Consider the following 137,816-nt stretch of genomic DNA (forward strand, 5'->3'; position numbering starts at 1 on the left):
AGCCTGAGGCAGACACCTCGCATAGAAAATTTCAACCCAAACAGTTAAAGTCTGGCAAGTTATAATCAGCTGAAAACAGGGACCTATAATGATAAATGTCAGGTAAACTTAACTATACACATCACTATCAGCTCCACCTATAATATATGGTGTAGATTTTTAAAGGCAAAATGATATTTAGGCACTTAGTTCCTACAGAACATCAATGAGTCTCGAGCCATCGGTCTATCTGGCCTCTGTTGTCACTGCAAATATCTGAGCACCTATCAGGATGCTCTGAGTAATCTCTTGTCTACGTGGGCCATGCCATGTTCAAGCCAATCTGTATTAATGTTTCAAGTGAGATTTCAGGCTGTATCAAACATTTTGGGAGAATGGGGTGTGTCTTTCAAGCCCCCTGCTGCGTTTCCCTCTAATGCTTTTACACTGTAACTGATAAAGTACAGTGGGGCAGAAGACAGAGAGAGGGTCCCCGTCCTGGACTCAGGGTGGAGCCTCTGATGCAGCTGGACTCAGGGGTTCCTCTGTGGGGAAGGGGGTTAATTGAGTCAGGGAGTGTTGATTGATGGCTCTATCCCTCTCTCTCCATATGGGGTCTCTGTCTCAGGGGATAGCAAATGGCAGGTGCCCAGAGTGCTGGGGCGGGGACTTACCTACTTCTCTTTTGTGTTGAAGGTAAATGTTGAAGACACTGTCGAAATGTTACCCAAGTCCCGGCGAGCGCTCACAATCCAGGAGATCGCTGCCCTCGCCCGGTCCTCCCTGCACGGTAATGCCGGGGGGCCTCGTGTGCGTCTCTCAGAGGGGTGTGTCATGAGGGTGGAGTGGGACTGGGGTGTATCCTTCTAGGAGAGGGGCGTTTTATGGGATTTGGAGTGGGGGTGGGGATGTCTCATTGGGGTTTGTGTCACCCGTGGGACGAGCTTATGGGGACAGAGGGTGTCTCATGGGGGGGTGCCCCAGGGATATCTCATTAGGGGGTGGGGGGTGTCCCATTGGGGGTGACATGGGGTGTCCCATTGGGTGGGTGCTGGGTTTCCATAGGTCCCCCTCCTGGTCCCCTGCCCGCTGCAGTCCCTGATGCTGCCCGGTGTGTTCAGGTATCTCGCAGGTGGTGAAGGACCATGTCACCAAGCCCACAGCCATGGCGCAGGGCAGGGTGGCGCACCTCATCGAGTGGAAAGGCTGGTGCAAACCCACGGACTCCCCGGTGGCTCTGGAGAGCGCCTTCAACTCCTACTCGGACCTGAGCGAAGGGGAGCAGGAGGCCAGATTTGCAGCAGGTGGGAGTGGTGTGACGGGCCCGGGCACATGGACCCCAAGAGGCTCACTTGAGAGGGCGATGGAGGCGGGGTGTTCCCCCCCGCTTAGAGGAATGGCGGGAGGGTTATTGCCAGGCACGTCACAGAAATGGGGCCCTGCCCCACAGAGCTCCCCAGGGGGACCCAACAGAGAAATGTGGGGAAGGAGAACAAGGACTAAGCCCCCACTCTCGGTTTGGGCAAAGAGGGGGGTTAACCCCCACCCGATGTTGGGGGAGTTATGGGAGTTACCACCTAGTTGTGAAGCACCCCTGTGCGGTCCTCTGCAGAACCTGGAGGTGGTGTGGCTGAGCTCTGAACAGCGTCCCCTAGCCCCTGGCTGAGCACGGCTCCCTCCCCTGCTGTGGTAGAGATGGGCACGCCCTTCCCACCAGATCCACCCTCATGGCCGTTCGGTGCCACTCCCTTGCTGGTGGCGATCCCCATTGTCCCATCCCTGCTGCTCAGACCTGGGCCGGGGAACAGGGGACAGCAGGGCGGCGCTGTCGTGCAGGGCACCCCCTCTGCCCGCTGCGGGGGTTCGCCCTGACGCCTCAGTGAGGCCTCCACATGCGCTGTAGGGATGGACACAGCAGCCAGGCCACAGCCAGGCAACATGGAGAGCGTGTCCCCCCCGGCCACGGTCTGCAGACGGCACAGACAATAGCCAAGGCTCTGCGCTGACCCCAAGCGCCCGTGTGGGCTTTGCTCACGAGCTCTTTGCCCGGCACTGTTTGCAAGTGGCTCTGTTTTGCTGCAGCCCACAGGGGATCCGGCCTGCCAGGGAGGGAGGTGAGGAAGGGCCTGTGTCCAGGTTATCGCTCTCTGTTCCCCTGGGCTGGCTCTTCTGAGCTGGCAGGGCCCGGCAGGCTCTGTCCTTGGAGATCCAGGCTGGGAGCTGAGTCACTGAGCGAGTGGGAAGGAGGGAATGGAGCCAGAGAGAGAATCATTAACCTGCCCCACCCCAGGTAGGCAGGGGCTGAGTTTAGTGCCACCCATCTCAGCTGACCGCCAAGCGTCCCAGCCCCGCAGCACCACCCTGGCCACTGCCCCGGGACAGGCAAGTGCCCGCTCAGTGGAGCCCTGTCATGTGACTGTCACCCAGGCAGCCAGCCAGCCCCGCGGGCTGCAGAATTCACTGGCAGAAAGAGGGAGCGGGGGCACAAGGACATGCATGTTGCCAGATTTGATCAGCTCATTGTCTAGCACACAATCTAGCCGCCTGCCCCTGGCAGCGGGAGAAGCCAGTACCCTATCGCTTCGCCGGGAGGGGAACCCCCTCACCTGGCTGGCAGTACATGGGAGTGCAGTGCAGTGCATGGGGGTGTGCATCCCTTGCGTTTATTAAGGGCCCCATCCAGGAGCTCTGCCTTTGCTTAATCTGCTAATCCCTGGGCTCTCAACCTGGGGGTCACAAACCAGTGTAAGGGAGACACAGTTACCCTGCCCTTCCCATATTGCTGCTACGTGGGAGGCTGGCTGCCCAGATGGAGAAGGTTGGGAGCCAGTGCATGAATTATACCGACCTCAGATAACCTGAGCTCCTAGCCAAATCCAGCCTCAGTAACAAGCCAGGACCCCCATTCCACTGCAGACCCTGATGACGGGGGTGGGGGAATGGGGGAGGGAAGCATTCCTTCCCAACCCCCACCATCGCCTTCCCTGCCCTGGCAGTCTGGCATCTGCTCACCCGTCCAATGCTCCTATCTAGAGAAATGTTCCTGGTGGCTATCAAATGATCTAGTCTCTTTAAAAGTCCAGGCACAGAGTCCGTCTGCACGGCCAGAGCATGTTGTTGCCTTGTGCTGAGACACAGACCAGACAGGGCTGGAGCCGCTGTCCAGCCCTTGCCTTTGCTGCTGTAAATCACCACCGGCTTCGTCCCCACCCATAGCACCAGCCGTCTGGAATGAGGCACAGCCGGCCTGGTACCATCACCACCCTTCCCCCTCCCAATGTGGTCTTTCCCTCGTCTCTCCCATCCTCCTGTGGGGGTCTCTCTGTAAGGAGGTCTCTGGTCTTCAGTGCAGTCCCTGGGGCTGTGGGGAAGGCAGATAGGCAGGTGAGACACGCAGGGCAGGGGGAGCAGGGGCTGAGGCAGCTGCTGGCCACTGGGAGGAGGCTGCAGGAGCGGCACCCCCTTGGGTTGGAGGCCAGGGTCAGGGTGAATACCCCACATGGGACAGGTGAAGGGTAGATTTTAACGAGCCCCTCGCTGCCATGCAGGCTGCATTGCAAAGAACAGCAGGCAGGGCTAGGTGGGAGGCAGGTGGGGCTGGACTTGGGGAGCAGGGGGACCCTAAGTTGTGGAGAAAGACAAGATCTGAAGGAAGTGCCATAAGTAGCCAATGTGGGCCCCAAATCTTCCCCAGAGCCCTGGTTGCAGGGCCAAGGCGGGAGGCCTGGGTCGAAGGCACATTCCTATAGTGGGCCCCACTGGCTCCGGAGGTCACACAAGACCGGGGAGGGGCACAAGGCTGCTGGAGGGAGCAGGGAGTCACCTTGGGGTCTGTGTGGGGGCTGCATAGGTATGTTCATAGCTGCTGGGCATTTGCCTTTCTCTGAAGTATCAGGAACTGGCTGCTGTTTGTGGGAGGAGAGGTAGACACGCTGGAGGGTAGGGATAGGATACAGAGGGCCCTAGACAAATTAGAGGATTGGGCCAAAAGAAATCTGATGAGGTTCAACAAGGACAAGTGCAGAGTCCTGCACTTAGGACGGAAGAACCCCATGCACCGCTACAGTCTAGGGACCGAATGGCTCGGCAGCAGTTCTGCAGAAAAGGACCTAGGGGTTACAGTGGACGAGAAGCTGGATATGAGTCAGCAGTGTGCCCTTGTTGCCAAGAAGGCCAATGGCATTTTGGGATGTATACGTAGGGGCATTGCCAGCAGATCGAGGGACGTGATTGTTCCCCTCTATTCGGCATTGGTGAGGCCTCATCTGGAGTACTGTGTCCAGTTTTGGGCCCCACACTACAAGAAGGATGTGGAAAAATTGGAAAGAGTCCAGCGGAGGGCAACAAAAATGATTAGGGGACTGGAACACATGACTTATGAGGAGAGGCTGAGGGAACTGGGGATGTTTAGTCTGTGGAAGAGAAGAATGAGGGAGGATTTCATAGCTGCTTTCAACTACCTGAAAGGGGGTTCCAAAGAGGATGGATCTAGACTGTTCTCAGTGGTAGCTGTTGACAGAACGAGGAGCAATGGTCTCAAGTTGCAATGGGGGAGGTTTAGGTTGGATATTAGGAAAACCTTTTTCACTAGGAGGGTGGTGAAGCACTGGAAGGCATTACCTAGGGAGGTGGTGGAATCTCCTTCCTTAGATATTTTTAAGGTCAGGCTTGACAAAGCCCTGGCTGGGCTGATTTAGTTGGGGATTGGTCCTGCTTTGAGCAGGGGGTTGGACTAGATGATCTCCTGAGATCCCTTCCAACCCTGATATTCTGTGATTCACCCAGAGCCCTGCGTCTATGGGTCTGACCTGGCACCCCAGCCCCTGAGCCTGGGTTTGACCTGCCTCTCATGCCCCTTCCACTGAGCCTGGGTCTGTCTCAGCACCCAAGACCCTGCTCCCACAGCCTTCCCCACCCCCGCCAGCCCCACCACTGAGCCTAGGTATTTCTCCTGGCAGTGGACAGGGCTTTGCAGACCAGAGACAGCTCAGCCGACCAGCCCTTCAGCTGCATTACCTGGGTGGATGCAGAGCCTAGAGCCTGGCAGAAGCTGCAGAGTTAAGCCTGGTTCCCGGGAGAGCTGGAGCATCCAGCAGGGAGCTGCCCCCTCCCTGGCATCTGGGGGAAGGTGACGCACAGAGGCAGCTGCAGCCCTGAATTAACCAAACAAGCGGCTCTTAACAACAGGGTTTGTTGTTCGCTGACAAGCAAAATTAGAAAGAGTGGGGCCGATCCTTCATGGTGCTGAGCACCCATTGAAACTGATGGGCCCGATCCTGCGCTGAGCCCCACCGCAGCCCCCATTGACTCCAGTGGGCCCGATCCTTCACGGTGGTGAGCCCCCACTGACTCCAATAGGTCCAGTCCTGCCTGGTGCTGAGCCCCTGAGTCCCCACGACTGATGGCCACAATCATGCATGGTGCTGAGCCCTCTCTGCCCCACTGATTCCACCAGGCCGGTCACCCTGTGAAGTGCTATTGGTTCTCCTGGGCCCAGCTGCCCCCACGTGGGCTGCAGTGTCAGGCCCCCAGTGAGAACAGAGGGGTGCCCTGCCTTGCTCCCGGACCACCTGTGGTCTTCCTTCAGCTCTCCCATCGGGGGACACACAGTGGTGGGTTCCCTAGCCTGCCTTGGTAGGAGGCTTCTCCCAGCAGTGGGGAGCACCGGTGCTCTGCCCCGGGCAAGCCGGAAGCCATCTCTTAGCACAGGGCTGGGCCCAGGGGGCCGAGTGACACACGAAGATCCGGAGTTGCAGCCTGTGGGACCAGTGCCTGCACAGGTTTCGGTGGACAGCGCAGGTCGTGCCGGTGGTGTGGGGTCCCCCCGCTCTGGGCCGTGTTGGTGACGGGGCTTCCTACACACCTGCTCTGAGATTGAGGAGCCAGTGATCAGGAGTCCAGCCTGGGCTGTGGCTAGGTGGCCAGGGCATGTGGTGCTCAGCCTTGCTTCTCCCGGTGCAGCAGTACCCACCCTGAGGGCTCCCTGCCCCGCATCCTGGGACGGGACACCCAGTGTTACTCTGCAGCTGCGGGGGGCCAGCGTCTCCCCATGGGGCCCCTCCTGAGAGCTCATTGGTCTCCCTCCCTGCTTCCCCAGGTGTGGCCGAGCAGTTTGCCATTGCCGAAGCCAAGCTGAAGGCCTGGTCTTCCATGGACGGGGAAGACTCCAACGACGAATCCTACGACGAGGACTTTGGGACAAACACCAACAGCACCCAGCCAGCTGGTGAGTGAGCAGGAGGCATTACCCACATCCATGGGGACCCAAGGGCCCCACCTACAGACTCTGGGGAGCAGGAGGTCCCACTCATGTCAGGCAGTGGGGCAGGGGCTCCCCACCTGTGTCATGTGCCAGAGCAGGGCCTACCTCCACGCGCCCCCAGGGGAGACGTGGGTGGGGGCTCTGGGGCCCCTGGGTGCCAAGCTGGACCGAGTAGATCTGTGTGGGTTAGTGCCAGACACCGTGGGGCCGACCCCTGGCCAGTAGGTAACTAAATATAGATACCCCCTGTCACGGAGTGTGGGGGAGTCCAGGCCCTGCACCCCTCTTCCTTGGATTCACTGAGACTCTCAGCCAGCCAGTAAAACAGAAGGTTTATTGGACAACAGGAACACAGTCCAAAATAGAGGTTGTGGGTACAACCTGGACCCCTCAGTCAAGTCCTTCTGGGGGAGCAGGGAGCTTAGACCCCAGCCCTGGGGTTCCCTGAGTTCCTCCACCCAGCCCCAAACTGAAACTAAACCCCCCCCAGCAGGCTCCCTCCTGCAGCCTCTGTTCACATTCCTGGGCAGACCCTCCTGGCTCAGGTTACAGGCTCTCAGGTCTCCCATCCCCAGGGCACATTCCCAGGTCAACACTCCCCCCTCCCTGCTGCGTCACACCCCCTTTACAGAGATGGGGAAACTGAGGCAGGGAGCCCAAGGCCTTGAGTCAGTGGCAAAATCAGGGATAGATCTCTACAACTCAGCTCCTGGGCCTTCACCTAGCCCCCAGCACCCGTTTCATACCCACAGACTGACGCTGCTATTTCCTAGGCCAGGGGCGCCTCAGGGTCTGCTGGGTCTGCAGCGACCAGAGCTTAACGCCTCATTCCAGGGAGGGCGCACTGTACCACTGGGGGCTCTTCCGATCGGCGCGCTTGGTGCTTTGCAGGCGAGCAGAGGGGATGGCGCTGAGATGTGGTGGACCGAGCATGTCGTGCGTCATTCCCACTCGAATCGCCCTTGTGGCCTTGCAGAGTGTTTGTGAGCGGGAGCTGAGTAAAGCAGGGAGAGCTGGGTTGGGTGCGCATTCGGCACATGGGGAGCAAGGAGAAAAGCATGCAGGCAATGGGCCATGGAGGCCAGTCCCAGGGCTGGGTGCCAAAGGAGCCCCTTCCAGCCACACACCGGGCTTGTCTTACGGCCGGCTGCTGTGCACAGGGCAGGGGCTCATCGAACCGGCCAGGCGACGCCCAGGTCCCTCCCCTGAGAGCGCCAGGCGGTGCTGAGTGGTTCCCCTTCCAAAGCACCAGCGCTAGGCGTGCCCTGCCAGGGCGCTGCCCGCTCTCCTGGCTCCGCCAGGGCCCGAAGACATTCTCCACAGCCTTCTGCAGCTGGCTAGATACGTGTGTCTCCCCGGCCCATGTAGCTGTCTCACTGCTGCCCCCTTTTCCAGGTCATTCATTCGAGCCTGGTCCCCCTGCAAACCTTGGGCCATGCTGCAAGTTGGCCATTGACTCCTCTTTGCCTTCTGCCCCACTGCTTGTGTCTCTCAGGCACCGCACCTCAGCTCTCCCCCCTTTTGTGAGCAGTGGGGACCAGCGCCTGCACAGGTCTCAGTGGGCAGCGCAGGGCCTGCCAGTGCTCCCCCCTTTCCGAGGCTCTGCGGGGGGCCAGCCTGAGAGGGACCCCAGGGCACGTCCCCTACATCAGCCCCTGCTGCCGTGGCAAACAAGAAGGAAGGAGAGGCCAATGCACGTGTCCTCTCCAGGCGTGTAATCCCTGTCCTGTGCAAACAAAGGTGCTTTCTCACAGTCATTAGATGCCCACTAATCTCGGGCAATTTGCATATCAAAGGCAGTCAGCAATAATCTGCCCACACTCCATCCAGAGAAGGGTCTAATTGCTCTTCTGTAATTAGAGGCAAAGTGGAAGAGCTGGCGGATGGGCGCCCGCCCCTGATTGGGTTTGTGGGCATGGAACGGCACCGCGGGCATTGGTCCCGTGGCACCCTCCCCCACTGCTGCTCTGACATGCCCCCAGCCCCTGGGCGTACTGAATTGCTGCATTCCCTGGGAGGGACCCTGGCTGGGGCGCATCCTTCCCGGGGGGTTGGGGCTCTGAGCCTCAACAGATGGCGGCTTGTGGGAGAGGGAGCAACCCACTGATTACTGCTGCAGCCCCAATGTCCAAACTCGTTGCAAATTCCTGTGTTAGAATCAAACGTTTAGAAGGATTTTTTTACAAAGTCCCTGGTTGGATTTTCAGGAGCAGGGAGGGTGAGAGGGTGGCATGGCTGGGGAGCGGGCTCTGAGAACGCTGGCGAACGTTAGGCACAGCATGGAAAGAGGCCTCCCCGCACACGTCTCTGCCCGTGCCACTCAATCCCGACTCCCTGAGCTCCGCACACACACAGCTCTGCTGGTGCCCCTCGGTCCCGACCCCCAGAGCCCCTGAGCTCTGAGAGTGCTGCTGTGGGGTGACCTGGCACAAAGCCCCCCAGGACATGTGTGTCAGAGCAAGTGCTGTGACCTGCCCCCTCGCTCCTGGGCATGGCCTCCCCCGAAGGGGCCTTCCAAGCTGCCTCTCCCTGGAGCCAGCCAGGCGTCATTGAGCTGCCCAAAAGGGTGCAGGGCCAATCCAGAGGGGTGGAGAGAGCCAGGCAGAGGCTACAGGGGCAAGAGAAGGGGAGTCTCTGCGCTGGGCAAGCTGCAGGGCCTCTTGCCAAGTGAGCCGAAATACCCCTCTGCTCAGAGGCTCTGATTTGCAGATCCCCTGAGGCACCCAGCTAAGGGCCAGGGTTTCCGACATGCCCCACAGCTCCCATGGGGACGCTCATGGGCAGATTTCCCGAGGGTCTGTGCACCCAGCATGCTGGGCACTGCACAGAACCTGGACCGTAGTCCTTGCAGGTGAGCAGGGCTTTGGCTCGGGTCAGAGGCTGCCCAGGAGCGCAGCACTCACTGGGGCTTAAAGGCATGGTCCCTGTGGGGCTAGGGTCCAGCCCTGCCTCTAGCCCATGCTCAGGTCCTTGGGATATGTTTGTTTCTGTTTAACCAATTTATTTGAGCATAAGCTTTCGTGAGCTATAAACACCCATTTTTTCATGGTCTGTGTGTATAAAAACATCTTCTGTATTTTCCACAGTATGCATCCGATGAAGCGAGCTGTAGCTCACGAAAATTTATGCTCAAATAAATTGGTTAGTCTCTAAGGTGCCACAAGTCCTCCTTTTCTTTTTGCGAATACAGACTAACACGGCTGCTACTCTGAAACCTTTGTTTCTGTTGCGTTTCCTTGAGTCACCCTTTTCCACAAGTTGCTTCCCAGGGGCTGGGCCTGTGGCATTATTCTAGCCATTGCGGGATCTCCAAAGGCCTCCCCCGAAGAGATCAGCCCAGCTCAGCCCTGGCTTGGGTCAGCCATAATGCTGTCACTTCCTGGCTCCTCACCCTTCATGTTCCCAGTGACACAGCTACTTGGCTGGATGCACGCAGCTGCCAGCAGCCCCATCTGTCCGGGGCGACTGCTGGCCTGGTCAATGTCCTGGGTGCATGATGAGCTGCTCGTGTCCTGGCCACAGCTCCCTCCCTCACCCATCCCTTGGCTGCAGCTGGTATTGCATCTCAGCTGTTTGCAATGGGGCTGCAGGCAGCTGTTGTTGAGAGACAGAGGCAGCCAGGCTGGAGCAGGGGAGGGCGTCTCTAAAGCTAATGGGAGAGGAGGTGCAGTGCATGGGACAGAAAGCTCCCTCCCTGGGGGCCATGTGGGGAGGGGGAGTGAAAGGGCTGGGGGAAGCAGCCAAGGTGGGGGGAAAGACCCGCTTTAATCCACTTCTGCCCAGCAGCAAGGATTCTCCCCTTGGGCACATGCAGGAGGCCTGGCACTGCCTAGCCGGCTGCCAGGATACTCCCCCGCCCGGCGCTGTGGGGAGAGAGGGAGGCCAGGCCGGGAGGGGGGAACCGTGCTGCTGAAGCCAGGTCCCCCCTTGTGTGTTGCAGATGCTGCAGGCCACCTGCCGCCCGGCTCCTTCCTGAGGGATCTCCTCCGCAGCCACCCGTGCCAGCTCAGCGTCCGGCAGGGCTCCTGCGAGCCCGAGAGCGACTCCTCCCAGACCATCTCCCCGGAGACCTTGTGCTCCAGTCTCTGCAGCCTGGAGGACAGCCTGCTGCTCAAGGAGCTGGGCTCGCCGGGCGAACTGGCCGCCAAACTGCTGGGCTCCATGGCCGGAGGGGAGGAGATGCTCCTCTCCAAGCTGCCCCCTCAGACTGGAGAAAGTGCCTTCCAGAGCCTAGGACAGCTGGAGTGCCAGGACTCCCTGTACTCCATGTCCTGCACGGAGTCCTGCCTCTCGCCCACGGGGGACGACAGCCTGTCCTGCAAGGACGACCACACGGCGTGCCCACTGCACGGGGACAGCTGCGGGGTTCGGAGGAAAGTCTCCGACGTGGCCTCTTCGGGGGTGATGTCACTGGATGAGGAGGAGGAGGCTGAAGAGCAGTGAACTGGTCTTGGTCTGTGGCATGCTTCACCTGCCATTTCTGTCCCACTCCGTGACACCCCCGCCCCCCTCCGGGCCCCGTTCCCTGTTCTTCTTGTGGGCGAGTCCTGTCTGGGGTTGGCGTGAGCCTTAGCCGGGCAGAGGAGGATGGTGGAAGGAAAATCCAGCCCCCCCACTGGCGGAGACTGGTGAAGCCTGAGGCCTCGCGGCCGGCCACCGGATGGATTTGCTTGCTGCGTCTCTCTCTCTCTCCCCCCTCGTCTGTTTTTTTGCATGAGAGTGTTTTGGGGATAACCAAAAGCCCTGAATTGGAGCCAACTGGACGTGACGCCATCTGAGACGGTTCTGAGCATGTTCTGCACCCCACCTCCGAACCCCTAGGGAGGCGCCTTTCGCTGTCGGGGGGCCTGGCTAGTGCTGTTAAAGCAACACGTGTACGTTCCTAACGAAGATTAAACTCCCTGCTCCGGCCCCCCAAGCCCCAGCTCAGAGCTGGTGCCGAGGTGCACTGTGTTGGGCTGCTCTGCACTTGACTTGGGAGGCCGTTTTTCAACCCTTTGGCACAAACCAGCTCTTTGCTTTTATTGTACTGGGTTTTATATCGTGAACCGACTCAAGGAGATGGCCGAGGGCAGAGCAGGTTTGTCGGGACGGAGCTGGACAGGAATCGCCATCTCTGCCGGGACAAGGGGGCACGGTCTGAGTTGGTGGGAGCGCGAGAGCAGATCTTTTTCTATATTTTTGTATGTTGTCTCTGTGTGGCCCTGGCCGGGAATGTTGGGGGACGCTCCAGGGTGACATGGTGCAGGGATTGGTACCACTCCAGGCTTGGCAATTAAGTATTAACTTCCCCATTGGACATCTTGGCCTCCGGAGAGCTGCCGTCTTGGGCTGGGCAGTGGGTAGAGCTCACGTTCCCCTTGCTGGAGTAATTTCGAATGATCCCAGGGATACTTTCTGCATGCACAGACACGGGCATGCACCTGTGGTCCCACATGTGTGCACACAAATGCACACAGACCCCCCCCACGTGCGCATGCATATGCCCCCCACCCCCACTGTTCATGAGGGTGCTCAGCATTTTACAACCCCCATTCCTGCCTTGGAGAGCTGACCCTCTGCTCCGAGCCCCAGTGAAGCTTGGGCTGGGGTGAGATCCGGCCCTGCCCCCAGGTCTGAGTTGGGGGCTGGATCCAAATGGGCTGTTTTCTGGTTCGGCCATGGCCGTGGGATTTCATGCAAAGCCTCGCCCCCAGCTTGGGATCAAACCTAGCCCCTAATGCCCGCCCCAAATCCAGCCCTGGAGCTGACTGCCAGCCCTTGGGTCTGCCGGGGCGCACACGCAGATCTGAGCGTACACAACAGTGCCAAGCGCCTGCCACAGGCCAGCGGGAAACAAAACCCAAGTCCCAGCTGTGGTGAGTGCCGCAGGTTCCTCTCCCTCTAGCTGAGGTGGGAGCCCCCTCCCCTCTGGCAGGGGGGCTGTGGCTGGCTCCTGGCAGCTGCCGCTTTCGGCCTTACGGTTCAGGAATGCTGAGCCTGGCACCCAGTGGAAATGCAGGGGCCCGGCGGGATCTCAGCCTCGCCCTGCAGGTTCTCCCTTGCTGTCGTGGCTGTGACGGCCCCATAGCATTTGCCGCCCCACGTCAGGCTGTAGCTCCAACAAGTCGGCAGGCACCAGCCCCTGATGTTTGAGAGGCGCGGGGGGCTGGGCTGGGTGCATGGACTATGACTCACGTCTGTGCTCCTTCACTCAGGCGCTAAATGGTGCCACGTGTGACCCTGGGAGACCTTGGGCATCGGAGCCCCTGCACTGTGCATGTGCCCACAGCCTGGGGAGACAGCCGGGCGAGGTGTGGGGGGGGGGGAGAACGTGGCAGCCACCCCCAAACTGGGCTTGTTCATGGTTAAGGGATCCTGCAGCTTTAAGGGTCCTGCTTGGCTGCTAGCTGGTGCTCACAGGTAGGGCCCTGATGGGGAGCTGGCTAGGAAGGGACGGCAGCGCCCCTGGGCCTGTGTGGGTGCCCAGGGGGAAGGGGGGGGCTGGACCATGCCTTGCAGGGGCAGCACCCAGGCACTGCCAGCTGGAGCAAGACTGGCTGGGTGCTGATGGGGCTGCTTGCCCTGCATTGCTCCCAGCAGTGATTCCCAGGGACAGGGCAGGGCCCCAAGCAAGGGGACTACCTTGGGCAGCGAGAGCTGCAGCTTCTGCCCCTTCTGCTCTAGCCAACCCCCGGGCCATAGGGAGCCCTAGCACCCATGGCCAGCCTGGGCGGGCCCAGGCCCTGGTGTGCTTGGCCTGGCCACTCTTCCCACCCCCCATGCTATGGCCTCCCCCATGCACCCAATGGCTTGTGTCCATCCCCCCTCACTATAAGCTATGACTTGTCCCATCCCTCCACCCCCCCACTGGCTCGTTCCACCCTCCTACAGGTACACAATGGTCTGTCATTCCCTCCCACCATGGCCTTCCCCATGCATCCAATGGCTTGTGTCCCCCCCCAAGCTATGACTTGTCCCATCCCCCCTGCCTGTTCCACCCACTCACCCACACAGACACAGTGGCCTGTCATTTCCCCCTCCTGCCCCCCCACTCTATGGCCTTCCCCAATGGCTTGTGTCCCCCCTGACCCCACACACAATGGCCTGTCCCCTGTCCCCGCTTCACAGTGGCTTGTTTCCACCTCTCACACACAAAATTGCCTGCCCCCCCACTGTAGCCTGTTCCCTCCCTAGCCCCGCCACTGACCTGTCCAGTTCCCCCCGACACACACTCTATGGGCGGTTTCCCTCTCCCCCCCCCCCCCCGGCACACACAATGGCTTGTCTCCCCCTCAGTGCCGGATTGCACCCTGGCCAGTTCCAGTGTCTGCTACGTTATGTTTACCAATGCAATTCATTAAAGCAAGGGGTGGGCCGTGAGCGTTGCTGCCTGGCTGCCGTGGGACCCTCTCCTCCCCAGTCCCCGATCTCCCCCGACACTTCACACTGCCCTGCAGTCCCCAAATGTGCCAAACACTCCTCCTGCAGGAGCCAGTGCGGGACCTGGGTGCAGGGAGCCCCTAGGGTATGAGGCAGCCTGGGGCCCCTGTGCTGCCCCCCAGGTCCCCAGAGCTCCCAGCAGGGCTTGCCCCCTCCTGCTTTATTGAAATTCAACCAGCTGATCAAGTGCCTAAACTAGGGTTCAGGCCCGGCCTGTGGAGCTCCTGAGGAACTGACTCTGGGCAAGGGGAGGTTGCATCTGACCCCGGGGCTCGGCCCGCTCCCCAACCTGGCTCTCGAGCAGCCAGTCCGTGCCTGCACCTTGGCAGAGCGTCTGCCTGCCTCAGAGATGCCTGCTGGATGCTGAGTAGCACCGGGCATTGCCTGGGACTGCCCCAGTCTCTGGCCAGTGCGTCTGCTCAGGGCCCGGGATGGGGAGTGAATGGGGGTCAAGCTGTCACCGTCTCCCTGCAGAGAACCGGGGATGTGGGAGGGTGTTAGCAAGCTCTTGGGCCAGAGAGTCAGTGTCCGGGGTCCAGGGATGGATCCCAGGGCACTGGGACACATTGTGCTGGGAAGCTGCCTGACCCAGGGAGGCGGGGGGTGCCATTGTCCCGTCTAGGCCATGGGCCTGAGGAGGAAACGTGCCCCTGATTGGAGGGCTGATGCTGCTCCCCTAAGGCAGCAGTGACTTTCCAGCCGGGTGACATAAGGCCAAACCTGCTTCCGCCAGCGGGCACGTGGCTTGCTCACAGCCCAGGGGCAGGCAGCGGGGCCTGAGGGCTTGGGGACGGTGTCCCAGAATGGCTGGCACAGGCTTAGCGCTTGCAGTGACCTTGTAGCAGACAGCAAGGGGACATGGAATCAGGTTTTCTCCACTGTGCCTGGTGGTTTGTTATCGTAGGGTCGCGCGAGTGCTGTGGGCTGTGCATGCTGCTGTATTATTACAGGGTTGCTTGGGAGCACTGGACCACGCATGCTGTTTTGTTGTTGTAGGGTTGCTGACAAGTGCTGGGCTGAGCATGCTGGCTTGTTATTGTAGGGTTGCTTGCACAAGGTCTGAGTCAAAGCCCTTTGAAGACACTGAAAAGCCTCCCCTGGCTCCCCCAGGCTGTGGATTGGGCCCAGAGGCGAGCACGAGCGAGCTCTGTGCCTTCTCTGGATTGCTCGCCTGCGAGCCCCAGACCCTGCACCCCTGACGGGCTGGGCTGGAAGCTTCTCCCCAGGCCCTGGTGCCTGAGCCAGCCTGAGTGGGTGGCACGGTGGGCTACTAGATCTAAATGCTCGGGGGGGAGGTGGTTCTCGCTGGGCAGGGGGAGCAACTGGCTCTTTTAACTCGGCCAGGGAACCCCAGGATTTGGGGGAGGAAGGGGAAGCTGACCTGCTCCTCCCCAACCCTCTGCCACGGACCCCTTCAATCTTCCCTCCCATTGGAGCCAGTGGGACCCCCAGGAGTTCTGGGGCAGGCTAAGGTCTATATGGGCCCTGGGCAGCAGTCTCTCCTGGGGCACTCCCCACCCCACGTTTCCCCACATAGCCCAGGCCCCACTGTGCCCCACCCCGGCAGTGCCCACACGCCGCTCCCCACCGCTGTTGTCGGGCAGCCCCCTAGCAATGAGTCTGAGTCTGGTCCCAGCAGGGAGCAGGTGTTTGCAGCCCCCCCCCCCCGGCCCGTGCCCTCACAACATGGACTCTGGCCCCCTTGCTGATAGGCTGTGGGCTCCCCACCCTCTAAGGGACTGAAGCCTCCCTCGGTCTGGGAGACACTGGCAGGTGGGCTCCCCCGGACACACAGATGGGCACTACCTGCAAGGGTCTGAAACGCCCCTTCCCCCAGGAACATAAGGCAGCTCCGCCAGCCCCTGCTCCCTGCTTGGAGTGGGCGACAGTGGCCCTGTGCCAGCGTGCCGGAGACTCGGCCGTCAGAGGGGCAGCTCCCAGCTGCAGCCGTGGGGCAGAGGTGGTGGGAGACCATGCTGGTTGCTAGCCCCTCCCGTCCGAGAGACTCTGGGCACATTCACAAACACTCCCATGTTAACCCCGCCCATGCCCAGGGCGTGGGCATCACCCCTTTATGACAGCTGGGGAAACAGAGGCCCGGGGAGGGGACGGCCCAGATCCTTAAAGGTATTTAGTCACTGAATGCCCATTGAGTTCAATGGGAGTTAGTCTCCTTCATATCCTTGCTGATCGGTGCTGCAGTGGCTTGCCCAAATGAGGAAAAGAACCCAGGAGTCCTGACCCCCAGACATCTGCCCTACCCATTGTAGCACGCTCTCTCCTAAGGAGCCTGGCTCACAGAGGGGCTGCCCGACACCCCAGAGAACCTAATAACGCAGCATCTGGAAGGGGAAAGGCAACTAGGAGGGGGTGGCTAGCAGCGCTGGGCAATTGCTAGTCCCGGGGCCGTCCCCAGCCTGTGGCAGGAGCGGGTGACTCCGCTTGCACTTCACCTGAAGGGGCTATGCGGGCATGTGGCCGCGTGGCGTGCGTACGTGTGTGCTTGTGTTGCCCACATACAGGTGGGTGTGTGTGTACACGCCTGTGAGAGGTGGGCATGTGCATAGGCACGTGGACGTGAGGGGAGATGTGTATGTGCCGGGAGGTGAGGTGCGGGTGTCCATGTCCATGCACAAATGTGGGGGGGGGGCGCGTGTGTGTGTGTGTGTTGCACAGGTCTGAGGGGAGATGTGTGCATGCACACTGCTGTGAGGGATGTGTGTGTGTGTGTGTGTGTGTGTGTGTGTATGAGGGGGAGGGGTGTGACCACACATGAGGGGAGGGGAGGGATGTGTGTGTTCCCACAGATGTGATGGGAGGGGTGTGACCACACATGATGTGAGGGGAGGGGTGTGTGTGTTCACACAGATGTGATGGGAGGGGTGTGTGTACTCACTGATGTGAGGGGAGGGGTGTGTGTATTCCCACAGATGTGATGGGAGGGGTGTGTGTACTCACTGATGTGAGGGGAGGGGTGTGTGTATTCACACAGATGTGATGGGAGGGGTGTGTGTACTCACCGATGTGAGGGGAGGGATGTGTGTATTCCCACAGATGTGATGGGAGGGGTGTGTGTACTCACTGATGTGAGGGGAGGGGTGTGTGTATTCACACAGATGTGATGGGAGGGGTGTGTGTACTCACCGATGTGAGGGGAGGGGTGTGTGTATTCACACAGATGTGATGGGAGGGGTGTGTGTACTCACCGATGTGAGGGGAGGGATGTGTGTATTCCCACAGATGTGATGGGAGGGGTGTGTGTACTCACTGATGTGAGGGGAGGGGTGTGTGTATTCACACAGATGTGATGGGAGGGGTGTGTGTACTCACCGATGTGAGGGGAGGGATGTGTGTATTCCCACAGATGTGATGGGAGGAGTGTGTGTACTCACTGATGTGAGGGGAGGGGTGTGTGTACTCACTGATGTGATGGGAGGGATGTGTTTGTACACACACGGATGTGCTGGGCAGAGTGTGTAGTGGGGCAGCAGGCTGGGAGTGGGGAGGAGTGTCCCATGGACCCTGTCTTGGTCCCCAGGAGCCAACCCCGGGGCCGCGTGGCCTCGCACTGTGCTTGGGGACCGTGAGCCGCCGGCCTGGCCCTGTGGCCGCTGAGAGCCGCTCTCTGTTGTCCTGTGTCCCAGCTGCCTGTGGCCGTCCTGCCAGGCCTTGAATAAAACAAGTCTTGTTACTGCAGTGCCGTGTGGGCGCGTCCTTGGTGGGTCTCATCCACTTCCCTCCATGGGCGCCTTGCGTTCCCCAGGGGCCCGACCCCGGCGGGGACAATGGCCAGCAGGGGCCAGGGTGACCACCTCTGAGCGGGCCGGATCTCGAGGGAATGGCATCCCAGGGTCCTGCCTCCTGCGCCATAGGGTCCTGCTGAAGTACCCCAACCATGGCCAGTCCTGCCCGAGAGTCCCCCTCCCTGCTCCAAAGGGGATCCAGCCCCTTCTCCATCTCCGGGGGCTGCGGTGGCCATGGTGATGCTGGCCCCCCCCACTCTCCACATGCACGCGGGCCTGCCAGGCGCTATCTGGGAACAGGGCCGCCTTATCTCGCATTCCAGGGGCCGGTGCCATCGGACACCTTGCTAATTATGGGCATCTCCAGGCTCTGGCCGCCTTCCCGCCCCTCCCCTCGCTCCCTCTCCCAGCAGTGACCCGTCTCCTCCGCGGGCCGGCACCAGCGCCATGGCGTCCGTCAGCTCGTCCTCCACCTATCGCTCGGAGCGGATCAGCACCTACAGCCAGAACGCGCCCCCCGCCGAGCCCTGCTTCGAGCCCCGTGGGCGCTTTGGGGAGGAGGGGGACAGGAGCTCCCTGCGCCACGGCCCCTTCGCCGCGCGGGCCCGGGACTCTTATGGATACACAGGTGGGGGCCATGGGTGTGGGGGGACCCAACCCCGCACATGCCTCAGGGTGCTATAGCCACTGCTTGCACAGGGGCAGGACGGTGGGGAGGGGCTCGTGGGCCAAAGAAGGTGAGAGCCTACTACTGCTACCAGCTCCCGGAATCCCTCCTGTTGGGCGAGTGGGCGAGGCCTGTAGCTCTCAGCGCTATGGTGCTGGTTCAAAGCCCCTGACCACCCAGGCAGGTCCTTGCCTTTACACCCAGGGAGGGGAGGGAGATGCAGCCCCCATGGGGTGTGGGGTGGCCAGTCAGCCTCTGCAATCCCCAGAGGCCCAGGGTTGTGCTCACCCTTTGGGGTGAGGGTTCTTCATCCCATGCCCCCCTTCCAGGCCCCCCCGCAGCTTGTTAGCCAACCCCCCCCACTCAATCCTCCCATCCCCCACTAGCCTGACCCCCCCCCAGCAATCATGCCTCCCCCCCCCCCCCGCTAGCCAGATCCCCTTCCAGCCCCTGGCTTGCCAGCTAGATCCCACCCCCATCAATCCTCTGATCTCCCACTACTCAGACCCCCCCCATTCAACGACCCCCTCCGACCCTGGCTTGCTAGTCAAATGCCCCCTTGAGTCAACCCTGACTGCCAGCAGACCCCCTACCAAAAGCCAGAGAGCCCCATGAGCAGGCAGCCCCTCCCCCATGCCTGCTCTACAACTAGCCTGGTTGTCCTGAGCAAAATCAAGGGACCGCCCCCCCTCCCCCCTGCTGCAAAGGCACCTCGGGGTGACAGACCCAGCCAGCACCGGCCACACTCGCTGCACCAGCAGTCCACCATGGGAGGAGGCAGCTTGGCTTTCCCCCTGCCTGCCGGGTGCCAGCCCCCGCCTGCCCCCCACCACTGCCCCCCGACACCCCACTGTGACCCCTCCCATAGCTCCTACTGACACCCCCACGGCTCGCCAGGCCGTCTCAGCACCTGCCACACGGTGCAGCCCCCGGGCCTCTGTGGGCTCCTGGGGCCTCATCCCTCCCCCTCACTGCCCCGCTCCGTGCAGGGTCTCCGGGCTCCGTGCGCCCCTGCAGCCTGGGCAGCAACGTGCGAGCCGGGGGCGACACGTACCAGGTGACGGCCGACGTGAGCCAGTTCGAGCCGCAGGACGTGGTGGTGACCACGTACAACTACCACATCATCATCCAGGCCGAGAAGGTGAGGAGCTGGGGTCGGGGGGAGCGAACAAGGCACGGCGGGAATGGGGTGGCTGGGACAGGAGCAGGGAGTTGCCCCCTGCCCCCACACCTGCCCCAGTCCCTATGGCGCCCCCTCCTGGGAGAGGCGGGGCTGAACGGGGCTGTGCTCAGCAGGAACGTGGCTCGTGCCCGCTCTCACGGGGTGTTTGTGTCCCTGGTAGGTGGCAGAGGACGGCACCGTCTCCAACACGTTCACCCACAGGTGCCAGCTCCCCGAGGACATGGACCCCCTGTCTGTCAGCTGTGCCCTCACCGACGCGGGCCTGCTGGTCATCAAGGCCAAGCGCGGCGTGGCTGCCAAGGCGGGCGAGACGCCCCTGCCGCTGTACCGCACCGAGGTCCAGCTGTGAAGCCCCTGGGCACATCACCCGCCCCCCCCCCCCCCCGCAACCTGACAGATGAGCTGGGCAGGTGACCCACCACCCCGCCCGGCCACATGTGTCAAGGGCGGGGGCAGCTGGCGGGGCCCAGCATGCCCCGGGGTAAGGCAGGCTGGCTCAGTAGGCGGCCGGGCAGGCTGGGACCACGCGCTCCATGGGCCTGCCCGGCTGCATGGCTGGGGCACGCACGCTGCTCCTGGCGTGCGAAGGGCTTGCCCTGGGCCAGGCTGAACCAGTCACTCACCCAAGCCCGTTGCACTGGGGCTCCCTGGGCCTGGGCGCCGTCCTGTGCGGGGGCCCGTGCTACTGGCTCCCAGCACCTGGCTGGTGGCTCACCCCGGCTCCTGTTTGGAATAAAGGTTTCTCCCACCCATGGCTGTGTCTGGGCCATTCCTCGCAGCCTGCGGCTTGCCCCAGCCCCCCCCACTCTGGGCGCTCACCCTCCCCTTGGTACAACACAGCAGCCTCCTCTGCTGGAGACGCATGTCTCAGCCCCTTACCCCGACTCGCCAGGACCCTGCATCCCCCCCCGCGTGCGCTCTGGCTGCTCCCTGAACCCGCTGCTGGCTGCAGAGCTGCCTCCAGGGTGGTGCCGGCCCAGGGAGCGGGGCCAGCCGGCATGGGGAGCTCCCCACCCCAGGGCCAGCGCCAGCGGGGCTCCCCCGGTGGGGAGCACACAGGCTCCTCGTTTGGCAGTGAAGGGACAGGGAGACCCAATCCACAGCAGCGTGGGGAAGGCCAGGCCTGTTGCCAACCTTCCTGGGACTTGGGGAGGGCTGCACGGTCCCACCCGCCAAGCCCACCCGTCCCCCAGCTGTTTCGGTGCAGCAGCTCCCTCCACTGGCTGGTTGGGGTAGGAGCGGCATGCAGGCCCCCCCCCCCCCCCGCCCCCCCGCCGGTCCCCTTTGCAGTTGCAAGGCTGCTGAGCAAAATCAGCTGGTGCCAGGCTGTAGCAATGTGCCCCACCCCGCAGCCCAGGTGCATCAGAGGTGCCTGGCATGCAGCAGCCGCTGGTTGAGTTACTTTATTGCTCTATTTATAAAGTCCTTTTATTAAATTAATATAAAAATCTCTGTATTTACATCCTGGCCCGCGCAGGGCCCAGAGAGACCCGGTCGCTGCCCGCCCCCGGCTCCGAGCCCCTGGGACCCTGCCCAGGGCCAGGCAAGAGCAGCCATGCTGGGGAGGGGGGTTCAGTGAGACTGGCGGGGGGGGGGGGGGGGAAGTGCTTGCACTGTTCACCCTGGGCTCCAAGCCAAACTCACCTCTGGCCTCGGCTAAGCCCAGCTGCCCTCTCCCCACTGCGCCCTTGCCCCGTACCACAAACCACCCCCAGAGGTAGCATGGTTGACGGACTCGACGGGAGATTGACTAGCGAGGGGGGGCCTGCGGCTCAGGACTGAGGAGCACCGGCAGGTCGAGCCAAGGGGGAGGGCTGTGGGTTGGGATTCAGGGGCACTGGCAGAGCTGGGTGGGGGGCAGAGCCCGTGGCAGCTGTAACCAGGGGAGGGGAGCAGCTGTGGGTCGGGATTCAGGGGCACTGGCTGAGCTGGGGCTGGAGGGCCCGGGGGTGAGACAGTTGCAGAGTCGGGGTCGGGAGGATTAGCCCTCAGTGCTGTTTGGGGACCAAGGGGCCCCTGGCAGCGGGGGGTGGTGCTGGATACGGCATTCTGCCCCCAGGAGCCCCGCGCCAGCTGCCCAGAGAACCTCGCATGCGGAGCCCGGGGGCTGGACTTGGTTCACCCTTCCTCTTCACCACACAGGGGCTGCCGGGGCAGCTCCGGGGGCAGGGCTGACGGCAGTGGCTTGCCGGGGCTCCGGCTCCGGCTGGCAGTGCAGGGTGCCAGGCCTGCAGGCTCCAAGGTGCAACGGCACCGGTGCCACCGTCGCCGGGGCTGGTGGTGTCTGGCGTGTCCATCAGCAGCCGGGGCGGGCTCTACCCGCCGGCCCCGCCGCTCACGGGCTCTTCTCGTCCGTCTCGGCGGGGCTGGACTCGCGGGGGATGGAGAGGCGCCGACACCGGTCCCACAGCTGGCGGACGTCCGCGGCCTCCACCTCGCTGCTGCTGGCAGTGCTGTCCCGGAAGCTGGCCAGGGGCGGCCGGACCTTCACGCCCTTGGCAGTGACTGAGCCCTCGATGGCCTTGCGCAGCTGGGGGCAGACAAGGCTCAGCCATGTGGCATGAGGAACCCTCCCCGCCCATGTCCCCAGCTGCATGAGGGCACCTGGGGCCCTTCTCCCCCACCCCCAGCTGCAGGAAGCACAGGGAGCGGTGTGCAGGAGGGTCTCCAGAGACACCCTCCCCGGAGATTGGTGGCACCCTATGCTCCTGGGCTCAGGGTGGGGGGAAGGCACCATTGCTCACCCCCCAGGAGGGCTCAGGGGTTCTGTTCCTGCCTCCATGTGATGAGTCCCATAGGGCTGATTCCCCCCTTTCCCGGGGTGTTTGGGAGGTACCCCAGGACCTGCTCACCTCTTTGAGGGACACCATGCCAACGAGGCGCCCAATGCTGGTCACATACGCGTGGTCCACGCCCAGGAGCGAGAAGATGGTGTGAGTCTGCAACAGAGACGGGGCTCAGGGTCTGCGGGGAGGGGAGCTGGCCAGGCTCCACTGGGGCTTGGGGCCCACAGGGCTGGGAAAGCCAGAGGGGACCCCGCACTGGGGGAGTCTGCTGAGACACAGCCCTACGCACACTGCAGAGGATGTGGGGGGTGGATCTGCAGAGTTCAGAGCTGAATCAGCCATGCCAACATGGGGAAGGGGCAATATTGATGAGCCCGGGGAGCCAGGCCCCAGGGCAGAGGACACCAGATGGGGAGCTGGGCTCGGGCTGTCAATGCACCCCTGTGCTGTGCACATGCAGCCAGCCGCCGGGCGCCCCAAGGAGCACGGGACCCCTGCCCACCCCACCTTGTGCAGGGAGGTGCTCTCCACCAGCTGGAAGGGAGCAGGGTCGATCTTGCTGTTGTTGAAGTTCACGGGCTGGTCCAGCTGTTGCTTCTCCCACTCCATGATCTGAAAGGCAGAGGGGCCGTGAGCGCCAGAGACGGGGGGAGAGGCAGGGTGGGCCTCAACGGATGGGCAGGGCAGTCCAAAGCCCAGTGCTCTCCCAATGCTCCACTTGCAGCCCCATGCCCTGCCCAAGGCGGGGGGCGCGGGGGGGAAGGGAGGGCACTGCCTGGCTCAGGGCCAAGGAACAGGACACACGGAGGTGACAGCTTTGATCCAGGCCCAGGACCGGGGGACTGGCTGGATATGGCAGGCAGGGAATCGGACATGCAGCCTTTCCCCCTAGAGGACGCTGGCTTCGATCTGGCTCCAGGGTGGAGGACTGGCCGGCTCAGGGGATGGGGAATGGGAAGCCCCCCACTAGGGGGAGATGGCTTGGATCCAGCCCACCGGGAGCAGGCCCCATTGGTTACCGGGGGTTGCGTGCCCAGCTCGACAGCCCCCCAGCGGGTGCCCGACTGTCACTCCCTGGCCCCGCTCAGCACAAGGCCAAGGCTGCATGGGCCCATGGGCAGAGCCTCCTCGCCCTCAGCTGCACGGGGCAGCGGGCTCTCCTGGCGGGAGCGGGCATCCCGGCCATGCTGCCTGTGGCCCAGCTGCGGGGGCTGTTCGAGCCCAGCCCTGCCATCAGCTGCTGCTGCAGTGGGACCTGCCTCCTCTGCCTGGCTCATGCACAGAAGCCCCGCAGCCTCGCCCCACACCTGGGGGGCTCCGCCTCCCCTCCCCAGTGCCCAGGGCCTCCCCCCGGGCCCCGCCTGGCCAGGATTTGCCCATGGAGGGGCAGCTCTGACAACATTTAATGCGAGGGAATTGAGGCGATCCTCTCCCAGCTGCCTCCCCCTACAGGACTGAGCCTCTCCAGCCAGTCCCTCTCCCCTCCCCACCTCCTCTCCTTGTCCCCCCACTGCTACCTCCCCACATTCCCTCCCTTTCTCCACAGGACCCATGGGCAGCATGGGGGAGGGGAAGAGCAGGGGGCGGGACTGCCCTGCCTCCAGCCCCCTGGAGAGCAGAGCTGGGCAGGGGCCCTGGGGAGCAGGACCTCTCAGCTCCTGGCAGGCGGAATGGCTGGGGCGGGAGGGGCATATTCGCTGGGCGAGTGACACGGGTGGTGCCATGAGGACTTGGCAAGGCAGAGCAGGCTCCCCAGGGCCCGGCGGCCCCCAAACTGTGTGTGTGTGGGGGGGTGGTCCCCTCGCTGCGCCCAGGAAGTGTGGGCTTCAGCAGAGCCGGGGGAGCAGGGCAGACAGATCCCTTTGCTCTGTGCCAGCTGGCCCAGGGGCAGCTCCTGACCAAGGGGTGAGGGAGACTCAGCCCTGGGCATCCCACCAATGTGGCCCTCACCCTGGGGAGGGACAGGGCCCGGCTGGCCTGGCCCCCAGGAAAGGACTCAGGGCCCTTCCATCTGCAGGGTGCCACAGTGGCAGGGCCTGGCGCATGGTGCCCCTGCTGGCACTCACCTCGGAGGGGCTCATCTCGCCAGGCAGCTCATACTGGTCCTGCAAGGGAGGGAGGGAGGCGGAGTGTTAGCCAGGCTGTGGGGACGTGGAGCCGGTGTGTGCCACGGAGCCAGGGTGGGCATGATCGTGCCCGATCGGGCACTGACTAGGTGAGCTTGGGGCTCCCTCCAGCCTCCCGGCTCAGAGCACAGTGCTGATTGTGGGCAAGGAGCAACCCGGCCCACCAACACTCCCTGCTGAGCCCAGATCCCCACTCTTCCCCCTTCAGCCCAGCTCAGCTCCCTCGCCCTGCCTTGTCTCAGGCCCCTCACACTGCCCCGCTTGAACCTGGATTTCCCCCCTCCCATGCCCTGCATCCCAGCTCCCCTGACTCTGGCTCTGCAGGACACTGCTGGCCACAGAAGCCAGGCTGCACCCCACTGCTCAGCTCCCCCCTCGACGCCCCAGACACCTGCTCTCCACACTCCGTCTCCCCATGCTGCTCCAGAGCTCACTCCTCTGCTGCAGGGAGCAGTCCCCCTGCCTGCCCTGCCCAAGGCCCAGGGCCCAAGGAGGGTGCAGGGGTTCAGGCTCGAGCCTGGGAGCTGCAGGTTCTAGTCCCTGCCCCGCCATATATTCCCCTTTGGTGAGTCCCCCAAGCCCAGAGGCCCAAGGTATTTAGACACTGAACTCCCATGCCATCAATGTCAATGGAGGTTAGGAGCCCAAACACCTCGGCGGGTCTGGGCTTTTGTCCTTCTGTGCCTCAGGTCCCATCCAGTGCTCAGCTGCTCCTGGGTCAAGGGCAGAAGCAGGGGGATCTGCCTCTCTGGTCTGCCTGCCCGGGTGGGAGCTGGCTGCAGTGTTACTCCCCCTCTCAGCCGACTGCCGCCCCTCGCTCCGGGCCTCCTACACCTGGGGGCCTCCCGTGAACACACTCCAAGCTCAGCCGCCTCCCCCGAAAGCTGGCACTGTGCCCCTCTCACAAGGGGTTGCACGTAGCTGGGGGCGCCTGGCTCTGGGGAGGGATCACAGGCCCCTTTGCGCTGGCAGCCCCTCGCTGCTCGCAGCCTGGCGTGCCCTCAGCCATGCTCCTCTGCCCTCAGGGGCTCCCGGAGCCGCCTCTGCAGTCTGGCTCATCCCAGGCCAGAAAGGCACGGGAGGGGAGCACCCACAGGCGTGAATCGGGAGAGCTCACTGGGGGAGGGGAGGTAGATCGGCAGGGGAAGGAGCAATGATCTAGGATGCGCTAATTTCCGAGTGGATCGTCGCTGGATTGGTCAGTTGGAAGGAGCGTTAAAAGGCTTCCATTGGATCAGCTGGGAGAGGGGAATCAGATCAGCTCAGGAGGTATTGATTTCTGATTGGCTGGTAGGAGTGGATCATTGCCAGATTAGTCGGTTGGAAGGAGCGTAATTAGGCTCCCACTGGATCAGCTGGGAGAAGGTGAAATGGGATGGGGGGGTCAGATCAGGGACCATACTGTGCTGAAAGTCCCCAGAGCTCAGGATGGCTCCAGGAGTGGAGCAGGGGGTGTGTCTGTGGGGTGGGGGGATGGACATAGGAACTCCGCTCTCCTTGCCCATCCTCTGCACGTGGCAGACAGGCTGTATAGGGGCGGGGCAGGCAACGGCCGGGGCCAGTCTCTGCAACACGGGGATGCTTCTGCTTCTTGCCCCTTGGGCCACCCTGATCGTCACCCGTGCGCTGGGAGTCAGGACGCCTGGGTTCTATCCTTGGCTCAGCCACTGCCTGGCCATGGGGAGGAGGTCCCTCCCCGCCTTTGCGCCTCGGTTTCCCCACCTGTAAGCCGGTGTGGTGACCCCACAGCAGGGCCCGGGGATTCATTAAGGCGTGCCAGGAAGGGCTCTGCAGCTGGAAATCCCGAGGGAGGCTGCAGATGGTTGGAGGTGTGGGGCGCCCTCAGCACAGTTCGGGGGAGGGTGGCGGCTGGCCTGTGGGTGGCCAAGGCGCGGCACACACTTACCGCGATGGAAATGCGGACGCGCTTCAACTTGCGCTTTTCGGGTGGTGCTGAATTCTCAGACTTTTTAGCCACGAGAAAAACAGGAGAGAAGACAGAGGCATTATGGGAAACCACAGCGGCCTGGCCGGGCGCCATCGCCCCAGGGCCTCGGGTGGGGGCTGGGCACAGAGCAGGGGCCAAGGTGCCATGGTGGTGGGGAACACCGTCGGGGGGGGGGTGGAGGGGCACTCACCTCAGCGGGCTCCATGGCAGCGCTGGTGCAGAAGAGGCTCTTGAGGGCAATGCCCGAGTGATCTGGGCTCCTGGCTGGGGACACACAAGCAGAGAAACCGTTAGTGCAAAGGGCAGTGAGCCGGGAGCCTGGCCGGCACTATGGGGCCCACGGGGATGGGGGGGCTCACCTGTGGGGCTCTCCAAGGTGCTGGGACTTCGCTTGAGTGCCGGCTTCAGGGGCTTGCGGGATGCTCCGTGTGGCGGGGCCGATGAGGATTCCTCTGTGCTGATCTGGGGGCAGCATGTACAGGGGGCTTGAACCAGCACCTGAGCCTGGTAGGGTGGGGTGAGTCCAGGGCATCCCACCCCGAGTTCCCCAGGTGGGATGGGGAACGATGTGACGAAGTGGGACTGTTCTTAATGTTTCCTCTGAATCGTGTGGGGGTGCCTCAGTTTCCCCTAGGCAGTTCTTAAGTATCTAGGTGGTGGGGTAAGGGCGTATGATCATTGCAGAGCCCTAGAGGGCAGGTGTGTGCAGGGGTCTGGACACAGAGAATGGCCCACACCCTGTTTCCTGGCAACTGATGGCCTGGGCCCTTCTCCTCTGCAAGGTGAGAGCTGAAGGGTTGGAGATCAAAGGAATCAGGTGCCCTCCTGGCCCTGGAAAGGGACAAAGCCCAGAGGAGGGGGGGCTGGAGAGAGTTTCAGTTTGGGGCTGGCTGGGGACATGGAGTGAAGTGCAGATGTGGTTGTCTGGCTCACTGCCCCCCCAAATGGACCCGGCTGAGGGGTCCTGTTCTCTGCACCTACAAGCTCTGTGTTAGACCGTGTTCCTGTCGTCTAATAAACCTCTGTTTTACTGGCTGGCTGAGAGTCCCGTCTGACTGCAGAGTTGGGGGGCAGGACCCTCTGGCTTCCCCAGGACCCCGCCTGGGCGGACTCGCTGTGGGAAGCGCACGGAGGGGCAGAGGAGGCTGAATGCTCCGAGGTCAGACCCAGGAAGGTGGAAGCCGGGTGAACTGCTTGCCCTGCAGACAGGCTGCTCCCAGAGAGGAGACTTCCCCAGAGTCCTGCCTGGCGTCGTAGGGAGCAGCTCCAGAGCAGCGCCCGGGGACCCCGTGACAGGCGAGTCCAGGGCATCCCATCCCCAGTTCAGCAGGGGTGGGGGGGCAGAATTTCCCACAACCAGCCAGGTGGGATGGGGAACCATGGGCCTGGGGCATCCATACCCCATCCAGCCCAGCCCAGTTCGGGGAGGCATAGTTCTGCGATGCCCCATTACCAGGCCAATCCACAGCATCCCAGGCCAGAGGGAGGGCGGGTAGGCAGGGGCCCAAGGTGCACCATCCAGGCCAGGAAGATTTAGACCTGCGCTCACAGCCAGCCCAGACTTGACCAGATTGGCGTGAGGAACCGGGGGGACACTCCCAGACAGAAGCCTCTCGAAGGCCTGGGAGCGCTGGGTGCTTTGGGGTTTCCAGCCAGCGGCTCCCTGCATGGCAGTGGGGTGAGGGTGCAGCGGGCCCTGGGCATCCCATCACCAGCCCAGCCCTGGCAGTCAGGCAGGGGATCCCCATGCTGCCCCCTGCCTCTCACCTGGAACTGCACTCCCGGGTGGGAGGCCCCGTGGCCGGCCTTGTCCTGGGGCTTCTCGGCGACGCTGTTCCTCCCGGCCTGCGCCCTCTCCTGCATGTACTGCAGGCGGCGCTGGTAGCCCAGCTGGCTGCTCAGCAGCGCTGCCACCTGGGCCCGCTCGATGGAGCCCAGCAGGATCATGGACTCTGCAGGAGACCAGCCCCAAAGGGCCGCCAGCCCGTCAGCTTGGGGGTCACAGCTGGGAGCGGCGCTAGCTTCCCCGGGGGCTAGATCCACCCCCTCCCCAGCCCCCAGGGTGGAGACCCAAACCTGAGCCCTCAGGAGAGCTGCCATGCCTCCTTGCAGGAGAGCTCAGGCTGCCAGCCCATTGGCAGGGCTCGGGGAGGGGATGCGGGGAGGATGGGACAGGTGTGCCCTGCAGGACTCCTGGCTCCCAGGCCTGTCCGTCCATCTGTCCATGGAGCAGTAGCTGAAAATGAAAAACCCAGTCCCACCCAGGCCGGAGGCACCGGGGTCCACCCTCCCCGGGCAGGGTGGGGTGTCTCTAAGAGCAGCTGCCACATGGGACAGAGCCTGCTTGGTCTTCCTGTTTCAGCACGAGGATGCGGGAGGCCCAGGGCTCTGAGCTTGGGGCTGGGAGACAGCAGGACTCCTGGGTCCTATTCCTGGCTCTGCCCCAGGCTTGCTGGCTGACCTTGCGCCAGTGCCTTCCCCTCTCTGGGCCTCAGTTTCCCCTATTGCAACCCGGGGATAACTGCTCCGGGGGAGGGGGCAAAGGCGCAGTGCCCAGAAATGGGAAGGGACCATCAGGATCTCCTACAGCTGGGCTTGAACTCCCCGCTCTGTGCCCAGGTCTGCTCCCTGCCCACCAGTGTGCCCACGGGATGCTGGGTCCAGGCTGATGAGTCTGGGACCTTTGGGTCTGCTTGCTCTGGAGCAGGGCCTGGGACTCTGGGGCAAGCAGGAAGGCCCCACGGTGCCCACAGGCAAGAACTGAGAGGTTCTGCTTCAGGCACCAGCCCATGTGTGAGGAGTTGTGGGGTCTCAGCTAACAGAAGAGTCCTGAGCCCCACCCTCTGCAGTAAGGAGGCCCATCCTCCTCCCCTTCCCCACCACTCCTGTTTATTTGCCGTCTGGCTCTGAAGTGGGGTGAGGAAGGATCCACTGAAAGAGGCTGCACTGGCCTTCCTGTTTCCGTTAAACTTTACAAGATTGCCATGGTAACGCAGCATCCTTTGTCGCCATGGTAATGGGCATGGCAGACAGGCAGAGGAGATAAACGTCAGAGTGGGCTGTCGTCTGGCACAGGGCCGGGCAGAAGCTCAGGATGATCTCAGTGCCCGGCCCCTCGCCAGGGAGACGGGCCCAGTGCCAGAGCACTGCTGACCCGGGAGTCTGCTGGGGGCGCTGGGTGGGGAGGGGCTCCCGACGGCCACTCTGCGGGCAGCCTGCTCTGCCCAGGAGGGCTGTGCTGGCCCAGGGGCTGGGCACACATGGTTGGCATGGCCCAGAGTGAGCTGGGCAAAGCCCAGGCTGGCCAGGGCACGAGGCGCTCTGGACCCCCCCCCCGCGGCGTCGCCTGCTCCCTGTGCAGCCCCCACATCTCACCAGCCGACTCCACCAGCGCCAGGCTCTTCAGCTTGGTGTTGTACAGCACCTCCTGCAGGTTGCGGTACTTGCAGTTCAGGGTGAGGTAACGCACGTCCCGCACCATGATGTCCTCCACCCGCATGTTGTACTTCCTGCAGAGAGCAAGGCACGGCCCTGAGCAGGGGGCGGGAGGGCTGCTGCCGAGCGCTCAGCCCTGCCGCGCGGGTCCCGTCCAAGCTACGCTCCCCCAGCACCTTGGGGGCAGGTGAGCGGCTCATCTGGGTGTGAACAGGCTGGGTCCCGGTCCCAGCAGTCCCCCAGGCCTGGGAACCACAGCAGCTGCTGCATGGTTCTAGTGCCCATCACCAGTGTGTCTAGGCACCGAGCGGAGCTCCTGGCCTGGATCCCCTGAGCTCCCGAGAGCCTTGGCCTTGAGAGGGGCTTCCTGCAGAGGCTCCGGCTCCCCCCGGGGAAGGGAGCCCGGGCAGGCCCTTACTCCTGGTGCCCCCAGCCCAGCTCAGGCAGGTACGGCAGCTTCTTGATGCGGATGATGCTGTCGTAGAGTGAGGGCTGCAGGCTCTGGGCCACGGCGTTGGCCAGGATGACGGCAATCATCACGGGCAGGATGTGGGAGATCTGGCCCGTCAGCTCGAAGACGATCACGGCGGTGGAGACCGTGTGGGTCACGGCGCCAGAGAGCGCGGCTGCTCCTGTGTGTGGCAGAGAGCGCCACAGTGAGACCCTGGCAGGGCTGGAATGGCCCTGAGCCAGACCCCACGGAGCTGCCCCACAGTGATGCCCCCCAATGAGCCCCATCCCCCCCCAGCAGCCCCAGGGAGGGGGACCAGTATGTGACCCCTATGGCACAGCCCCCCACACACCCCCAGGGAGCCCTCAAGCTGCTCTGCCAACCCGTCTGCACCAGCCACCAGCCTCCCGCTGCCGCCTGCTCCCATCACGGGCCCAGAGGAGAATTGGGCCCTGGCTCCCTGGTCCTGGCGCCCTGGAGACATCCCCCTCCAGGGAGGAGCCTAGACACGTCTCTGTGGTCATACAGATTTGGGTTCCCCTGAACAGCCTGGCTGGTTCCAGGGGCTGGCAGGAGGGAGATGCACCTGCACCACGAGTAGGTTCTTTGGGCGGTCGGACTGGCTGGAGCCCATGGCAGCCTCTCCTCGGCCGCGGAAACGTGGCGCTTACCTACCACGGCGTAGCCCCCCGGCACGATGCGGTAGGTGTTGCTGTCGGTGTGGATGCCATCCGGGAACCAGGCTGCCATGCTCTCTCCTACCAGCCGACCGAAGGCCGCACCTGCCCAAGGAGACAGGGGTCAGAGGGGGTCTGGGGGCAGCCCAGGCATCTTCAGGGAGGGGAGAAAATCGGTTGTATCCTGTTGCCTCTGGCACGGTGCCCATCCCTGTGGCGACGCGGCTGCTCAGGGGGCAGTCGCTGCTCCACCAGCTCTGAGCTCCACAGCAGGGCCCTGCCCAGGGCTGCCAGCTGCTGTGCTCTAGGGAGCCAGCTAAGCAGACGTCCCAGCCCCTTAGTGCTGCTGGGGAAGTGGGAGCCGGAGCAGCACCATGAGAGGTGGCCCAAGGTGGCACTAGGGTCTGTACCCCCTATGGCTATTCCCTGCCCCTTCCTTCCCACCCTGGGTGGTTGGGGCTCTGGAGTGAGGATGGTGCTGGCTGCATGCTCCCGCAGGGGCAGGGGAGGGGTGCTGTGCCACCCAGCACTAGTGAACACTGGGCCACCACCACTCCGACCAGGGCTGAGAGGTACCGAAGCTCCTTCCCAAAGCCCTGAGCAGGCCTGGCACTCCGGGAAAGGGCCTGCCCCGAGGGGCAACCCCCGGCATCAGGACCCCATCGCACTCACGAGGCACCAGCCACACCAGGGAGCTGCCACTGTTGCCGGAGGACAACGGCCAGCGCAAGGGGACTGTGGGCGAACCAGCTCTCTCCTCTCTGCCTGGAGGGGCTGGTTAGTAGCTCGTGGAGGCGCTGCCCCTTTGGGAGCTGGGTGGCATGGGTAGGGCTGCCCTGGGCTCTGCACAGGCAGGCCGGCTCAGGGCGAGGCCAGGAGTGCCTCCGGGGCTGGTACTCACCAATGACAAAGACGGGCATGAAGGTGCCGCAGGGCACTGGGATGGTGGTGGCCAGGGCTGACATCCAGAACTAAGGGCAGAGACATGAGTCAGGGGTCATCCAGCCAGCCAGATCCTCTGCACACCCACCCAGCCAGTGCCATGCCCACGCCCACCCAGACCACACCCACCCATCCAGGGGCCTGACCACACCCCAGCCAGGGCCACACCCATCCAGCCAGGGCCCCTCCCACACCCCAGCCCCGGTGCGGGGGAAGGGGAGGAGGAGAGGGGGTGTGAGCTGGACAGCCCCAGCCCTGGCGCGGGGACCCACCTTCATGAGGATGAAAACCAGCAGGGTGATGAAGACGTTGGCGTGCGAGTGCTTCCAGGCCTCAGAGATGCCAATGTACTCGAACTCCTCAGCCAGGCCCTGCTTGGCCCAGGTGCGGTTGTCAAACAGGGTCACCAGGGTGTCCTTCTGGCTGAGCTGCGGAGAAGGACCGTGGCAGACAGGGTGAACCCGGGGCAGCGCCTCCACCCCATCTCCCCACCCTCCCGAGGATGCTCCCTGTCAGGGACCTCGTGGGGGCTGGGTGCCCTCCCCAGCCCAGCCCAGCCCAGCCCATCACAGCATCTGGCCCTCTGGCTGCTGGAGATCTGGGAGACATCAGGGCTGACACTACTGGAGCTTTGGCTCCAGATGCCAGGGTCCCGGGTTCAAGTCACAGCTGGGGCAAGCACAGAGCAGCAGGTTCTCCAAATGAGTGCCAGTGATACCCACTGGGCAGGGCTGCCAGGCTAGGGTAGGGGAGCGGGTTACCTGGCCGGCCATGAACTGTCCGAAGCCAGGCGGGAAGGTGAGCGTGGAGATGAGCAGAGTGACCAGCGCGGGGAAAAGCAGGCGCCTGCGTGGGAGCAACATACACAGCAAGTGATCCCACCGCACCCACCACAACTGGCCCCAGCCCTCAGGGAAGGACTAGCACCACCCTGTGCCCAGCAGCTCCCATGCCAGCAGCTGCTTCATAGGGAACCAAAGAGCCCAGCCAGCATGCAGCGCCCCACCCAGCTCAATCCCCTGCTCCCCAACCCCAACTCGCCCCAGTCTGGGTTCTCCCTCCACCTGCTCCTCAGCCAGGCCTGGTTCTGGGGGTGCTGTACTCAGGGCCCCCTGCTCTGGGATCAAAGGGCCCCTAGTCTCAGGGAGGGAGCCAGCAGGCACCACTTACTTCTTCATCAGGAAGCGGTTGATGGTCTTCTGCTTGCGCATGAACTGGACGATCTTGCGGTTGAAGTAGACAAAGAGTGCCCCTCCGAAGCCACTGGCAATCCTGGGGAGAGGGGCGTCCGAGTGAGCCACCACCAGGAAGCTACTGCTGGGGTGGTCCTGTCAGGGATGTGGGGGGGGCACTGAGGATGCCCCCTGCCCCAGCACAGGGGGCCCAGAAAGAGGGGAGAGTCCCCTCATATATCCCTCCCCGTCCCACCCAGGAAGTCTGATATCTCTCCCCCCTGCCCCGCAGCAATGCCCCCCCGAGTGGGGTTGGAGTCACAGAAGGCACTGGACTCACCCGATGACAGCAAAGGCGGGCAGCTCCTGCAGGTCGAAGGGGAAGTCCAGCCGGAAGCGGGTTTTGAACAGAGCCGTTATGGTCTCTGGGGGGGACGAGATACCGCGGGGGGGAGCGTGTCACCCAGGGGACCTCCAGGGAGGCCTAGCACCCGGACGCCCTGCTCCAATACTGGGCAGCTGCTTGCCACTCGGAGCACTGCGGCCCCTTGGGCCCATGCCATTAGGCCGGGCCTGGCTGGAGACCCCCATGGCCTTGGTTGGACTCTGCTCCCCCCCAGCTCTGCCAGTGCCCCTTAATCCCACCCCCCAGCTCTGCCAGCACCCCTGAATCCCAACCCCCGACTACCCCAGCCCTGGTCTTCCCCCACCCCCCAGCTCTGCCAGCTCCCCTCAATCCCAACCCCCGACTACCCCATCCCTGGGCTTCCCCCACCCCCCAGCTCTGCCAGCGCCCCTCAATCCCAACCCCCGACTACCCCATCCCTGGGCTTCCCCCACCCCCCAGCTCTGCCAGCGCCCCTCAATCCCAACCCCCGACTACCCCAGCCCTGGGCTTCCCCCACCCCCCAGCTCTGCCAGCGCCCCTCAATCCCAACCCCCGACTACCCAGCCCTGGGCTTCCCCCACCCCCCAGCTCTGCCAGCGCCCCTCAATCCCAACCCCCGACTACCCCAGCCCTGGGCTCCTGCCAGCAGGGCAGTAGCCGGCGCAGGCTGGAGGGGCCGGTTCCCTGGGGGGCTGGGCGGGCTGTACCTTCGTCCTTGTTCCACACGGCGAGCACGCGGAAGATGAAGGCACTGAAGGTGGCGGCGAAGAACCCCCGCCAATAATTGCGGACGGCGAAGAAGGTGGACGTGACCTCGATGCTGAAGAGGACGCCTGGGGGGGGGGGCAGAGGGGAGGGGAAGAAGCAGTGCCACCATGGCCCCTTGGCACACTGGGGGCTCCGCTCCACACAGCCCGCGGCCCCAAGACGGGCCTCCCGGCCTGCCCACGCACAGTCCACGCAGGGGCCGGCACAGGGTCACCAGACCCAGACACACCTCCTGGGGCATCTCCACTTCCCCAGGCTTTACATTTGTGTGCCAAGGCCTCTTGGGACCAGACTATAACCGCATGGGCAGCTCCTGGGGTTAGGTGGGCACCTTGGGTCCGTGTGGTTAGCCACGTATGGGCACGGTCGCAATTTGCAGCTGGCTGGCCCTGAGGTGAGGATGGCAGCTGGGAGAGGGCCCCGAGCCACCCCCTGCCAGAGCCAAGTGGTCCCCTCTCCAGCCAGCTGGGCAGCCACCCCCAACAGCGAGCGGGTCCTGCCTTGGGGGCACAGGGGAGTGGTGCGAGTGAGTGGGCAGTGCTGGGGCATAAGCAGGGACCAGCCCATCTTGGGGGAGAGGGGGCAAGGCACTGACAGTCCAGCTGGGGCAAGCAGGAGGGACAAGCATACACAGACAGATGGACAGAGGGGGACACTGCAAAGAGTTAGACACGTCACCAACCTAGGAGCGCAAAGCTGCGAGGGAGCCATGGGGCCGGAGCTGGGCCTCCCTGGAGCGCAGAGAGGAGGGGAAAGGAGGAGATATTACATCTTCTGGGGGGATCGCCCTCCACGCAGTGGCCTCTGCCACCCCCGCCATGGGCACAGAGCCTTGGGGACCCCCCTAGGCACCTGGGAGGCCAGTCCTGGCCGGTGCGTGTCTCTGGAGCCCAGGGTACCTGCAGCATTGAGGTGTGGGGGGGTTCTGGGGGCTGCTGGGCTCCGTCCCGGGAGGCCCGTACAGACTGGGTTGGTGCCGTGGGGCCTGTGTGCCCGGGCATGGGCAGGGCAGTCGGGGAGCGGCTTCCCTGCAGTTGAGGGGAAAGCGAGAGGCAACACAATGGCAGAGTGCAGGGGGGATCGGGGGCTAGTCCGGGCACAGCTGTGAGGAGAGAGGAAAGCAGGGGGCTGGGCCCAAAACTCTGTGTTCATCTGGCCTGCATGCCCCATAGCATCCACCTGTGTCCACCCGCCCTGCCGCTTGGGGGGGTGTCAGGTGGGGACCCCAGCAACTTGGGGGGAAGAGGCGGTGGCCTGTCCCGGGCCTCGCTCCCGGCCAGTTTGGTGGCCAGCCAGGCCCAGGTGTGCAGGGCCTCCCCTGCCGTGTGGCTGTCCCCACCAGATCAGGGTCTTGGGGACACGAGGTGCAAAGGCCTGTGAGGGGGATGGGGCCCCCTGGCCAGGCACAGCTCCCATGCTGCCCTGCTGGAGGGCTGGGTTTGCTCAGAGCCATGGGCAGCTCTGGGATCAGGCAGGGAAGGGGCAGGGGAGGGTCCAGCCCCACAGCCCGCATGGCTGGCCCTACCTCCGATGGGGGCAGCAAAGCAGCAGCCGACGCCCACGGCACAGGCAGCCGCCAGCATCTCAATATTGCGAGACTCGTTCTGCAAGGCAAGAGAGAGCAGGAGACAATGGAGGGCAGCGCCGGGACGGGAGCTCCCTGCGGGGACACGCCCCAGGCAGCCGTGGCCAGAGAGACCCTCCCGGGGCTCACCTCTCCCCTGCCATGGCCGGAGACACCCCCGAGGGGCTCACCCGCTCCCCTGCCAGGGCCAGAGCCACCCTCCCGCCCCAGCCAGCCATGGACAGAGACACCCCCCGTGGGGCTCACCCTCTCCCCTGCCATGGCCGGAGACACCCTCCTGCCCCACCCAGCCATGGACAGAGACACCCTCCCTTGGGGCTCACCCTCTCCCCTGCCATGGCCGGAGACATCCTCCTGCCCCACCCAGCCATGGACAGAGACACCCCCTGTGGGGCTCACCCTCTCCCCTGCCATGGCTGGAGACAACCCTGTGGGGCTCACCTGCTCCCCTTCCAGGGCCAGAGCCACCCTCCCGCCCCACCCAGCCATGGACAGAGACACCCCCTGTGGGGCTCACCCTCTCCCCTGCCATGGCCGGAGACACCCTTCAACGGGCTCACCCTCTCCCCTGCCAGGGCCAGAGCCACCCTCCTGCCCTGCCCAGCCATGGCCAGAGACACCCTCCATGGGGCTAACCCTCTCCCTTGCCAGGGTCAGAGAGAACAAACCTCCTGCCCCCCAGCTCAAAGGTCCCTCCGCATACCTGAGAGCCCCCACCCCCCGCCCAATAGACCTGCATTCCCAGCCCAGACCTGCCCCCGGTACCCGTTTGGTCAGCACCCGCAGGCCGCACAGCGTCAGCCTCTCACCTTGTAGATGCCTCCAAAGAGAGAGAGGAATTTGCTGAGCAGGGTGGCACACATGCTGGCAATGTGGACAAAGGGCCCCTGTGGGAAGAGTGCCAGGGACCGGTTACCACGGGCACCCAGCCTCAAAGCAGGGAGCCTTGTGGGAAGACTTGCTCATGGGCAGAGCTGCCCGCCCACCGCACCTGGCACACGCCCCCCCAGCAGCGCCAACCACCCACCACATCTGGTACATGCACCCTGGTAGGGCCACCCGCCCACTGCACCTGGCACCCAGCTTGTGCCCCCTCCAGACATGGCCCAGTAGCTCCTCTGCCCCTCTTACCTCCTTGCCCAGGGGCATCCCGCTGCCCAGAGCACAGGTCAGGCCGATGACCTTGGCCACGAAGGTTTTGAGGGTGAGATACTCCTTCAGCACCACACCCCGGAGAATGGTCTTCATCTCGGGGATGCCAGAGCCTGGGGAAGGGGATGGATAAGCACCCAGAGAGAGGGTCCGTACCCTTTTCGGGGGGAGAGGAGATCCAGGTTCAGCCCCCCACCCCCAGGCCGGAGAGCTGGGCACAGGAGGGGTGATTCCCCCAGGCGTGGCCTCGCACAGCGGGCTGGGGGATCCCAAGGGGCAGGGGCTGGCTCCTACCCACAGCCTGCGGGGCCAGGATCTGGGTGAAGCCGGCCGAGAAGGTGATGAGCACCACGGGGTAGGTGACCCAGGCCATGTACTGCAGGAAGACGTTGGTGTCCAGGCCCCCGTACATCCACTTCTGGGCTGCAGAGAGATAGGGGGAGTCACTGAGGGGGCTTGCTGGGATCAGGGTCACTGACTCCCCAAAGGGACTGAGCCCGGCCCAGCCCAGGGGAGGGAGGGCACAGATGGGGCCCCACTCAGGGTGACAGGGCCCCATCCAGAGGGGCCAAATGCTTCCACTGCCGGGAGCCTCTGCTCAAGGCAGCCACCACGTCACAGGACTGAGCCCAAACCCATGGGGAGAGACAGCACCCCTGGGCAGCAGCCTGCCTAGCCATGCCTCGGACACATCCCTGCCTGGCTGACACCTACTCAGCTCCACACCTGGGCCCAGTCCCCTGGCTGACAGAGTACCCAGCCCCCCACCTGGGCAATCCTGGCTGTGCCCTCAGGGTGCCAAGTGGACCAGCTGCCTGGCTCAGGTTGTGGGCATAGAGGCGAGTGGCCCCGGCCCCCCTCACCTTGCAGGCAGGTGGCTATGGCGAAGTCCATGGCCCAGCTCACTAGCGCCATGACCAGCCCCAGCAGGATGAGGAAGATCCAGTCCTCGCCCACCTTGGAGATGAGGAACTTCTGGCATCGCACGGTGCAGACTGTGGGGAGAGCGCGGGAGCTGAGCGTGGAGAGCGAAGGGCCCACCCTCCCTGCCCAGCCCCTGGAGGCAAGATTAACCGACCCCCCGTAACCTGTCTCCCACACGGCCACGGGGATGGGCACGGCTCAGACGCATGGAGAATCCGCACAGATCTCTTTGCAGCAATCCAAGCTCTCCAGCAATGGGCCACTGGGGCACCGGGGGTGGGGGAAAGGGGAAATTGTGGGCTGGGGGAGCGTCCAGGACCCAGGCGGCCAGGTGGGCTGGGACATGGCCCCGGCAGACCCTCGGGGGTTAGCACAGCCTGGGTATCTGCACTGAGCTCCGTGTCAGCTCCTCAGGACAGGGCACAGGGGATGGGCAGAGCCAGCCTGTGCCCGCTCCAGCTATTTGCCCTGGCTCCTGCCCTGGCCACAGGGACCTTGCAGGCCGGGCTCAAGCCTCTGTCACTTGGGGAGAGATGGGGCTTGGAGGAGAGAAGTCAGAGCAGTCGGGCACAGGGCCAAACTCCAGGAGAAGGGACACCCTCGGGTAGGGCTGGCCAGGGGTCCAGGAGGGTGCTAAGCCTGAAGGACCCAGGGGAGGGAGGAGCCGGCTCCATGCTCCCTGGGGACCCCAGCTGCCTTTGCATGGGTCAGCTCCTAGGAAAGGCATGGGCTGTGCCCCCCGGGGTGCCCTGAGCTCAGGGGGCACAGGCTGAACTGGCTCCAGGGCAGCGAGCCAACCAGCAGCTTGTGTTAACTCACCTGCTTTCGCCCAGACCTCAGCAGTGCTGGGCAGAGCAGCCCAGCCCCACACCCCCAGCTGGGGAGAGAGACAGGGAAGTTCTCATCCCCAGGGCTCTGCCTGGCCAGGGAACCTGGCACAGGATGGCAGAGAGGAGCACTCAGCAGGCGGGTCACCTGGGGCCCACCCACCCACGACTGACGCTGCCCCAGCCCAGAGCGCCCCTCAGCCAGGAACGCATGGGCACAGAGCTGGGAGGTTGCTGGGCAAATGGTCCTCCCACCCCACAGCTCTGCCAGCGCCCCTCAGTCCTGACCCACAGCCCCCTGCTATCTCAGCCCTGGGCTCCCCACCCACAGCGCCGCCAATGTCCCTCAGTCCCAGCCTAAGCTCCCTCTAAGCTACGTGGCCGCGCAGAAGGCTCTAGCGGGCCACGCAGGCAAGGAGAGGCACCTCTCCCCTGGCCCCAGCCTTGGAGTTGCTGAAGCTGGAGAGAGGCGCCTTTCCCCCGGTCCCAGGCTGCTGCAACGAGAGAGGGCTGGGGGCAGTCCTCTCTCCCTGCCGCAGCCCCAGGGCAGCCTGCACCCCAAAGCCCTCGTTTCTGGCCCCCCTCCCAGAGTCGCCCCCACCCGCCCCGGAACCCTCACCCCCCTGCGTACCAACCCTCTGCCCCATCCCTGATCCTCCTCCCGCACCCCAAACCCCTCATCTCTGGCCCTACCCCAGAGCCCACAGCCCCAGCCAGAGCCATCACCCCCGCACACCCCAACCCCTCTGCTCCAGCCCTGAGCCCCCTCCACACTCCGAACCCCTCGGCCCCACCCCCCCCACACGTCACCTCCCTCTTGGTGCACATAACAAAATTCATTCCGCACATGGATGTAAAAATTTAAGGGAACATTGGTCCCAACCCACATCCCCCGCTGCTATCCCAGCTCTGGGCTCCCCCCATAGCTCTGCCGGTGCCCCTCAGTCCTGACCTACAGCCCCCACTGCTATCCCAGCCCTGGGCTCCCCTGACCCATAGCTCTGCCGGTGCCCTTCAATCCTGACCTACAGCCCCCACTGCTATCCCAGCCCTGGGCTCCCCTGACCCATAGCTCTGCCGGTGCCCTTCAATCCTGACCTACAGCCCCCACTGCTATCCCAGCCCTGGGCTCCCCTGACCCATAGCTCTGCCGGTGCCCTTCAATCCTGACCTACAGCCCCCACTGCTATCCCAGCCCTGGGCTCCCCCGACCCACAGCTCTGCCAGTGCCCCTCAACCCCGACCCTGCAGCCCTCTGCTCTCCCAGTGCTGAACAAAGATGCCCCAGGTGCCAGTTCATTGTGGGAGCTGCGCTGCGGGCAGTCCAGCAGAGACGGCTGCAGACGGAGACCCACAGTCCACTTGTCTCACACGCCAGACAACCCTGGACGTTGACATTTACATTGCCACAGCAGAGTGCCCTCAAAGGCCACGCTGGGGCAGAGTGAGAACTGCAGGGCCCCTCAACACCAAGCTGGGGTGTGGGGGAAAGAGAGGCAGGGCAGCATCTAAAGCAGCACAGCGCCCCCTAGTGCCAGGCTGGGCACGCGGAGATGGGCAGGGTGCGGCGGGGCAGCAGCACAACGCCCCCTAGTGCCAGGCAAGGGTGTCATTTCAGAAAATCCAAAGGATGTGGGGCAAACTAGTGTCGGCATATGGAACATGATAGGTGATTATATTATATCCTGCAAAGTGGGGAGGCAAGTGGAGCATATTGACCTATGACAAGTCTGGGGGACAACTGCCCTCTTGCCCCATAGGCAGTGATGCCACTGAGGCTGGGTGCAGGGACACGGGCTGGGGCCGTCAGTCTCATCTCTCCTGGAGCGAGGTCTCTCGCTCCCCACCGGCCGTGTTTCTTCCTCCCAGCCCTGGCACGCAGGGCACAGAGCCAAACACTTGCTAAGTGCCTGCGAGGTCTCCGGGGAGCGGGGTGTTGGGGGAAGTGAGGCAAGGCTGCTCACAGCACAGAAAGCCTTCAGCTGGGATAGCAGCGGGGGATGTGGGTTGGGACCAATGTTCCCTTAAATTTTTACATCCATGTGCGGAATGAATTTTGCAACGGGGAGATGTCCCGGGGGGAGAACAGGGCAGAGGAGGGGGCATTGCTGCGGTGCGGAGGGTGAGGCATGAGGCAGGCCAGAGGGATGGCTTCCAGGGCTCTGAGTGGGCCTCTAGAGACCCAGCCAGCGAGGAGCCAGCCCCAAGGCTGAGCAGGCACCTAAGGGATGGGCACCTCTTGAGCCCCGATGGCTGGTGGCTCCCTGGCAATGAGCCAGCCGGTCTCCTGGCCGATGTCTGAGCAAAGCAGGGGCTGATGCCGATGCTGCTGTGCCCACAGCAAGGTGCCCCAAGGCAGCTCCACGGCCCAGAGCCACAGTGCTTGGCAGCATCGTGGCTTGGCAGCTCCAGCTGGCCCCAGCAGCCAGCCCGAGACTGAGGCTTCTCTGCCCCCACCTGTACCTGGGGCAGCTGCTCCGCTCAGCCTGCCACCCCAGGGCCTGGGCTCCCATAGAGATCCCACCAGCCCCCATGCTCCTGGCCTGCAAAGCACTGGGGTCTGGGGCCGGGTCCTCAGCCTCGTCCGCCCTCTCGTGGCCACTACCATTAGTGCAGGCCCAGTGGATTGCTGCAGGGAGTCAGCACTTGGCTAACACCGGACAATTGGCACCAGCACTGGGAGATGTGTGGGGGGGATCAATCAGACCCAGAGCCCAGAAGAATGTGGCCTGCAGTGAGCGGCCCGGGATCAGATCGCACCCCGTACTGGCTCCCCCAGCCCTGGCGCCTACGCTCAGGATAAGCCCAGAGGGGAGGTTGGGGGAAGAGGGAGGTGTTTCCAGGTCACCTGTGCCCCACTCATCCCAGCAGCTCAGAGCCTGCAGACACTGTGCCAAACTAATATGTAGATCCCAGACCCTGGGTATCCCTATGGGATGTTATTGATTTGAATGGGGACCGTACAGAACATTGTTGCAATCAAGGTCCTGTAGTGGCACCAAATCTTGTATAAAGGGAGTCAAATAAGGTGTCTAAGACAAGGTTATGATTTGCTGGTTAGGATTATGCTGTCTGTCTGCATGTATCATTTTTGTGGTTAAAGTTATGAATATTGGCTCTATACTGTCTGTAGTTCAAACTTGTGCTGTGCTTCTGGGTGACACCCCAGACAAGTTGGTGTCAGCTCTGCCTAGCCTGCTTGATGGCCCATGAAGAACCATCAGCTACACAATTGACCCATTGAGAGAAGGCAGATACGCCTGGTGACTCAGCAAGGCACGCAGGGACATGCCTAGGGACAGAACTCAGGTTTTTCCATGCCATGTGCTGGGTAGCTTGTCTTTGGAACAAAGAAATAAAGACTACATGGCAAGAGACTATAAAAGGCTGTCAAGTATCAGGGGGTGGCCGTGTTAGACTGTAGCCACAAAAACAACAAGAAGTCTGGCGGCACCTTAAAGACTAACAGCTTTATTTGAGTATAAGCTTTTGTGGGTAAAACCCCACTTCTTCAGATGCATGGCGTGAAAATTACAAATGCAGGCATTACATAATGACACATGAAGGAAAGGGAGTTACCTCAAGTGGAGAACCAGTGCTGACAGGACCAATTCGATCAGGGTGGATGTGGTCTACTCCCAATAATAGGTGAGGAGGTGTCAATTCCAGGAGAGGCAAAGCTGCTTTTGTAGTGAGCCAGTCACACCCAGTCCCTATTCAAGCCCAAATTAATGGTATTAAATTTGCAAATGAATTTTAAAGTTCTGCTGTTTCTCTTTGAAGTCTGTTTCTGAAGTTTTTTTGTTCAAGAAAAGCTACTTTTAAATCTGTTACTGAATGTCCAGGGAGATTGAAGTGTTCTCCCACTGGCTTTTGTATGTTACCATTCCTGATGTCTGATCTGTGTCCAGTATTTGCAACCTGAAGCAAATACTCACCAGCAACAACACACCACACCACAAATACACTAATCCAGGAGCCAATCCCTGTAGCAAACCTTGTTGCCTACTCTGTCCCCATATCTACTGTAGTGACACCATCAGAGGACCCAACCACATCAGCCACACCATCAGGGGCTCATTCACCTGCACATCTACTAATGTGATATATGCCATCATGTGCCAGCAGTGTCTCTCTGACATGTACTTTGGCCAAACCGGACAGTCCCTTCGTAAAAGAATAAATGGACACAAATCGGACATCAGGAATGGTAACATACAAAAGCCAGTGGGAGAACACTTCAATCTTCCTGGACATTCAGTAACAGATTTAAAAGTAGCTTTTCTTGAACAAAAAAACTTCAGAAACAGACTTCAAAGAGAAACAGCAGAACTAAAATTCATTTGCAAATTTAACACCATTAATTTGGGCTTGAATAGGGACTGGGAGTGGCTGGCTCACTACAAAAGCAGCTTTGCCTCTCCTGGAATTGACACCTCCTCACCTATTATTGGGAGTAGACCACATCCACCCTGATCGAAGTGGTCCTGTCAGCACTGGTTCTCCACTTGTGAGGTAACTCCCTTCCCTTCATGTGTCATTATGTCATGCCTGCATCTGTAATTTTCACTCTGTGCATCTGAAGAAGTGGGGTTTTACTCACAAAAGCTTATGCCCAAATAAATCTGTTAGTCTTTAAGGTGCCACCAGACTCCTTGTTGTTTTTATAAAAGCCTGATGCCTCATCTCCATCTTGTCTGCAGTCCTGCTTCTTACTTCTGGAGGGACTTTGCTACAAATGGAAGCTCTACACAAAGGACTGAATGATCCATCCCAGCTGTGGATGTTCTCCAGAGACTTGATTTGAACCTGCAGCTTATTCCATTATTGCTACAAGCCTGAACCAAGAACTTGGCCATCACTGTATGTCAATGATTCCATTGAACCCATTCTCGCTCTCATCTCTAGCTTTTTCCTTTTATGAATAAACCTTTAGATTTTAGATTCTAAAGGTTTGGCAACAGCGTGATTTGTGGGTAAGATCTAACTTGTATATTGACCTGGGTCTGGGGCTTGGTCCTTTGGGATCGAGAGAACCTTCTTTCTTTTACTGGGGTATTGGTTTTCATAACCATTCATCCCCATAACGAGTGGCACTGGTGGGGATACTGGGAAACTGGAGTGTCTCAGGGAATTGCTTGTGTGACTTGTGGTTAGCCAGTGGGGTAAAACCAAAGTCCTCTCTGTCTGTCTGGTTTGGTTTGCCTTAGAGGTGGAAAAACCCCAGCCTTGGGCTGTAACTGCCCTGCTTTAAGCAATTTGTCCTGAATTAGCACTCTCCGTTGGGTCCCGTCAGAACCAGCATCATTACACCCTATAACCCTTATGCACCTCTCCGCTGCCCTCTGCTAGTGGGCACCAACAGATCCCTAGGGCACAGACACTCCCCCCATCCGATGGTTCCTCTCTGCCCTGGAGACTCTGGTCACCTGAGCTCACCCCCTGAAAGTAGACAGCCTCTCCTCACACCACTACCCACTCATCACCTCCAGGCACACCCAGGACCGAAAGCACATTCCCTGAGCAAGAACAGCCTGGCTTGGAGGGGTGCACTTGGGACCCTTCCACACCACATGTTGCGGCCAGCTGCCCTGGGCTCGGTTATAGTCATAGCGAAGACAAGGCCCTGGGCAGGCTTGGCGAGAGACAGGAACTGCCCCCATCACGGCCTAGCCAGCGCGGACCCAGCCTAAGGACACCAGCGATAATTGGGGCAGGCAGTTCGGCAGTGCCGACGCAGGCCCAAGGAGTTCCCGGCCTCACGTTTGCCCATGGAGTGATGCTCCCCACGACAGTGATGAGAAACTCTGAGCTTGGCTACTGCATCAGGGCCCTGGCAGCAGGCTGGCAATGGTTGCCTGGAGGAGTGATGTGACTTGGGTTAGGAAATCCCTTTGCTGAGCCTGTTCTTAGCTTTCCTGCCACGCTGTCCCTGAAGGGGGGAAGCCCAGAGCACCCACAGCCTCCACAGAGCTCTGAGGGAACATGGGAGATCAACTGGGGGGCTCAGACACTGGTGCCCCTTGTCCTAACAGAGGATGTCAGACAAAGGTCTTTGCCCCGGGGTGTGTCTTAAGGCCCCAGAGCTAGAAGCCAGTGACAGGACTCCACCCAGGCTCACGGGGCTTGGAAGCACGTGGCACCCTGCCACTGGATCCACTTGCAGCAAACTGGCGACTGGCTGCCTGGGATTGGCCCGCCAGGGTCTCCTCCTGTTGCATGACAGTAACCCCTGGATTGTGCCAAGCTGGCATCGTGCCAACCGCAGCTGCTGCAGCCGGTCCCTACCAGCCTCACACGGCCCAGCCTCCTGCGACACTCGCTGGGGAGGCGACTGGGTCAGCAGCGTGTGCTGGACTCACTGGACACAGCATTCCCCAGAGCACTGCCCCCTCTGGGCTGCCCAGCATGGCCTCACGGGGCAGCTTCAGCACCCAGCCCTCACGACTGGGGCTTGGAAACAGACAGCAGCATCCGGGGCCCTTCCCTCCTGAGCTGGGGCCCGGGTGCTTGGGGGAGCCCACTTGTGCCCCCCTTCTAGGAGCTCTGACATGACACAGAACTGCTGGGCTGAGGGATCATGCGGGTGAGGGGGTATCTGACATTGCCTACGGGCTAGTCCTGAAGTGTCCATCACCCTGGTCTCCCAGCTGCTGGAGTCCCCTATTACCAATTGCCCAGATTCAAATGTGGGGGGTGGGGGGTGCAGAATAAGCCCATACGGGGTCAGACCAATGGTCCATCTAGCCCAGTACCCTGTCTTCTAACAGTGTCCGGTGCCAGGTTCCCCAGAGGGAATGGACAGAACAGGTAATCACCAAGTGATCCATCCCATTGCCCATTCCCAGCTGCTGGCAAACAGAAGCTAGGGACACCCAGAACATAGGGTTGCATTCCTGCCCATCCTGGCTATCCTCCATGAACGTGTCTAGTTCTTTTCTGAGGCCTGTTATGGTTCTGACCTTCACAACATCCCCAGGCAACTGGTTCCACGGGTTGACTATGCATTGTGTGAAGAAATACTTCCTTTTGTTTCTTTTCTTTTTTGAGGTGTGGCGACCACATCTGCCCGCAGTATTCAAGATGTGGGCGGACCACGGATTTATAGAGAGGCAACATGATATTTTTCTGTCTTGTTATCTATCCCTTTCTTAATGGTTCCTAACATTCGGCTGCACATTGAGTGGATGTTTTCAGGGAACTATCCACAATCAGTCCAAGATCTCTTTCCTGAGTGGAAACAGCTAATTTAGACCCCCTCATTGTATATGTATAGTTGGGATTATGTTTTCCAACGTGCATTACTTTGCATTTATCAACATTAAATTTCATCTGTTATTTTGTTGCCCAGTCACCCAGTTCTGTGAGATCCCTTTGTCACTCTTCGCAATCTGCTTTGAACTTAACTATCTTGAGTAATTTTGTATTGTCTGCAGATTTTGCCACCTTACTGTTCACCCCTTTTTCAAGATCATTTATGAATATTTTGAACAGCACTGGTCCTACTACAGACCCCTGGGGGAAACCACTATTTACCTCTCTCCATTCTGAAAACTGACCAGACTGGAGAGAGGTAAATAGTTTCCTATCTTTCCTACTCTTTGTTTCCTATCTTTCAACTAAAAGAAAAGGAGGACTTGTGGCACCTTAGAGACTAACCAATTTATTTGAGCATAAGCCTTCGTGCGGTACAGCTCACTTCATGAAAGCTTATGCTTAAATAAATTGGTTAGTCCTAAGGTGCCACAAGTCCAGACTAACACAGCTGCTACTCTGAAACCTATCTTTCAGCTAGTTACTGATCCATGAAAGAACCTTCCCTCTTATCCCATGACTGTTTACTTTGCTTAAGAGCCTTTGATGCGGGACCTTGTCAAAGGCTTTCTGAAAGTCTAAGTACACTATATCCACTGGATCCCCCTTGTCCACATGCTAATTGATCCCCTCGAAGAATTCTAGCAGTGCTGAGGCAGGATTTCCCTTTACAAAAACTATGCTGACTCTGCCCCAACAAATCATGTTCATCTATGTGTCTGATAATTCTGTTTGGTACGACAGTTTCCGCCAGTTTGCGCAGTACTGAAGTCAGGCTTACCGGCCTGTAATTGCCGGGATCGCCTCTTGAGCCTTTAAAAAAAATTGGCACCACATTAGCTCTCCTCCAGTCATCTTGTACCGATGCTGATTTAAATGATGGGTTACATACCACAGTTATCAGAGTAGCAGCCGTGTTAGTCTGTATTCGCAAAAAGAAAAGGAGGACTTGTGGCACCTTAGAGACTAACCAATTTATTTGAGCATAAGCTTTCGTGAGCTACAGCTCACTTCATCGGTGAACTGTAGCTCTCGAAAGCTTATGCTCAAATAAATTGGTTAGTCTCTAAGGTGCCACAAGTCCTCCTTTTCTTTATACCACAGTTAGTAGTTCTGCAATTTCACATTTGAGTTCCTTCAAAACTCTTGGGTGAATCCCATCTAGTCCTGGTGACTTATTACTGTTTAAGGTATCAATTTGTTCCAAACCCTCCTCTACTGACACCTCAAGCTGGGACAGTTCCTAAGATTTGTCACCTAAAAAGAGTGGCTCAGGTGTGGGAATCTCCCTCATATCCTCTGCAGTGAAGACTAATCAAGGAATTCATTGAGTTTCTCCGCAATGGCCTTTTCATCCTTGAGTGCTCCTTCAGCACCTCGATCGTCCAGTGGCCCCACTGGTTGTTTAGCAGGCTTCCTGCTTCGGATGTACTTAAAAATTGTTACTTTTTGAATCTTTGGCTAGTTGCTCTTCAAATTCTTTTTTGGCCTTCCTAATTATACTTTTACACTTCCCATGCCAGAGTTTATGCTCTTTTGTATTTTCCTCACTAGGATTTAGCTTCCACTTTTTAAAGGATGCCTTCTTCCCTCTCTCTGCTTCTTTTACTTTGTTGTTTAGCCACAGTGGCAGGCACTGCTTTGATCCTCTTACTATGGTTTTTAATTTGGGGTGTACATTTAATTTGAGCTTCTACTATGGTGTCTTTAAAAAGTTTCCATGCAGCTTACAAGCATTTCACTTTTGGGCAGAGGTGAAAGTAAGCCAGTATGCCCCAGTACGGCGTACCGGCAAGAGCCGGTGCACTGTACTGGGGCAGCCCGGCTTCCCCAGGGGGCAATTTAAAGGGCCTGGGGCTCCCAGCAGTGGCTGGAGCCCCAGGCCCTTTAAATTGCCTCCAGAGCCCCGCTGCTGGAGCCTTGGGGTAGCGGCTGCAGGGCTCCGGCCGCTATTTAAAGGGCTTGAGGCTCCCCTGCTTCTATCGCCTGGGCCCTTTAAATAGCCACTGGAGCCCTGCCACCGCTACTGCAGGGCTCCGGCGGCTATTTAAAGGACCGAGGTGGTAGAAGCAGGGGAGCCGCGGGCCCTTTAAATAGCCTCCGGAGCCCCGGGCTGCTGCTGCTACCCCGAGGGGGGGTGGGGGTGGGGAACGTACCTTACAGGGTGGGCTGGGGCTGGCTCTGACCCCCTCAACCCCACCCCTTCCGGGGGCCAGAGCTGGCCCCAGAGTACCCTCGACTTACTTTCACCCCTGCTTTTGGGGCTGTCCCTTTTAATTTCTGTTTCACTAACCTCCACATTTATGTGCAGTTCCCCTTTCTGAAATTAAATGCGACCGTGGTGGGCTACTGTGGTGTTTTCCCTCCCACAGGGATGTTACATTTTATTGTGTTATGGTCACAATTACCAAGCGGTTCAGTTATATTCACTTCCTGGACCAGATCCTGTGCTCCGCTTAGGACTAAATCAAGAATTGCCTCTCCTCTGGTGGGTTCCAGGACCAGCAGCTCCAAGAAGCAGTCATTTATGGGGTCAAGAACATTTATCTCTGCGTCCCGTCCTGAGGTGACATGTACCCAGTCGATATGAGGGTAGCTGAAATCTCCCGTTAGTATTGAGTTTTTTATTTTTAAGATTTTACCACATTTGACTCTCTCAGAGCAGAGCCTGCCTGCAGAACACCCCCACACCCCAACTTTCCATGTCCTCCCCGCCCCATGCCTGCACATAGCTCACACTCCCCCCAGCCATGGGGGCATTCAGGTCCCTTCCTCACCCATAGAGGCTCTGTAAACACTGCGCTCAATACACACCTGCCCATCTCGCACCCCCCTGCCCGGCAGCGCTCATGCCCCTTGAGTGCATCAGATGAGCTTGCCAGGGGCATGAGGCCATAGGGAATCTGGGCATGGCAGAACCCTAAGAGACCCCCGCAGCTCAGCAGGGGCCAGGAGCCAGCTGAGGGGCTGAAACAGAGCCCCCAGCGCCCGCCAGAGCAGCTAGAGAGGCCTGCTCTTTGCCCAGTCTCTAGTAGGGGGGAGCAGCTCCTCTGATTTCTGCCATGGGCAGCGCCAGGGCAGAACCCCCAGACCCGGCCATGGAGCCAGGCCTGGAGCAAGCACATGAGGGACCCAGACCCAGAGCCAGGAAAACACATGTCACAACATTGACACCACAGCCCTCAGCGGCACAGCGAGCCAGCTGGCCAGGGGCTCCACCCTGCCCAAGCAGCCGGGCGAGGAGCCAGCGGGGCAGGGGCCTGCTGGGTGGGGCCCTGGGACACATGGGCCATCGGAGCAGGCTGTGCTCTGACAGAGAATGTGCCTCAAGAACAATGCGAGCCAGAGCGACGCCAGTTGTCAAGGGGACTATTTTAGGGCCCCCAAGGGGGTGGGTGGGAGGTGCCCAGCGCCACAACCATGCCTGGGGGAGCCAGGGAACAGAACGTCCCAATGCCGGGAGCCCACAAGTCAGCATAGCACGGGGATGGAGGGTAGGTGTGGGGGGAGGACCCCTGCTAACCCTGGCACTCAGAACAGAGCCCCCCCTGCAGAAAACACCCACACCCCTACTTTCCACGCCCTCCCTGCCCTACGCAGGCACACAGTTCATACTCCCCCCAGCCATGGGGACAGTCAGGTCTCCCCCCCACCACACACATCCAGGCTCTGTTCACACTGCACTCAATACACGCCTGCCCAGCTCGCCCGCCACCCCCTGCCTGGCAGTGCTCATGCCCCCTGAGTGCAGCAGATGAGCCCGGCTCACCCGGCTGCGTGAGGAGTCACGGGACTTCCCGTCACAAAGGGAAATGCGCGTAATCGAAAAGACCAAAAGAAATCACACATCTCCCCTGCTCCGACACACATGGGGATGGGGATTGGCTCCGTGTGCTGAGAACAGGGGATCTGGGTCCCTCACGTGGGCACGGGCAGGGAGGGGGAATCGTCCCGTCCCCACCCTGGCGTGGGCACAGGCAGGGAGGGGCCGCTAGTTATTTTTGGGAAGGCCACGTTTCTGCAGGTGCCCAGTTGGGCGGGTATCACTGCCCTCATTTGTGAGTGTCCGATGACAATGCGTGAGTAATTTTCTCTCCAGCGGCCCGGTTTGCGCCAAGGACACGGCCCAAATCCCCGTGTTGCACAGGGTGAGGTCACGCATGCTTAGCCTATTGTTACGGGTCACTGGCTGCTCTCCCTCCAGGAGGCATGGCCCAGCTCTGGGTCTGCGGGGCGGGCAGGGATGGAGACTTGGAAGGAGACCCAGAGCCAGGGAGCGAGAGAAAACAAAGAAGAAAGGGGACTGGTGAGCTCAACAGTGCCTGGCTGGGGGCTGTGAGCCCCGGCACAACCACTGAGCCAGCAGCACAGAGTGGGCCAAATGGGACAAGAGAAGAGAGGCAGAGAGGAGAGGGAAGAGGGGCAGGCTGGGATGGGTGGAAAGAGGGAGGTGCAAGGGGGAGCGATGAGTGTGCACGAGGGCCTGGGCATGCACCGGAGTGTGCACCAGGGTATGCATGGGGGCCCAGGCATGCACCAGGGAGTGCATGAGGACCCGGGCATGCACTGGGGTGTGCACGAGGGCCTGGGTGTTCACCGGGGTGTGCACGAGGGCCTGGGTGTGCATGAGAGCCCAGGCATGCGTTGGGGTGTGCAACAGGGAGTGCATGAGGACCCGGGCATGCACTGGGGTGTGCACGAGGGCCTGGGTGTTCACCGGGGTGTGCACGAGGGCCTGGGTGTGCATGAGAGCCCAGGCATGCGTTGGGGTGTGCAACAGGGAGTGCATGAGGACCCGGGCATGCACTGGGGTGTGCACGAGGGCCTGGGTGTTCACCAGGGTGTGCACGAGGGCCTGGGTGTGCATGAGAGCCCAGGCATGCATTGGGGTGTGCAACAGGGAGTGCATGAGGACCTGGGCAAGCACCGGGGTGTGCATGAGGGCCTGGGTGTTCACCGGGGTGTGCACGAGGGACTGGGTGTTCACAGGGGAGTGCACGAGGGCCTGGGTGTTCACCGGGGAGTGCACGAGGGCCTGGGTGTTCACCGGGGTGTGCACGAGGGCCTGGGTGTTCACCGGGGTGTGCACGAGGGCCTGGGTGTTCACCGGGGAGTGCACAAGGGCCTGGGTGTTCACCGGGGTGTGCACGAGGGCCCAGGCATGCGCTGGGGTGTGCGCTCAGGCCTGGGCGTGCACTGGGAGTGCACGAGGGCCCGGGGTGTGGTCGTGTGTACACTAGGCCTGAGCGCACACACCCGTGCAGCAAGGACTCCCTGCGTGAGGCCGTAGGGAGCTGGGGAGGCTGTGGTCTCACTGGGCTGGAGGCCCGTGGGAGCGGGTTTCACAGGAGGCCCCCCCATCCCCATGCGATGGCCCCGGCGGGCTCCTTACTGCGGCAGCGGGCGCAGCGGCTCTGGTCGTACTCCAGCAGCTCCGGCCCGAGGGCGCGCTCCTGCGGGAAGGCTTTCCAGCGCTTCTGCTGCAGCCGGATGCGCGCCGCCTCGTCCTTGGCAAAGGCCCCCAGGTCCTGAGTGTAGCGGCCATACATCTGGCAGAGAGAGCGCAGCGTCAGGGCGGGCGGCAGGCCAGACGGCGGGATAATCCGCCCCGTAGGCCCCCACCCGCACCAGGGCTCGGTGACCCTGGAGAGGAGCCTGCGGGAGAAGACGGGGGGGTTTGCCTCTGGCTCCCCCACCCGCCCCCCCCGGCACAGGCAGAGCTGGGGGAGCTGGCAGCTTGGGGGGGGGAGAAGCCCGTGGCTTAGCCCTTCCCCGAACGTCCCAGCCCAACCCCATTGCAGCCGCTCACACCAGCACCCCACATGCTGGGGTCTAAGGGCCGGCACACCTGCCCCCTACTCTCCACCTCCCTGACTGCCCTGCTTTCCAGCCCCGGGCTCCATTTACCTCTCAACCCCCCCACCGGGTTTCCTTCTCCTCCCCCTTCATGGTGCCTTTACCCCGCACAGCACTGAGGGCACAGCAGCGTTATGGAGGCAGGGCATGTGCTGAACAGCCCTGGGCCCATGTAGTGACGGGCCGTGCCGTTGGCAAGCAGGGCACAGGCCAGCCCAGTGGGCAGTGGCCCTCTACAGTGTCCCAGCCTGCCCGGGCAGGCCTAGCCCAGATCCAGATCTAGGCGACCCCGTGCAGAGATAGGGCTTCCTGGCTCCAGCCCTTTCCCAGCCGCACGAGGCAGGGGGCCAAGGGATGAGACAGCTGCAAGGGCGGGGGAGCGACAGGACAGCAAGGCCGGGCGTCCGCATGGGGCCCTTCAGGCTCCCAGCACTGCATGGACACAGCTACCCTCCCCCGCGTGGATGGGGAAACCAAGGCTGGGGAGCAACTGGCTCGGGATCAGACTCTGTGCGGGAGCTGGGAGTCTCGAACCCAGAAGTCCCAACCCCCAACCCCGTGCTCCTCCCATTGGGAAACGCTGCCAGGAAAGCAGGGCAAGAAGCAACAGGAGCAAACAGCTCTGCGTTGGCTGGATCCAGTCCTGGGGCCAGCCTCCAGGTCTCAGCCCCCCCTTTCCCACAGCAGAGAGGGGAATCCACAGGCAGACAGAGGCAGGGGTAGGCGCTGGGCTCCCAGCCTGGCCAGAACAATGCCAGGCAGATAAGGAAGCTTCACAATCAATAGCAATTGTTCCCCCAGTGCAATGCGTCTCCCAGCACCAGTCCCCAGCTGGCGTGGACTGGCATCAGCACACAGCACCGCCCACCCAGTGACCCGCCGGTGGCAGCCTGACATCAGTGGCGGGCGTGTTCCCCACCCTGCCAGCACCAGATCAGGGGGACGGCGGATTCCAAACAAGGGGGACAATCCCAGGGCTCATACCCCCCGACCCCCTGTTACCCAGAATGCAGCAGGGGCAGCTCACAAGAGGCCTCCCCACCACCAAGGGGATGGGCAGCCACTGGGTGCCAGCGATGGGCCAACCAGGCTGTTCTCAGCCTGCTCCACCGAGCTGGGCAAAGCCTTTCAGAGTGGGCTTCCAGACAATTCCCTGCCCCTAGGCCCCACCCTGCTGGGCCGCAGGCCAGGTGCAGGCCCAGTGAGGGGGCTCTGCAACACCCTAGACTCTGAATGTGCCCACTGGGAGCGGGGCCCGGCAGCTTGCTCCTTTCAGCCCCAGCGTTGGTGAGCTCTCAAGCTGCCAAGGCTCTTCAAGGGAGAGGCTCATTACAGCTTTTCTCTTCTCTTAGATAGGGGATGCCAGCTCCCCCAGTCAGGGAGTCCCTGCAGGGGCAGACCAGGGGGGCAGATGTAGAGCAGGGTGGGTCCCCTGGGCTCTGGGGGGCACAGAGCAGCAGGGGGGCAGATGCAGAGTGGAGGGACCCCTTAGGGTCTGGGGGAAGCTGCAGAGTGATAGGAGGGGAAGATGTAGAATGAGTGGGGGATTCCCCATGGCTTATGGGGGCAGGCACAGAGCTGGAGGCGGGGGTGGGCGGGAGGGTCCCTACAGAGCAACAGACTTGCATCGTCCAGTGGAGCTGATCCCGCTACCTGTGCTGAACCGGTGGGTGAGCAGGGCGCTGGGACGTAACCCGGTGCTGGCCCTGCTCAGGGGACGGTGACTGAGGACCACACCCAGAGATGGAGCCTTTCACCTCGAGGTCATTCTGGGAGCTCAGATGCAGCCCCAGTCAGTTACCGGATAGCCACTGCCAGCTACCAGCTGCCTAGAAGCCTGGGTGAAGTGACCACATGGATCCAGCCAGGGCAGTGAACCAGCTATCGCAGCCTTCTGGCTACAGCCAGGGCTGATGGTGCAAGACAGTGGGTGAAGGACTAACCTGCCCCGACCAGCAGGTCATTCGAAGCCTGTCAGCTGTGGGGTCTGAACCTTCGCCCTATCAAGTGTCCTTGCAGGGAAGTACTAGCTAATGAACGGCCAATCCTCCACTTCAAGCCCGCCAGGGTCTGGGCCTCACTGATCTGGTGGCAGGGAGTTCCACAGGCTCATCGTGTCTTAGGGACAAAACCCATTTCCTTTTATCATTCTGAAATACAAGAGCTGGATCCCAGGCCAAGGAGCTGACAACGGGAATTGTCCCTCTCCCTCCCCGAGATTCGCAGAGGGCTGAGGCCAGGAGCATTGTTCACAGATACCCTGAGGGTGGAGAGGGCCAAGCCGCGTCTCAGGGGAAACTCCCCAACACACAGTGGGACAGACATGGGGGAATTACCCCAGTAAGCAGGGGCAGCTCACAAGAGGCCTCCCCACCCCCAAGTAGATGGGCAGCCACTGGGTGCCAGTGATGGGCCAACCAGGCTGTTCTGCACTTGAGACTTTAAAAGTGAGGCTGGCTGTAGCTGCGGAGACAGGAGCCCGGGGTCTGAGGCTGGCACGGCCCCTGCTGCGAGCTCCCTGTGCCCTCTCTCCAGCAGGAGGGGTGCGCAGGCGGGCATTGATCCTGTACTGTAAGGGCACTGCCAAGGACTTCCTCCCCCGTGGCAGGGCCGGAATACAGAGTGCCAGGAACAATGGGAGGCTTTAGCAAGAGACGGCCCCTCATGGGAAGAAAAGCCGAGGGGCCTGACAGTTCTGGCACCAAGTGCACTGGAGCCTCAGCACAGGGGCTCCGTGAGGGCCATGCCGATTCCCCCGCAGTCCCAGGGCCAGGCTGGACGGGCCTGCCTGAGTCGGCGCAACCCGGGGCCTTGTCCGACCCAGCCCCAGCAGCCCCGGACACAGCTCAGCCCATGCGGGCCGCAGGGCTCGGCTGTGCTGTCCCTGCAAGCTAAGGGGTGATGGGGCCCCAGGAGGCGGAGGTCTCGGGGTCCCCTGCAGAAGGCAGGCTAGACTTGCCCCAGCCTGCTCCTCGCTGGCCCATGCAGACTCCAGGCCAGAGCCGGGCTCTGCTTAGCGTCTCCCAAATCAGCACTGAAGGCGGGGGCCTAGTGGTCTGGGCAGGGCCGGTGCGGCAGCCCGAGGATGCACCAGGACACCCAGGTTCCTCTCAGACCCCCTTTGAAAAGCACCAGATCCTTTGCAGCCCCCTTGGAGAGACAGAAGTGATGCACTGGGGGAGGAGGGGGCCTGCACTGGGGATGAACCCGGCTCCAGGGCGGGAGTCCAATCTCAGCCCTCTTGCCCAGAGACATACGCTCCGAGCTGGCCCGGTGAGCAGGGAAAGGGGTGGGGAGAGGGGAGACCCAGAGACACTTTGGACAGGACGGCAGCTTAAAGCCCCCCTCGATCCACCCCCTCCCCCGCTGCTTTCCCCACATCCCTTGTCTGCTTCCAGAGAGGGCACTGCTGGGGGGGGGTGGGTGCAGAGACACAGAGACAGCAAATGTCTGGGCTGCCCTCAGAGTGCTGGGGGGGGGGGGGGCGTTGAGCAATGGGGCCAGACCCAAAGGGATTCCCGATGTGCTCCCTCAGGAGTTAACCTGGGGCGCACCCGGGACTGGCCTGACTTGGCAGAGTCCTGCCTTCCCCCCCACCCCCACGCCACCAGGGCAGCTGAGGGAAATATTTGGTTTGAATGGAACTGGGTCCGCCCCCAGTCTCAGTGCTGCCCCTCGCCCCGCAGGGGAGTGCAGGCTGCCCCCAGCGCAGGCTGGCATGTGGGGAGAGGCGAGGAGGGGCACGGGGAGCAGAGGCCCACGCTGCATGGGAGGCAGGCAGGGAGCATGCACTGTTGCCAGAGAGCCACAAGGGGGTGCCAGGGAGAAATGGAAGAGTTGGGCCCTGTGGATAGGAAATAGGCATGGCAGCGAGGGATAGAAATCCGCAGAGCGCAGGGGGTGGGGAGAGCAGGGTGAACCGGGCCAGTCCCTGGGGCTCTAGGGCCTGAGCATGGGATCAGCCCCATAGCTCAGCAGGTCTGGCAAGGGGCCCTGCAGGCTGGGTTCCCGTGACGCACGTGAAGTGTCCTTCCCCATAGCGTGCACTAACCCCAGAGTTCGCCCTGCAAGGGCGGGGACGGATGGTAAAGGGGGTCAGGCACTGACCCAGGAGGGCTGGGTTCAATTCCCTGCTCCGCCACAGATGCCCCGTAACCTTGGGCAAGTCACTCAGCTCCCCATCTGCCCTATGGGGATAACAGCTGGCCTGGGCGGGAATCTCTGTCCACCTAGGCCTGGCTGTCCCCAAGGAGGCTGCTGGCAGCAATACTGGGTGGGATGAGGCTACTTCCCCACCAAGACCTTGGCCTGGGACCTAGCACTCATGTCACAATCGAGGAAATGTCTTTGTCCCTAACCCAAGGTGAGCCTGTGGAACTCCCTGCCACCAGATTCAAGCCTAGTGAGCTTGAAGTGAAGGACTGGCCATTCCAGTGGGTGATGTGTGCATTGGCACCAGTGAGGATAAACACATTAAACATTTCACGCCCCCATTAGGGAGATGGGGGCTATCGAAGTACTTTTGATAGAGGCTGTTACAGCTTCCTGCTGCTCGGCCTGCATCCCCTCAGATCAGTCTAAACAACCCCTCCCTCCTGCCGCTAGCCCGTGTGACCTCCCCCAGGTAAATGCAGGTCCTCTCAGTCCCTCCTGGTACATCATTCCCAACTCCCCCAGCTCAGCTTGATGCCAGTCTCTGAACTCCTCCCCGACAAGCGCTATTTCGTTCGGGTGCCAGCTGGTGGCTCAGGCAGGAAACGCCGGCGATCGGGGCAGCTGCACTCCGTTGTGGAGAAATCGGCATAGGAACCAAGGGGAGCCTGCAAAGCTGGCCCTGATCACCACAATGACAGGCAAGGCGGGGCGCACCCGCCGCCAGAACTTGACCTTTCCTGAGCAGCGGCAATGCGGCATTCACGGAGCTTCGCTGGGGGACGTTACGAGCGGGTTTGTCCTTGTTTAAAGGGGAAGTAAAATGAGAAACGCCTATGGGGAGAAGAACCACACTGGTTGGGTATCCTGCCCCCGCCAGGCGCTTTACAAGCCCTGAAAAACACATGCCCAGCAGAGCCACACGACAGCATCGCCAACGGCTCATCACTCGGTCGAATCAAAGCCAGCTTCCTCTGGGGGAGAGCCGGACCCCTGCTAAACTCCAGCCACTTCAGCTGCCGAACTGATCAAGGAGAAAACAAAGCCGCTGCAGGATCTGAGTGGAAGACAGCCCCCACCTGAGCCCCCTTCCGCTGGCTGAGCCGATTCTGTTCAGACTTCCCTTCCCGCCAGTGGCCAGCCCTTGGAGCACCAGCAAGTGCCACGGCAGGGGCTTAGAATGGAAACCGTTACGCACCCTCGACTCTAGCTGCCCCTCCAATACCTGCTTTCTGGGACTGGGGTGCCTAAGCTGAGCGCCGCATCCGGGTGGGGGTGGGGGGCATGTGCAGTTCATGCTTAATGCAGGCACCAGTGCAGCTGGGAAGGGGACAATGGGCTTGTGGTTCACACAGTGGACTGGGACAGCCGAGCCCGGGGTTCAGTTCCCTGCTGTGACACAGACTCCCTGGTGCATCTTGGGCTAGGCTCTGTGGGCTTCAGTTCTGGGGCTAATCCTTCCTTTCTCCCAGGCTGTCGGTCCACGCTCTGGCCTGTCCCTCTCCCATCACGCACCAAGCTCAGTCAGACAAACAACCTTGTCCTACGGTGGGGCATGCAAAGCTCGGCCCCGAAACTGACTCCCCGGCTTGGCAACTCAAACCTGCTCCCATTCTCTGAGAAGGCAGTCGGGTGCCCAGGCAAGGCATGGGTCGGGGGCAGTAGCAGAGCACGCCCCACTGAATACACTGGAACCTCTGCCCAAGATATGCCCAGCTGCCGCCCTCCCACCCCCGTCACTCACTTGTGCACTGACCGACCCAGACACACTCTGGATTGCGCCCTGTTCGGACTTAACTTGTTTTGTTCTTTCCCAAGTAAAAATATTGATACAACTGGGGCTGCAGTGATCCCTGTGTCCGGCCTGCCGGCTCACCCCAAACAGCAGGGTGGGGCCGTGGCTCACAGCACCCCCAGGAGGCACCGATCCTCTCTGAGAAGGGGGTCCCGGGCGAGCCTCGCTCCCCTAAGGACGGCGGATTCTCCTCTGCGGTCTTGGCAGTGTCCAGCCGCAACCCCGCACTCCCTGCTCGCTCTTCCAATGGCCGGGCGCTTTGTTTGGGCTCCCAGGAGGGGTCTGGGCACAGCTCGCTGCCTTCCCCCGGCTTATTTTTCAACAAAGGCCTTTTGAAAACAAACAGCAGTGAGGCTCCAGCCTCCGCAGAGAAACAGCTGAACAATCACAGCTCTGGGAGGGGCAGGGGGAGCTGGGACTTGGGGGCAGCGGGTGGGGGTCTCTTTTCTGGACCTTTCACTTAAATGTCCTGCCTCGGGTGCACTCAGCTCCAGGCCCCAGGTTACCCCCCTTGGGCAGTGCCTGAGCCCATTTAAAGCGCCCCACCCCAAGCCCAGTGCAGCCCCGAGACAGCGCAGCGAAAACGCCCCAGATCTCCTGGCCTGGGGATCAGAGGACTGAGGGGGTTGTCAGTCACCCAGCCCCAGAGTGCCCCATCCCAGGGACAGAGGAATTCATCAAGATGCCCTGGCATTGATAGGGGCATGGGGCACCCTGTGTGGCCAGGGAGAGGGCGCTGCGCTGGGCATGCATTTGTATTTTCCTGCTTGCCTGTGACTCCCCTCCCAGAGCTGGGATTTGCATCTCCAGCTGCAGGAAGTTAGGCCTCGGAGATAAACGAGAGGGGAGGGGCTGGGCACCGCTGCCCCATGGCTCTTCCTCCAGTGTGGCAGGCTGGGCAGACTAAGGGAGGGAGCTCTCTGTAGCTGTGTCCCAGGGCAGCGCCAGAGTGAGTCTGGGTTGCAGGGATCCTTCTCGTGCCCAGGTACCCTGGCGCAGCTGCACCCAGGCCTGCTTTTCTGGGCACCCGGGATGGTTACACTGGCACGTCATGTTCCAGTACCGATGCCCCACCAGCCTGCACTGGTCCATCGTCATGGGTACCCCTGTGTGCCAGCCGTGTCCGGTCACTAGGGGCTTCACAGCCGCCCAAGGCCCTGCCCCGAGCTCAGCCACGGCACAGAAGACGGAGCAGCCGCCCCCCGCCTTGTCCCTGATGCCACCATGTGAATGGGCAGCAGGGAGACAAGAATCAGGCACCAAGCCTCCCCAGCGCCCTACCGGAAGGAGCCAGCCCTGGGGGCCCCAGCCAGGCTGCGGGAACCAGAGCCGGACACAAGCAGCAGCCTCCTGAATTTGAGGAGGGCTGAGTGATGGTGGTGGGGAGATCTGGGGGTGCTCAGCAGCTCTGCATCAGGCCACTGCCTTACAGGTGCCTGCCACAGGCTCTAGGACCCTGATCTTGACCCAGAGTTGAAGATGTTGGTCCCTCCCTGCTCCCCAGCCTAGATCTCCGGGACCCATAGGGGGCTGTAAAAAGGATCAGTCCCAAGCCCACACAGACTCGGGGGCCGCGGGGCTCAGGCAGGAGTGCCAGGGGTCCCAGAGGGGCTGGGGAACCATGTGAGCATGGCGGGGCTGCCCCCACCCTCCGCACAGGGACACTCGGCTTCTCACAGAAAAGGCCTTTTCTTCTGGACCGCGCTGCATCCCCAGGCACCAGGAGCGTCAGGGACAAAGGGAACGGCAGCAGCAATCTGTGTCACGCTGCTTTTATTACATGGAATCGCCCTGATCTGCTACGACGACGGGAACAAGAGGCGCTTGTGAAACGTAAGCCCCTTCGTCCCGGAGCCGCATCTCTGAGCAAGGGGGCTGGGCGTGAGCCGGGCGCACGCCCTAGCCAAGGGGGTTCCATGCAGCACCTGCAGGAGGGCTGGGGGAGCCTGTCCATGTCCACACCGGGGGGAGGAGGGGTACAGCCTTTGGCCCTCCCCGAGGCGGGCTTCTCTGCCAGGACACCGGGTGGAGATTGTGGCAGCCCATGGGGGCACGTGCGTCTCCCAGAGCCAAACGTCCCTTTGCCCGCTGTAACCTTGAGCCACCCCCCGCGGCGGGTTGCACAACACCCACAAGGCCAGGTTGGGGCAAAGGGGAGAACAGCTTATCCATTGAGATAAGGAACGTGGATAAGAGTTCAAGGCTATCGGAGAAATGGAGAAGGATGGAGCTGTCAGCGGTGGCAGAGGGGGACCTGTCCCAGCCGCAAGGAGGGAGACTGGGGCCTGGTCAGGCCACTGGGTTATTTTGGGGGTGGGAGATTAGGGGAGAGAGGACAGATGGGGGGACAAAGCATACAGACTGTTTCCTGAAGGAGCACTTTAAACCCCAGAGCGATTTGAAGGGCACAACGGGGGTGGGGCTGGACCAGGACGGCTGATCCGCTGGGCAAGCACAGGGCACGGAGCGCTGGGAGAAGGCCCCTCCCGGGAGCCATGGACTAGCTGGGAAGAGAGGGTGCAGATGAGAGAGGGGTAGGGGGTACTGATCAGCTGACACCCTCCTGCTGCCTGCTGGGGGCAAGTGGGAGCGGGACTGGGATGCAGCTGGGGGGCAATTCCCACCGCTCCCTTGTTCAAACCAGCTGGGCCCAGCTGGAGCTGAACCCTGCGCTGCAAAGGAGCCGGTTCAAATCACCAGCCCGGGTGTGAAATTTCTCAGAGGAGGAAACAGAGAGTCCGTGTCATGCTCTCGGCCGGCCCTGTGCCCACAGGCGCTTCCCCCAGCCTGGCACAAGGCAGCTGCAGTGCCCCTCTGCTGACCACTGTGCCCTGCCCTGAGCCCAGAACGGTGCAGGCCGCTCCCACAAAGGCAGAGAGCACACGTGGTGGCCCGGTTACCCTGGCTTTCAGAGATGGAGCCGGCTGAGCCAGAAAGGGGACACATTGTCCCCTGGTCAGCAGGGAAGCCTGGGGGAAATGTACCATTTCACCCATGCTCACAAGAGGGGGCACCGCGTGGCTCACGACTGCTGGCATCAGCAGAGACAGGGTGGGCACCACCTGTCTCCAGAGCACCCCGCTCGCTCCATCAGCTGGGCCCAACGTGCCGCATGAGGAGGGGATTACAACAGCCCCTGGGCTCCCGGGTGTACGGCGAGGAGGGAGGCGGAAGCGTCTGTGCAGCACAGGGGCCAAAGTGCTGGGGGCCACGTGAGCACTTGGACTGGTCGGTGCCACTATGTCTCAGGGGGGTTCACACCCCACACGCCCCCGGGTCCTCCCACCGTGTGGATTCTCCCACAAAGCAGAGGGCAGCTTGGCTGCGGCTGCACAGACGCCGACCCCATCCCCCGCACAGCAGAGGGGATCTACACCCCCCTTCCCCATCTCTAGTTTCACAAGTGCAGCCCCACCTCGCCCCACAATGGGTGGGGAGCCCTAGGGAGGTGCCCAGGGATGGAGGGGCTTGCGACAAGGTGAGCTGGGGGGCGGGGAAGGGCTATTCCAGAGAGCGCCTCCACTGATTGGGGGGAGGAATAGCTCAGTGGTTTGAGCATTGGCCTGCTAAACCCAGGGTTGTGAGTTCAATCCTTGAGGGGGCCATTTAGGCAAAAAAAAAAAAAAAAAAAAATTGGGGATAGCTCCTGCTTTGAGCAGGGGTTGGACTAGATGGCCTCCTTCCCCCATTACTTGGCCCAGCAGCAAAGCTATGCAGGGCCCCAACGCCTAAGGAACTGGGCCCTGCCCAGCTGTCTGCCGAGGGAAGCCCACTGGTGGCATCACCCACCTGTGAGTTTGTGGTGTGCCCCTTTCTGTGCCCATCTGCAGAGGAGCTGAGCCTGTTACAGGCTCTTTAGCTCACGCCGCTGCAGTCCCCGGTTCAATCCCTGGTGTGCAGCCAAAACGCAGCAGGATGAAGGCAGTCTGCCCTGGCATAGGATCTTAGAGTAGTCAGCTGCACTCCCCAGGGTGTTCGGTACCCGCTGCCCGGCATGCCCATGCTCTGATGGAAGGGGCCTGGGAAGAGCCCCATTCCCCAGAGCAGCCTGTCCCACCTGCAGATATGCCAGGAGGCTATTTAGCCCCTGAAAAACAATGGCTGTCCTGCCCTCATGGCTCCCACCCCACCTGCCTCGCCCCAAGGCTGGGCTATAGTGCCCTGGGAACTGCACCAGCCTGTGTGCATGTCCCGGCAGCTGACCTCTTCCTAGCAGGGCATCGCCGGGAGAGACCCCGGGGCAGATGAACGAGGCCATGTCCCCCGAATGATGAGCACGGTGGGGATTTGGGGCTTGGCAAGATGCAAGATGCCATCCTGCTCCCCATGAGGCAGCTGCAAGGTCTCCAGCTGGTCAGCACGAGCCAGAGTAACGACACAGCAAGCTGGGAAGGAGAGTCCGCAGGGAACTGTCAGCCTCCTCACCATGCCACCTCCCCAGCATACAGCAGCGGCTGTAACCCTGGCAGCCTGTGCCAGAGACCAGTACAAAAGATTGGGGATAGGGTGAGTCAGTGTCCAGGGAGAATGGCCAAGGGAGGCCTCTCCCCCCACCACTAAACGGGGAGGGGGCTGCTGGGATCCACACTCGGTGCTGCCCCCAGGGCTGCTCCATCTGCCTCCAGGTGGCAGGTGTCTGAAATCCGAACTGACTGGGCTCCTGACCAGCCACAGCAAACACTGGCAGGGGAGGCTGTCTTCACTGTGTGGCAGCTCGGCAGGGCTCTGGCCAGCAGCAGAAGCACGGGGGCTGCCTGCCTGCGGGCTCATGCAGGCGGCAAGGCGTCGGTTAAGCTCAGGGTGCTTTCGGAGGACTTTCTTCCCAGCCAGGAGGGCTGGAGGCTTGCATGCTTTTAATCAGAGCTGGGATAGTGCAGGAGCTGGTGGCTCCCGCCCACCCTGGCCTGCGGGCATGTTGAGCCCTGCCCTGCTGCCCGGGCCACAGAGCAACCCAATGCACAGCAAGGGTTATCAAGGTAGCTCACCCTGATTGCCCAGCAGGCTGGAAAGGCCCCTACAGAAGGGTTAGCGCAACACCCTCCCCTCCCCCAGGGGCAAGCTGCAGGGACTTGGGCCTCCCTAGAGGTGGCTGCAGCTTCATTTGAGAAGGGATCGGAGAAGGGATCGGAGCTGGCAAAACCTCGCACTCCTCTCCTCAGATAACACCTGGCACCCACAACAGCTAGCCCTGCAGAGGGGCTCAGTGCACGACACCAGTTCCCAGGGCAAGAGCTACCTGGCCTGGCTCAGATGCCCCTGGTTTGCCCCACACGGGACTGGGCCCCCAACCCTGGTGCCTGCTCCTCTCTGAGCCACGATTCCCCCCCGCCCCACATCACTACCTTCTGTGCCCCTTCCACTCGGCAAAGCCCTCAGTCTTGTGCCCCCACAACCTCCTTCTTCCTTCTCGACATCTCCCAACTGCACCTCAAAGGGGTCCTCTAACCCCTTCCTTCCTGAGGGACCCAGAGACGTCCCTGCAGACATGCAGCCAGCTCTGGGGTGCAGCGTGAAAGTCCAGTTCACGCAGGGCACAGCACAACAGCAGGGACACCGGTGAGCTGCTACTTCGTCCCTTGGGGCTCGAGCCTCCAAGGACCATCCAGGCACATGGAGTTTCAGCATCTCAACAGCTGAGCCTTCCAGAGCCCACTGGGCAGCAGAGAGCATCCTGCCAGTGGCGCCCCCTGCAGGGAATGTGCAGTGCTGCAGGCTTCTCCCAGCTGAGAAAGGGCTGCACGGGCATTAGAGCAAGGAGGGGAAAGTCCCCTCTCTACACAGCTCTGGAGAGATGCCACAGGGGATGCTGCACCCAGCTTGGGGGGACCCCGGCCTGGGGGAACACAGAGCCCCTGCCATGTGGGGGAAGGGGTAATGGGAGACAGGCCAGGCTAAGCGTGCGGGAGGGGTGAGGGGAGCCCCTGAATAGAGGGGGATAGGAGGGTGGCACACAGATGTTGTGGGGACGGAAACGGAGGGATGCAAGGAGCTCCTGGTGTGTCCCATGAGCTCAGCCTAATCAGGCTACGGCGTGTGAGGCCCTCGAGCAAAGCTAGATTCACAACTGCAGCACGTTGGGCTGTTTACGGGAAGATGAGTTCACAGGGCACAAGACGAAGCCTGCAGGGTAAATTATCAGCTCCCCGAGCCACCGAGAGCCAGCCCAATCCCAACCCTGGATGGAACAAGTCCAGGGACACAGAGGACACATCTGCCCTGGGAGCTGGAGGAGGAAGGAGTTGATGTGGGGGCACGTGGTACCCATGGGGAGATAGCAACACCATGCTGGGGTCTGGAGGGGTGGGACAGAGGAGGGAATTGCCATGAGGGAAGCAAGGGGCATGGCTGAGCATTGCAAGAGAAGTGGGGACAGGGAAATGCTACAGGAGTCAGGGAAGCTCAAGGTGAGGGATGGTCCATTCCCAGGTTTCAGGGAAGGCAGAGGGAGGAGGGAAGAGAGGGGCTGGACCTGGGATGGAGGCTGGGTCCCTTCGCACTTTGGTCTCCCAGACGTTCAGCTTCAAGGAGCTGAGAAAAGCTGCTTGTTTACTTGGTGAGTAGAGACAGGAGTCATTCCAGGAATCAGGAGATATGAAGACATCTAGGGTGCAGGGCTAGCACCATAAACATGGGAGCTAAGGTTAAAGGCAGAGGCGCAAGGAGGGAGCTGAGTGGAACTTGCTGGAGAAGGGGTCTGGATGCAGAGGAGAGGCACCCCCAGAGACAGGGGCGGTAGGAACAGGAAGGCGGCAGCAGGAAGCCAGGGACCCACCACTACGCAAGGAGAGATTACAGGAGCTAAATAATCCTCGCTGGGCTGCACACGCTACTGGGGGTGGGGGAGAAAGGGAACAGGCTGCAGGTATTAGCGGTGTTAAGGGGGGATTGTAGAGGGGACAAAACGGATCAAATGACAATTTAGGCTGAAGATCAGTGGGAAACTCCCTGTCAGGGGGATGAATCCGGCCAGGGATTGCCCACAGGGCAGGGCTGGCAGCCCCGTCGCTCCCCAACAGGGGGTGGACGTGGCCAGAGAATGGTCCCCCAAGGATGAAGGGGAAACCCCATGACTTGTGACATTTAAAATTGTTACAGACCTGGGGAATAGACTGCAGGGAGCAGTCCTGCCCTGGCCCTGGGGAGGGGAAAGGGGGAGAGGGGACCTAGTGTGGGTATGTGTACCTTGAGTTTCTAGGAAGGAGTGTCTGGAGGAGCACAGAGAGCCCCCAGTTTGGCCCCCAGGTCAGGGCCAGCAAATGACATGCCAACCTCCCACACTAGCTAAGGTCTGGCTGGCGTGAAAGCGCATGGTGGGACTCTCGTAGAGGCACCAAGCCCCCTCTGCCCCCCGCAGGCCCCCGAAGTCCACACACACACACACACACACACACACACACACGGAGAAAGTCGAGCCACTAGACGAAGTTATTCTGCTAACAGGACTTGGTGCCAGAGGCAGAGGCAGCGAGTGGGGAGACGAGGTCCTGGGCACTGGCAGAGCAAAGGTGGTGCGACCGGCACCTGAGAAAGGGGCAGCCTGGTGCCAAGCGCAGGCATCGAAGGGCCTGAGCCCCTGCGGGTAAGAGGAAAGCAGCTGAAACTTTACGGAGGCAGAGCTGGCATCGACCGACCGACCGACCGACTGGCTGCCTACCCCCCGCCCCACTATTCCACTGCAGGGCTGGCCCCGGGGGGGCGGAGGGGGGTCGATGCCCAGCACAACAAGTCACTGAGGCAGCCACCAGAGTACACAGCAGCCACATGCCAATGGTGCGTGCCCACCCCCCACGCATCTTTTCCTAGAGGTGCCCAACACACGCCCAGCCCCGGAGCCTCCTCCTGGGGGTGCCCGCAGCCCTGGCACCTCCCCGTTCCCAGTGTACCATGTGTTGGGGGGGGGGGCTTGTCCACAGAGCGCACCCACGCTCGGGGCCCCCTTCTGAGGGGTGCCCGCAGCCCTGGCACCCACCCATGCCCAGTGCCCCGGCACCCAGTCATCCCCAGGGCGCTCTCCTGGGGGGCCCCCACGCCCGGCCACAGCCCATTAGCCGCCAGCGCTAGGGTGCCCACCCTGGCATCTCCGCAGCGCCGAGCCCCTGCAGAGCCCCGGCCCCCGGCCCGGGCAGGGCTGGCAGGGGGAGCCGCAGACGGCTACACTCACCAGGGTCTGCTCATAATGCAGCGCCCGCGCCTCCATCCCGTCCGCGGCCATCGCGCCTCCCGCCCCGTCCTCTGCCCCAGCAGCGCCCCGGCCGCGCTCCGCTGCCCGGGCTGCAGGCGGCGGCTCCTGCCCTCGCCCCAGCCCTCGCCCCGCCCTGGGGCGGGCCCGGGGCGCTCGCTCCACCTCCGGCGGGGAAGGGGCTGGAGCCGACCGGGGGAGCCGTGGCCGCCGGGCCACTCACCCCGGCAGCGCCCTGCCTAGTGCCCGCGGGAGCGAGTCCCCCCCAGGGCCAGGGCTGAGCGGGGCGGGCCGGCCAGCACGGACCCAAGCAGCCCGGCCTGGGACTGGCACAGCCTGCCTGGGGCAGAGCCACTCGCTGGTGACTGCTGCGGCTGCTGGGCGCAGGAGAAGGGGCTGTGGGACCCTTTCCCCGGCCGTCTGCCCCCTAGGGATGGCACTGCCCGGCCCCGCCCCTTGGGGTCACCGCAGCATCCGTGCCCTGGCGTGTCCCATGGGCCTGGCTCCATCCCAGCTGCTGAATCCTATTTCCCACCTAGCCACCCCTGGGTGCTGGGGACAGAGAACGGGATGGGAGCAGGGCGCTGGTACAGGGAGAGATCGGGGCCAGGAGACCTGCTCTCTCTTCCACGCTACGTAGAGTCCCCCCAGGGACTCCTGGGCTCAAATCCCAGCTTTGCCACTAAATCACTGGGGCAAGTCACTTCATCCTTTGCCTCCCTCGGCCCATAGGCTGGGGCTGCTGAGACTTGCCACTGTGCCCCTTCCTGGTGCCTTCAGTTTGCTCAGTGCTCTGTTGTGGGCTGCCCTGGCTGGGACAGGCTGGAAGGAGCCCAGGGCCATTTCAGAGGGGAGCAGCAAGTCACATGGCAGGCACAGCGTGCAGGAGGGATAATTCCTGAAAGCGGGGGGGCTGGCGGTTGGGTTGGCAGTAGCCCTTCGCAGAACAAGGAGCTGTGTGTGAGCTGCTCATTAGCGAGCCGTCCCAGGTTAGGGAGCTTTGCTTGCAGGCAGCAGAGGGGGCCCACTGGTCCGAGGACAGCGTCCTTTCCCGTGTGCCCTGACAGCCAGATGTGAGGGGGGCTTTCCCCTCAACAACACCCTCCCCCCCCCCCCCACAGGCCTTTAGACAGCTAGAAACTGGTTGTTCTGCCAAGGCCAGTGAGTTTGACAAGCCTCCTGTGGCCGGATTTAAAAGGAGGCCCTCAAGGATGGGGCAGCAAAGGGAAACTCATGCGCCAGGCTGGGAAGTCTCTGTAGTGGGGCAGTAAGCCTTTGGCTACTCCAGACGCGCATGGCGAGCTCTTGGTGTTTTCCAGCCCTTGATTCTAATGCTATGCTTTGTTCCTTGCCTTGACTAAACTAAACGTGGGTTCTGAAGGCTGTTGGCACTGTATTGGATAAGCCAGGGGAGAATTGCAGGTACCCAGCCCAGTAGGATCAGCTGGGGAAGCCAGGTCAGTACACAGGGTGCTGCAGGCCTGGAGTCCAGTCTAAGAGCAAGCGAATCATGGGATTCCAGCCCAAAGAGAGGGGGTGCACTCAGAGAGATCAAGGAGGGGTGCAGCTAGCCTGGAAGGGGCTCAGCAGGATCCTGGCCGTTGCAGCAGTTCCTGGCAGGGTCCCCACTTGGTATCAGCACTGACGTTGCCCCTGCAGGAGATGGGAAGAGCAGGGGTGCTGGGTGCAGCCGGGACATGGCTGCATTGGTCCTGGAGGCGGCTTTCTCTCTGTGCCCTGGGTCTAGTCTCTGGGAGGCGGTTTGCTGCAGCATTGCAAGGGAGGCAGTGTCGGGCAGCCAGGCACGGGCAACAGGCAGCATCCTACAGGCAGGAGCATGTGTGAGAGGAAAAAGCTGGGGTGGACACGCCCCGGCATCCATCGGGTGGGGTGGAGCAGGGCAGAGGGGATTTCATCACTCTCCAACTGGCCACTGCCTCCGTCCCAGTCTCAGTTAACTGCACCTTTGACCCCCCCCCCCGCCCCGGTTTTCTCAAGAACACCCACTTGAGGCTTCCGGCGCCCAGACATCCCCTCTCTTGGGTGGAGACCTGTCCCTCTCTCCCTCCAGAACAGGGAGTTAGGTTGCAGTCCCTCTGCACCTCACTGAGGTTCACCTTTCTCCAAATGCTGTCCCTGGGTACTCCAGGTACCAGCCAGCCTGCCCAAAGCCAAGGGTATTTATTCTTCGGGTAAGAGTATTACAGTGACAAGAAGTTCCTATCCGCTTGCTGAACATTTCCTGGAGGTCACCTGCCATCTTACGGGACCCGAAGTCTGACCAACCCTTCCCTGTGGGCGGGCTCCCCTTGGACAGAAGGTCCTGTCCATTTGCTGGATTGAAAGAAAGGCTTGAGTTAGTTTCAACTCAGCCTCTTTATGCCCAAAGCCCTTTCTGTGGGTGTTGATCTCTGGAAAAGCCAGTTTGACCCCGTATATGCCAGCCTCCCCAGGGGGTGGCACCTCTCTGCAGTGTTTATAAGCTGCATGATTTGCCTTAACCACCCCCCGCCCCCTACACTCACACACATCCTGTTTTTGGTTCCTGGAGGAGCCTCGTAACCCTGGCCATTGCATAGGGCCCTGGCCCATGGTAATACATCAGCTTAATACAAGATGGTCCCCAAAGGGATTGCAATGTCTGTCGCCTTCTGTCCTCAGGCTCCTTCTCCATGACCCAGCATGCCACAGCCATGCTGTGCCATCCCTTTCACGGGTGCCTTCGCTTCCCAGCCACCTCCCCTCCCCCAGCCCATTCACTGGCCCCATCGCTATCCAGCTCCGAAGCCAACATGCACTTGCCTTCCTGGTTGGCTTGCCAACTCTGGTTGGATCTATTCTGGGAGGTTTTGTCACATGACTTAATGGCACTAATGACTGACCGACTGTACTCTAAAACTCATTCACTGCAGAGTCATTATCTCACCTTGGGTGGAAATAAGGAGTGTGATATATGAATCATCAGGTCACATTTGAAGCCTGTTGCATAAATAGACAATATTGCAAAATCTCCAGTTGTAATATGAGTTATTTTTAAGTAGCATGATTGGGTTTAGGTGACGGGGCTTGTTGATGCGTTTAGATGTTTGGGTGCATGGGTGCATTAGTTAATTCCATTATGTAAAAATACGGAAAATAAAACAGCATCCCATTGGAAATGGCAGATCCAGTGAAAACTCACTGATGAAACTTATTGAACGGAAGATGCTTGACGACACAAAAGGCATCATTCTGCTGTAAATTCATCAACGCCGCGACGTCGGTTTTCAGAGTCAGGGTCTTTGCACCTGTCGGTATTGTAACGAAAGTACTTTTGTCTGAAAGTACCTCCAGAGCGGTTCTGTTTCGAAGAGCCCACCCCATCAGCCAGCGCTGTTCCCTTTTTTGGGAAGTGCAAGGCAGTCACAGTGCAGCGTGGACTAAAGAGACCATGCAAACGTGCCCGCATGCGCGGGTGGATCAGTTACGGTGCAGACTTTACGTGGTGACATAAAGCCGCAGCCGCACAAGGTAAAGAAATGAGTGCACAATGCAACTGTTGGGCAGGCAAACACCTGCATTTTAAACACCGCCTGGACTAGCTACGGCTCCATCCACTAGCTGTATAATTCAGATTCAACATTCACTGTTCCTTTGGGCAACTCTGCTTCCTGGCTGTCCAAGCATCCCCTCGATTTGCTCTGGCCTGAGGGCCACACTGTCATGTGACTTCCCTGCCAATGGGGCTTCCTCTCTGTCCCCCCCCTAGGCTGGAGTCGGGGTTAAGTTTCTCTTACAGTTGTGGCCCGATCCCTAGCTGGGAGCACGTGCTTGTGGGGGGAGCGTGCTGTGAGTCTCCTCAGGCCCCCCTCTCCCTCGCACAATCCCAGAGCAAGGAGATATATGACAGCGCTGGCATGTGAGTGCCCATTAGGCTCCAGAGTCAACACCTCACTGAGGTGAATGGGGGCTGCTCACGCTCGGCCCTAGCTCAGCCCTGGTGAGTCGGAGGGGGGCAGAAGGTTGTGCCTCCTGGAGGGCTCTGGAGTCGGAGAAGCAGGCGCCCATCCTGACGGGGGCTGGGGTCTCAGAGGGGGGAGCGAAGCCATCTCAGCACGTTCCCACTAACCACTGGGAGAGCAAGACTCAGGGGCCAGCGGTACCAGACAGTGTAGCAGGAGGGAGTTCCCAGGGAAGGCCCTGTGACAAAGTGGGACTGTTCTTAAAGTTTCCTCTGAATAGTGTGGGGGTGCCTCAGTTTCCCCTAGGCAGTTCTTAAGTATCTAGGTGGTGGGGTAAGGGTGTATGATCATTGCAGAGCCCTAGAGGGCAGGTGTGTGCAGGGGTCTGGACACAGAGAATGGCCGACACCCTGTTTCCTGGCAACTGATGGCCTGGGCCCTTCCCCCCTGCAAGGTGAGAGCTAAAGGGTTGGAGAACAAAGGAATCCGGTGACCTCCTGGCCCGGGAAAGGAACAAAGCCCAGGAGAGGAGGGGCTGGAGGGAGTTTCAGTTTGGGGCTGGCTGGGACATGGAGTGAAGGGCAGACATGGTTGTCTGGCTCACTGCCCCCCAAAATGGACCCAGCTGAGGGGTCCCGTTCTCTGCACCTACAAGCTCTGTGTTAGACCATGTTCCTGTCGTCTAATAAACCTCTGTTTTACTGGCTGGCTGAGAGTCATGTCTGACTGCGGAGTTGGGGGGCAGGACCCTCTGGCTTCCCCAGGAGCCCCGCCTGAGCGGACTGGCTGTGGGAAGCGCACGAAGGGGCAGAGGATGCTGAATGCTCCGAGGTCAGACCCAGGAAGGTGGAAGCTGTGTGAGCTGTGTGTCCTGAAGACAGGCTGCTCACAGAAAGGAGACTTCCCCAGAGTCCTGACTGGCTTCATGGGGAGCAGTTCCAGAGCATCGCCCGGGGACTCCGTGACAACTGGTGGCAGAGGTGGGATGTAGTGCACCCCATGGATGGCACTTCCTGCAGTAAGTGACTGGGGAGCAGTAAAACGCAGGGGGATTGATAAGGACCAGGTGTGCTGAAGGCTCAGAGAGGAGCGGTTTCGGGGGGCAGTTAACCCCTGGGAGCGTGTGACCAGAGAGAAGGACTGTGCAATGAGCAGTCTCGGGGCGAAGGAGCCTGCGGCTTGGCCCTGGGAGAGAGAAGGACTTTTGCAGTGACAGGGTTCCCCTGGGAATTGCAGCGAGTGCTGGGACCGGAGGAGTCTGCAGCTCGACCCTGGCAAAGAGGTGGTGACCTCGAGAAGGGCTGGCACACTAGGGGTTCTCCCTGGAAACCATGGGGAGCTGAGATCACACAGGCCTGTGAGTCCACAACAACTTGGGAAGAGCAGAGTGACGGCCTATCACCATCTCCTTAAGAAGGACATTGTGCAGAAAGAGAGGGTTGCGCATTGGAAAGTTCACCGAGGCACAGTTAATCGTGCAGCTGGAGGAGGATGACCGCTCTAAGGAGCAGATTCCTGACCCCAAATGGGGCTATAGCAGGATCTGGGAGCAGCTGGAGTAGTAGCCAGGCATCACGAAGACTCCTGTCCCCGACCAGACGAGGGTCTTCACAATCGGGTTCCCCATCCGGGGATCGGAGACGGACGGGATTGGAGCTGAGTCCGAGAGAGCAAGAGGACTGTGAGAGACAGCGAGAGTCCAGGAAAGAGCTGCAGAAGCAGCAGCAGCATGAACTGGCGGTGGTGGAGTGGAGAGGCATAGGGGAGCCCCCCGGGGTGAGTGGGAATAGACCCCGGGGGGCCAGTTCTGCAGGGAGCCTCGAGACTAAATTGCTGCCTCTGGTTAAGGAGGGCGGGGAATGTGGATGCCACCTCACTGCCTTTGAGCAGGCTGGAGATTTGAACCAGGGGGACCCTGCGGAAAAGCCCCGGTGTCTAGCTCCCTTGCTGGGTCCCAAGGCCATAGACTCCATCAGCCAGATGGGTGGGGAGCTGGACAGGCTCCCACTCCTGACCCCGACCTATATGTCTGTGTGGAGTTTCCTGGGGCCAGGCCCCTCGAACCCCCAGTGGGAGCAGAAGGTGATGGTCAATGGGGAGACATTCCTGGGGTGGCGAGATCCCGGGACAGAGAGAACTGTTGTCAGGCCCCTGGTGGTGCAGCCTCAGATGCTGAGGGGCTGTGTGAGCTGGGTGAGGGTCCCAGGGATGAAGCCCCTCGCCCTGCCTATGGCCCAGATCCCTGTGCAGACCCAGGAGGGGTCAGGCTGGCTGGTCGTTGGGGTTCTCCAGGATACCAGCTGCGAGACCCTGTTGCGGGGTGACTGTGTCTCTTCGGGACAGGATCCAGGCCCTGTTCTGGTAACTGCCAAGGGTTTGAATTTGAATCCAGGGAACCAGTTGATGGAGAGGGAAATGGTCAGTGAAAATGCAGATGACCTGGCTGGCAGCAGGGAGGAGCCGCTAGGCTCAGGCTACCTGCCTGCTGGTAACCAGACCCCTGGGGCTCCCTGCCCCCCTTGCACACCAGAGAGGGGGCTCACTCTGGCTCTGATGCAGTGAGGAAAGCAGCGAGCTCGCTGCCTACCCCCACTGGGACAGCAAGGGCAGCGCTGAGCACAGTGGGAGCTGAGACCCCGGCTGAGTGGGGGGAGACACAGGCAGGGCAGGGGATCTGTTGGGAGTGGCAAGGTGCTGGGTAAGGAAAGTTTGGATGAGCCCAGGCAGCCTTGTGAGCTGACTAGACACCAGCAGGGCGGGAAGGCCAGGAGAGCGGAAGATGAGCGTCCCTGGATCTTACCTGTTAGCTGGGTGGAGAAGTGTGACAGTGAAGGAAACGTGCCTGTGTCTGTCAGGGGTATTGACTTGCCTATGGAGGGAACTACCCCGGTCTCCAAGCAGTTCTCTAAAGAAAAGGAGGACTTGTGGCACCTTAGAGACTAACCAATTTATTTGAGCATAGGCTTTCGTGAGCTACAGCTCACTTCATTGGATGCATACTGTGGAAACTGCATCATGGTCTCTGTGTATATAATGTCTTCTGCAGTTTCCACAGTATGCATCCAATGAAGTGAGCTGTAGCTCACGAAAGCTTATGCTCAAATAAATTGGTTAGTCTCTAAGGTGCCACAAGTACTCCTTTTCTTTTTGCGAATACAGACTAACACGGCTGTTACTCTGAAACCAAGCAGTTGTCTGTGACCAGCCTTGTATGCTGGGACAAGGGGAATGAGATCCCAAGCTGTGTGTCTGGGAAAGGAGAAAGTGTGTCCGGCTTTTCTTTATCTGTGGAGCAGACAGAAGGGGTCATTCAGCCTGTGATGGTTGAGGGTCGTGCAGGTGTCTCAGAGTTGGTTCTGGATTCAGCTAAAGCCCAGGAAGGGAAGGGTCCTAAGTTTGTGTCTGCTCAGGAGAATGGCACTGTAACTAGGTCACATCCAGTTAGGGTGTCATGGAGTGTGCGGGAGTCCAGGCCCTGCAACCCTCTTCTTGGGATTCACTGAGACCCTCAGCCAGCCAGTAAAACAGAAGGTTTATTGGACAACGGGAACACAGTCTAAAACGGAGCTTGTGGGTACACCCTGGTGCTTGTATTTTGCCTATTGCTAGTGTGTTGTTGGGAAAGGGTGGAGCAACTCTGTCTAATCAGGGTGAGATCCTAGCCAGGATACAAGGAGACCATGAAGGTGATTTCCTTATGTTACCTACTGAGGGTGTGGAAACCTGTAGCAAGAAGGAAAAGATTCCTGAACTTGTGGGTGGCAAAGGGAAGGAGAATGCTTCTGACCTTTTATCTAGGAAGTCTGTAAATTTGCCTGAAAGGGGATTGTGTAGGAATCCACCGGATGGGCCAGAGGTAATTCTGGATGTAAGGGAGACCCAGAAGGAGTCTGTTGTTGCTCAGGAAAGTGTTCCTCTAGAGCAAGCCCTAGGTGAAAAGGGTGTCACGGAGTGTGCGGGAGTCCAGGCCCTGCACCCCTCTTCCTGGGATTCACTGAGACTCTCAGCCAGCCAGTAAAACAGAAGGTTTATTGGACAACAGGAACACAGTCCAAAACAGAGCTTGTGGGTACAACCAGGACCCCTCAGCCAAGTCCTTCTGGGGGAGCAGGGAGCTTAGACCCCAGACCCTGCGTTCCTCCACCCAGCCCCAAACTGAAAACTAAACCCCCCCAGCAGGTTCCCAGCCTCTGTTCACATTCCTGGGCAGAGGTGTTACCTCCCCCTCCCCGTCCTGGCTCAGGCTACAGGCTCTCAGGTCTCCCATCCCCAGGGCACATTCCCCCCTCCCTGCTGCGTCACATCCTCACATCTCTCCCCCCTTCGAGACTGAACTGAGCGGGGTCACTCTGACCAGTGACCTGGAGAAGTTCGGGGCCCCCCCTCCAGGACAGCGCATCCGCTATCAGGTTGGCACTTCCCTTCACGTGGACCACGTCCATGTCGTAATCCTGCAGGAGCAGGCTCAACCTCAGGAGTTTGGCGTTGGCTCCTTTCATCTGGTGCAGCCAGGTCAGGGGAAAGTGGTCGGTGTAGACGGTGAAGTGTTGCCCGAAGAGATAGGGCTCTAGTTTCTTGAGGGTCCACACCATGGCCAGGCACTCCTTCTCGATGGCCGCGTAGTGTTGCTCCTGGGGCAACTTCTTGCTCAGGTACACGATGGGGTGTCTCTCCCCCTTTTCATCCTCCTGCATTAACACCGCCCCCAGTCCCGTGTCTGCAGCGTCGGTGAACACCACAAAGGGCTTGTCAAAGTCTAGGTTTGCCAGAACTGGGCCACTGACCAGAGCCTCCTTCAGTGCCCGGAAAGCCTCCTGGCACTGCTCGGACCAGACCACCTTGTCTGGCTTCCCCTTCTTGCATAGCTCAGTGATGGGGGTGGCTATGGCACTAAAGTGGGGCACAAATCTTCGCTAGTAACCTGCCATCCCAATAAAGGCTTGGACCTGCTTTTTGGTGTGGGGAGTGGGCCAGTCTCTGATCACCTCCACCTTGGCTGGTTCCGGCTTTAGGCGGCCGCTCCCCACCCGATGGCCCAGGTAAGATACTTCAGCCATCCCCACCTTGCACTTCTCCACTTTTACAGTCAGCCCAGCCCCCTGGAGTCAGTCCAGCACTTGTCTAACCTGGGACACGTGGTCCTCCCAGGTCTGGCTAAAGACACAGATGTCATCAATATACGCCATGGCAAAACTCTCCATCCCCCTCAGTAGCTGGTCCACCAGACGCTGGAAGGTGGCCGGCATTCCCTTGAGGCCGAAAGGCAGGGTCAGGGACTCATAGAGCCCCAGAGGGGTGATAAAGGCCGATTTCAGCTGGGCATCTGCATCCAGCGGCATTTGCCAGTAGCCTTTTGTAAGGTCCATGGTGGTAAGGTATCGAGCTCCTCTGAGCTTGTCTAGGAGCTTGTCAGGCCTGGGCATGGGGTAGGCATCAGATACAGTGATGACATTGAGCTTCCGATAGTCCACACAGAACCGGACCGACCTGTCCTTTTTGGGGACCAGCACCACCGGCAAGGCCCAAGGGCTGGCCGATGGCTGGATCACCCCCAAAGCCAGCATGTCCCGGACCTCTCTTTCCAGGTCCTGAGCAGTTTTCCCTGTGACTCGGAAGGGGGAGCATGTTAATCAGCAGGTGTGACCCTGTCTGCACCTGGTGGACAGTCAGATTAGTGCATCCAGGCTGGTTGGAAAACAGCTGTTGGTAGGGATGCAGCACCCCCCTGACCTCAGCTTGCTGGGCAGGGCTTAGTTGATCCGAGAGGGGAATTGTTTCCAGGGGGGAACCAGCTCTGGTCCCAGGGAATAGATCTACTAAAGGGTCATCTCCCTGCTCCTCCCACTGTCCACACACGGCCAACACCACATTCCCCCTGGCATAATATGGCTTCATCATATTCACATGGTACACCCGGCGGTGGTGCGCCCGGTTCGACAGCTCCACCACATAGTTTACCTCATTTAGCTGCTTGACAACCTTGAAAGGGCCCTCCCAGGCGGCCTGTAGTTTGTTCTTTCTCACGAGGATGAGAACCATCACCTGATCCCCGGTGGCATAGGCACGGGCCCGCGCCGTGCGGTCATACCAGACCTTCTGCTTCTTCTGGGCTCTGGCCAGATTCTCCCTGGCCAGGCCCATGCATTCAGCCAGTCTCTCTCGGAAGATCAAGACATACTCCACCACTGACTCTCCATCGGGAGTGGCCTTCCCCTCCCACTCATCTCTCATCAGGTCCAGGGGGCCCCTTACCCTCCTGCCATATAACAGTTCGAAAGGCGAAAATCCGGTAGACTCCTGGGGTACCTCCCTGTACGCGAACAGCAGATGAGGTAAGTACTTGTCCCAATCCTGCGGGTGCTGGTTCATAAAGGTTTTCAGCATCATCTTTAGCGTCCCGTTAAACCTCTCCACCAGCCCATTGGACTGGGGGTGATAAGCTGAGGCCCCGTTGTGTCGGACCCCACATTTTTCCCACAAGCACCGGAGCAGGGCCAACATGAAGTTGGATCCTTGGTCTGTCAAGACTTCCTTGGGGAACCCCACTCGGCTGAAAATGGTCAGGAGCGCATCCGCCACGGTGTCTGCTTCAATGGAAGCTAAGGGCACTGCCTCGGGGTAGCGGGTGGCAAAATCTACCACCACCAGAATGTATTTCTTCCCCGACCGGGTTGTCTTGCTGAGAGGCCCCACTATGTCCATGGCCACCTTCTAGAAAGGCTCCTCTATGATGGGCAAAGGTTTCAAAGCCGCTTTCCCCTTGTCCTGGGCCTTCCCCACCCTCTGACAGGGGTCACAGGATCGGCAATACTGCCGGACCGCGGTAAAGACCCCGGGCCAGTAAAAGTTCTGTAGCAACCTCTGCCGGGTGCGCCGGATTCCCTGGTGCCCTGCAAGGGGGATGTCATGGGCCAGGGACGGCAGCTTGCAGCGATACTTCTGGGGGACCACCAGCTGCCTCCTGATCCCACAGGACTCCACTTCCCCTGGGGGAATCCATTCTCGGTACAGGAACCCCTTCTCCCACAGGAACCTCTCCTGGCAACCTCTCCATACCACACTGAGGTCGGCCAGGTCCCTGAGCTTCCGCAAGGAGGGATCTTTCCTCAACTCAGCCTGGAACTCAGCGGCTCGGGAAGGGATGGGGACCGGTTCCCTCTCACTGGCCGGGTCTGAGGCCACAGCCTCTCTGAGCCATGCCCCTCGGCGCTCCCTCCCCACCAGGGTAGGGTCCTGCGCCTCCGGTGTGGTACCCTCCCCAAGGTCAGGGTGCAGTGCCCCTCGCCGGCTCTGGCTACGGGTCACAACCAGGGCGGTCTGGGGCTTGCTTGGCCAGTCCTCTAGGTCTCCCCCCATCAAAACCTCAGTGGGCAAATGGTGGTGTACCCCCACATCCTTGGGGCCCTCCTTGGCCCCCCATTTCAGGTGTACCCTTGCCACGGGCACCTTAAATGGGGTCCCGCCCACCCCCGTCAGGGTCAGGTAGGTGTTGGGCACCACCCAATCTGGGGCCACCACCTCGGGCCGGGCCAGCGTCACCTCCGCGCCCGTATCCCAGTATCCACTGACCTTCCTCCCATCCACCGCCAGGGGAACAAGGCATTCCCTCCGGAGGGACAACCCTGCGCCCACCCTGTAAACTGAGCACCCTGAGTCCAGAGCCTCCAGCCCTCTGGCGGAGCTGGCCTGGGGTACTCTTCCCTCCCGAGTAGGTGGTAAGCTAGCAGCCCCCCTTGCCTGGGTCGTCTGCCCCTCGTCCAGCTGGGTCCCTCCCCATTTAACCCTGGGTAGGTTGGGTCTGCTCAGTCTGTCCCTGAGCCTGGGGCACTGGGTCCGTACATGGCCTCTCTGGCCACAGTGATAGCAGCTCAGGGCACGTTGGTCCCCTCGAGTGGGTCGGAGGGGCCCGACGCCAGGTGTTCCCCTTTGGAGGGGGTTCTCCCTATTTCCCCGCTGGGAGGCCCCATGGTGACCCTCTCTCTGCATCGGGGGGGGGCCTGTTCTTTTGGGACTCCTCCCGGCTACCCGCTGACCGACTGTTCACAAACTTGTCTGCCAGCTGCCCTGCTGGGGGTTCTCTAGCTTTTTGTCCATCAACCACAGCCTCAGGTCGGAAGGGCACTGTTCATACAGTTGCTCCAGTATGATTAGGTCAAGCAGGTCCTCTTTAGCTTGGGCCCCAGCTGTCCACTTGCGGGCATACCCCTGCATCCGGTTGACCAGTTGTAGGTAGGAGACCTCAGGCGTTTTACGCTGACTCCGGAACCTTCTCTGGTACATCTCGGGGGTCAGCCCAAACTCACGGAGCAGGGCCTTTTTGAACAGTTCGTAGTCCCCTGCCTCCGCCCCTGTCATTCGGCTGTACACCTCCACGGCTTTGGGGTCCAGTAAGGGGGTGAGAAACTGGAGCCTGTCTGCAGGGTCAACCCTGTGCATCTTACAGGCATTCTCAAAGGCCGTCAGGAAGCTATCTATGTCCTCCCCCTCCTTACGCTGGGCCAGGAAGCACTTATCAAAGCTCCTTGCAGTCTTGGGTCCCCCCGCACTCACCGCAGCCGGGGCCCCACGGCTCCTCAGCCTGGCCAGCTCCAGTTCGTGCTGTCTTTGTTTCTCCTTCTCCTCCTGCTCATGCCTACGTTCCCGCTCCTTCTCCTGACGTTCCCGCTCCTTCTCCTCCTGCTCATGTTGACGTTGTTTTTCATGATCCTCCAGCTCCCTCATTTTCATCTCCCTCTCCCATTCCAGCCGCATCCGCTCCAGGGATGGGGAGCTCCGCCGGGAGGATCCCCTGCTGGCTGCCGGGGTCAGGGTGCCCTCGGTATTCACCGGGCTTCCCCCAACCCCTCCCCCAGGCATAGGTAGGAAGGGTCTCGGGATGTCCTCGGCAGCCGTCTGACCCCTCCCAGCCCGGTCAGACCCCAGGGCCCACGCTGCGGGCGGCTTCCCTCAGGGACAGGGATCAGGTCATCCAAGCGATCCCTCTCCTCCAACTGGGCAATCAGCTGTTCCTTGGTGGACCTCCCAATGTGCAGCCCCCTCTGCCTGCACAGCTCCACCAGGTCACTCTTAAGGCGTTTAGTGTACATCTCCCTGCCGGCCACTCGCAGGCCGGGCAGCTTTCCACGGTTTCCAGGAAAAACTCGTGTGCCAGTCCTTCTTGAGGTCACACACTCCCAGGGGTTAACCGCTCCCTGAAACTGTCTCTCCCTGAATCTTCAGCACGCCTGGTCCCCGTCAATCCCCCTTCTTTTTACTGTTCTCCAGTCACTTACTGCAGGAAGCACCATTCACGGGGTGCAGTACATCCCACGGCTGCCACCAGTTGTCATGGAGTGTGGGGGAGTCTGGGCCCTGCACTCCTCTTCCTGGGATTCACTGAGACTCTCAGCCAGCCAGTAAAACAGAAGGTTTATTGGACAACAGGAACACAGTCCCAAACAGAGCTTGTGGGTACAACCAGGACCCCTCAGTCAAGTCCTTCTGGGGGAGCAGGGAGCTTAGACCCCAGCCCTGGGGTTCCCTGCGTTCCTCCACCCAGCACCAAACTGAAAACTAAACCCCCCCAGCAGGTTCCCTTCTGCAGCCTCTGTTCACATTCCTGGTCAGAGGTGTTACCTCCCCCTCCTCCTCCTGGCTTAGGTGACAGGCTCTCAGGTCTCCCATCCCCAGGGCACATTCCCCCCTCCCTGCTGTGTCACATTGTCACAGAGGGTAAGAGCAGAATTTCTGTGAGGGGTGAATTGTTGCATAGAAAAGCCCTCAGGAAAGGAATCCTCATGGAGTCTTTGCAAACAGTTTACTGCAACTGAAGGGTGTGAAAGTGATTTAATCAAGAAAGTTTCAGTTCCTAACAGCCAGAAATTTTCTGTTGTGAATGGATCCACTGACTTTCCTGTTGAAAGGTCCAGTGTGGATAGCTTTGAGAAGGTCTCAGATGAAGTGAAAGCTGTTAAGAAAGTTAAACAGTCTGATAAACAAGTGGCTGTGTTTGGCCAGCTTGTTGCGGAGAAGACCCAATCCCAGTTTGACCCCCTGGGGTTTTGGGGTGGCCAAAGGGCACGGGCCGCATAAACCTTCCCACATGCGGCCTGCAAGTGCTATGGACCACCCCTGACCTAAGGGAGGGCGTGAAACTGGAAGGGCCTGGGGTAACTCCTACCAAGGAAAGGGAGAGATGCTGGGGCATCCATGGGAATGTTGGTGGCTTCGAACTTCCCCAGGTCACCGGCTAAAATGACCCCGCTCAGTTCGATCTCGAAGGGGGGAGAGATGTGACGAAATGGGACTGTTCTTAATGTTTCCTCTGAATAGTTTGGGGGTGCCTCAGTTTCCCCTAGGCGGTTCTTAAGTATCTAGGTGGTGGGGTAAGGGTGTATGATCATTGCAGAGCCCTAGAGGGCAGGTGTGTGCAGGGGTCTGGACACAGAGAATGGCTGACACCCTGTTTCCTGGCAACTGATGGCCTGGGCCCTTCCCCCCTGCAAGGTGAGAGCTAAAGGGTTGGAGAACAAAGGAATCCGGTGACCTCCTGGCCCGGGAAAGGAACAAAGCCCAGGGGAGGAGGGACTGGAGGGAGTTTCAGTTTGGGGCTGGCTGGGACATGGAGTGAAGGGCAGACATGGTTGTCTGGCTCACTGCCCCCCAAAATGGACCCAGCTGAGGGGTCCCGTTCTCTGCACCTACAAGCTCTGTGTTAGACCATGTTCCTGTCGTCTAATAAACCTTCTGTTTTACTGGCTGGCTGAGAGTCACGTCTGACTGAGGAGTTGGGGGGCAGGACCCTCTGGCTTCCCCAGGACCCCGCCTGAGCGGACTGGCTGTGGGAAGCGCACGAAGGGGCAGAGGATGCTGAATGCTCCGAGGTCAGACCCAGGAAGGTGGAAGCTGTGTGAGCTGTGAGTCCTGAAGACAGGCTGCTCCCAGAAAGGCGACTGCCCCCGAGTCCTGACTGGCTTCATGGGGAGCAGTTCCAGAGCATCGCCCAGGGACTCCGTGACAGGCCCCAGATAAGGAACCAGTCCCAGCGAGAACAGCACTGTCTCTGCCAGTCCCAGTCTGAGACCCCACTGGTAGGGGGCACTGGCTGAGGGGAGGGGACAGCTTGGCTAACCCACCCTGCCATGGGCTGGCAAGGGTGCCCCATGCAGCAGCTTTTGGAGTGTGTCCGGACGGGCATGTGGCATTCCCTCCTGGCAGGAGACGCTGACGGTCCTAGGTGCTCCTGGCTCAATCTGCCAGCCAGGAAGGGCTGGGGCCAGAGCCGGTGCAATGGCTGGGGTCTGCTGAAGTGCTCCTAGAACATCTCGTTGGCTGAATGAGCCCAGCTCTGGAGGCATCAGTTTGCTAACAATCCTGTGCTTGGTCCTATGGGCAAACTTTAGTCCTAACCCTGCCTCCTCTCCCTGGCTGGGTCTCGAGGCATCCCACTCCTTGCCCTGCACCCCTCATTTCCCACCCTCCTGGACTTCGCTCCTTCCAGCAACAATAAACAGATTTACATTAAAGGAAGGAAACAGCCTGTTTGGGCACAGAACTGGCAGCTCGTGAGCCTCCTCCACCATAAACCCAGACCTGCCCAGCCCCATCCCTTCCCAGCAATGACTGCGCCCAGCCCAACTTCGGAATGCTTTCAGAGCACTGGGCTAAAGAACACGCCACCCCCTGTGTCAAGGCTGATTCCCCACCCTGGCACTTCGAGGGCAGAAGTTGGGGGCCTGCAAGGATTCTAAAAATTAATACTGGCCACTCCAGGCTTGTATTAAACTTCCAAGGTTACAGCTTCTCTCTGACCTTGGATGGGTAGATGCTGCCACCACCCAAGTGCAAAAAGCCCCTTTGGAACCCAGGAAGGCGCACTTGGGAATTCCTTCCTGTGGGGCACCCTCAAGCCCTTTAACCCCCCCCCCCCCCCGGGAAGAGCTGAGAAGAAAACAAAGGCGATCAGCTGTTGCCACCAGCTAATTACATAACATGCGCACAAACCTTTTAGGGACACAAAAATCCAATTCTGTTCTTAAAAAGTGTAAATTGCATTAAAAACAGAAAGAAAAGAAAAAGAAAGAAAGAAAGAAAACACATCTGGAACATAGGCTTTTTGCTAGGTTTAAAAAAAAAAAAAATTTACAAGGATTAAGCATCAAGAATGGCTTTCTTGAAGTCCAGCTTAAAGGTTACAAGCAAAACAAAAGCACCTGGGGTTAGCACAGAGGAGTCCACAAGCCATAAAGAAATAAAAGAGAGAAACCGAATCCCATCTCCCTAGACATTCCTGGATCTACTTCCATCTCTGGGGTTTCAAATGGGTAGTTTCTAGGTAGGATCTGATGATTTTCATACCTGACCCAAAGCTTTTTACAGCATAGCTCCAGCCCTGTCTCTACTCTGTCCCCTCTCTCCGGAGAACAATAACAGACAGACAAAGGGGGCCCGTTTTTCCCCCCATTTTAAAAAGTTCTAGCCCTCCCATTGGCTCTTTTGGTCAGGTGCCCACTCCCTTCCTTTTACTTATGGACTTTTTTAACCCTTTACAGGTAAAGCAAGTAGAGAATAGCTACCAACAGGGATTTCATAGCTAACTGCCTGGCTGGGTGTCCATAAAAGAGAGCTACCTCCCCCCTTCATTTCTAACACCCTGCGAGCCATTTCCTCTCCTCCCAGCTCAGTCTGAAGTCCCCCCACACCTCTGTGCAGTGCATTATGGGACACTGGGATTGGGATGAACTGGGACCATTTGCCCAGTCTCCCTCCAGCATTAGAGCAGCCAGGGAACATGCAAGGGCTGGAGGAACAAGCAATTGGAGGCCAGATGTTCACACACCCGGCACCCACAATGAGAGACAGTTTCCCGGCTATCTCCCCTGTTCTAACCCATGCGTCTGAGGCCCTTAGATAAGATGTCTGGGACACTTATGGCCAGCAGGCCCATGCTGCCTACAATAAGAAGGGGTCGGTCTCTTTCCCTAAAGCGTCTCCATTCGATGGATTAGCACCACTGGGACACCAGGCTCTCACATGCAAGCTGCACTCAGGGCCTTGCCCTTGTGTTGGTGCACCCAAGCCATGGAGGGAGGGAGGAGGAAGCCGGAGGCTAGGATTGTAAGGTACAGGCAGTTCTCCCCTGCAAGCTAACAGTGCTTTCCCTGTTTTGATTCAGGTATTTTATTGTTGAGCATAATCTGGTTTATGGCGAGGGTACAATAAAATCCTCACACATTGTTATACCCTAGAACATAGTTCATTTCCCTGGCTCAGGCATCTGCTCCCCCAGGTGTGTTCAAGAAAGACAGCGCCTCGCTTGCTATAAATCTGGAGGAAACAGACCCCACGCGGGTGAAATCCGATGCCAGCGGGCGCATTCCTGTCCAACCTCGTGGCACGCAGCAGCAGACATGCTCATGCCAGGAACCTGGCATCCAGGAGGGATGCTGCCAGATCAGAGCCCTGGCCTGCCAGGAAACCAAACCAGGGGTTGCCTGCCCCAGCGATCTGGACAGCAAAAGAAGCCAAAACAGACCTCCCAGGCCCACGGAAAAGGATCCCTCCACTGGCAGGCCGCTGTCCCCAGGGGAGAGTTGGTGTTTGCTAGGGCCACGCTTGGTTTAACGGAACTGGTATCACTGGCAAACTTTGGCCTTGTCACTAGGATCGTTTTGTTGGTATAAGGCAGCTTGGCCGCACTCCAGGACTTTCGGTCCGCTGACGCAGGGTCCGTGCGAGACGCTGCTGCCCAGCAAGCCGTTGTGCTATAGATTCCCACCTCGACTTGCCACGTGATAACTCACCATGTAGATGGGCCCCCGGGTGGGGAGCTCCATGAGCCCCTCTGGGCAATGGAAAGGTGCAGTCACACAAGGAAAGCAAAGGCCAGGGGTGGCCTAAGGGGGTGGGGAAACCATCCTAGCTCCATTGTATGACTCAGCTGCGTGGGCTGGCCGGGAGCACCGGCGGCTGCCCATATCAGACAGGCAACAGCAGCAAGAGATGGGGATTGGCGACAGGAGACAGCACGGACAGGCACAGGCTCCAGACAGGGAGAGACTGAAAGACCTGCGGCTGTGTAGTCTAGAGAGGAGGCGAAGCAGTGGGCACCCGACCTGTGAGTGGTGGAGGGAAGGGAAGTCAGGCCTCCCACTTGCCTTCACTCACTATACAAGTTTCAGAGTAACAGCCGTGTTAGTCTGTATTCGCAAAAAGAAAAGGAGTACTTGTGGCACCTTAGAGACTAACCAGTTTATTTGAGCATGAGCTTTCGTGAGCTCACGAAAGCTCATGCTCAAATAAACTGGTTAGTCTCTAAGGTGCCACAAGTACTCCTTTTCTTTTTGCGAATACAGACTAACACGGCTGTTACTCTGAAACCTGTCATTATGCAAGGCACTGCATTTAGCCGTATGGAGTGGAAATCTATCAACTGCATGAAAAAACTTGCACAGATACAGATCTGATGAAGTGAGCTGTAGCTCACGAAAGCTCATGCTCAAATAAACTGGTTAGTCTCTAAGGTGCCACAAGTACTCCTTTTCTTTTTGCGAATACAGACTAACACGGCTGTTACTCTGAAACCTGTCATTATGCAAGGCACTGCATTTAGCCGTATGGAGTGGAAATCTATCAACTGCATGAAAAAACTTGCACAGATACAGATCTGATGAAGTGAGCTGTAGCTCACGAAAGCTCATGCTCAAATAAACTGGTTAGTCTCTAAGGTGCCACAAGTACTCCTTTTCTTTTCACTATACAAGGACACAGGGCCACTCAGCAGAAGTGACAAGCAACACTTCTAAAGCAGCCAGAGGGACAAGCCCTTTTTACACAGCACCCAACCTGCGGAACTCCCTGCTCCTGGGGATCATTGGGGCCAAGTACTTAGTAGGAGTCACGCAAGTGTCAGACTGTGAGACCATCCATAATTCCACTACAGAGGATAATAAGACAAGGAACCCCCCACCACTTCAGGGTACAAGTCGCTCACGAGCTGATGGGGTAGGAAGGAACTGCCCCGAGGGGCGGGTTTGTCCATTATGGCAGTTCTTGTGCCTTCCCCTGAAGCAGCAGGAACTGGCTGTCACCAGAGACAGGAGATGGGACCAGATGGGCCCCTGGTCTAATAGCACCTGGCAATTCCTCTGTCACAAGCCAGAAAAGGGAGTAGGAAGAGGTGGGTTCTTGGGCCCCTCCTGCCTGTCCTGTGCGGGGCCCCTGCAGGATTGACCTCTCCCCGCCTGCAAATGGCCCTGCATGCTGCCAGGCGCTGGGCTCTGCACAGGGCAGACGATCCCGTGGGGCTCAAACTCATTGGCAGCAAGTTTCTGCCTTTCTTCCTTTCATTCCAGCCCTGCCAGTGAATACCCCTTGGCCCGCCCACCCCAGCCTTGGGGATAAGGCCCCCTGCAGCCTCCTTCCTTGTGCTAATCTTGTGTCCTGAATCGACCCCCACCCCCCCAAATAGTTCTGCTGCTCTTCTCTTCACTCCTCCCCGTTAATCAGCCACGTTCCGGCGCGGATGTGCCCAGGACTGGACGCCGTGTTCCAGGCACGGGCTCACCCCCTCCCCAGCATCGCCTGTAATCTCCCGACCCATCTGTGCTGATAAGGGCCAGCCTTTGCTTTTGAAGAAGCCCCGTTATTGGCATACCAGGGGCCTGGGCATGGGGAAAGGAGGGCTCCCGCTAGCTGCCTTGGGCTGGTATGTGACCATGTAGATCAGGGGCAGGCAGGTAGGGCACAGCCTCTGGGGGCCAACTCCCCACTGGGTGTAAATCTGCGTGGTTCCACCGATGTCCATTTGCACCAAACAAGGATTTGGCCCTGCACCTCGATTGCATCGGGGGGTCACCCCACCACTCAGTCTCCCCAGTAATACACACCAGAGCTATTTCTGTCTCGCCTACATGGTCTTGGGGTCACTGCTGACAGGCCCAGCAGCATTACACAGCATGTGACAATCCCATGCATCAGCGGGGGGCACTCCACTGGGGAGACAGGCTGCAGGCCCTACCCAGGTCTTCACTGCCTCTGGGCCTATTTCAGTCTCTCTCCCTGGCTTTCAGGGCTCGGATCTCCACCTTCCCAGTCAGATTCTAGCTGCTTTGAAGCGACAGGCCATCTGGGGAGAAGAGACCCCAGGGTAGGTCGGGGCGGGCTGGGCCGCAGGGCATGGTCTGTTTCAGACTGGGAGGGAGGATTTTAGGCAGAAATGTGTGGGCTGCCCAGATGCCTTCTGTCCTGGGAAGCTGGCATGCAGGGCTGGCAGCAGCCCGAGCCCATTTCATGTAAATGGCAGCCCGCCCCCGGCAGACAGGAATGCTCCTGCTTTGCATGAAGGTGGGTTTTGCCCTGGCCCTGAGTCCCAGGCTCTGCCACCTCCACCACTTTCCCCGGGGACAGACAGCGGCACTGTTCCCAGTGCCAGACCTGTGGGTGCCTCTCCCCTAGACCCGAGAGGGGGCCAGAGTCAGACACCACCGGCACTGGGTTCCTAGAAGCATGAGTGCCCAAAACAGAGCAAAAGGAGAGCGAGAGTGAAGGGCTCCTGGCAAGTCTCCCTGGGCTGGGCACAGCGGGCATACCTTTCACTGGCCCCAGGACAGGCGGGCACCTGCTCCTTTGCCCCAGTGCCACCCCAAGGCACAGCTCTGGATTTCCCTCTCCTCCCAGATGGTTTGCTGGGGTCATCTCCGGCGATGTGAAAGCCTGCCCTAGGCCACCGGGAATGCACTAGTGCAAAGGGTGCTGCCCAGCCAGGCCCTGTTGGAAGCACCACACGCCCCGCTTCAGGGCTGGTGTCTGAAAACTCCATCGAGGCCCAGCCTGGGTCACCGGGGGAGTGCTGTGAACCCCCCAGACCTGGGGTCTCTCCCATTGCAGGGTAGCTGCTCCTTCCCACTGTCCCAGCTCAGTCACACAGGCTGGTGGACAGGCTGCCCTGACAAACCACCACACCAGCAATGTCACCCCAGGGGCCCATCTGGCCCAGACAGACCCTGGCAGGGGCCAGTGCCAGGTGCTGAGGGGAAAGTGCAAGAACCCCCCCTAGTGGGTCATTAGGGAATAACCTGCCAAGGGGGAAGGTGTCTTCCTAAACCTGCCAGGGTGGTTAATTTGTTAATTAGCCCTGAAGCTGTGTTATGCCCTGAAGCTGAAGGCATCCCCCATCAAATAGAACAGGGGATGGTCTCTTTCTCCATAGTAAACGTCCAAGCCTATCCAATTTCCTGGCTTAATTGATATCTAGTGGCAGAGAGTTCCGCAGGCCTTGTCTGCACGCTGTCAAAAAAGAACTTTCCTTTCATCTGCTTACCCTGCTGCTCAGACTCCCCTGAGCCCTGCCTTCAGCCCATTGGCTGCCAAACAGCCTAGCATGTAATGCAATAGCCAGCCCCAGCCAAAGTCCTCTTGCTCATGGGCCACTCTTCAGCTGACAAGCACGAGTACCAGGTATGTCTTGCTGTGCTTGTAAAGCTCAGCGTAAGGGCAGTGCATTGAAATGATTCATTAACAAGAAGATGCTGAGGGCAGCAGCAGGCAGGGCCCAGCGGCTCTCCTCCCCAGGCTGCTCGTCTAGCCCCAGGGCCAGGGCCCCATCACCTCCCTGTGCTGATCCAGCCCCGGCCCCTGCCCTGCCCTGCCCAACCCAACCCTCCATGGCACCCGAACTGTGGAGTGAGCCGCAGATTTGGTGGTGGGTCACATTAGAAGGGCTACATGTGTGTGTGAGAGAGACACACTCTGGGTGTGTGCACGTGAGCAATAGGGAGCAGTAGAGGTGAGGGTGGGGCTGTGTGTGTGTGTGTGTGTGTGTGGAGGGGGGGTGTCCCTGGGGCGGACAGTGAGGGGAGATGATGTGAGTGTGTGATGAAGTGGGACTGTTCTTAATGGGTCTTCTGAACAGTGTGGGGGTGCCTCAGTTTCCCCTATGCAGTATCTAGGTGGTGGGGTAAGGGTGTATGGTCATTGCAGAGCCCTAGAGGGCAGGTGTGTGCAGGGGTCTGGACACAGAGAATGGCCGACACCCTGTTTCTTGGCAACTGATGGCCTGGGCCCTTCTCCCCTGTAAGGTGAGAGCTAAAGGGGTTGGAGAACAAAGGAATCAGGTGCCCTCCTGGCCTGGGAAAGGGACAAAGCCCAGAGGAGGAGGGGGTGGAGGAGGATGAGTGAGTTTGGGCTGGCTGGGTATGTGGAGTTAAGTGCAGACATGGTTGTCTGGCTCACTGCCCCCCAAAATGGACCCAGCTGAGGGGTCCTGTTCTTTGCACCTGCAAGCTCTGTTTTAGACGACGTTCCTGTCGTCTAATAAACCTTCTGTTTTACTGGCTGGCTGAGAGTCCCGTCTGACTGCGGAGTTGGGGGGCAGGACCCTCTGGCTTCCCCCGTACCCTGCCTGGGCGGACTCGCTGTGGGAAGCACACAGAGGGGCAGAGGATGCTGAATGCTCCGAGGTCAGACCCAGGAAGGTGGAAGCTGTGTGAGCTGTGTGTCCTACAGACAGGCTGCTCACAGAAAGGCGACTGCCCCAGAGTCCTGCCTGGCTTCATGGGGAGCAGTTCCAGAGCATCGCCCAGGGACTCCATGACAGGGTGTGTATGAACTGTGGGGGACAGTGTGTGTGAGGGCATGGGGGGGCTGTGGGGCCATGGGGTACAGGGTGGGGGGCCATTGTGGGGGGGCTTATGGGGGCGGTGAGTGTGTGGGAACAGAGTGTGTGTGTGGGGGGGCAATCCCTGGGCCTTCAAAGGTGACCACCCGCTGTGCCCCATGCTGCTTGCTGCACACTCAATCTGCTGGATTGGCCCCCTCAGCCTGGAGGGTCCACACCCCTAGGAGCTGCTCCTCCTGGAGACACACGTGGACCAGTCACAAGTGCACACACACACGCATCCGATGAAGTGAGCTGTAGCCCACGAAAGCTCCCGCTCAAATAAATGGGTTCGTCTCTAAGATGCCACAAGTCCTCCTGTTCTTTTTGCGGATACAGACGAACACGGCTGCTCCTCTGAAACACACACACTGTTACCCTTTGGCTCCTGACCCATGCACAGGTGTTACAACCATTTGTGTCTCAGGGTTGGGACGCTGGCTACCTCAGTGCAAATGACACAACAGCGCCATCCCCTCAGCACCCCCATGAGCCCCCCCAAAACTGCGTGAAGGTTCTTCTAAAGGGGGCGTTGCAGTGAGCCTGATGTCTGGTACGTAGCCGAGGCCCTGTGCTGGTAACAGCCTAAGGCCACGCTAGGGCTGATTGAAGTTAACCCAAGTAAATAACCTCGGTTAGAGGATTTAGTCGTATCCCTCAGGTGAGCCACTGTCTGGCCCGCGTAGGCTTTGTTTGGTCAGACCCTGTAATGGCACGGGCCAGAGAGCCTTTGAGCTGTGCAGACACACACTGTTGTCGGGCCGCCCAGCACAGGGGGCAGGACTTGCCAATCTGGACCTGAGGCAACAACCTAATCACGTAGGTGGGCGTAAGGAGGTAGAGAGGGCATCAAAAAGGGACCTAACCCTAACCCTCAGCAGGCCTGCGGGCTGGCGACAACCTGTGCCCTCATGGGGGAACCCGGCGGGCACGTGGGGTTCCGTGAGGCGCGTCCGGCCGCTCTCCTTAGCTGGTTGTTCTTGTTCTGGGATGTCGCTGACAGCAATCGTGGCAATAATAAAACTCCTCAAGACTCTCGGTGGGTCTCACTCATCATCGTCCTAATTCTCCAGACAGCCCCCCGAGAGCGACCCTGGGATCAGTGACATGTGCAATTAGCGCCCCGCATTAACCGTAAGGCCACAAGGTGCTCACGGTGCCGAGACAGGCTTCAGCTGCCCCTCACTCCCAGCTATTTGGCTCTAGACGTAATTACAATGCCATCACGCTGCCCCCGAGGGCATGACGCTCTGAGATGCCACGTCCCTCCCCCTCCCACATTCCCTTCCAGCTCCTTGGCCTCTGCCCAGCTCTCGTCTCCTGGCCATGGCACGCGTGCGTGACGTTCGCTGCCTCACGCAAGGCCTCACGTGCTGGTTCCTTCCCACTGTGGCAGCAAATGTGCACAGGAGTGCCCAGAGCTATGGGGCAATCACCGCCTGGACTTTCAGCTGGGGAGCAAGGTCCCAGTGCACAATACGGGACACAGCAGCATGGCACGGCCCAATGTGGGGCGCGCAGGCTCGGGGTGGGGAGGCAGGAGTGCTGGTCGGGGCTTGCTCGGACACTGGCTCCCTCTGCACTCCCCGGATCTGTGCCCTTTGGCGCCTCGCCACGTGCATCCCCACGGGGGGACTGAGGATGCCTTAGTTAAAGCATAGGGGGAGGTGAAGCGGCCGGAGTGGTTCCCGTTGATGTGTTGCCAATCACAGCTGGTGCTTTAACTCAGTGCCAAGGTGCCCAGTCCCCCCGCCCCCGCTGGCAGTGCAGAGCAAGGCTCTTCCTCCAGGCAGGGTGACTATTGCTGGCAGGCGTCTGGGGCTGCTCCGGCTCACCAAATAACCCCCCACCCCCAGGGCCCAGGCCTCCAAGCTCCTGTAGAGGGCACTGGCAGCCAGGCAGCGTTCAAACACTACAGCCCTGGGCACTAATCATCATCAAAGTGGGCCCAGCATGGCCCAGCGCCAGGCGCTATCAGCGGGGAGGGCAGGCTGGGGCACTCTGGCTGTCGCCCCCCCGCTGAGCATTTCCAGTTCTCTCAGGGAGCTCGGGGAGGGCAGTGCTTGGCCCCCAGGTTTCATAGCCTCCTGGCCCTGGGGTTGGGAGGTGACCGGGAGGCTGGCGAGCAGCGCTCGGCCGGGGCTCAGCTCTGCGGGAGGGGCAAACATCTGCATTGGCCGAGCACGTATCAAATGGGCCACAGGGCAACTCCCAGCTGATTCTAGCCTTGGCTTAGGGTCCACTTAGCCAGAGCCTTGTGAATGGCCCCCAGGATTAACCCTTTCCTTGAGGATTTCCTCTCTCTTCTAGTGGCCTCGCTGGCCTGCCCAAGAGCTGCAGGCCCAAGTACTTCCCAGAGCAGCCAGGCCCAGGGCTGGCTGAAGCATTGGACCTGCCAGCCAGGGCCTTCTGCAGGGCTGAGGAAGAGAAGGAGCCTGGGGAGCTGACACAGCCGTGTCCCCCCTGGAATCCCTGCACCTTTCCAAGGCCCCCCAAAGGGATCTGCCAGCCATGACCTTGCTGGGGCCCATATCCCAGGAGAGGAGAGCCTGGACTGGCCAATGGGCCCTTCTCAAAGGCTTGGTCTGCAGCTGCCGGGGGAGCAGCCCAGCTCAACAGGGACCATTTAAACGGCTGCAGTTTGACCCCACAGACTTCACGCAGGCTGGTACGTGGCTCCTGTCCTCACACAGAGCCTCTCCCCCGAGCCTGGTGGGACGTCACGCCCAGGCTAGCTGGTCTAGGCTAGAGCTTGGGTGCTGCTTACACTCAGCTGGTAACCAGCCCTGGGCCCTGCGGCCGCTGGCTAACCCTGCACGTGCCGATGGGCCAGCAGCGCCCTCCCACAGTGCCCCAGCCACCCAGAAGGGCGGACAAGTTCTCCCACCGTTTCTGGGAAAGAATCCGGGGCTGGCTCGGCTCGCTGCCGCACTGACAGCCCGGAGATGCACCTCCAGAGCGTTTGGTGACACGGGGGGTGAGCGTAGTGCCAGGGAGGGCCCAGCAAGCAGGCGTTGCAGGGTGGCCGCTCACACCCACGTGAGGCCAAGGCAAGTGGGCTGCCCTGGGTGCCAGCCCAAGTTAACTCTGCAGCGAGGACCTACCCCGCCGCCACAGGCTGCGGCCACACGTAACCCTGCGCCTACAAAGCTCAGCCCTGTGCTGGGCCTTGGTGGGAGAGCTGGGGGCTGACTGCAGGGCCGGCCACCCGCCTCCTTCACAGCAGCTGCAAGGACTGAGACCACCCCGTCTCCAGCCCTGTCCAGCCGAGGATCTCAAAGCACCTTACAAGGGTGGGGAGGATCATCGTCCCCATTTCAAAGATGGGGAAACTGAGTCACAGAGTAGGAGGGACTTGCCCAGGATCACTCAAGTCAGTGGCAGAGCCAGGGAGAGATCCCTGCCTCCCTCCCATGAGCCAGGAAGCAGCAGGGTCCACGCTGGGAAGTGAGACCAATCACAGGCTGGCAAGATTGGAGAATGCAGGGGGTGGGGTGGGAACAGGCAGCGTTCTCCATGAGGGACAGGGACCCCTGCCAACCCCACCTAATCCACACAGGGAGGAGCAGGCCAGTGTACTCCAGCCAGCCCATCTGCCTGTGCTGTGAGCCTGTCTGTATCTCTGCTCCCACTCAGCCCTCCATGCCTGGTCTCCCCAGCCCTGCCTCCCTCCCCGGCCGTTCTTCTGCCCCCGTCCCGCCTGTCTCTCTCCCTCGCCCAGTATTTCAGGAGTACTCAGGCCAAGCTTCATGGAGCAGCATCTCTCCCTTATTTACCCTCAGAGCCTTCCCCTGGCTGGGAGGGACAATTGCTTTCTCACTGCAGCTGCTCCCTGCCTTGCCCTTTTCTGCCTGCTGCCCGGGCTGGGAGAGCTGCCCTGCCATCCAGACCCCAGCAAAGCATGGGAGCCCCTGGTCTAGAACTTCCCCTGCACGGAGCCCAGCCCCGCGGCTGTCCAGTGATCCCAGCCAGGGGGTGAGATTCCTTCCCCACCGGCCCAACCTCCCTCCTTTGGGTCTTCAAAACACAGCCCAGAGGCACCCATTCCTCTAGGCAAATCCCACCTCAGTGCCACCAGGGGGTGCTCTAATCCCACCGGTGCTAAGCCTGAGGGAGGGGGAACAGCAGAGATCTTGGGCAGTGGAGAGTGCTGGATGGAGAGTGTGGGGGGCTGTCTCAGGCAGAGGGGTGCTAATCCCAGGTGAGGGCAGGAGGGCAGGACATGCGTGTGGCCGGTCGCAGCGGTGCTCTGGCTCCGCGCGCTGACGGTGCCTCCCAGCAGGGGGCAGCAATGAGAGGCAGAGCCGCAGTGGGGCAGGTTCATTTGTTTTTAATAAATACACAATCTCCCCAAATTCATTTGTCTGCACAGGGCGGGGAGGGCCCGGGGCCCCGCCCTGAGCGAGGCAGGGAGGGGCCCGCCCTGAGCAGACTAAATTATTGAAGATTAATTTGTCTGCTCAAGACGGACAGGCCCTCCTAGAACCATAAATTACACGACAAACCCAGACAAAGAACAAGCAGAGAGAGGAGAGGGCGGAGGGACAGGGAGATTTTACACTATGTACAAGCCAGGCCTGGGCCATGCCCAGGGAGCCCAGCTGGGACAGGACGCAGGGCTGCACGGCCACAGGTATTGATGGAGAGGCTCACCTGGGCCCCCATCCCCGCAGTGGCCGTGTGCCTCCCCAGAGGGAGAGTGGGTTTGGGGGCACAGGCAGGACAGCACGCCAGGATCCTCAGCCTCCCAATGGGATCAGGGCCGAGGCCCACACTATCACGGAGCCGGGCTGTTGCCATGTGCAGCGCAGTCTCTGCCCAGTGTCATTCCCTGGGGGGCCCAGCTTTGCAGCAGAGCCAGCCAGCCCCCTCAGGGCAGAGGCAGGGGCCCGGGGCTCTCCCCAGAGCAGCGGCTCAGGCCTGGGTGGAAGCAGAAGGCTGAATCTGTCATGTTAAACAAACCAAAGAAACAAAACTAGTCTAGGGCTGGCCGGGGGATTGGCCTGGGCCACGCACCCCAGCTTCCCCGCAGCCAGCAGGGAGCAGTGCCCTGGGCTGGGGCAGCACAGTTCTTCATCACGCGACTGGGCGGCTGCTCCAGACCGGCTCCTCCTCCTCCCACTGGTGTCCGGCTAGCGGCTCCAGGCCTCTGGGGTGTCAGCTCTGAGCTTCTCCTGGGCTTCTTCTGGGGCTGCGGAACAGAGGCAGAACCACTGAGCAGGGTTCGAGACAGCGAGCAGGGGGCTCGCCCAGTCCTAGCTCTGCCCTTGGCAAGCATCCGGGCCAGGCCCCAGCGGGACCCTGCAGTGAGGCTAATCTCGGCCCATGGCTGGGCTGAAGTGGCCAAGCTTGTACTCGTGAGGCCACTGGCCCGGGGAGGAGTCTGGGCAGACCTGGAGATCCCTCAGCAGCCGTGGAACCTGTTCCTGGGAAGGGAGGCGCCTTTGATACCTTGGGACGTGGCGACTCGGGGCCCACCCTCCCGGATCAGGGCCCACCGACCCGGCGCCGAGTGGATCAGGCACGCAGGAGCCATTGGAGAACACTGATCCCCAACCTGTGCACAAGTGCTGCGAGGAGGGCAGGGGAACAGACCGGGGATGGACAGACAGGCCTGCCCGACACTCACCCCGGCACCGGGCGCAACAGCGGGTCTCCTTCTTGGCATGACCGGAGCAGGAAGCGGGGGAACATTCCTGGCGCTGGCAATGGGTCTCCCCGGACTGCAGGGGAGGAGAAGGGAGTTAGACAGGGGCCCGGTGGGCCTGGGAAGAAAACCAGGGGCCTGGCCGGGTGGGGGTGTGGCCAGGAGGCCTGGCCAGGTTGGAGAGCAGGGGAGGAGGGCACAGGGGGCCTGGCTGCCCATAGGTCAGTGCCCAGAAAGCCTGTTATCCAGCCTCTGATGACAGAACTCCCTGCCCCCTTCACAGCATGGGGCCTCTGGTTCCCCCAAGGGCTCAGAGAGGCTGTTCCTGGGCTTGTGTCCATGCAGCGATCCCGGGGGGCGATCCCAGGCACTCACCACACACCAGCAGGTGATGCACTTCATCTCCCCAAAGGGGGGCACCGTGGGGTGCCAGCTCTCATTGTTCATGTACCACTGACGCCCAAACCGGCAGGCCCGGGGTCCGTCTGCCTGCATCACGTCCGCCAGCTCGGGGGGGCTCTTCTCCGGAGCTGCAGGGAGCAGAAACACAGGCAATGCCCTGCCTTCGTGTGGCGGAGCGGGTGTCCGCCGTGCCCCCCGGAGATGCCTCCTCGCCCCTCAAGGCGGCGTGCCCTGCACGGGGTGGAGCAGGAGACAGAGCTTCCCCAGACTCGGCAGAACGCGGCCGCAGAGTCCGGAGGCTGGCAAGGGGGAGCAGGGATCCGATCAGAGCGGGGGCCCATCTAACCTGGCCTCCTGCCTCGAAGAAGGGGTAAGACTTCCCCCTAGTGGGCAATCATGGAATAACCACCCCGAAGTTTCTTCCCAGCTGGCTCCCCAGGAGTGTGTGGCTGGCAGGAGGAGGAAGCAGCCAGCCCACATGGGTGGGTGCAGGAGAGAGGCGGGCTGGGACCACAGATCCTCCACGCGGACTGGCCTGCCCAAGGGGCCGAGGATGCCAAGCCTAAGATGGGGATGGAGCCGCAGCCTGGGGCAGCTGAGCATCATGGGAGCGAGAAGGGTGGCCCACCCTGCCCTGCACTAGAAGCCTTACGTGAAACCCTCGGGCAGCGGGTTCAAATCCAGTCCAAGCTGATGGTGCTGGCTGAAATGAGCTGGATGCTCTCAGCCCAGACCCTAGGTGCCCGCACTGACCACCGCCCCACAGCCAACGGGTCATGGGGCGCAAGCACCCTCCACTCCACCCCTTCCCCACTCCCCGGCGTGGGGCTAGGCCCATTGCTCCTGTGGGAGCATCAGGGACTCCCGCTCTGGGTCCGGGCAGTGATCTAAGCCAGCTGGAGGAGGGGGGGCCTGTGCAGCACCCAGCATGATGCGGCCCCCAATCTCATCCAGGGCATGGGATGTTTGTGCATCCATGCCGGGCCTGGCAGAGCGGGGCCCTGACTGCAGCTAGGAGCCCTGGGCACGGCGGCGAGGCAGACCATGGCCACGCATGGTCCGGCTGGAGGACGCACCTGGGCACTGCTTGCAGCAGTCGGACGGGCTGACTCGGATGGGGTTGCTGCAGGTCAGGCGTGGGCACTGGACCTTCTCACAGTGCACTTCACCCGTCGCGCCCTGAATGGAGAGAGGATGGGGTGGGCTGAGACCACATGGCACCAGGAACCCTTCACCAGGGGGCCAGAATCCCAGGGTCAGGAGCCAGAACCCAGCTCTCAAGGGGCTGGGAGGAAACCCAAGGGGAAAGGGAGTTGCTGGGGGCTCCTCACTGACTAGGGGCACATTCTCTCCCATCCCCCCACACTGGGCTCTCACCTGCCCCATGGATCCCATCCCTGGAGCACTCCTCCATGGCACACCCAGCCCCAGGCCTCTTCTCTTGTGCTGCAGGAGGGGGCCCAGGTTCAGCTGAAACACAGGGCCATGCCAGGAGGAGCCATGGCCAGCGCTGGGCCCACAGGGCTGCCCCTCCCTGGACAAGGGCTCCACGGTACCTTGCAGGTGCAGATGGCGCATTTGATCAGGCCAAAGGGGGGGACCACAGGGTGCCACCGGGTGCCAGCTCCTCGCCATGTCTTGTCGCCGTCGAAGTAGCAGCCTGGGGTAGCAGATGGGGAAAGCGTTAGAGATCCGGAGCCAGGCGGGGCAGAGGGGCCCAGAGAGAGCCCTGCCTCCCGGGTCGGGTCAGGGCTTACTGCCCGCCCTCCCCTCCTGCCGGGCAGGACTCACCCTCGCTGCTGTCCCGGGCCTTCTCCGCTCTCAGCTCTTCCTGGCTTGCCTTCCTCTCTGTCCAAACAAGAGGAATCCGTGAGGGACAGACACACGGACGCTGGCTGGGCCGGGCGCTCTGCCACAGCTGGGCCAGCTGCCTGGCACTGCCAGCCCCTTGCTGGGGATACACAGATGCCTCCAGAAGAGCTGCAGCCTCCTCCCAGCTCCCCCTTCAGCCCAACACACCGCTCCAAGGCAGACTGCCCCTTCTGGGACCCCCTGAACATCTCCCTGGGCCCTGTGTCACAGGGTGTAACCCCCTCCTCACCCCCACAGCCCTCCCCTCTGTCAGCAGCCCCCAGCCCAGTACCTTCACAGACTGGGCAGCACCGGTCCTCTAGGTGAACCTGCTGGGTGCAGTTCAGGGGCTGGCAGAGGATCGGGTCGCAGATCACCGTACGCTTCTGCAGGAGGGGAGGGGCGGGGCGGGGGGGGGGGGAAATCACACATCTCATTAGACTCCGCCCAGCAGAGGGCATCTGGTGCCTTTGTAACCCCAGGGAACTTGGGATGTGGATCAGCAGCAGGGGGAAGCTAGGGGTTGGCGGTCACCCCTAAACCCAAGGGAGGGGGCACAGCCCTGGGGTTGAATCCGTGCTGCAGAGATGGACAAGCCGTAGACAGAGCCCACCTGCTCCCCGGGAGCCAGGCTAGAACCCTGGGCTTACAGCGCCAAAGCCGCAGGCTCAGCCCTGTGCTCTCCCCCGAGGCAGCAGCAGCCGGTGATCGCTTATCCCCTCTGGAAGCAGGCTGTCGGTGGCTACAGTGGCACATGCAGGTGCAAAGCCAGTTACACACTCAACCCAGAAGGGATCCCCCCCCGCCCAGGCCTGAAGCGGCAGCCCTGCCCCGGGAGCCTACTCTGCCCACAAGCAGCCCACCCGGGGCTGCCGGGAAAGAAACGCCAGGCTCCATATGGGACGTGTCTCCCTGGTCCACAGCCCCTGAGCAGGGGCAGCCCAGGACCAGAGAGCTTGAGGTCCCTGCCCCCCATCCTCCCCAGGGGCCTATCTCCGGAGGGGAAGGAGCAAGAAGTGACAGGGGTGCAGGAGTTCAAGAGGCAGCTGGATGGGTGCAGCTTTACGGTGGGCTGGATGGAGAAAGGTGCCAGCTGGGGGGGAGTGCCTGGGGGGTGGAGGGTGACAAGGAGCTGGCAGACAGAAGGACCCAGCTCAGCTGGTGGAAGCCTGGCACACCAGGGCAGCTGCCAGCATTAGGGTGGGGATGGGGGTGCGTGTGGGGGGAGGCTGACTGAGAGGCCGGCCCCTCACTCCCACCCTGGGGGTGGCTGCAGTGACCAGGGGAAGGCAGGCACCCCTCCTGGCTCCTTGGCCTTAAGGAGCTAAATGCAGACCAATGCTGTGCCCAGCCCCACGGACTCGGTCAGAAGCCATGGCAGGTGCCAGGGTGCGGCAGCAGCCTCGGGGATCCCTTGCACCCACCTGGCAGCTGCAGAGGGAGCACTTCCTGTCGTAGGCAGGGGCCCAACGAGAGCCGTGTGCTCGATGCTGCCCCTCAAAGAAGCAGGAGTTGGGGTCTTTCTTCAGTTGCTCGGGGTCCTTGGGCTTGGGCTCTTCTAGGAGCTCATCCTCTTCAGGGGCCAGCCGGACGCCCCCCGACTCGCACTGGTTGGGAATGTGCACCTGGCAGGGAAAGGGCACCAGCGGGTAAGGGGCAGGGCTGCAGGAGGTGGGGGGGTTATCAGCCATGGCCTGGCCCAGAAAGTACATATGAACAGCCAGGTTGGGTCAGACCAATGGTCCATCTAGCCCAGTGTCTTGTCTTCTGCCAAGCGCCGGTGCCAGGTGCTGCACAGGGAATGAATGGAACAGGCAATCAAGTGATCCAGCCCCTGTTGTCCACTCCCAGCTTCTGGCAGTCAGAGGCTAGGGACACCCAGAACATGGGGTTGCATCCCTGCCCATCCTGGCTAATTGCCATTGATGGACCCATCCTCAGTGAACTTATCTAATTTTTTTTTTTAAACCCTGTTATAGTTTTGGCCTTCACAACATCCCCTGGCAAGGAGTTCCACAGGTTGCCTGTGTGTTGTGTGAAGAAATACTTCCTTTTGTTTGATTTAAACCTGCTGCCTGTTAATTTCATTGGGTGTCCCCTGACTCTTGTGTTATGTGAAGGAATAAATAACACTTCCCTATTCACTTTCTCCACACCAGTCATGGTTTTATAGACCTGTGTCATATCCCCCACAAGTCGTCTTTTTCCAGCCAGACAGTCCAAAATTTTTTTTAATCTCTCCTCACACAGAAGCTGTTCCAAACCCCTAATCATTTTGGTTGCCCTTCTGCGTATCTTTTCCAACACGAATATCTCTTTGCTGAGAGGGGGCGCCCAGAGCTGCCCACAGAATTCGAGGGGTGGGCACACCAGGGGTTTATATAGGGGCACTGGGATATTGTCTATCTTGTTCTCTCTCCCTTTCCTAATGGTTTGGAACGTTCTTTAACCTACGCAAAGGTGGCGCTGCTGAGCCAGGCCTGCAAGGGACAAACTCGCCCTGCCGCCTTCCACCCCGAGCTGCTGCCAGTCACGGTCCCCCTCGCCCCATGCGCTGCCCCCGCCGGATAGCGCTGGGGCTGCCAGCCAATCCCGCCTGCATCCCAGAGCGCTGCCCCCTGCAGGATACTCTGGCCTGCAGCTGGACAGCGCAGCTTGCACCTGCCCCATCTCCCCGTGGCCAGGGAAGCCCCCTACTTCCCCTCCCTGCTGTCGGGAGAAGAGGATTGAGGAGAATGGAGGAATTAATGCACGTTTTCTTTAAAGAATAAACTTCCTGTCCAGCTCTAGCCCTGGCACCCAAGCAGCGGCCAGCCCTGCTACATGGTGCCAGCCAGAGCAGTGCCAGGGGATGCCAGGCAGCAGCTGCTCCTGTTCCTGCACGGTCAAGCCCCCTCCCTGGGGAAGCAAGGCTCCCGGGGTCTCCGGGGCAGCCAAGACACAAACATGCTGCAGCTGATGAATAGCGAAGAGGCAGCTGGAGGCGTCCCAGCCAAACATAGCTTCTGGGAAAGCCGCCGGGGCTCCGGGCCCAGCCAGGGAGCGGATGCTGCTCTGTCTGCAAATATCCCCTCCCGCTGGTTTTTCCATCCTGGGAGCCAGTGGAGTTAGCACCCGGGAATACCAGGGGCAGGGCTGGTGCCAGGGACAGGCCCCGCTGGCCCAACACAGCAGCTTCTGAGCCCGGGGCCCTGAACCCGGACGAGGGGGTCAGCTGGAGGAGCAGGGGCGCAGAGGGGCCGAGGATGGGGAGAGACCGAGCCAGGCTGCTCCTTCCACTCCAGCTAGCCTTTGCCTTCTCCTGCAGGGGTCGGGCAGAGGGCAGGGCAGGAAGGGCATTAACTCTCCGCTTTCTGGCTTGGCCCACACCCCCTCTGGGAGCACTGATAAGGACGGGGCATCCTGAACCGCTGTCGGGAGGGAGACCTATGCTCTGGTTGGCCTAATCCTTGCAGGGGGGCAGCATGTCCCGAGTTTCCAAACGTCAGCTGAGCCGGCTCGGAGAGGGATGGGCTAACGCGTGTCTTTCCATCTCCTCCGGTCTGGCTCAGGCTGCGAGCGACAGAGTTTGGGCTCGTCCCAGTCCCTACGGCACAGCAGTGCCCAGCACGGTCCCTGCACAATTTGGTACCATCGGCGGTGGCTGCTCAGCAGAGGCCTGGGATGGCAGGGGGCTGCAGGTCAGGAGCGAGGCATCAGCCCCAGAGAACTCTGCACGCAGTGCTGGGTGGCCCATTGCCCCAAAGTGGCAAAGGAAGGGCAGGGAGCTGGTACCGGAGGAGCCTGCAGTGACATGCACTCTTGGGAGGGTGGATGCATGGGCTAGCAGGGACGCTGGGTGCTCCTTGCTCCTGTCCGAGGGATGCGGAGCGGTCTCACAGCCCGGAGCAGGGTGGCTAGTGCTGGGGTCCCCCTCTCCTGGGCACCCGGGTGGAGCAGGCCCAGCAGCACAGCGCCCCCAGCCCGCTGCCGGGGTGGGGGGGGGGTCGCTGGCCCTGGCAGGCTGCGACCAATCCGGGCTGAGTCAGCCTTTGGCAGGGCCTGGCGCCTGGCTGGGTCTGGGACTCCCGCAGCTGCTGCCCAGGGAGCGGAAAGCCGGAGGGGGTGAGTCAGTGGCACCTACCCTCCCCCGCATCTCCCCGCGGGGGTTGACTTTGGTGCTGACTTGCAGGAAGGCCGTGCCCTGGGCCAGGTGGTGCCGCAGCTCTGCGTCCAGGTCCTTCACCACGCCCTGGGCCTAGGCACAGAGGAGGGGGGCATTAGAGGGGCCCGTCTGCTCCCCTGCCCCGGAGCCAGGGCCAGCACAGAACTGCCGAGGTTATAGGGGGCACCGTGCTCTGGGGCGGCGCTGCTCCGAGAGCCCGGTACCCCCAGCCCCTCCCGCCAAGGGTCCCCCCTTTCTCCCCAGCCCCTCCCCCAGGCACCCTTCCCCCCCACAAGGGCCCCATCACCCCTCTCCAGCCACAGACCCCCCAGCCCCTCCCCCAAGGACCCCCTTCCCCCCCAGCCCTGCCCCAGGCACACCGCCCCGCAGGCCCATCACCTCGGTGCCGTAGAAGCCTTTGAGGAGCCGGGTGTGCTCATGGCCGCGCTCGCCCAGCTCGGCGACGCCGTGCAGGTGGGCGCTGATGGCGACGTCGTCCGACTTGCCGAGCCCGCCCACCACGATCTCGTAGTGTAGGTGGCAGTGTTCGTCCAGGGAGACCCAGGCGTGTCCCGCCGAGCCGGTCCGCACAGGGGGAGACACCAGCTGGCCAGCCAGGGGGATGGGCAGCTCTGGGCACAAGGGGCACGGGTCAGACACGTGCTTCCAGCTATGCCAGCAAAAGGTGTCACCCGCCCACTCTGCAGTCCCTGGGGCCAGCCCCTGGGGTCCCTGACCTACAGAGACCCACCCACCTCATGCCCTCCAGCCCAGTGGGGCTGGCAGCCGGGTGAGGGGAAACAGGACGCCACCCAGCAGCAGGTACCTGAATATCGTGCCAGGAGGCCGCTGTACAGCAGGGAGCTGATCTGTCCCCGCACTTCCCCCTCCTCAAAGTCCTTGGTGGCCACGTTGAGGAAGAGCTCGCTCTGCAGTAACATGTGGGTGTCCCGGGCGTTCATGTGCTGCCAGGTCCCGCTGGCCTGGCCAGGGTGGGGGGAGAGAGGTTAATGAGCTTGCTGGGGGATCCGGGGAGAGAGACTATCACTTACTTTCAGAAGCACCCAAATAGAAGGGGACAGAGCACCACGCTAACTGGGAGTGGCCTACCCGGCCACACAACCCTGACAAAATGCACCTCCCATCCTCCTCCAGGGGCTGTGCCACTATGGGTAACAGTCTACTACTGCTACCAGGTAATTACTCTTTTAGCTCAAGTGATTGATATCTGTACTGTGGTGCTGAAGGTCCCAGGTTCAAACCCTCTGCTGAGGCAGGGGTGTTACCCCCCTGCCCATACATACTGAAACAGCATGGACCTTGCCCCAGAGATCTTATGTGGGGCTGGAGAAAGGGGTCGGACATATAACATGCTGAACTAGCTACAGCCAGATGACACTATCTTCTCATAACAGTACAGAGGGAGTGAGATGGGGCTGGTTAAATATACAGAGACTGGCCCCCAAATCTCTTCCAATCCAACCACTTAGCCTTCCCAGCATGGCATCTGCCCCTTCCACATCCCAGCCACATGATCAGCGGAGGCAGATTTAATGCCCATGTGCAGAGGGGGATGGAGAAGAAGGGGCTCCACAATCACTATTGATCTCACATGAAAGGTGCCCAGCCACTGCAGGGCGACGAGCGGACGACACGAACTCAGTGGGCTGCCCCACCTGGCATCCTGTGCTTAGCTCTGTGCCCCTCATCTCCCAGCGGAGAGCAAGGTTCAGAGACTGGCGACAATGGCTCAGCAGCCTGGCTGGGAATTCCCGTCTGGAGAGGGGCTGAGATGTCTGGGACAGTTTAGAGAAGAGATGTGATAAAGGGCTACAAGAGGATGGCAGAGGGGGACAGTAAACCCTCCCCTCATACAAGGATGAGGGGACGCTCGTTAAATCTAAGAGACAAGTTCTAACACTGACCCAAGGGAACAGGATTGTCCTAGGCATGTGATAAACCTTGTGGCAATGAGTCCCCCAGGCATCACTGAAGCCAAGAATTCATTAGGATTCAGACCAGGAGGTGGGTAATGAGAACATCTCCCGCTACATTAGAGTGGGAGAAACACTTGCTAGGCGGGATATAAATCCTCAGGCTTCAGGGCATAAGGGCTGGCTGCCTGGGGTCAGGAAGGAAAGTGCCCTGTGGGTAAGTTATTCCATAATTGCCCGCTAGGGCATTTTTCACCCCTTAGTCTGGCACTGGCAATTGTGTGAGCTAGACGGGCCTCTGCTCTGATCCAGCAATTCCTATCAAATCAGGAAGGGAGCAGGAGCCAAAGGGGAACATGCAGCGTGAGATTCCACCTGGACACATGCAGGCCAGGGAGTAGCCTCTACAGAGCTGGCAGGAAAGCCAGCAGGGGCAGGGAGGGCAAGAAAGGGCTTTGGAATCTAGTTAGAGAGGAAATGGGTCTATTCCGATGGGAGGAGAAAGGGGGAAAACGGAGGCCGATCTACACAGCCCTGGGGGAAGGAGCGGCTCAAAATCAGCGAGAAGAGGCTGGAGGAATGAGCAAAGCAACAGATCAAAGGTGACAGACGTCAGGGGTGATTCTGCAGGGCCCTAACCCAGGACAAGTGCCAGGTGGGTGTGAGACGCTGTCACTCCGCTCTAGTGTTGGGTATTGCGCACCCCCTGTGCCATGGTGGAGCACCGGGCCTGGAATACACACATCTCCGGACTGGACAGTACCCCAAACTGCCCCAGGGCTCTTGGGGTTTGGATCAGCCCCTCTCCAGCCTGGAACTCTCCCCCCAGTATTTGCCACATGGATTTTGCCTGCAATCTCTTTAAGCTCCTCCTCAAGGGAGGTGCCAGCTGCAGCCAGGGCCAGGTTGCCCAAGGAGTCTTGGCTGTGCCTTTTCTCCACGGGTTTATTCCCAAGGCCTTTGCCCTGGTGATCGGGGCCCAAAGGGCCTAGCTGGATCTGGCTTGTTCTGGCTGACTGGTAGTGGTGGTGGGGGGCAGGTGGTGGAGGTAAGTAGCATGGGGGTTCTGGAAAGGAAAACTCCGCTCTCCCCTGCTCACATACCCAGAGCCCCCATGACTTCATGGAGAGCTGGCAGAGGGCAAGAGGGGGCCCAGGCTGCTGTGGCAGCACTAGATTGGTGTGGCTAGGAGAGCTGTCACCGGGACGGACCAGGGGAGCCATGTGGCTCAATGCCGCATGGAGAGGGGATGCAGTTACTGGGTAGCGCAGGGACATCGCTGAGGAGAAGGGAGGCCCTGGCCAGTGAAACACCCCAAATCTCTGAATCGGGGGCAGAACAGACACCAGCCATAGTGGGAGGGCTAGAGACAGCACAGGGGGAGGATAGGGCCGCGGGGGACGCCAGAGAATGGAGTCATTGTGACATGAGCCAGGAACCAGAGCCCTGCTTGAGAACAAACCCCCAGGATCTGCCTCTCTCCAGCAGCCTAGCTTAGCACCAGCTATCCCCCTTGGATCAGGGCCTCCTGGTCCAGAGAGCTTCCAGTGGGCAAGCTGGAGAAGGAAAGATCCAGACCCCAGCCCTGGGATCCTGACCAGCCGAGGGAGCGGGCAGCACATCAGACAGAAGCTTGCCATGAGGCACAGCCCCCTCAGTGGCCAGTGTGATTTGGGGGTGACAGATGCAGGAGTCTGGGAGTACAGAGTGCAGAGCGGGGAGAGGGTCTTTCAGCCGGACACAGCTGTCCCGGGCCCTGTTCCCAGGCAAACAGAAGGGACCGGAGAGAGGAGCCGCCCAGGCGAGCTGGAGGGAGATCCAGAGGACGAGGCACGGGTCCACATCCAGGGGCTCTCAGCCAGTGCACCAGGATCTGGTCCGTTAGACTGGACAACGGCTGGAGGGAATGGCCCCACACTGCCCCCACAATCATCCTCCAGGGGAGGGGTCTATCCAGGGCCCCCTGGATGCTTATCCACCCCCAGCGTCTACCCCCGGCAGGGCGCTCACCAGCCCCTCCCTGTAGCTGGGCGTCATGTCAAGCAGGATGTTGCGTTTGTTCTTCCTCCGCGGCTTGGTCTCCAGGGTGACGCTGGTGACTTCACTCGCCGTCCCTGCTACCTGGACCTGCGGGGAGGCATGGGGGCAGCACGTTAGCAAAGCTCCCCAGGAAAAATCAACCCAGCTGCACCCGTGGGCGTGGAGAGGGGGCGCGGTGGTCCGTCCACCCATCATTACCGCCACTCAGCACTGTGCATTCACAGCACTGTGGACGTTACCCGCATTAACCCGGCAGCCCTTCTGCAGGGGCAGGGCCATTAGCCCCATTTCACAGGTGGGAAACCAAAATTCAGGACAGGGAAGGGAAAGGTCGTGATGTACAGGCTCCCCCCCCAGCCACAGCCACACCCTCCCTCCCCTCCCAGGGCTGGAAACAGAACCCAAGAGACCCGACTCCATGTTCCAATGGCAGGTCTGCCTGAGGTTCCCAGCCTGCAGAGGGGGGATCACAGCTCCCAGGGGCACATGGACAGGTGTGTGTGTGTGTCCCCGACTTTTCCTTTGCCTTGGGAGTGCTCAGCTCCCCACTCCCCCAAGGACCTGCTTTTATACCGCCTCTTCCCCCTCCCCACCCCGCGAGGTTCCCGCCCACCCGCCACTCTCCACCCTCCCCCAAGTCCCTCCCTGAGCCGCCAAACAGCTGTTGGGCATCAGCGATGGTGCCCCTGATGAGCAGGGGTGGGGAACAGCTGTGGCCAGTGGGCGCTGAGCACCCACTATCCCCCCCCCCCCGTGGGTGCTCCTGGAGCACCCATGGAGTTAGTGCCTATGCCCTCCCTGCTGGGTCCCAGTGTGGAAAGGGTTGAGGATCAAGGTGCTCATGTAGGTTTCTCCAAACACTCACAAGTGTAGCCTGAACCCCATGTTGCCCCTGCACCGACCCTCCCTACCTGGTACTCCAGCGTCCCGTTCTCATGGAGCATCAGCTTGGCAGACCCCACAGCTCCTGTCTTGGTTGGCAACAGGGCATCTCCTCCGCACAGCACGCTCTGGATGGCTGTAATCAAGAGGGGCCACAGGGCTCTCAGGCATGGCATCCAGAGCCACCCTGTGCCCCGGGTGGCCGCACGGCCAGACCCACAACACCATGTGCTAACCTGGACCTCGGGCTGCCCCCAAGGGAGCCAGGGCCGATGGGCCACCCTTCCCTTCCGGGGGCCTCCTGGGGGGTGGAAGGCTCTGCCCTTTCCTAGGAGGCTCCGCCCTCTGACACTCCCATTCCAGCACCCCATGCCCCCCAGCGGACCCAGCAGTCCGTTTCTTCAGCTCCTAGCCTGCTATAGCGAGGCCTCGACGTCCTGTCCCTGCCACTCACTGTCACAGCTCTTCCTGGCAGTGATGTAGCCGGCGATCTGGCGCAGGTGCCTGCCCTCCGTCTCCGCCGTGATCTTCAGCTGCCCCTGCGCAAGCCACAGCATCTCGCGGCTCGACAGGTCGCTCAGCACCTCCGCGAAGTCTGGGTCCTGCGGAGACAGCCACCGGGAGGAGGGGAAAAGTGCCATGGCTTGGCTTCCAGGGGACAGCGGGGAAGGGGGAACGGGTGGCAAGGGGGCTGCTTACCTGCATGGTGATGTTGGCCCTGACCTCACGCAGCACCCGGTTCTGGTGCAGGATCCGGACCCTAAGTGAGACCCAAGGAAATTCTGCAAAGGCAAAGAGCATTAGACAGGCTGCCCGCAATGATCCCCTCCACCCCACACCCCCACAATTCCCCCACACCCAGTCCCTCCTCCAGCGACATTACACAGCCCCTGACTGCCCCCACACAGACCCTTCCATCCCAACCCCCTCTGCCCAAGTATGCTCCGCCTGGTGCGAGAGCCCCAAGGCTGCTCCAGGCCTTGCCTCGCTGTCCCCACTTACCTTTGTCTGCCGGCTCCAGCAGCCCCTTGGCCATGAGGATGAAGTGCAAGTTGTTCTCGGTGTCACTCAGGGTCAGCATGGCGATGCCCCCCGTGCCCATGTGGGTCGGGTCCACGGAGGTCAGGATGGCGCTGAAGGTCTCTGGGATTGAAAGGGTAGAAGGTTGTGAGGGTCAGCCCGGGGTGGGGGACGGGCAGGGGCCCTGGGGACACAGATAACCTGGGCGTGGGGGCAGTGAGACATCGGGCATCCTGAATGTGCTGGCTGGGACTCGGGGCATTGGCTGCCGCGGAGACCCCAGCCAAAGGTACTGTGGCCAGTGGGGCCCCCCATGCAATGAGGCCCCAGACACCCAGGGCTCTCAGAGCTGCCCCAGGGCAGGGGCAGCGGGAAGGGGACAGTTACCTGCGAAGAGGGCCCGGTGCTTGATGATTGGGCCTTGGATCTCGCCGGCTGGCTGAGCCTTGGTGACCAGGGAGATGCGGAGCTGCTCAGACTTCAGCAGCCGGGTGGAGGGTTTGTGCAGATTCCGCCACATGCCGCAGATCTGTGGGGAGGGGCAGCTGGTGAGTGGGGAGGGCCGAGGTAGAGAGGGCAGGGCAGCCCGTGCCAGAGCCAAGGGGAGAAAGGTTCAGGAGAGCGTAGTCCCACGGACACGAGGGAGGGACATCGCTGGCAATGGGGCTGGCCCAACGGAGGCAGCACGGAGAAAGGAAGCGGCCCCAGGAGGCACAGAGGCCCGTGGGCAAGGGTAGCTGCCTCCTGCCTGGCCCAGCCCCGGGCCGCTGTCTCAGCTGCCCACGGCGGTGCCACTCACCATGCCGTCCTGCAGGGAGACGCTCTTCTGCACGGGGTGCTCAAACAGGACGTTGCCCTCGGGGTCGGTGAAGCGGACGCGGCTCGGCGGACCCAGCCTGCGTGGGGGGGAACCGGAGCGGCTGAGCGAGCCAGGGTGGCCAGGCAGAGGGGTTGGGGGGAGGACACACTGGCCCTGCCTGGCCCCCGAAAGCCCTAGCTGTGACTCCCAGAGCTGAGGCCCTTCACCCCAACACGAGTCCCAGGGGAGGATCTCCTTTCCAGGGCCTTGTCTGGTTGATCCCTGCCCCATGGAAGGTCACCCAGCTTCCGGGGACTCCCTGACAGCCCCCATGGGGGCCAAAGGGGGTGTATGCAAATTCTCCTCAGTCTGGGGCACTATAGCGACGGCTACCATAGAAACACATTCATTGATTAAACCAGAGAGTGGGAAGATGGGGCAGATAACCCCCCCAGCTCAGCACCAGGGAGACCGGCTTCTCACTGGCTAGCCACATGCTGTGCCCTGGGGGCTGCCTGGGCCAAGGCCTCTGCAGGGAGGGGATGATCCCTGTCTCGGTGGCACAGACGCCGAAGTGCTGGGCAGAGAGGAGAACCGGAGTCGGGAGGAGACATCTCCCCGGGGATCTGAGAATCAGGGCTGAGCCAAACATGCAGTTCGTGCAAAGCCGGCAGAGAAGCATCAGGCCTGGGCTAGGGGCCATGCAGGGGCATCTCCGTCCCGCAACTGCATGCAACGAGAGCGTGCGTCCCCCTGGACGGCTGAGTTGGCAGACTGCAGGTGGGGGCTGGAAGTGGCTGAACCGGGTTTGTAACCAGGCAGGCTTCTTCTCGCGTATTATTGCGCTGCTCCCCTGAGACTCCAGAGAGCTGGGGCGGGGGACCCAGGGCACCTCCTCCCTCCCCCTGCCCTTCGGTCTGCTATGGGGCTTGCGTGAGCACCACCTACTGGCTCCAGGGTGAGGAGCAGGATGGAGATTGAAGCTTATTATTATCCATTGGGTTATCTGTCCAACAGGGGCCCCAATCCTGAAAGTGTTCCTGCATAGGCAGACCCCCTGCATTGGCACGGAGCCTGCTGATGGCAGAGGGGCACCATGCAGGCAGACCCCAGAGCTCAGGGCAGTGCCCCACTGACTCCAACGGGGTCTGTGCCAGCCAAGGGCTCCTCCAGCACAGAAGCAGTTGCAGGATGAGGACCTGGGATTGTAAACAACTTGGGGCAGGGGCCGGATCCTCTCCCAGGTCTGCCAAGTGCCAGGCACTCCAACGTGGCTAGAAATAATACGCGTTTCGCCTTCTTTGGCTACGCTGACTTCGTTTCAAATTAGTCACCACTTCACTATGCAAAGCCCTGGAAAAAGGGGGGGGGGGGGGCTGCAGCACCAGAGTAGCTGAGCTCAGCTCCCTCCTCGCGCGGATCCAGTTGAACCATCAGCGATCCTGAAGGTGGGGAGGGATTGATTGCAGGTCCCTGAGCCAGGCCTGGAGTGGCGGGGGCCTGCTGAAGGCGGTGCTAAGCGCTCCGAGGAGCGTGGAGAAGCAGCTGGGCTCGCCACCATGTGTGTTTGGACCCGGTTTATTGGATCCTTTCCCATTTTCCTGAATTTGTTTTTAATAAAAACCTTGAGGAAAGGAATGTTCCTGCCTGTGACGGAGTCTCTGGAGTCCCAGGGAGGAATTACCGGGGCTGTTCAGCTGTTTCGTAATGATATTAGAGAAATACCAGCTGCCTATCAGACGGGCTCTGAAGGCCTAATAGACAGGAAGCCAGCGAACAGTTAAACCCCAGAGACCGGCTTTGCAATAACCCTTTCTCAGCTGATAAACAAGAGGGACTTGCTACCTGCTTGGGCAGCCTGGCCCAGGGATTGGGCAGCTGGGGCACTGACCTCATCTTGCTCGTGACAGCGGGGTGAGTGGGATGCGAGTGCAGGGACCTCCCCGCACGGGTGCCCACCAACTGCCCAGGGCAGGCATGCAGAAGCAGCCTGGGTGTGCTACAAAACTGCAGACCCCCAGCATGGACACTGGCTGGAGGGCTGGAAATGGACTAGCCCACCCCCCAGTCCCATCTACGATCCATTCAGACTGCAGACGAGGAGGCTCTGGACTCTTCTGTTCAGCCTCTGGCTGGGAGTTTCCTTGGGGCTGTCCCAGAGCCTGGGGTGGGACTGACCTTTCGTAGTTGATGGAGAAGAGCAGGTAGGAACGCACGAGTGTGAACCTGGCTTTAGCCACGGCGCTGGACAGGGGCAGCCAGGGCTCCGCACCACTGGTCAGCAAGGCCACAAAGTCTGGGGGAGGAAAGTGGAAGGAGATCTTAGTTATTCCTTCAGCTCGGCGCCCTGGGATGTTGGGTTCTGCATGCAGGGGGGAGAATGCAAACTGCCCCCCAAGAGTCCCTTTCTCCACTGACATCGGGGTGGGGAGGGGACTGTGGCTCGCAGTCTCTGGGATTTACTCTTCTAAACTTAGCAAATACTGAATCAAGCCTGCAATACATCCCCAGCCCTCCTGCCCCATCCCAGGCCCATCGCCCCCCAGCCACCGAGGTCAGGCAGAAAACTACCTGTGCGGCTGTCGTCCCGGGTGAGGTCCTCCGAGCTCAGGTAGGAGCGATCATTGTAGCTCTTATGCAAGTCGTCCTCCTTATCCTGGAAATACTCGAAGCTGTCGAAGATGGGCTCAGGCCTCTTCTCCGGGACGCTGGGAGAGGCTGAAAGGAGAAGCATTACAACCATTCTTTGCATCTTCAGTGCAAGCGGGGCATGTGGCATAATCTCCATCTCTCCGAGGGGGAAACCGAGGCGCAGAAAAAGAAGGGACTTCCTCCAAAGTGACTCAGCGAGCCTATAGCAGAACCAGGAATGGCGCTCTGCTCCCCTGACCGCCTGTCCCTTCTGCTCAAAGCACTAGCTCACGTGGAACATGGCTTTATACGAGTACCCAGGATCCTGCCCTGGTGAGTGCTTTATGGCAGTTGCGGTGCAGGGGTTTCATAAGAGCTGAAATAAAACCTCAGCACAACACAGTAAACCCCCTCCATGGACAGAGCAGCCTGGGCCCCACAGGAAGCACCAGGGATGCACCTTAATGGCCACCTTGAGGCTTTAGGCTCACCTGCCTCTCCCACCGGAGCGACAGAGGAGGGCTCCTCCCCAGACAGCGGTGTTCCCGCTTACAGCTCCCGCCGAGGCCCCTGAGCCCCAGAGGGGCACCGATGTCTCAGGGGCCAGCTCGGATTCCATTCGGCACACGGCACGCCCGCAGCCAGAACACCAGGAGTGGGGGAGAGAGCACGGTCCCAGAGCCGGGGTCCGTGCCTGCCACCCGGTCCGCAAGAGTGCCTGGTGCCTCTGAGAAAGGGGCCGCAAGCCCCCTAGCGGACAATTGTGCAATAACCTTCCCACGAGGGAATTGTCCTCCTAACCCTGCTAACTAGTGGAAGTCTCTTGCCTGGAGGCAGGAGAGTCTGCGTGTCTCTTGTACAGGGTGTAGTTCCAGCCAGGTTTTAGCCCTAGACCCCTCCCCGCAAAGATCAGACCCTCAGATACTACCGTGATGGGCAGTCGTATAAAACGCTAGGGTGGAAAAGCGAACAGAACAGAGGGCAACAGAATCATAGCAGTAATAACAACAAAAGGTGCCAACACGAGCACCCCCCCCCCGCCTCCCCTTCTTGGTCTGGGCATTGTCTGTTTTGATTGTAAGCGCCTTGGGGCAGGGACATTGCCTTTGATTGGACTCTAAAGCCCCTTACGACGACCCATTCGTGAATGGGTGGAACATCGCCAACTTCACATGCCATCGGTTTCAAAGAGGCGTCAAAGTTTCGAGCACTGTCCTTCCCCGAGCCATTCCCGTCCCCCCAGTCTTTACCACCACTTGTTTCTCTCTTCCCCACTGCTGCCAAACAAACAGGACACTGCCTGCACGAGGGGCCGAGGGGCACCCACTCCACACAACGTCTGTCAGACACACAACGCAAACACTCTGAGCAAACCCCGCTTTCCTCCCATCGCTTTCGGGCCCAGCCACGCGCAGCGAGCGAGACCCGTCACACGGGAGCCACGCAATGTGGCTGTGACGTGCAGACAGTCCCAGGAGAAAGGCAGGGCCTCTTACCCTTTGGGCAGGTCTTGCAGCAGTGTCCCGGCAGCAGGACAGACTCACTGCAGGGCAGGGCGGGACAGTCGTGTTTAATATTCTTACAGCTGACTTTGCCTGTTGGTTTCCCTCGGCGATTCCTCTGCTGGGATGGAAGACAGAAATATTCTTCACCGTGCCCTCGTGTGGCCTGCTTGGTGAGAGACCCAGCTCCCAGCCCCACAGGGGTGACCCCATTCCCGCCAAGCCCCAGCTTAGCACACCTGCCTGCAAAACTCCTCAGCTCAGCCCCCCACAAACAGGCCAGTGCCCCCTTCACAGGCACCCCTCTTTTCGCAAAGGTCTCCTGCTGATCCCCTCCAGGCTCGCCCTGCATGCAGTCCCCCCGCACTTTGCCTCTTGGCTGCCTTAGAGCCATTAGCGGTGCTGCTGAGCAGCAGACCCCGTGTACGCCAGCCTCGGGTTCCCCCTCCACGGCTGTGCACAGCTGCTTCCCGGCCACAAGTGCCCCCCACTTCCTGGCTGTGTGTCTGGGCCCGGGGGGCCGGGCTCTGGGACCGAGGGCCAAGGCCCCCTTTGCAGCCCCCCTCCCCACTGCAGCTGGAGGAGCAGGGACCAGCCAGGTGTGTGTGCAGGACGCTGCCATGCTGGCGGTTTGCTCTGTGCCTCCTGTTACACGGGTGCAGGGATTCCCAGGAGGGGAGGCGCAGGGGGGTTGGCAGGGAAAGGCCAGTTCCACGCACAGTCCCGTCCCCTCCCAAATGCCCAGTTCCAGGAGAAACAGGGGGTGGGCTGCTGAAGGGCTGCAGCAGATGTGTCCTGCTCCTCAGAAAGTGATGGAGGGGGTAGGAGAAAGGAGGGGGAAGGGCCATGGCCCCCCTCTAAACAATTTCCTTTCCTACAGCTCTGTACTGCCCCCAGGGCTCTGTACTGCCTGTCCCCGCCCACCCCCAGCAGAGCTCTGTACTGGCCCCCACCCCCAGGGCTCTGTACTGTCCCTGTCCACCACCACCAGAGCTCTGTACTGCCCCCTGCCCCCAGGGCTCTGTACTGCCCCCCACCCGCAGGGCTCTGTACGGCCCCCCGTACTGTACTCCCCTAGGGTGGGAGGGGAGGGGAGGGGAGGTAGGTGCTCACTACCTGGGGCTGTGGAGCGCAGCAGCCAAGTGGGCGGAGGCTGGGCTCAGAGGGGAGTGCGGGGCCCAGGGTTCTGGGGGGGCCCCCCTGGGTGCTCTGGGAACAGGGGCTCCCCGCTTACCGGCTCGCAGTAGCAGACCACACAGTGCATCACCCCAAAGGGCTCGCCCAGATCTGGGTGCCAAGTGTCCTCCAGGGCATAGAACCTTCCTCCGAACGAGCAGCCTGCGGACGGGGAGCAACATCCTGAGAGCGGGGCCGGCAACCCAGGGCCCAGCCCTGCCACTCTGCCATCCTGCTGCACCCGGCCTGGGCCACCCCTGCCATCCCCCTGCAGCCAGCCCTGCCAGCCGTGCCCCTCATGCCATTCCCCTATGGCCAGGGCCCCTCCACCCAGCCTGTGCCAACCCTGCGGCCAGGGCACACCCCAAACCCCTAGCCCGTGCCACCCCTGCCATCTTGCTGCTCCCAGGGCACATCCTCTACACCCAGCCATGCCACTCTGCCATCTTACTACACCCAGCGTGTGCCACCCCTGCCATCCCCCTGCAGCCAGGGCCCCCCCCAGCCTGTGCCAACCCTGCAGCCAGGGCACACCCCAAACACCTAGCCCGTGCCACCCCTGCCATCTTGCTTTTCCCAAGGCACCTCATACACCCCCTGCCCATCCCATGCTTGTCTGCCTGCTGCAGCTGGCGCAGGGCAGGTCTCCATCCCCCCCTCCACCCAGCCCCTGGTGCCCTCGCGCTGTTGCGGCTGGCACGGGGCAGGGCTGGCTGGGCCAGGGGGCAGGGCTGAGAGGCGATGAGATCCTGCGCTGGTGAGACGTTGCCCGGCCCGGCCCGGCCCGGCCCCTCCCCGCCGCTGTCTCCCGTCCAAGCCGAGCGCACGGGGGGGTGTAAATCCATCAATGCGAACCAGATGGAGGCTGGAGCGGGTAGCTGTGCCAGGGAGGGCAGGAGTCGCTCCGCAGGCCCCGCTCACCCCAGCCTGGCCCCCCCAGCCCGGGGCTGGGGAACGTCCCAGCGCAGAGCCCCCGGCGGCCCCTAGCCGCGAAACCGCTGCGCCCCCAAGCCCCCCCGTGCCACCCTGGCAGCCGGGCTCCCCCACCCCGCGCGGGGCTCTCCTGCGCCGCCCGGGGGGCTCCCACCTGCCGCCCCTCCCCGCGAGGCTCCCCACCCCGGGCGGGGTCCCGCCTGCGGGCCCCCCCCCCACACCCCGGGCTCCTACCTGCCGCCCCCTTGGAGGGGAGCGGGTCCTTCTCGGGCTGGATGGGCAGAAGGGGCTTGGGACGGGAGGCTTCGCCCGGCGCGGGGCAGAGGGCGAGGGGCAGCAGCCCGGCCAGCAGCAGCGGCAGGGCGGCCATGGCCAGAGGGGCGCGCAAGGCTGGGGGACCCCGGCGTCCGGCTGCGCAGCGCGGGGCGAGTCAGGGCTCCCAGTGCCCAGGCACCGGCCCCCGGCAGGTTTTATAGGCTCCGGCACGGGCCGCGCGGAGCGGAGGCATCCTGAGCAAACAAAGGCTCCGCTAATGAGGCGCCGGCAGCGGCCGGCCCGGGGGATTAGAGCCCCCAGCGGGGGTCCGGTTCGCGGCGAGCGCCCGGGGGCCGGAGCGGAATGGGAAGCAGACGCGGGGCCGCGGGGGGCTTGTGGATTGGGCCCGCGGTGCGCGCAGCCCGCCCGGCCGAGCCGCCCAATGGCAGCCGGCCCCCGACGGGGGGGAGCCCGGCCCCGCACACGGCCCCCGCCCCGCGGACCCGTCTCTGCCCCAAAGTAACCCACTGGAGAAGGGATGTGGGGGCACCCCCCACCCCAGTCCCACGCCACCTCATAGCCCGTCTCCCGCCCGGACCCCCACCGCCCCCCCCCCCCAGCCCGGACCCCCTGCACCCGCTACCCCGCCCGGACCCCACCCCCCGTCCCACCTCCTAGCCCGTATCTCCCTGCACCCCCCGCCCCACCTCCTAGTCCGGATCCCCTGTACCCCTTGCACAGCCCCCAACCCAACCACACCGCCTGGACCCCCTGCGCCCCCACTGCCCCACCTCCTAGCCCTGACCCCCTTCACCCCCCACCCCATAGCCTGGACCCCCTGCACCCCCCCCCCCGTACCCACTGCACAGCCCCCAACCCCATCGCACTGCCCGGACCCCCTGCATCTCCTGCACCCTGCCCGGATCCCAAGCCTCCCAGACTGCCTGCACCCCCTCACCCCACCTCATAGCCCGTGCCCCCTGCATCCCCCACCCTGCCCAGACCCCTACGGCCCCACCTCATAGCCTGGATCCCAATACACCCTGCCTGTATCCCTCTGCACCCCCCCATCCCACTCCACCTCATAGCCCGTACCCCCTGCACCTCCCCAGCCCCCATACCCACTACACCCTCTGCCCCGCCCAGACCCCCACCACCCCACCTCATAGCCCATATCTCCCTGCCTGCACCCCCCACCCCACCGCACTGCCCCTAACCTCCACAGCCCTCCCACTGCACAGCCTGGACACCCTACATCTCCCCACCTCACTGCACAGTCCATTCCCCCCACAGCCCCCACCCACTGCGCAGCCTTCACCCCCCACTCCATCTGTACCCCCTGTACCCCCACTCCATGGCACAGCCCATACGCCCTGCACCCCCACACCACTGTACCCCCCGAATCCCCATACCCTACTACCTGTACCCCCTACCCCACCCATACCCTGTGCACTGCCCCAGCCCACCTCATAGCCCATATCCCCCTAAACCCTGCCTGTATCCCTCTGTACCCCCCACCTCACCTCATAACCCATGCCCTCTCCACCCTGTCATATCCCCCTGCACCCCAAATCCTGCCTGGATCCCCACCACCCCACCTAATAGCCTGTAACCCCCCACCACCCCATCTCATAGCCCATATCCCCCCACCTGCACCCCTTCTCCCCACCCAGACCCCCTGCATCCCCACACCCTACCACACTGCCCCTAACCTCCACAGCCCTCCCACTGCACAGCCTGGACACCTTCTATCCCCCCACCTCGCTGCACAGTCCCTTTCCCCCCACAGGCCCCACCCCACTGCACAGCCTGCACCCCCCACCCAACCTGTACCCCCTGCACCCCCATGCCCTACTGCCCATACCCCCTGCACTCCTAGCCCACCCGTGTCCCCTGCACCCCCTACCCCACCCACACCCCACACTACTCATATCCTGCGCACTGCCCGTAACCCCTACACCTCCCACCCCACCACCTGCACCCCCCTAACCCACTCCCTCTGCCCCTCGCACTCCCTAACCTACTGCCTGTACTCCCTGCATCCCCCATCTCACTGCACTGTCCATTTCCCCCTGCAGCCTCCACCCCACCTGTACCCCATCACACCTGTACCCCCTGCACCCCAACCCATTGCACACACCATACCCCCTGCACCCCCACCCCACCTGTAACCCCTGCACCCCCATTCCCTACTGCCTGTACTCCCTGCATCCCTACCCACATGTACCCCCTGTATCCCCATACCCTACTGCCTGTACCCTTCACACCCCTACCCACCTGTACCCCCTGCACCCCTACCCCACCTGTGCCCCCACCCATACCCTCTGCACCCCCTACCCCACACACCACTGCCCCAGCCACTGCACAGCCCGTCACCCCTGCACCTCCTGCACCCCCCTAACCCACTCCCTCTGCCCCTCGCACTCCCTAACCTACTGCCTGTACTCCCTGCATCCCCCTTCCCACTGCATCACCTGTACCCCCTGCACGGCCCCCAACCCCACCACACCGCCTGGACCCCCTGCCCACACCCCAGCTCCCTGCACCCTTTTCCCTATAACCCTCCACCTTCAGCGCCCATAACCCTGCACCCCTGTAGCCTTGAACCTGCCCCCATTGTGCCCCCCAACCCTGCACCTTCCCCCCCCCGTATCCGCCACCTGGAACGCCTTCCTCCCTCCTCCATAGCCCTTCCCCTCCCTGCCATCTCCTCACCTGCTGTTCCCCCCCCCGCCCCCTGGCTCACTCCAACCTCCCCTGGGGTTTGCCCTGAGCCATGGGGAAGGTTTAAGGCTGCGGGGAGTGCGCAGCAGTCCCTGGGCAGCCCTAGGGCCTGGGGCCCTGGTGTGAGACCCCTGGCCCAGAGGCAGGTGCTGCTACTCATCCCTTGGCTTGGCAGCAGGGTCAGCTGCCACTGGGAGCCTCCCTGAGCCAGGGGCAGGCGGCTGGGTTGGGGGCCTGGGGGCTTCTGCACTGCCCGATAGGGCTGGTGGCAGAAGCAAGGGTAGCAAAGAGCCCAGCAAGGAGAGCTCCAGGGGTGGGGGTGCACTTGGGCAGAGGCCCAGGTCCTCAAGGGTATTTAGGTGCCTAACTGGCATGGAAATCCATGGGCGTTAGGTGCCTAAATCCCTCAGAGGATCGGGGCCAGAGAAGTAAGGCGAGGAGGGCAGATCCATGGGGCAGAAGAGACGGTCTTTGCTCTGCAGCATCCTTCACCCTGGCCTGGGTTCTTCTTGGCTGCAAAACTGGCCAGGGGGCAGGAGCCCTGGGTGCTAGGCCTGGCTCTGCCTCTGACTCTGGGTGACCTTGCTAGCCAGGCAAGCCACAGGAGGGGCAAGGGCTGCACAGGGGACAAGGAACTACCCCGGCCGGAATTAACCCCGCCCCTTTCCACTGATGAGGAGGGCTCAGATCCTAACCCCAAGCAGCAGCCCCTCCCAAGAGGGCTCCTTCCTCAGATAGGATGGGGCCCTGTCTGTAATTAGGGAAATTTGCACCCACGTAGCTGCCTTGCTGTTGAAACACTGGTACACACCCCTCAGGCAGACCCAGGGGTCCATAAAACCAGGCTGGTATACTGCAGCGCAGCCCGGTACGCAGCCCAGACCTGCAGCAAGGCACAAGCAGCAGGGCGGTACAAGGCTCCCCAGCTATGGAACGCAAAGGTGCTGGGACTAGGGGTGCTGCTGCACCCCCTGGCTTGAAGGGGTTTCCCTCGCATACAGGGTTTACAGTTTGGTTCAATGGCTCTCGGCACCCCCACTGCACACATTGTTCCAGCCCCCCTGGGGGACGCATCACGGGCTGACCAGCTGCGTCCCGGGGCTGGGAATTACGCTGAGCAGGGGCTCTATGCGGGCACCTGAGGCTAATACCTGTCCCTGCTGGCTCTCTTGCTGTGGGGGTAGGGATGAATTTCGTTTCATAGCCATGGTTTAATAAATGCCGAGTTAAAGAGAGGAAGTTTCTGCGGACGAACAGAGAGGGCTGATGCAGTGTTAAATGTTATATATACTAACACCTAGCTCCTTTCTAGCACAGTTCATCAGTCAATCTCAAAGAGCTCTACAGAGGAGGTCAGTACCATTATCTCTGTTTTATAGATGGGGAAACTGAGGCACAAGGAAGGGATGTTACTTGCTCAAAGTCACCTAGCAGAGCAGGGAATAGAAACCAGCCCAGCGCTCTATCCATTAGGAAACACTGCCCCTCTGAGCAGCCGTTGCTCCTAAATACCAGTGCTGTCTCTGTTGGCAGTGGCTTTATCCTGAGGTAACAGGCGTACCCAGCTTCTCATCAAGACGTCAGCCAGAGTTAAGGTGAGGGGCTTTTGGAGGGGTGATTTATTGCTGGTAGAATACAGTACGCTTTACACAGCAATAACTTGCCAAAAGAAATGCTCAGACACACAAACATGCCGGCCAGCTGCACCGAGTAGCTAGGGAAACGGACCGCAGCTGAAGGAAAATGGGCTCTCGATAGCACAGGGCTATGAAATGCATGTCCTGTGGGTGCCAGATTTCTCTCCCCAGGCCCACCGAGTGGTGGAATGCAGTGGGAATGCACAGGAGGTTGGTGGAGAGCACGGAGCAGTCCCAGAGCAGCTCCGGCCCCGTGCCATGGTGTTACTGGAGAGCACGGAGCAGTCCCGGAGCAGCGCCGGCCCCGTGCCATGGTGTTACTGGAGAGCACGGAGCAGTCCCGGAGCAGCGCCGGGCCTGTGCCATGGTGTTACGGGAGAGCACGGAGCAGTCCCGGAGCAGCGCCGGCCCCGTGCCATGGTGTTACTGGAGAGCACGGAGCAGTCCCGGAGCAGCGCCGGCCCCGTGCCATGGTGTTACTGGAGAGCACGGAGCAGTCCCGGAGCAGCGCCGGCCCCGTGCCATGGTGTTACTGGAGAGCACGGAGCAGTCCCGGAGCAGCACCGGCCCCGTGCCATGGTGTTACTGGAGAGCACGGAGCAGTCCCGGAGCAGCGCCGGCCCTGTGCCATGGTGTTACTGGAGAGCACGGAGCAGTCCCAGAGCAGCACCGGCCCCGTGCCATGGTGTTACTGGAGAGCACGGAGCAGTCCCGGAGCAGCGCCGGCCCCGTGCCATGGTGTTACTGGAGAGTACGGAGCAGTCCCGGAGCAGCGCCGGCCCCGTGCCATGGTGTTACTGGAGAGCATGGAGCAGTCCCAGAGCAGCGCCGGCCCCGTGCTTTGGTGTTACTGGAGAGCACGGAGCAGTCCCGGAGCAGTGCCGGCCCCGTGCCATGGTGTTACGGGAGAGCACAGAGCAGTCCTGGAGCAGCGCCGGCCCCGTGCCATGGTGTTACGGGAGAGCACGGAGCAGTCCTGGAGCAGCGCCGGCCCCGTGCCATGGTGTTACTGGAGAGCATGGAGCAGTCCCGGAGCAGCGCCGACCCCGTGCCATGGTGTTACTGGAGAGCACGGAGCAGTCCCGGAGCAGCGCCGGCCCTGTGCCATGGTGTTACGGGAGAGCACGGAGCAGTCCCGGAGCAGCGCCGGCCCCGTGCCACGGTGTTACTGGAGAGCACGGAGCAGTCCCAGAGCAGCGCCGGCCCCGTGCCATGGTGTTACGGGAGAGCACGGAGCAGTCCCGGAGCAGCGCCGGCCCCGTGCCATGGTGTTACTGGAGAGCACGGAGCAGTCCCAGAGCAGCGCCGGCCCCGTGCCATGGTGTTACTGGAGAGCACGGAGCATGCTCCCTGTAGTGCTGGTCGCTGCACTGAGCCATGGGAGGAGTACAAGCCATGCTGCAGGCTCCCTGCTCCCCTGGCCAGCCTGGGCCAGCTGCAAATGCCAGTGTTGTCTCGAGAGCCATGGTAAGGGCATGGAGCAGCCCTCGCCTCACCAAGAGCCTGATCCAAAGGCCATGGAAGTAAGGTGGAGTCTTTCCACTGACTTGGCTGGGCTTTGGACCCGGCCACCCCAGAATTAGGCTACAGGGGTGGCAGGGAGGCCGGTGGGGATTGCTGCTATTATTAGATTGATATAAACAACGAAAAGGGCCTGAGTCCAGGCTCCAGAGGCCCTGCTGAAAATGATGGAAACAGAATGAGGTCGGCGATAGAATGCCCCTCCCTCGCCCCACACGGTTCGTCTAGCCCAGGCTACGTCGGCGGGTTGCCTGCTTTCATCCCCGTAGCATCCGAGCACTTTCCAGGCCTACGTGAAGCAACCTGGCTCACGTCTGTCACATGTTGTCCTCTCCCCGAGGGGGAGAATTGTGTGTGCAGTGGAGTGTCAGGGCTGGGATTTGGTTTTTAATAGCCACACCTAGGCATGTTGCTCTGGGTGTATGTTAGAGGAGGCAGGTTGCTTTTGGAGGTGCGGGATGGTCCTTAGCTCTGGGGGTGTTCATAGCGCCGTGTCAGCAGCCCCGAGAAGGCTCTGGCTCCTGTACAGATGAGCTTCACCCCAGTGGCTGAGAGTTGCACTGGGCCAGAGCAGGGGAGCGGTCGGCCTCGGTCTTCATCCGGAGCTTTCGGCTCGTGTCGCTATCCCATGGAGCGCCCTGAAGATAAGGACCACAGCCTTGAAATTGACTCTGTTCTGCGGGAAGCTGGCGCGGAGGACAGGTGGGATGGGCTCGCGGTGGCCTGTGGCTGGGGTGATGCGCTGCAGGGTTCTGGATAACTGGTGTTTCCTGCATGCAGACGGTTTCCTGCTCAGGTATACAACAGTGCTGGGAGCTAGCCAAGAAGTGACGACGGTGTGGACAACTGAGGTCAGGTCATCAGCTGGCAGGATGGGACGGAGTCTCCTCGCCAGCCGGAAAGCAGAAAGCGTTACATATGGAGCCATCTGTCTCTCACACCCAGCGACACCTGTAAGTTGATGTGTCTTGCAGCATGCTCTGAAGGTCAATAGACCAGGGTTATTTACACCTCACCCAGAACGCTCTACTGGTACCCCCTCTTTTTCGGGTGACGGGGACGCCAGCTCACGTGCCCCCGAAGATCATAACTGCAGAAGTGCGGCGGGGGGAAAGCGACGGGCTGTCAAGCAGCAAGAACCTGACTCACAGAGCACTTCAGAGCTCAAACCAACACCTCCCATTCAATCTGGGAACAGCCAGGCAGCCGGCGCAGGTCAGGAGCCCTGGTGCCAGGCTGCCGGTGAGAAGCATTGCTCAGTAGGCAGGTGGCTGCTTTCTGCCCTGGCTGGTGTTTCCAGGCTGACCTACGGCTCGAGAGCCCTGGAGGGCACATTGCAACAGTCCAGGCTGAGGGGACCGGGGCCTGGGTCACCATAGCCGGGTGAGCAGCACTGCCGGTATACTCCTGGGCCCTCAGAAAAGCCAACCCTGGCCAGGAGAAGGCAGCACGTAGCCCAGACAAGCTCACCAAGCAGCGAGCAGTGCACTGGGGGCAGGGGCGGTTTGCACCGCCGGCGGGATTGTGCCTGTGAGTAGAGATGGCGGCAAGGGGCTGTCTACCCGCTGCACTTGTGTCCTGACCCTGCAGCTCAGCCCACGCTTTTAAGCTGCTCGTGGCTGGGTCCAGCCTTCTTGCCCGTTGCGGGAGGGGAAGCACACCACGCTCGATGGGATCCGGTGGCCCCGCCCATTTCCCAGATGGCCACGCCCCCTGCTGCACAGCGCAGGAGAGGTGGGTATTCTACTGTGCCCATTATGGCCAGCCATTTGGGGTGGCTGGCGTATGGGTTCCGGGCAGCACCACGCCCAGGCTGTGTGACTGGGCCCAGGGCTGCTCATGCACACGCTGCTCAGCACTGCACGTTGCTCCCCCCGGACACAGAAGTCCCTGCCTCGGAGAGCTCCCCTTAGCCAATACAAGCCTGCTGTTAACACTGCACCCACAAAGCCATGGGGGCTGCTGGACTCGCTGACAAAAGCTCCCCAGCTCAAAGCTGCATTGCTGGAGACTTCCATGGCCCTGGGGTCTGGGCATCCCAGAGCCAACCCCAGGGGCTCCCTAGGCTGTGTTTCCTGGGACCAAGGCTCTGTGTTTCTGGACGTGTGCGTTTCTCTGCTCTCCCTCCGTGGAGCTCTCCACTGAGCTCTGCGCCGATCCCCAACATCTGGGCTCCCTAGCTTCTGTCTGTGCCACGCTCTGAACATGCAAAGGGCTCGGGGTGGCAGGAAGGAGCCACTCCGCAAGGATCTGTGCAAAGGGAACCGCAGGCGTCCCCTAAGAAAACCGCGCCCGGCCTGGCTGGTGCTCCCATCTCCTCGCTGTGCCCAAGGCTGCTTCCCCTCCACCCCGTGGCCAGCGGGGGGTGATTTCCTGGCTGGCGAAGAGGTGCCCAAAGCTGCGAGGACTTTGGAACTTCCAGCACGGACTCCAGTGACTCACGGGGGGGAAAGAAAGAGCCAAGCCCTCCCCAAAGTCTTGTGACGATCCGAGCACTTTCCCATGACTAATCCCCCCGCTCGGCACCCCCTCCAGCGGAGCCGCGCTGGGCAGGCTGCCGGCGCTTTGCTCTGGCTAAGGCCTGTCGGCCCCGGGGAATTACTTTTCATAATCTGTGGAAACATCTCATAATTCACGTTAGACACGGGGATTACGAATATTCCGGCAATATTTGCACAACTGGCTCTCGGCACTCGCCCAGCCAAGCCTGAGGGGAGTGGGGGGACTCTCAGGTACGGGCTGGGGGATGCGAGGGGGGAGCAGCTGTCTTTCGTCTGTAACACATGGACTTTATTATTTTCTCATGTTCGCTCTGGAGCAGCCCCGGCTGGCGAGCTGCGCTCGCTGCTCGGCTGTTCCACGTGGAACCGTTCTCCGGGAGAGCGAAGGCCGGGGAAGTCAGGCCGCGATGCCAGCACGGCTCCCTGGGCTGGGAAACATGAGGAGGAGCTGGGACAGAGGCGTGCCAGGGCACGGAGAGCCGCGCTGCGGGCTTGCGTCAGGCCTGAGCAACAGGGTGCAAAAGAGGCCAAGCATTACTGAGCCAGAAATCCGCCGGCTGTCAGTCTGTCTGTCCTATGCCAGCTCTAGCCACGGCACACAGGGCACACGCTGGCTGTCAGTCTGTCTGTCCTGTGCCAGCTCTAGCCACGGCACACAGGGCACACGCTGGCTGTCAGTCTGTCTGTCCTGTACCAGCCTTAGCCACGGCAAACAGGGCACACACTGGCTGTCAGTCTGTCTGTCCTGTACCAGCTCTAGCCACGGCACAGAGGGCACACGCTGGCTGTCAGTCTGTCTGTCCTGTACCAGCCTTAGCCACGGCACACAGGGCACACACTGGCTGTCAGTCTGTCTGTCCTGTACCAGCCTTAGCCACGGCACACAGGGCACACGCTGGCTGTCAGTCTGTCTGTCCTGTACCAGCCTTAGCCACGGCACACAGGGCACACGCTGGCTGTCAGTCTGTCTGTCCTGTACCAGCTCTAGCCACGGCACACAGGGCACACGCTGGCTGTCAGTCTGTCTGTCCTGTACCAGCCTTAGCCACGGCACACAGGGCACACGCTGGCTGTCAGTCTGTCTGTCCTGTACCAGCCATAGCCACGGCACACAGGGCACACGCTGGCTGTCAGTCTGTCTGTCCTATGCCAGCTCTAGCCACGGCACACAGGGCACACGCTGGCTGTCAGTCTGTCTGTCCTGTGCCAGCTCTAGCCACGGCACACAGGGCACACGCTGGCTGTCAGTCTGTCTGTCCTGTGCCAGCTCTAGCCACGGCACACAGGGCACACGCTGGCTGTCAGTCTGTCTGTCCTGTACCAGCCTTAGCCACGGCAAACAGGGCACACACTGGCTGTCAGTCTGTCTGTCCTGTGCCAGCTCTAGCCACGGCACACAGGGCACACGCTGGCTGTCAGTCTGTCTGTCCTGTACCAGCCTTAGCCACGGCACACAGGGCACACGCTGGCTGTCAGTCTGTCTGTCCTGTACCAGCCATAGCCACGGCACACAGGGCACACGCTGGCTGTCAGTCTGTCTGTCCTGTACCAGCCTTAGCCACGGCACACAGGGCACACGCTGGCTGTCAGTCTGTCTGTCCTGTACCAGCCATAGCCACGGCACACAGGGCACACGCTGGCTGTCAGTCTGTCTGTCCTGTACCAGCCATAGCCACGGCACACAGGGCACACGCTGGCTGTCAGTCTGTCTGTCCTGTACCAGCCTTAGCCACGGCACACAGGGCACACGCTGGCTGTCAGTCTGTCTGTCCTATGCCAGCTCTAGCCACGGCACACAGGGCACACGCTGGCTGTCAGTCTGTCTGTCCTGTACCAGCCTTAGCCACGGCAAACAGGGCACACACTGGCTGTCAGTCTGTCTGTCCTGTACCAGCCATAGCCACGGCACACAGGGCACACGCTGGCTGTCAGTCTGTCTGTCCTGTACCAGCTCTAGCCACGGCACACAGGGCACATGCTGGCTGTCAGTCTGTCTGTCCTGTACCAGCCTTAGCCACGGCACACAGGGCACACACTGGCTGTCAGTCTGTCTGTCCTGTACCAGCTCTAGCCACGGCACACAGGGCACACGCTGGCTGTCAGTCTGTCTGTCCTGTACCAGCCTTAGCCACGGCACACAGGGCACACGCTGGCTGTCAGTCTGTCTGTCCTGTACCAGCTCTAGCCACGGCACACAGGGCACACGCTGGCTGTCAGTCTGTCTGTCCTGTACCAGCCTTAGCCACGGCAAACAGGGCACACGCTGGCTGTCAGTCTGTCTGTCCTGTACCAGCCTTAGCCACGGCAAACAGGGCACACACTGGCTGTCAGTCTGTCTGTCCTGTACCAGCTCTAGCCACGGCACACAGGGCACACGCTGGCTGTCAGTCTGTCTGTCCTGTGCCAGCCTTAGCCACGGCACACAGGGCACACGCTGGCTGTCAGTCTGTCTGTCCTATGCCAGCTCTAGCCACGGCACACAGGGCACACGCTGGCTGTCAGTCTGTCTGTCCTGTACCAGCTCTAGCCACGGCACACAGGGCACACGCTGGCTGTCAGTCTGTCTGTCCTGTACCAGCCTTAGCCACGGCACAGAGGGCACATGCTGGCTGTCAGTCTGTCTGTCCTGTACCAGCCTTAGCCACGGCACACAGGGCACACGCTGGCTGTCAGTCTGTCTGTCCTGTACCAGCTCTAGCCACGGCACACAGGGCACACACTGGCTGTCAGTCTGTCTGTCCTGTACCAGCCTTAGCCACGGCACACAGGGCACACGCTGGCTGTCAGTCTGTCTGTCCTGTACCAGCCTTAGCCACGGCACACAGGGCACACGCTGGCTGTCAGTCTGTCTGTCCTGTACCAGCTCTAGCCACGGCACACAGGGCACACGCTGGCTGTCAGTCTGTCTGTCCTGTACCAGCCTTAGCCACGGCACACAGGGCACACACTGGCTGTCAGTCTGTCTGTCCTGTACCAGCCTTAGCCACGGCACACAGGGCACACGCTGGCTGTCAGTCTGTCTGTCCTGTACCAGCCTTAGCCACGGCACACAGGGCACACACTGGCTGTCAGTCTGTCTGTCCTGTACCAGCCTTAGCCACGGCACAGAGGGCACACGCTGGCTGTCAGTCTGTCTGTCCTGTACCAGCCATAGCCACGGCACACAGGGCACACGCTGGCTGTCAGTCTGTCTGTCCTGTACCAGCCATAGCCACGGCACACAGGGCACACGCTGGCTGTCAGTCTGTCTGTCCTGTACCAGCCATAGCCACGGCACACAGGGCACACGCTGGCTGTCAGTCTGTCTGTCCTGTACCAGCCTTAGCCACGGCACACAGGGCACATGCTGGCTGTCAGTCTGTCTGTCCTGTACCAGCCTTAGCCACGGCACACGGGGCACACGCTGGCTGTCAGTCTGTCTGTCCTGTACCAGCCTTAGCCACGGCACACAGGGCACACGCTGGCTGTCAGTCTGTCTGTCCTGTACCAGCCTTAGCCACGGCACACAGGGCACACGCTGGCTGTCAGTCTGTCTGTCCTGTACCAGCCTTAGCCACGGCACACAGGGCACACGCTGGCTGTCAGTCAGATGCGCATTACGGAAGTAGATTCTGGCCAAAGAGCGAGTGGGTTCTGCACCCCAGAGGTGGGACTTGGGGGGGCCCCAGATGCTGAGCAGAGCCTGTGGGCCAGAGGAGAGTCTGGGCCGCAGAAGCACATCTCCTCCTCCACCCCAGACAGGAGGAAGGGATTTCCCCAGGCTGCCAGGAACCAGAGCCGATGGCTCATCCACATGCAGAAAGGAAAAACCGGGCTGGGCCTGGGGGATGGGGAGAGACAGCAGCGAGGAGCCCACCCCATGCAGCGACCTGGATCAAGAAAGGAACCACAGACAGACCCTGGGGCTTGGGCCCCAAGCACAGCCTATGACCCCGTCCTGGGTGGGTCGTGCCTACGCACCCCTGATAGACGCCAGCGGGGCCTGTCTTTTCCCTGCACCTTGGCAATGTTCTGTCTGGCGTGGGCCTGCAGTCTGAGTCATCTGGCTCGCTCCTAGCCAGACTCTTGGGCAGCTGAGCTGGGGGGGATGGTTCCTTGGTGCTCTCGATAGTGGGCATCAAGCTACATAATCTGGGGGACTCTAAATCCCAACCAGTGAGGCTCCCTGCCTGGGCATGGGGGGCAATGGGGCTGGAGCAGAGCCTGTGTGTGCTCCCACGGGAGCCTGGCAGGGAGGAGGACCACACGGGAGAGGCAAGTTCTGGGAACTCCCGTTCTGGGAGGACACCAAGGCTCCTCTTCCTGCTAACCCCGCTCGGAGGTTTCCCAGCGGGAAGTGCCGATGCAGCACCAGCCACGCGCCGTGTGGGAGCACGGCTACTTTGTCCCTGTTTGGGTTGAAAAAGCCTCAGAACGTGAAGAGCACAGGAAGGTGAGAGCTGCCAGGCCGGGCCAGCCCAGCGGTCCTGCTAGCCCACTCCCCGGGCTCCGACAGTGGCTGGGGCCAGCATACTTCCATCTAGAACAGCATTCATTAGTGTCAAAGCCACGAAGCGCTCCAGGCCCCTGAAGGTGGCCCGGCCTGTGACGCCCAGGCCAACAGGCCCGAAACACCTTTTGTCAGAAACTTCATTTCATGGGGCGTTTTGAAATGTCAACTCTTCGTTCTGAGTTGGCGCGAAGGGACGTCTCAGCGACTGGCATTTGCTCTGCATCTCTCCCCGCTCTCGTCCAAAGCCCTGGAGCTGGGATTTGCTGTGTGTCATGTAAACCCCCAGCTGCCCCGAGCCAACCTTTACTCACTCTCCCTAGGACTCCACAGGCCTCCAGGGAGCCCTGGAACAACAGGGATCTATAAAAGGTCCACTACATCAGCACAGGGCTTCCTCTTCCCCTGCACAGGGGGTGAACTGGTCCAGAACAGAGCCCCTGCGGGTGGATTCAATAAAACCTCAGCTTTAGAGAACATCTTTCATCCAAAGAGGCCCCAGGCAGTTAGCTACATCCAGGAACTGCTGCATCTGGCACTGATGTGCAGCCACCTCTGGGGTAGGACACAGCAGCTGTTTAACAGCTCACAGCAATGCTGGGATGTAGTCCCCCCACCGCGCTGTCTTCACTCAAATCCCTCCTTGGAAAGTCTGGCCCTGTGAATCCCCTGAAGGAAGGAGATTGTTACAGAACGTACACAGCAGCATAGCTTCGAGCCTAGCCCACCACCCCGGGCCCTGCCGTCGGAGCGGCTCTGGCTCCCTTGGGCCAGGGCTGCACCCTCCCAGGCTCGGTGTGGGGTGGAGCAGGCTGACGGCACTCAGAGAAAGAGAAATGTTTGGCGATGCAGCAGGCCGTGGCAGAGCTGTGTCCAGTGGGGACACCAGGGTTACGGCCTGTGTTTTTGTGACGAGTGCTGTGGGATCTTTCCCAGCACACCACCTCCTAACACCCACCTGGGGTCAGTCCTGGCTGGGCGGAGAGCATCCCCAGATGATCCCTCCCACCGCTCTTTGCAGCGCAGCACCCCGTAGTGTCAGACTTGGCTGGATGCAGAGCACCCCCCAACGGAGTGGCTCACACCGCTCCCTGAATTTTCAGCAGCGGTCTCCCATCCGCCTGCTGGCCTGGTGGCTCCCGCTGAGCTAGCGAGGCCGGTGGGGATCAAAGCCTGCGGAGTCCCTGTGCCCAGCAAGGGGCATTCTCGCTGGAGGGGAGGGGCTCTTGTTTGGAGTCAGGATTAGCAGCATTAGAAAGGGAAGACTTAATGACACCAGTTGTGCTGTGGAATTGTGTTTGCCAGGGGATGGGCAGCGGCGGGTTCCCAGCACCCCCCCCCCCAGGAGCCCTGCCACACAAGCAGAGCCAGGACACACAAATATTTGTGCCCAGACTTCACAGGACAGTGAGAAGGAATTTCATTCCTGCACCCACCTGCTCCTCCCACAGGACGGCATTAACCCTTCACTGCCAGCTCAACCAGGGGCAGGCTCAGCTTAAGGCCCACGAGCTCAAGAAGGAGCTCTGGGCTTGCTCGGGCTCACTGGAAGGGGGGACCCTGGAATTCCCCCCCTGCAAAGCTCCAGCCCTTAGTCTGAGGGGCACGCAAGGGTGCTGGGTGCCCTCTGGCACAGGAATGGTGGCTGGGACGGTGGGGCTCATGGACGCCTCTTGAAGGGAGGGGGCAGGCTCCCGTTGGCGTTGGCTTGCCCTCCCCATACGAATATAGCTCCAGTTCTTGCTGTTTAGAAAGTGCCCAGTCGCCATGGAAAGATAAATTAGGCAATTAACCCCGAGACGCCCTTCCCTTGGCTCAGCCACTGTGAGCCCACGTCCAGACAGGTCCCGGTCCCCCCAACCCAGGGCCACCCCCATCCAGGTAGCACCCTCTTGAGCACAGCTCTCCCTGCCCATGATTGCTTCCAAGCTCTGGTTCAAAGCCCGGCTGAAATCATGGCCCAAGTTCCTAGGCCAGAGCCAGCCCCTGGGGAGCCGGGGTCCAGCGCTTGGATTTTAATGTGTTGCCCTCCTGCAGAGGTTACTGGGGGTGGGGTGGGGGGGTTAATTAGGAGAGACGGGCTGGCTGGGCTGGTCCCTGGGCGGGACAGCACTCTCCTGCCATCCATATTAGCCCCCTCCCGGGTCTCCCCCCCACCCCCCTGCAGCGGTGTAACAGTCCCATTCATTAGAGGCTTGGAGTGCCCAGTCCATCAGGAGAGTGACAGGACCTCTCAGTAGGGCCCAAGGATGTGTGTGTGTCGGGGGGAGTCAGCATGGGCCCCACGGGGGGACTCCTAGTGATGCCTAAATAGCAGCCCTTGCAGCTGGGGGATGGAGAGTGTCACAACTGCGCTCAGGGCATCCTGTCCTGTGATCCCTGGGCCAGGCCGGCTCTGGGAGGCCCTGGAGAGCACTCCCCGGTGTGCCGCAGCCCTCTCCCACAGCCATTATTCAGAATTTCTGCACTGGGCCCAGTGAAGAGGCAGGTTTCCTGTTTACCAAGATCATAAACAGCTAAGCCCTGGGGTGGCTCGTGTTTGACAGAACCGTGGCGGGACAGAGAGCCCCGGGGCGGCTCACAGTCTGACAGAACCGCGGTGGGACAGAGAGCTCTGCGGCGGCTCACGGTCTGACAGAACCGTGGCGGGACAGAGAGCCCCGGGGCGGATCGTGTCTGACAGAACAGTGGCTGGACAGAGAGCCATGGGGTGGCTCATGGTCCGACAGACTGTGGCGGGACAGAGAGCCCCGGGGCGGATCGTGTCTGACAGAACAGTGGCTGGACAGAGAGCCCTGGGGTGGCTCGTGGTCTGACAGACTGTGGCGGTACAGAGAGCCCTGGGGTGGCTCGTGGCTGACAGACTGTGGCGGGACAGAGAGCCCCAGGGCAGCTCGCGGTCCCACAGAACCATGGTGGGACAGAGAGCTCTGTGGTGGCTCGTGGTCCGACAGAACCGTGGCTGGACAGAGAGCCCCAGGGTGGCTCGTGGTCTGACAGACTGTGGCGGGACAGAGAGCCCTGGGGTGGCTCGTGGTCCGACAGACTGTGGCGGGACAGAGAGCCCCGGGGCAGCTCGCGGTCCCACAGAACCGTGGTGGGACAGAGAGCTCTGTGGTGGCTCGTGGTCCGACAGAACTGTGGCTGGACAGAGAGCCCCAGGGTGGCTCGTGGTCTGACAGACTGTGGTGGGACAGAGAGCCCCGGGGTGGCTCGTGGTCTGACAGACTGTGGCGGGACAGAGAGCCCTGGGGCGGCTCGCGGTCCGACAGAACCAATGCGGGACAGAGAACATCCCGATGCCCCCCAAACACCCCCTAGTCCAGACCTCAGGGGCTGGGAACCTACTGAGACGGGTGCATCGGATGAAGGATGCCCTTCCCCACAGAGCAGTGAGCAGGCTCTTGCTGTGTCGCTCTCCAGCTTTCTCGAATGGGCCGGGGTGTCCAGCTGCTCCAGTTTGGTTTCATCTGGAGCTGAACTGAGCTCTCCCTCCAGGGCCCAGCTGGGTCAATGTGGGGCTGGGGGAGTGCGCTACTGCCTAGCCCCACTCCCTGGGGCAGGGGCTAGGAAGCAAGTCCCCCATTGGGGCCAGGATTGCCCCATGTGCTTTATTCCTCCCTATTCTTTACTCCTGTGCCGTGCTGTTCCCCAGCCCTGGCTAACAGAGGCACGTGGAACCCAGCAGTGGCCAGTTCCCTGGGCTCCCAACGATCCGTGTCTGCTCTGGGGACAGACCTGGGTGCTGCGGGGGCAGTCCAATGTACTATGGGCCCTGTGGACCCCACCCAGCGTTTCCCCCACTCGCTAGCAGCCTGGGCACCTCAGCCGCCATGTTGCATGGGCCTAGCCTGCCCCGCACAGAGCGGGCCACACAGTGGTCAAACCCCCGAGCACCAGGGCTCGCTCCAGGGAAGTTGAGTCCCCCTCGGGCGGCAGGTCCTCTCCCTGTAGGGAGGTTGCTTTCAACCCGCCCCCCACATCCCGGCCTGCCGGCATTTTTGTGGGATGCCGGGAGAGGAGGTTGGGTGCAGGTGGCGGGAGAAGGGGTTGGAGCTGGATCCCCAGGGAAGTGTGTGAGAAGGGTGCAGGGGGCAGCTGGCAGGGGGTGTGCTGGGGGAGGGGATTGGAGCTCCAGGCCCCTGGTCCTGAAAGAAGGGGGACCGGGGCAGCTGGCGGGGGTGTGTGCTGGGGAAGTTCGGGAGGGGATTGGAGCTGGGTCCTCAGGGAGCCTGAGAGGCGTAGGGCCGTGAATGAGGTGCTGGTGGCTGTGTTTATCCTCCAAACGAATGTTTATTATCAATTTGCAAATGTAAAATTGGCGTGAGGAGGGGGTGGCAGCTCGTCAGGGCGAGAGCTCGCAGGGGCAATGAGGTGCTGATGGGCTCCATGGCTGTGACCTGAGACAGGGGCCCAGCTGAGCTCCCCACCCGGCCGGGTTCCCTTGGGACGATGGACCCTCCAGCGGCCCCGGCTGTACGCTGCAAAGATTCCAGGGCAGAACAGTGTGATGTGGAAGCCGGTCAGCATGCGAGTGGGGGTGTGCATAGATTGGCTCTGTCTGTGCCCCCCATACATGTTGAACCCCCCCACATGCCCGCACAGGCCCTGTTCGCCCCACGGGCAGAATCCTGAGAGCTGCACCCCCATTTGAACGGCCCCGTTGGCAGGTCCCAGGGGGCCAGGAAGGAGAAAGCCAGAGGCTGTCACCGGCTTGTCGCCTGCGCTGGGCTCCAGATTCATGCAGTGGCATTCTGCACTCCCTGCCCGCTCCTGGTGCTGGTCTCCCCCACGGCAGGGAGCCCCGACCCCTGTGTGAGCCCCCTTTGCCCAGCTCCCTGTACCACCCCCTGCAGCCCAGCTCCCCGCACTGCCCTCCACCCAGCCTGAGCACAGCTGGCCCATGAGCAAACAGAGCTGTTTGCTTTGCTGGCAGATTAGCAGCCCACAGTCAATCCCCTTTGTCCGCTTGACTTTCTCTTTTATGATGGGATCTTTATGGCAGCAGGGGCTTCAAAGGGCCTGGGGGCTTTCCCTCAGCTCCCCCCACCCCAGGCACCTGGAAGTGGCCTGTAGCTTCCCATCTCCCCCTGCAGCTAGTGCTAACATTCTGGCCCAAATGCCAGTGTGGGAACCACCAGGGCTGCAGCTGTGGGTGGCCTTCCAGCTGCCTCTGGGAGGGGGAAGGCAGGCACCGCTGGGGGGCATAGGACAGGGAAGGGCTCAGTGGAGATGGCACCTGACTGCACGGGAAAGGGCTTGAGTGAAGTTGCAGAAAGAATCCCCCAGAGCCAGCTCCCCCTTCCTGGCTCGGTCATTCACACCCATGCAAACTGAATGCAAATGGCTCCCACCAGGGGGAAAGAGGAGAATCCTGGCCTGGGAGCAATTGTCACCCACTCTGCCCAGGTGTAAATGACGATGCTAGGTGCCAGAGGGTGGTGCCCATCCCTCTGTCACCAATGCAGCAGCCATGCAATGGGCCCCTCCCACCCACCTGCGCCAAGACCCCTTCTCTCCCTCGCCCAGGCTTTGCTTTGAGTGCTCCTCTCACCTGGAACAATTGGTCCCCATATTCCAGCAGCTGTGACCGGGCAAGTGCTGGCAGGGCAGGGCCTTGGAGCAAGGTGACACCTCTGAGCCCCATTTCCATAGCAGCTGGAAGATGGGCACTCATGTTCCGAGCACAGAGGCACTCGCCCAGCCGGGGGCGTTCGGTCCCTGGGGCCCATTTGCAGCTTGGGCTTTGCTAAAGCTTTTGGTACCAAGCAGGGAGAAATGCCACTGGTCAGCCCAGCAACTGGGCAGAGCCCCACCTAGACTATTCACACAGGGACACCAAAGAGAAGAGCCCTGTTGGGATTCATGCTGGAGATCTATAGGCGACAGGCCCTATATCCCATTCCCTGACCCCCACCCACCACCCAGCCGTTCCTCCAAACCAGAGCAGATTGCAGCATTGGCATCACATGGGTTACAGCTAGGAAGAAACAAAAGCCAACAAGAAGAGTTCTTTAAATACATTAGGAGCAAGAGAAAGATGAAGGAAAGTGCAAGTCCGCGACTTAGCATGGAAGGAAACTAATAACTGGTGACATTAAGAAGACTGAGGTGTTTAATGCCTATTTTGCTTCAGTCTTCACTAAAAAGGTTAATGGTGACCAGATACTCAACAATGAATAATACTGACAAGGGGGAAGGAACGCCAGGGATAGAACAGGTTCAAGAAAATTTAGCTAGTGTAGATGCATTCAAGTCGGCAGGACCTGATGAAATTCATCCCAGGGCAAGTAAGGAACTAGCTGGAGCAATCTCCGCTCCGTTAACAATTATCTTGGAGAACTCCTGGAGGACGGGTGAGGAGCCAGAGGCCTGGAGAAGGGCAAACATAAGACCTGACATTAAAAAGGACAAAGAGGACCCAGGGAATTCCAGACCTCCCAGCCAAACTTCAAGACCTGGACAGATACTGGACCCAGTGATTACACACTCAATTTGTAAGCCCCTCGAGGGTGTCAGGGTTGTAAGCTATAGCAAACAGGGACGTGTCAAGAACAAGCCGTGCCAAACCAACCTCATTTCCTTCGTGGCCAGGCCTGCTGGCCTAGCGGCTGGTGGGGAATCAGCCGTGAGAGATCTTGATTTGAGTAAGGCTTTTCACACCGTCCCACACATGACATTCTCATAAGCAAACTAGGCATCCTCGGAGGAGAGCAGGGCAGAGAGGGAGGTCTGGAAGCCCCAGGTGTAGAGAAGGCAGCAGATGAGGTCACCCACGTAAGAGTCTAGAGCAGGGGACCAAGCCCAGCACCCTGAGGTGCAGCAGCTGAGCAGGGGAGAGATGATGCTGAAGGGGAGCTAGCAAGAGCATGGGGCTTGAGAGCTCCAGAGGGAGGAGAGGGGGAGTACAGAGCAAAGGGCCTGAGACGTAGCCAGGAGGAGGAAGTCACTCAAAGCAGGGTGACAAGCACTGATCCCCAGTACATACCTCTCTGTTGGCTCCCATGTGATCTGCCTACTCATGGTGGCTCAGATCTCAATAGCCAATACCCCCAAAAGTCCCGGAGCAGCCAAGACACTTTGCAAAATATCCATCTAGATAGCACTTCACTTACCACTGACCTGCAGCCAGCAGCTGTTTAATAGCAACCCCGGGCATTGCTTTGGGATAGGAAAGGAGGAACAGTCCCTTTGAAAGGGAGGGGTGATTCCTGGGATCAGAAGGATCTCCCAGAGCTAGAGTTTTGCCAGGATGTGGGGTTCAAGCCCTCTGATTCTCAGAAAAGGGTCCCAGAATCACAGGAGGGGCTGCATGAAGCATGATCTGGGAGTATGGGACAGCTCAGTTAATAAGCAGCAGTAACTCAGCCTGTCCTGCAAACAGCCCTTGCCCCAGCGCCAAGATTGAGGCAGCTCTGGGTGTGGCCTTTTATGTAAATTATTCCACACACTAATTTGCATGTCTCAATTGACTTCCGCTTATGGTCAATACACCCTGCCCCAAGCAGTGGCATGGGCAGGACATGGAGCTGCAAACGTGGAGCTGGCAGCTGTAGCTGGGGAGGAGTGAATCCAGGATGAGTGGGGGCTGGGGAGCCGGGATCCATGGGGGGTGTGTAGGGTGGGGGGTACTCTCGGAGAGAGGTAGGTGCTAGTTGGGATCGACCTCCACCACTACAGGATCCACCCTGGGGCTAGGGGGAGCAGCAAGAGGGGAGAGGCAGAACAGCTGATCCCAGGAGCCAGATGGAGCACTGATAGCTCTGTTGAAGGTGCCCCCGTCCAGCTAATACACAGGCAGAGCTGGTCATCCGGCTCCTACCAGGCCTGCAGCCTACACCACAGCTGGGGCTGGGGTAGAAATAGCAGGCTTTATAGGGGCATCTTATTTCCCATCAGGCGTAGCTTCCTTAAAGAAACAGGCACACTAGTGTAGCCTACTCCAAGTTGCAACCCCTGCTCTGAGTCCTCGGCTCATGATCTCCCAAAGTCCCTCCTTTTAGGAGTCCGTCCACGCAAGCGCAAACCCTTCTGGTCGCCCCTGCGTATGACAGAGTAATGGCACCCAGCACCCCCGTCCACCTGGGAGACTAGGAAGAAAGAGAAGGCAGGAGACGAGGCTTGCAAGGAGGGGGAGAGACAGCACGAGCCTTCATTTGTACCAGGTAGGTCTCCTTCACCTATTACCAAGCCCACCCAAAGCCCTATGGTATCATAGCTTCCCAGCTCCCTCCCTTGCGGCAACTCTGTTCACCCCATGCAGGAAGAATCAGTTTCCAGCTAAATGTGGCCTAGATGAAATTACTGTAAGGTGGGCGCATAACTGGTTGAAACACCATCCTTAGCGAGTAGTTATCAATGGTTTGCTGTCAAACTGGGAGGATGTATCTAGTGGGCTCCTGAAAGGTTCTGTCGTGGGTCTGGTACCATTCAGCTTTGTCATTAATAACTTGGAAAATGGAGTGGAGGACATCCTTATAACATTTGCCGATGACGCCAAGCTGGGAGGGGTTGCAAGCACTTTGGAGGACAGGATTAGAATTCAAAAAGACCTTGACAAACTGGAGAATTGGTCTGAAGACAACAAGATGAAATTCAATAAAGACAAGTGCAAAGTACTTCACTTAGGAAGGAAAAATCAAATGCACAGACACGAAATGGGGAATAACTGGCTAGGTGGTCGTACTGCTGGAAAGGATCAGAGGTTAGAGTGGATCACGAATTGAATATGAGTCATCATTGTGATGCGTGTGCAAACAAGGCTAAGATCATTCTGGGACATATGAACAGGAGTGTCATATGTAAGACACTGAGAAGTGCTCTACTCGGCACTTGGGAGACCTCGGCTGGAGTACTCCATTCTGGACACCATTTTAGGAAAGAGGTGGATAAACTGGAGAGAGCCCAGAAGACAGCAAAGAAAGGTTTAGAAAACCTGACCTATGAAGGAAGGTTACAAAAGTGGGTCTGTTTAGTCTAGAGAAAAGAAGGCGGAGGGGGGACATGAGAACAGTCTTCAAATATGTTAGGGGCTGTTATAACGAGGGCTGTGCGATCAACTGTTCTCCTTGTCTACTGGAGGTAGGACAAGTAGGAATGGGCTTAATCTTCAGCAAGGGAGATTTAAGTTAGACATTAGGAAAAACTTTCTAACTCCAGATAGTTAAGCTCTGGAACAGGCTTCCAAGGGAGGTTGTAGAATCCTTGTCATTGCAGGGTATAAAAACAGATCGGACAAATATCTGTCCAGGGTGGTCATAGAATATTAGGGTTGGAAGAGACCTCAGGAGGTCATCTAGTCCGACCCCCTGCTCAAAGCAGGACCAACCCCAGCTAAATCATCCCAGCCAAGGCTTTGTCGAGCTGGGCCTTAAAAACCTCTAAGGATGGAGATTCCACCACCTCCCTAGGTAACCCGTTCCAGTGTTTCACCAACCTCCTAGTGAAATAGTGTTTCCTAATATCCAACCTAGACCTCCCCAACTGCAACTTGAGACCATTACTCCTTGTTCTGTCATCTGCCACCACTGAGACCAGCCGAGCTCCATCCTCTTTGGAATCTCCCTTCAGGTAGTTGAAGGCTGCTATCAAATCCCCCTTCATCCTTTTCTTCTGCAGACTAAATAACCCAAGTTCCCTCAGGCTCTCTTCGTAAATCATGTGCCCCAGCCCCCTAATCATTTTCATTGCCCTCCGCTGGACTGTCTCCAATTTGTCCACATCCCTTCTGTAGTTGGGGGACCAAAACTGGACACAGTACTCCACATGTGGCCTCACCAGTGCTGAATACAGGGGAATAATCTCTTCCCTCGATCTGCTGGCAACGCTCCTACTAATACAGCCCAATATGCCATTGGCCTTCTTGGCAACAAGGGCACTTCTAGGTTTACTTGGTCCTGCCTCAGTGCAGGGGGGCTGGACTTGATGACCTCTCAAGGGCCGTTCCAGACCTACATTGCTGTGATTCTGTGACGGCTCAGGACATCGGTTTCCCGTCTCATTCAAAAGGCGGCGACTGCAGCCACACAGTGCCCCCAAGCACTGCCCTGGGGCATTGGGGTCAGCCCCAACTGCGAGGCGAGAACCACCCCCGCTGGCTCCCCCACCTGGCTCCCTGCGGTCCCGGGGCACTGGAGCCGAGAGGAGCACGCCCCCTACCCCACTGCCTACAGCAGTGCCTGAACTCTGCCTTCCCCGCTCTCGCCAGGCCACGCCGGGGGGAGCCCAGCACCCAGGCGCTCTCCCGCTGGCTCAGAGACGGGGCAGGCCGGGGCCAGGTAGATCCGCTGCAGAGATTTTGCCCTGTGAGAGCCCAGCCTGAGCTGCCCCCGTCCAGCTGAGGCTGCAGCAGGACACTGTGACTTCTAGCTGCCAGTCACTGTGCTGGGGAGCCAGAGGGACACATGTCACTGGACTCTGACGGGGCTGGCAGACAGGCCAAGGGGCTGCCTAGGGCCAGGGCTGCAAGGTAACAGTGGCCCCCCCATCTCCCATGGTTTCAGATGAAGCTACCTGCCGCCACCTAGTGGCAAGCGAGTGACGCCGTTGGCACCGTTTCCCTCTTCTCAGCGTGGGACGGGTTGGGATTTCATCCACCTGCCCCCCTGACGCTGTCCCCATGGCAAGGGGCAGGATCATCCCCTTTGGGATCGGGGCTGCTTGTATTCTGAATGCCCCTGTGTCACCCAGGGGCCCCCGCCAGCCACTGCCTCATGCACAGCCCTGCGTGAGCAATTACTGAATGCTGGGGTAGATTTGGGAGGGGCCCCTGTTCGGCAAACGCTGATTCAGGCCCAAGATGCTGCATGCAGGGGTTGGCCCGGACACCCTCCACTACACACTATGGGGGTCTGATGTCCCGAGAGCGGGTGATGCTCAGTCTAGGCCCTGGGGAAAGGTCTGCGATGGGAGCCGGAGCGTGGTGTCAGCCTGAGAGCTGAGACGCTCCACGGAGTGCAGTTCACCCCCAATTAAGTGGCTTGCGGTGGGTGGGCAACAGCAAGTGCTCCTGACAATGCAGCTGTTTGCACTATGCAGACGTTGCATTCTGCAGGGACGGCCCTGGCAGCCAGAGAGCTTAGGGACCGTTACTCCTGAAGAGCTGCAAAACACCGGGCTTCCCAAAGCAGATCAACATGCCAATTGCCCAAGCAGGATCCAACAACAGACCCCTCTCAGCCAACGCATTCCCTGGCGCTAACCCTACTCGCACTCCCCAGTGTCTTCCGCTGCCGCAGCCTGGAGTCCTCGCTTCTGGGGCCGGATGCGAGAAGGGTCGCAGGCTGGAGACTCTGCATGGTGCGTCCCCATTAGCCTTGCTGCTGAGCCCAAGGCTTGGGCTGTTAAATCAGTCTGGGTCCTGTTGCGATCATGGCCTTTGTCAGCCAGAACTGTACAGCAACACCCTGCTCCTGGCATGT

General features: G+C 60.9%; 4 protein-coding genes across 4 annotated transcripts; 2 read left to right on the forward strand and 2 right to left on the reverse strand.

The window, feature by feature from the left end:
• The first annotated feature begins 699 nt into the window (after nt 1-699).
• Nucleotides 700-10,684, forward strand: FAM131A (family with sequence similarity 131 member A). Its single transcript, XM_077827249.1, has 4 exons — nt 700-769; nt 1,101-1,283; nt 6,077-6,205; nt 10,182-10,684. Exons 1-4 carry the CDS (start codon nt 700-702, stop codon nt 10,682-10,684), a joined length of 885 nt encoding a protein of 294 aa, XP_077683375.1.
• Nucleotides 10,685-17,853: 7,169 nt separating this feature from the next.
• LOC144270330 (heat shock protein beta-7-like) lies at nt 17,854-19,605 on the forward strand. The gene is made up of 3 exons (XM_077826723.1): nt 17,854-18,034; nt 19,063-19,214; nt 19,417-19,605. Exons 1-3 carry the CDS (start codon nt 17,854-17,856, stop codon nt 19,603-19,605), a joined length of 522 nt encoding a protein of 173 aa, XP_077682849.1.
• Nucleotides 19,606-21,591: 1,986 nt separating this feature from the next.
• Nucleotides 21,592-51,300, reverse strand: CLCN2 (chloride voltage-gated channel 2). The gene is given in 23 exon segments (XM_077826350.1): nt 21,592-21,786; nt 22,109-22,195; nt 22,550-22,654; nt 24,109-24,147; nt 26,075-26,290; nt 26,292-26,380; nt 26,476-26,578; nt 27,884-28,068; nt 29,492-29,625; nt 29,970-30,183; nt 30,674-30,784; nt 31,581-31,650; nt 31,894-32,049; nt 32,383-32,467; nt 32,792-32,893; nt 33,134-33,218; nt 33,889-34,014; nt 35,475-35,553; nt 36,344-36,421; nt 36,666-36,799; nt 36,981-37,109; nt 37,550-37,681; nt 51,144-51,300. Coding segments are annotated over 23 exon segments (2,811 nt in total).
• A 42,140-nt stretch (nt 51,301-93,440) lies between these two features.
• Nucleotides 93,441-113,639, reverse strand: CHRD (chordin). Its single transcript, XM_077826643.1, has 23 exons — nt 113,504-113,639; nt 112,395-112,498; nt 111,155-111,281; nt 109,599-109,745; nt 109,206-109,323; nt 107,028-107,124; nt 106,616-106,757; nt 106,211-106,351; nt 105,908-105,990; nt 105,663-105,810; nt 105,238-105,344; nt 104,297-104,413; nt 101,179-101,335; nt 100,752-100,984; nt 100,332-100,445; nt 97,633-97,833; nt 96,501-96,594; nt 96,149-96,205; nt 95,914-96,017; nt 95,434-95,536; nt 94,331-94,485; nt 93,932-94,031; nt 93,441-93,499 (listed from the first exon to the last, which is right to left on the reverse strand). Exons 1-23 carry the CDS (start codon nt 113,637-113,639, stop codon nt 93,441-93,443), a joined length of 2,844 nt encoding a protein of 947 aa, XP_077682769.1.
• Between the last annotated feature and the right edge of the window lie 24,177 nt (nt 113,640-137,816).

The sequence above is a fragment of the Eretmochelys imbricata genome, chromosome 9 (genome assembly GCF_965152235.1).
Source record: "Eretmochelys imbricata isolate rEreImb1 chromosome 9, rEreImb1.hap1, whole genome shotgun sequence".
Classification (NCBI taxonomy): domain Eukaryota; kingdom Metazoa; phylum Chordata; order Testudines; family Cheloniidae; genus Eretmochelys; species Eretmochelys imbricata.

Excerpts from the sequence above, each read along its gene's own strand:
- CHRD (XM_077826643.1), bottom strand. The coding sequence starts at position 113,639 with ATGGCCGCCCTGCCGCTGCTGCTGGCCGGGCTGCTGCCCCTCGCCCTC. Across the intron at positions 109,746-111,154 it reads CTGCAAGACCTGCCCAAAGG|CCTCTCCCAGCGTCCCGGAG; the intron begins GTAAGAGGCCCT and ends TTCTCCTTTCAG. Across the intron at positions 96,018-96,148 it reads GGCCCGGGACAGCAGCGAGG|GCTGCTACTTCGACGGCGAC; the intron begins GTGAGTCCTGCC and ends CTGCTACCCCAG.
- FAM131A (XM_077827249.1), top strand. The coding sequence starts at position 700 with ATGTTACCCAAGTCCCGGCGAGCGCTCACAATCCAGGAGATCGCTGCC. Across the intron at positions 770-1,100 it reads CGCCCGGTCCTCCCTGCACG|GTATCTCGCAGGTGGTGAAG; the intron begins GTAATGCCGGGG and ends CGGTGTGTTCAG. Across the intron at positions 1,284-6,076 it reads GGAGGCCAGATTTGCAGCAG|GTGTGGCCGAGCAGTTTGCC; the intron begins GTGGGAGTGGTG and ends CTGCTTCCCCAG.
- LOC144270330 (XM_077826723.1), top strand. The coding sequence starts at position 17,854 with ATGGCGTCCGTCAGCTCGTCCTCCACCTATCGCTCGGAGCGGATCAGC. Across the intron at positions 18,035-19,062 it reads GGACTCTTATGGATACACAG|GGTCTCCGGGCTCCGTGCGC; the intron begins GTGGGGGCCATG and ends CGCTCCGTGCAG. Across the intron at positions 19,215-19,416 it reads TCATCATCCAGGCCGAGAAG|GTGGCAGAGGACGGCACCGT; the intron begins GTGAGGAGCTGG and ends TGTCCCTGGTAG.